The sequence below is a fragment of the Eptesicus fuscus genome, chromosome 12 (genome assembly GCF_027574615.1).
Source record: "Eptesicus fuscus isolate TK198812 chromosome 12, DD_ASM_mEF_20220401, whole genome shotgun sequence".
Lineage (NCBI taxonomy): Eukaryota > Metazoa > Chordata > Mammalia > Chiroptera > Vespertilionidae > Eptesicus > Eptesicus fuscus.
In genome coordinates, this window is record NC_072484.1 from 146,333 (window position 1) to 256,435 (window position 110,103).

General features: G+C 59.6%; 8 protein-coding genes across 17 annotated transcripts; 4 read left to right on the top strand and 4 right to left on the bottom strand.

The window, feature by feature from the left end:
- Positions 1–14,767: 14,767 nt before the first annotated feature.
- Positions 14,768–21,558, bottom strand: OPRL1 (opioid related nociceptin receptor 1). Of its 2 annotated transcripts, none has more exons than XM_054724087.1 (3): positions 21,350–21,558; positions 15,414–15,769; positions 14,768–15,341 (listed from the first exon to the last, which is right to left on the bottom strand). In XM_054724087.1, the coding sequence occupies exons 1-3, from the start codon at positions 21,556–21,558 to the stop codon at positions 14,818–14,820; spliced, it is 1,089 nt and encodes a 362-aa protein (XP_054580062.1). In that variant the 3' UTR covers positions 14,768–14,817. The 2 variants fall into 2 exon arrangements, with proteins under 2 accessions (XP_054580062.1, XP_008155375.1); XM_008157153.3 differs by having other exon boundaries at positions 21,335–21,558.
- A 3,868-nt stretch (positions 21,559–25,426) lies between these two features.
- LKAAEAR1 (LKAAEAR motif containing 1) lies at positions 25,427–26,441 on the top strand. The gene is made up of 3 exons (XM_008157184.3): positions 25,427–25,860; positions 26,124–26,246; positions 26,323–26,441. The coding sequence occupies exons 1-3, from the start codon at positions 25,456–25,458 to the stop codon at positions 26,380–26,382; spliced, it is 588 nt and encodes a 195-aa protein (XP_008155406.2). The 5' UTR covers positions 25,427–25,455; the 3' UTR covers positions 26,383–26,441.
- A 3,076-nt stretch (positions 26,442–29,517) lies between these two features.
- Positions 29,518–34,719, top strand: RGS19 (regulator of G protein signaling 19). Of its 5 annotated transcripts, none has more exons than XM_028133472.2 (5): positions 29,518–29,608; positions 32,331–32,426; positions 32,543–32,661; positions 33,632–33,706; positions 33,786–34,719. In XM_028133472.2, exons 2-5 carry the CDS (start codon positions 32,397–32,399, stop codon positions 34,210–34,212), a joined length of 651 nt encoding a protein of 216 aa, XP_027989273.1. In that variant the 5' UTR covers positions 29,518–29,608; positions 32,331–32,396; the 3' UTR covers positions 34,213–34,719. The 5 variants fall into 5 exon arrangements, with proteins under 5 accessions (XP_027989273.1, XP_054580217.1, XP_008155373.1 ...); XM_054724242.1 differs by having other exon boundaries at positions 32,349–32,426; XM_008157151.3 differs by lacking the exon at positions 29,518–29,608 and adding an exon at positions 29,995–30,115.
- A 647-nt stretch (positions 34,720–35,366) lies between these two features.
- TCEA2 (transcription elongation factor A2) lies at positions 35,367–42,004 on the bottom strand. 2 transcript variants are annotated; one of them, XM_008157150.3, is made up of 10 exons: positions 41,782–42,004; positions 39,488–39,550; positions 39,082–39,187; positions 38,075–38,165; positions 37,211–37,341; positions 37,045–37,101; positions 36,503–36,657; positions 36,279–36,425; positions 35,759–35,830; positions 35,367–35,569 (listed from the first exon to the last, which is right to left on the bottom strand). In XM_008157150.3, the coding sequence occupies exons 1-10, from the start codon at positions 41,851–41,853 to the stop codon at positions 35,561–35,563; spliced, it is 903 nt and encodes a 300-aa protein (XP_008155372.1). In that variant the 5' UTR covers positions 41,854–42,004; the 3' UTR covers positions 35,367–35,560. The 2 variants fall into 2 exon arrangements, with proteins under 2 accessions (XP_008155372.1, XP_054580388.1); XM_054724413.1 differs by having other exon boundaries at positions 38,075–38,198.
- Positions 42,005–50,995: 8,991 nt separating this feature from the next.
- On the top strand, positions 50,996–52,690 carry SOX18 (SRY-box transcription factor 18). Its single transcript, XM_054723958.1, has 2 exons — positions 50,996–51,673; positions 51,788–52,690. The coding sequence occupies exons 1-2, from the start codon at positions 51,346–51,348 to the stop codon at positions 52,573–52,575; spliced, it is 1,116 nt and encodes a 371-aa protein (XP_054579933.1). The 5' UTR covers positions 50,996–51,345; the 3' UTR covers positions 52,576–52,690.
- Positions 52,691–61,758: 9,068 nt separating this feature from the next.
- On the bottom strand, positions 61,759–62,974 carry C12H20orf204 (chromosome 12 C20orf204 homolog). Its single transcript, XM_054724345.1, has 4 exons — positions 62,970–62,974; positions 62,511–62,783; positions 62,263–62,415; positions 61,759–62,086 (listed from the first exon to the last, which is right to left on the bottom strand). Exons 2-4 carry the CDS (start codon positions 62,766–62,768, stop codon positions 61,943–61,945), a joined length of 555 nt encoding a protein of 184 aa, XP_054580320.1. The 5' UTR covers positions 62,769–62,783; positions 62,970–62,974; the 3' UTR covers positions 61,759–61,942.
- A 2,830-nt stretch (positions 62,975–65,804) lies between these two features.
- PRPF6 (pre-mRNA processing factor 6) lies at positions 65,805–103,409 on the bottom strand. Its single transcript, XM_008157149.3, has 21 exons — positions 103,209–103,409; positions 101,610–101,778; positions 99,991–100,109; positions 88,985–89,063; positions 88,377–88,553; positions 88,084–88,239; positions 83,963–84,057; positions 83,467–83,623; positions 82,503–82,665; positions 79,770–79,888; positions 78,739–78,957; positions 76,753–76,875; positions 73,762–73,883; positions 72,233–72,371; positions 71,273–71,392; positions 70,828–71,004; positions 70,264–70,397; positions 69,550–69,641; positions 68,422–68,536; positions 66,570–66,696; positions 65,805–66,082 (listed from the first exon to the last, which is right to left on the bottom strand). Exons 1-21 carry the CDS (start codon positions 103,277–103,279, stop codon positions 65,930–65,932), a joined length of 2,826 nt encoding a protein of 941 aa, XP_008155371.1. The 5' UTR covers positions 103,280–103,409; the 3' UTR covers positions 65,805–65,929.
- Positions 103,410–104,941: 1,532 nt separating this feature from the next.
- SAMD10 (sterile alpha motif domain containing 10) lies at positions 104,942–109,369 on the top strand. 4 transcript variants are annotated; one of them, XR_008557635.1, is made up of 6 exons: positions 104,942–105,148; positions 106,991–107,172; positions 107,246–107,417; positions 107,751–107,891; positions 108,090–108,233; positions 108,487–108,550. XR_008557635.1 is itself a non-coding variant. In XM_028133492.2 (5 exons), exons 1-5 carry the CDS (start codon positions 105,058–105,060, stop codon positions 108,717–108,719), a joined length of 819 nt encoding a protein of 272 aa, XP_027989293.2. In that variant the 5' UTR covers positions 104,942–105,057; the 3' UTR covers positions 108,720–109,369. The 4 variants fall into 4 exon arrangements, 3 of the variants coding, with proteins under 3 accessions (XP_027989293.2, XP_008155370.2, XP_027989295.2); XM_028133492.2 differs by lacking the exon at positions 108,090–108,233 and having other exon boundaries at positions 108,487–109,369; XM_008157148.3 differs by having other exon boundaries at positions 108,090–108,559.
- Positions 109,370–110,103: the final 734 nt, after the last annotated feature.

Genomic DNA, 110,103 nt, shown 5'->3' on the forward strand with positions numbered 1-110,103 from the left:
CGTGGCCCTCTTAGGGAGGAGGCTGGACCCTGTGCACACCAATGGCCTCCCTGGCACTCCCACCCCCACAGGCCTGGCTCCATGAAGCTGCACTTCGTCCAGACCGGGTCAAGGTCACTCACCAGACCCAGCCCTTCCTCCCTCCCATTCCCACTCAGTGACCACCATCCAGCCATCCACCATCAGCCTCCCCATCCAGCCCAGAGTGGAGGAGACCTGCAGGTGCACCCATTCTGCCTACCTCCCGGTTAGGATTGGTCTTGGGGGAGCCCCACAGGAGGGGGTATTTATTCCCCCAGCCCCCTCTCTGCAGGATCCCCGCCCACTGGTCTTCCCTCCTGTTGGGCAGCCTCCTCCAGGTCCTCTCAGGGTCAGGGTGGACCTCGTACCCTGAGTGGCTTCTCTGCACCCTGCACACACCGGAAGCCCTTTATTCAATTTCCCAAACTAACACAGATCCCAGACTCGGATCTTTTTTCTTTTTTAATCCTCACCCAAGGATATTTTTTCCATTGCTTTTCATAAAGAGTGGAAAGGAGGGAGGAAGAGAAGAAGAGAGGGAGAGGGGGAGAGAGGGGGAGAAGGGGAGAGAGAGAGGAAGAGAGGGATTGATGTGAGAGAGACACATCAACTGGTTGCCTCCTGTATGTGCCCTGACCAGCACAACTCAGGTATGTGCCCTTGACCAGGAATCAAACCCACAATCCTTCTGTGTATGGCTGATGCTCTAACCGCTGGGAAACACTGACCAGGGCTGACTTGGATCTTATACCAAAACTAGTGGCCTGCTGCACAGATTCGTGCACATTGAAAGGAAATAAATTAGAAGAAATATTTTAATATCGCTATTCACCCTTTCTCTATAATAGAAGTGTCAACCAAATTCACAATCAACAATGACAGATCAAAACACACACGTGCGATTGGCACCAGTGAAAGCTTTATATGTATAGTGCATGTGAGAGTCAACTTAGCCTTTTTTCTTAATATTTTATTGATTTTTTACAGAGAGGAAGGGAGAGAGATAGTTAGAAACATCGATGAGAGAGAAACATCAATCAGCTGCCTCCTGCACACCTCCTACTGGGGATGTGCCCGCAACCAAGGTACATGCCCTTGACTGGAATCAAACCTGGGACTTTTCCATCCCCAGGCCAATGCTCTATCCACTGAGCCAAACCAGTTAGGGCTCAACTTAGCCTTTTATATGTAGAGACTAAACTTGCTTAATTAGACCTGCTTTCTGATTTAGCTAAACTTTCTCCAGCCCAGTGAAGCACCCCAACTTCTCTTTCAGGTAATTGTCAGCAACACAGCAGTAAATATCAACATGAAGCAGATTATTATTGTAGATCACGCAGGGAGAACAAAGGGTAAAATATTTAACTGCAGCAGTGTTTGACTATATTCTGTGCAGTGAGAAAACCTGAAGTCATTTTCAAGTTCCACCATTTCTTCTTTTCAGTCAGGTCAAGTTTCTAAACTTTTGAAATCTCCATTTTCTGGCTAATGAAAAGAAAATAGGATTCCACCGAGTCTCCAATCTACCCACTCCAGGACTTCTGTGAGGATCAAGTGAGATGAGGCACGGGAAAACGTTTCACAGACATTTGGTTAAAGTGTAAAATATTTGCACCTGGCTCTAAAGCAAGTCGGGTTCCAAGGAGGCTAGTCGCTAGTGAGAGGAAGCTGGGTGTTGCTATATGACATCATTACCTGGCACCCACAATGACCGTTTCCGGGCTGGGCTGGGCTATGGGCTGCATTTTGCCACGGGGTCTTGGCAGCATTGGCTGCGATTTGGTGGGATGTCACTCCGGGGTGGTGGCAGGGCCTGTGTCCCACTTGGGGGAAGCTGACTGTTGGTTTGTTGGCGCCAGGTCCGTGGTGCCGTTTATCTTAAAACTAGAAGCCCGATGCATGAAATTTGTGCATGGGTAGGGTCCCTAGGCCTGGCCGGCAATCAGGGCTGGTTTGTGGGGCAACCGGCAGTGTTTTTGGGGCCCCCGCTCACATCTGCCTTGACCTGGTGCTGCCCACTCACCTGCTCCACCATCCTGCCACAATCCCGCACTCATTGGGGCCCTTCAGGGCTGGCAGCGCCTACACAGCTGCCCGCTGCCAGCACTGCATCGCCAAGCCTGCCATGTTCCACACCGCCCCTGGTGGTCAGCGCACGTCTAACTCCCGGTCAGTCAAACTTCTGCTCATGGGGGCAATTTGCATATTAGCCTTCTATTATAAAGGATGGCCAGTGCGCATCATAGCAGCTCCTGCATTGAGCATCTGCCCTCTAATGGTCAGTGCATGTCATAGCTACTGGTCAGATGGGCACTTAGCCATTTATATACATAGATAAATCCTAAGTTGATCAAAGAAAAAAGCATTTAAGATAACCATAAAGTACTAGAAGAGACTATGAGGACAATATTATGAGCTCACAAAGCCTCCGCCATAAAGATTAACCCTTTGCACTCGCTTGCTTCTTTCGATTCCTTTATTCTACTGCTAACCGTGTTGAGTCACACTTGACATCCGAGTGCAAAGGGTTAATTACCTTACATAATAAAAAATTTCTACACAGCAAAACTACTTTAAACAAAGACAAGAGTTAAATAACAAACAAGGATAAATATTTAGGGATAAAGCCTTCCTATATAAAGAGTCTGTACAAATAACTAAGACAAAGTCCAACAATTCAATGAAAAACATGGGTCAAGAGTTGTTCCATCTGACTCATGGTAGGAGACACTAATTTTAAGATGCAGAGTTTCTCTTTTTTTTAATAAATTGTTATTGTTCAGATTATTACAGTTGTTCCTCTTTTTCCCCCCATAGCTCCCCTCCACCGGTTTCCACCCCACCCTTTGCCCTTGCCCTCCCCCCAGCACTGTCCTCATCCATAGGTGTACAATTTTTGTCCAGTCTCTTCCCGCACCCCCACACCCCTTTCCCCCCAAGAATTGTCAGTCCACTCCCTTTCTATGCCCCTGATTCTATTATATTCACCAGTTTATTCTGTTCATCAGATTTTTTATTCACTTGATTTTTAGATTCACTTGTTGATAGATATGTATTTGTTGTTCATAATTTTTATCTTTACTTTTTTCTTCTTCCTCTTCTTAAAGAATACCCTTCAGCATTTCATATAATACTGGTTTGGTGGTGATTAATTTCTTTAGCTTTTTCTTATCTGTGAAGCTCTTTATCTGACCTTCAATTCTAAATGATAGCTTTGCTGGGTAGAGTAACCTTGGTTGTAGGTTCTTGCTATTCATCACTTTGAATAATTCTTGCCACTCCCATCTGGCATGCATAGTTTCTGTTGAGAAATCAGCTGACAGTTGTATGGGTACTCCCTGGTAGGTAATTAACTGTTTTTCTCTTGCTGCTTTCAAGATTCTCTCTTTGTCTTTTGCCCTCATTTTAATTATGATGTGTCTTGGTGTGGTCCTCTTTGGATTCCTTTTGTTTGGGGTTCTCTGCGCTTCCTGGACTTGTAAGTCTATTTCTTTCACCAGGTGGGGGAAGTTTTCTGTCATTATTTCTTCAAATAGGTTTTTAATATCTTGCTTGCTCTCTCTTCTTCTGGCACCCCCATAATTCGGATGTTGGTACACTTGAAGTTGTCCCAGAGGCTCATTACACTATCTTCATATTTTTGGATTCTTTTTGCTTTTTGCTTTTCCAGTTGGGTGTTTTTTGCTTCTTTGTATTTCAAATCTTTGACTTGATTCTTGGGATCCTCTAGTCTGCTGTTGGATCTCTGTATATTATTCTTTATTTCAGTCAGTGTATGCTTAATTTCTAGTTGGTCCTTTTTCATATCCTCGAGGATCTCACTAAATTTATCAGCAGTTTCTAGAAGATTCTTGAGTAATCTTATAACCATGGTTTTGAACTCTATATCCAGTAGTTTGCTTTCCTCCATTTCTTTCATTTGTGACCTGTTTCTTTGTCTCCTCATTTTATCTGCTTCCCTGTGTTGATAGAGTGGCTTTGTGTACTAGGTGTCCTATAAGGCCCAGTGGCTCAGCCTCCCTAATTACCTGAGGTGGGCACTCTTGGTGCACCCCTTTGTGGGCTGTGTGCACCGTCTTGTTGTAGTTAAGCCTTTATTGTTGCTGGTATCACTGGGAGGAATTAACCTCCAGGCCAATTGGCTGTGAGGATCAGTTGTATCTATGATGGGAGAACTTCTGTGCTGGAGACACCCTTATGGGGCAAGACTTGCTTCAGTGGGGCTTTGGCGCTCACTGAGTCTGCTCCCTGAGTGTGTCCCTTATGGATCTGGAGAGTTGTAGTCTGGATGGTCTCTCTCTGACCACTGGGTACATTGGCTCTTGGATCTCCAAGGTGAGAGTCCACCCAGCAGGAGCTACGGAGAGATCTGCAGATTCCTTCTCTTTGTTTGGGGTTTGGAGGTGCCGAGATGAGGCCCAGATGTGAAGCAATGCAAGCTGCTGTCCAGCCTAGGGTCTTCTTTTGGAAGCTCTGGGGCTCTTTGACCCAGCTGTAGTACGTTAGGTTTCAGATTGCAAAGGGCCAGGCCATTTATATGCAAAAGCCTCTGCACACAAATTGGGTCGGGCAGGGTCTCAGGGAATCACCTGGATGGAGCAAACAGCAATGGCTGACCATCAGCCCTGCCTGGAAGAGGTCTTATGTCTCTGTGTACCTGGCACTGTGCAGGAACAATAATCACTGCAAGCACCTCTGAGAGAAAGCTGCCCTCAAGTTCCACCCGATGCCAGACAGTCCAGTTTCTCCCCGTATGAGTCTGGGTCCCAAGAGTCCTGCCCGGAACTGGAATTCAGAGCAGTCGGGAGCTTGTGTCTCCCTCCCGATTGAAAAAGACAACAGCGTACTCAGTTGCCAGCCCTTTCCACACACGCGCCTCCGTACCTCTGCACTTTACTTCTGCACCTCCGCTCCTCCTCCAAGTCTCAGTGTGCTTTTCTCTTTCCTTCTAGTTGTAGAATTTCCACTCAGCCAGCCTTCCCGGCAGCAAGTTCAGGTGTTTACCTATGCCACCATCTTGGTTTCCCAGAGTTTCTCTTTTAACCCTTAGATTGTCAAAGATGCAAAGACATGTTGCAACACAGACAAAGATGCAACACAGACATGTTGAAAGGGTGTTGGGGACAAAACACTCCATCCACTGCTGTGGGCCAGTATGGGGTGAGCTCACAAGGCCATAGTCACTGTACACTCACCACTGGAAGTGCACATACTCAAGGGCATCACTGATACCGTCATCTATGCAAACAAAGTGGGAGACAACCCACCCACCCACGGATAGGGGTGTGGCTCTGTGGAGAGAGGCCAGCATGCGCACAGCCTGGAGGCCCTATGGCAGGCGGCAGGCGATGGGGACGACAAGGGACAACATTTCCTTTTCACAGGGTCCCTCGCTTTTCTGTGTGACTCTGCTCTGCATGTATGACCTACGGCTCCTTCCCCAAAAGGAAAAACAAATATATTAAAATATTTAAATAATCATGTTTGAATTCCTGCTTCAGTTGCCAATCCAGAGGTTCTGACCCTGAGGCCTGGGGTGGGGCCCACCAGGAGGTTCTCAGTGCTGGGGGTCAGGAGCTGGGAGCAACAGGTTGCCTCTTCCTTCTGTGTTAGCCCTTCCCACAGGGGTATCACTGGCCCCCAGGAAGTCTCAGCATCCCACAGGTGGCCCCCAAGAAGCCCTGCAGCTGTCCCAGTAGGCAGATGTGAGGAGATGCTGCCACCCTCTGGTGGGTGAGGGAGGCAACACAATCTGGGGACCCTACTAAAACCTGGAGGTATCCCAGGGCCACATTCCCTTCCATGTGCTCCGGGGCTCACGGTGAGAGTCCATGGGACACACACTGGTGTCTGAATGTGTCATGTGTCTGCTGTGCATCAATCTACACTAATAAAAGAGAAATATGCAAATTGACCATACCTCCGCAATGCCCACCAGCCAATCGGGGGTGAGTATGCAAATTAATCCAACAAAGCTGGTGGGTTAATTTGCATATGCAGGCACATAGCGAAGACTGAAGGCTCTGGCCCAAGCGAAGACTGAAGACTGAAGACTGAAGAGGCTTGGCTTCTCCACTGCACCCGGAGTGAAGGCCTGGGTCCCGGGTGCTGGAAGAAAACTGGTGCCAGCAGCCAGGGGAAGGAAGGCCTATTGCACGAATCTTCGTGCAATGGGCCTCTAGTCAGAAGCAAAGAGATAAGCCAGATAGCAGTCCCCTCCCACCTGCCTGGGCCGTGGAGGGCTGGAGGGGCTGCTCAGGATCCTGGAAGTGTGGCTGTGGCTGTGGACCAAGACCAAGACCCGGGGAGAAGTGCGTCCTGACCCTCCAGTCCCCAGGACTCCCCCAGGACAGAGACAAGAGGAGGGTCCCCACAGGCTGAGAGTGGAGCCAGAGCAGGCATGTTGGAAAGGATGGACCGCCACCAGACCCCTCCTGGCTCCTAGGCCTCCTCCTGCCTCCTGCCCTGCCCAGAGACCAGGCTCAGCCAGACGCCTCCGAGCCCCACTGCACAGCGAGGTGCTGGCCGGACAGCCCCACTGTCCACTCTGAGACCTGCTCCTGCATCGCAGGGTCCACCCGCAGAGGCTCCTTCCTGCTCTGCATCTCGCACACCTTCCCTCTGTGGGCATCTGTCCTGGGACACCCACCTGTGATCCGCCCGCAGACAGTGCACACCTGGACCCAGAGCCCCAGAACACAGCTCCCCGCCACCTGTGGGCTAGATGGTGTCAACAGTCCGGGACACACTGGGAACGCTCTGCCCTCAGCACCCAGCGCAGTCCGAGCTCTGCGTGACCTGGAGAGGGATTCGCACAGCCTTTGACACGAGGGCCCTGCGATTACCTTCAAAAGTGTGTCTCAGCATTTTCTGACGAGATGTTATTTAGCTGGTGGTGGCTGTTCAAGAGCCTCCCACTACCTTTAGGAAAAGTCCAAACTCCCCTCCAAGACCCACCCTCCAGCCAGGCCCCTCCCGGCCCCTCCCACACACTGCGTGAGACCTGGTGGCTTCCCTCTCTCACAGCCGGGATGGCAGCACTCCAATCCCAGATGTGGGCAGGTGCCCTCGCTGGTTTGCTCAGTGGATAGCGTGTCAGCCTGGGTTCAATTCCGGTCCAGGGCATGTACCTCAGTTGTAGGCGCAATTCCCGGCCCTGGTCAGGGTGCGTGCAGGACGCAACCAATCGATGTGTCTCTCTCAGATAGATGTTTTTCTCTCTCTGTTTCTACCTCTCCCTTCCACTCTCTCTGGAAATCAATGGAAAAATATCCTCGGGTGAGAGTTAACAAAAAATAAAAATTAAAGTAAAAAATTAAATTAAAAAAAAAACACAGATATGGGCAGGGCCGTGCTCCCTCCGAGGCTCCAGGGGACGAGCCTTCCGGCTCCGGGGCCCAGGAGTTCTCAGCTGACACATCGCCCGGCATCTGCCGGCTGCTCTTCCTCTGTCATCGGTGTCTGGCCCCGTTTCCCGCTTCCTCTGAGGACTCCATGCGGCCTCACCACCACTAACCACACTGCAAAGGCCCGACTGCCAAGCAAGGTCCCACGACAGGTCCTGGGTTAGGACTCCACCGTGTCTTTTTGGGGCTACGGTTCAACCCACAGCACTCGCTAATGAAGAAAGCGGTGACTGTCACCGCCCGGTCACGGGGATGGGACTGCCTGGAACACGCAGGCCGCCAGGGACCCCGAAACGACTTGTCAGCAGATGCAGAACGAGTGAGACCCAAAGAGCAGTCACCAACTGCTTTCCACTGGGCAAAACTGATTTGCATTTCTATGAAGAACTTGCTATCCATGTTCTGCAATTATAGAGCATTAAAACGGCTCAAAACTAATGAAAGACAGGAACTGGGAAGGGCAGGCCCCGGACACCGAGCTGTTGTTTTTTACGTGCAGGTCCTTTGCGATTTATTCTGACGGGACTTCTAACCCACACACAGGTGGGGGCCCAGGCGCCACGGGCATCCCGGGCGCAGCAGACGCCGCCGGCTACCCCGCCTGGCTGCGCGCGCCCACAGCCACGGGGTCACCTGAATCAACCCCAGCCGTGACCACGTCGTTCCATTCATCCATATTGAAATGGGTTGTTTTTAAGACTTTTCAAGAGAGAAATGACATGACCCTCCTGGGTGTTAGGACACTCGCTCTGGCTGCCAAGAACGGCCTGAAGGAGAGAGCAGCCCAGCGCACACGCACAGGTGGCACAGACACCGGCATCCACACAGCACGCCTGCATGTACGCATGCACACACTAGACACACACGTGTGTGCCCGGCCCAGAAGCTTCCCCTCCAGGCTGACGGCTCTCAGGTCTCCAAAGCTCCTCAGGCCTCACCCCCGTAGCTGCCTCAGCTCCAGCCTCATCCGTGTGCCCTGGTCTCCAGGCAGCGCCCACTGCCCAGCACCTCTCCACCCTCAAAAGGCTCGGACCCTCTCCTCTGCTATTTCGCGGTGCGGGGTTTGACCCCACACTGCCTGCCTTGCTGGTGAGGGAGATGACGGAGGCCTTCCCAGGGGTCCAGGTTAGTCTGAGGCCTTGAGACCTGTTGAGCCCGCCACAGACCCCCATCACCACATCAGCTGGCAGCTGCGACTCCAGCCCAGGCTCCCACCACCTTCTGCCTCAGGAAGGCTGGCATCCATAATTGCTCTCCAACTCCGCGCCCCCCCCCCCACGTTCCAGCTGTCCCCACGTTCTCTGCTAGTGCCCTCCCCCACCAGGCTGGGTCCCTGCCTCCAGGCCCCACTGACCCCCTCCTGCAGCCTCGGTGCCTTTGTCCACCTTCTGTCCAGCAGCCAGAATGACTGCTCAGATACACAGACGTGGCCAAGTTGCTCCTCTGTCCAAAGCGCTCTGGGCCCCCGCCCCGCCCCCAACTAGAGTCCCACTGCAGCCCCTCCCACTGAGGCCTCCTGCCTTCAGGCCTCACCCCTCCCAAATACGCTCACAGTTCTCCCAGCAGCCTCTCTCCCTCCCTCCCCTGTTCCTCACCTCCCTGCCCCCCTACTCACCCCTTAGGCACAGCTCAGAGGCCACCTTGCCCTGACTCCCATTGGGGTGGGCCCATCACAGAGAAGCTTCCAGAGTTACAAACATCAATCCAGAACACTCCTCCTTAAGCGCAGGGACCCACTTGTCCTTGAACCCCCAGAGGCCACAAACCACGACCAAGAACTCCTTTGGGTGTGTTCAAGAAGGGGCGCTAGGCCTGGGCTGGGTCACAGACAGCCCCCCAGTCACCAGCTGGGCCAACTCTCCGGCCCCCCGCCGCAGTGCTCAGAACTGGCCACTGGGGGTCAGGCTTGGGCTGCGTTGTGCAGAACCGTGAGGCGGAGGCAGGCGGTAGGAGGCAGGAGGGGACCCTGCTGTCAACGCCCTGGGGCAAGACTGGACAGAGCGGACCCACAGGGCCTCCTGGGAGAGGGCCCTGAGGCGCGGCCTGTGCCACACAGGCTCACTGCCAGCCAGCGGCCACCTCCGGACCAGGATCTCCCATCAGGGCCTCCCAAACCCACCGACTGCGTGGGCCCTTCCCACGGTGGCCTAGCCCCACCCGGCGCCTGACCCCTCACAGGGCGCCAGCACAGCCGACTCCGCGTTCGCGTTAGCACAGAGGCTGCGGGCCCATCTCTGTTCCCGGCTGATGTCACAGCTTGATGACACACTGAGGCCAAAATTGGGGGGGAGGGGCCAGTCTAGATTCAAACCTCTGTCCTTCCCCAGACACCAAAAGCAATGGTGGCCACAGGCCCCAGGACACGGGACTGTCCCCACAGACGCTGCAGGACCCACCAGGAGGCCAGGCCAAGGCCCCCCCACCCCGTGCTGACCGCATTTTGGACCTGATAGAGCCTGAGGTCCCAGGGAGGCAGTGAGCTGACAGGCCTGAGGCCCTGTGGCTTCCGCACAGCCGCCCAGGCAGGACACCACGCCCACTTCTGTGGGGGAGGCCTGCGTTGCTATGGCAACTCCAAGACTGAAACCTGCTTCTGCCCGGTCTTCCTCTCCTGCGGAAAGCTCCTTCCACTGGGTGCCAGCCCCTCCCTTCCGAACCCCCGCCCCTGAGCATGCGTGGCCCACAGGGGGTCCCAGACCCCGGCCAGGGCTCCAGGAGGCTGGCAGGAGGAGGCATGTCTCACAGGACACGAGAGGAAAGGGGCCAGGATAAGTGGGTTCCTGGACCCCGGCACCACCCCCTTCTCTGTCTCACTCAGTCCCAGACAGAGCCACCACCAGGACTCAGAGCAGAGCCCACCCACCCCTCTCCCAACAGCGGCCAGGTGGTAGCAAAAGCACCCCTCTCGTAAGCCCTGGACAGAGGTGAGACCCCAGCACGGCCTGGGCCTGGCGCACAGTGGGACAACACGAGGCTGCGTTACACAGACCAGCGGAGGGGCCGCAGGCACAGAGCCGGGGCGGGATCCTGGGCAGCTCCCTTGGGAGGCTGGGGCACAGCTGGGTCCGGGTGAGGTCCCCAGGCTGAGGGCGCCTCCCTCCGTCAGCAACCATCATGCACTTCAAACCGAGGCCACAAAAGGCACTCTCACGTGCCCGGTGCTCCCTCCGCTCCCACTGTGGCGCCAGCCCCCGAGCTCCTCATGCCACGGCCACGCACCTTGGAGCTCTCCCAGCAGCAGCCTGTGGCCCCTCGTGTCCTGCTCTAGGACTTTGGACCCTTCGGCCAGGACCCTTGGGCCCCACAGTCCAGAGGGGACATCGGCCGTTTAGACAGGCTGGCATCTGGCCCTCTCCTCCCAGGTGTGGCCTGGGGCCTGGGCGGCACTGGGTCCGGTGGGGACACAGCGGCTGGCTGCTCAGAGGTCTCCCCGGGGGGAGGGGCGGTCCCTGAAGACCAGGCTGCGGCCTGGCACTGTGCTCCCAGCTGGCTCCACGCCGGCGCACAGCCTGACTGAGTCGCCCAGACCTCCCAGCAGCCCTTCTCCCTCGGTGCGCACGACACAGCTCCCGGCAGTCTGTCCGCTGGTCCTCAGGACCCAGGATTGACTCCTCACCTAACTCGTACTCCAGCTTCCTGGGTCACATGGTCCTGGCGTGTCTGAGCCCCAAAGAGCCAGGCCCACACGCTCTCTCAGCCTGGAACGACACGGTCCCTCCCGCGGCAGGAACACTGCTGTGCGCAGCCTCCGGGCGGCGAGCTCGCTCTGCGCGCTGGTTTCCATCACGGTTGGTCGGTTGGACGGTTGGTCTGGTCGGTTGGTCGGTTGGTCGAGGCAAGACCCTCCACCAGCAAACGAGGCGGTTCCCTGAGGCCGGACAGCGCGAGGGGTTGGGTCCTGCGGTGTCTGTCGCTGAGGCCTGGCGTTGCTCGCTGGACGCTGCGCTTGCACTGACCGGCTCCGGCAGAGCGCACCCTCGCTGTTATGCCGGTGAAACCAAAACCGGTGAGACGCTTTGGGGCGCCGCCTGGCACAGCGCGAGCCTCCGGGGGGCCTGCCCGGGGTCTTTGGGTCCAGATTCCCTCCCAGGGCTGCGTGGGCATCAGGATGGTGAGGATCCCCAGGGCCAGCTATCGAGGGGGCCGGGAGGGGCCCCATTCTCTCCACTAGAAGCACAGCACTAAAGCTGGCCACCGCAGGCTGGCACCCACTCTCTGCCCACTCCCTCTTGCGCCACAGTCACACCTGAGGCAGCGGCGTGATTCGCACATCCTGTGCCCCCCCCTTGCCCCCAGTTCCTGGAGGGGAGGCCCCGAGACCCCAAGACGCCAAGAGAGCAGGTGTGAGGTGAAGGACAGAATCGGTGTGAGACACAGAGTGAATAGACAAAGGCAGCAAAGCAGGAGTGAGCCCCCTCCCGCCCCAGCTGCCCTCCGCCCCAGCTGCCCTCCGCCCCAGCTGCCCTCCGCCCCAGCTGCCCTCCGCCCCAGCTGCCCTCCGCCCCAGCTGCCCTCCGCCCCAGCTGCCCTCCGCCTCAGCTGCCCTCCGCCCCAGCTGCCCTCCGCCTCAGCAGGCAGAGTGGTGCCCGCCAGCCTCTCCCTCGGTGGCTCCGGACCTGCCCCAGCTCCACAGGAGAGCACCTCCCCAGGACAGGGGCCAGGTGGTCCGTCACAGCCAAGGCACACAGCCCCCCCACACCCCACACCCAACAGCAGGGAGACCTCAGGACCTGGGAGCCACGGGCCAGCCAAGGTGCAGAGGCAGGTAAACCCTCTCCAGAACCCTACCCCAGGGCACTGCGGGCCGGGAGGAGAATGCCGTCCCCCCACGGATGCTGATCTCCCACCTCCATGGTGACCCCCTGAGATGGGCATAGGCACGGACAGGGAGGGTCCCCATGCTCTGGGCTCCTGGTCCCCAAATACCACAGCCATTGCCCAGACCCCGGCCAGCCAGCAGCACCCAGCTCACCCCTGACAGGGCATCCTAGGGCCACTGCAGCCCTGAGGGGCAGCACTGGCGGGGGGGGGGGGTCCACAGCTCCCTGAGGCCCAACCCAAGTGACACCTTCCCAGAGCTGGGCCGCCCCCAGAGCCCCACAGGGGAGGTTCCGCCTTTGGGCTCAGGTGAGAAAGGGGAGCTTAGAGGAGCCAGAAACCAGACCAGGGGCTGGGGCTGCAGCCTGGGGACGGGGGGGGGGGGGGGGGGGGGGCTGGGGGGGGGCCTGAGATGGAGGTGAATGTGGGGAAATCAGAACTATAATGCGGAAGGGGGTGGGACAAGGATTGAAGGTGGGGGCGCAGTCGGGGTTGAATGTGGGAGGAGGTAGGGGTGGGTGGGGCCTGGGGGATCAGGGATGGAGGTGGGGCCAGGAGTGCAGACGGGGCTCAGCCCTGGAGAGCTGGGGGAGATGGCCCACTTTGGAGGTCCCCTGGCACTGCCCACCCCTCACGCCGGCCTGGCCCGCTGCTCCCTGCCAGTCAGTGCGGCCTCTGTGGAGTCGCCGGGACACGCAGCCGCAGCCGCAGCCGCAGCCGGTGTGGGAGGCCGCCTGCGCGGGACGCACCACTGCCTAGTGCCTTTGCCTAACTGCCCGCTCCTCCCACACTTTCCCTTGATGCTAAATTTTTGTTTTAACAGCAAAGTGCCGGTCATTGAAACTTGTATAAAACCGCACCTTGGCCCGTTGGCCTTGACCAAGCACTTCAGCTCATGGTCACCCTCACATCCCTCAGAGCTGCTCCGGGAAGGAGAGCAGGGCTGGGGTGCTGAGAAGCCACACCCATGTGGGAAGAGCCCACCCCCCACACTGGATCCACAGGGAACCTCCCACTGCAGAAGAGAGAGGCAGGCTGCTGTTTATGGAGAAACTGTTTGTGCTGAACGGAAGGTTACAGCCCCAACACACGAACTAGTCGCACCCCTTCCCGACAGGGGGGCAGGCGGGGGAGGGGGCGGGGGAGGGGGGAGGACTCAGAGAGGGTGGGAGGACCACACATGCTGATCCCAGAGCGGTTACCCACAGCCCACCTGCAGGAGGAGTGCGCCTGGGGGAGGGGCGGGGAGGCTCAGGCGGTCGCAGGCAGGGCTGGCTTGGCACATGCGTAAGGACACGGGGGCACAGGCACGCGTTCACGAGTCTCTGTCTCAGCGGGAAGGCGCCCTGTGAGGCCGGCCTCGGAGCCCGGGCTCAGCCCTCAGGGCCAGGCGCTGGCGGCCAGCAGGTCCTGGCTTCCCAGGTGCTAAGTCACCCGGCGCAGGGCTGCCACTCGCTCCCAGGCGGAGGCAGTCGTCTGGCCAACGCTGCAGGGCTGTGTGCAGTCACCGAGCTCCCGCTTCCATCTGCAGGCTGGGCGGGGCGGGCTTCTCTGCTGACCACCACCCCACCGGCGCCCACAGCCCAGATGGTTCTCACAGCATCACTCAAGCCGGCCCTGCCAAGTCCCCCTCTCACCAGTTCCAAAGGTGAAACTACCCTCTGGTTTGGCACCAGAAGTTCAGGCCTCCCCCACAGACTCCTGGAGGCCCGGAGATGAAGCCATGGGTCAGTCACTGCCGGTGCAGAGCAAAACCCACCCCAGCTGCCGCCCGTTCAGCCCCCCAGACCTAAGGAGGGCACAGGGTCCTGCCAGCAGCACAGCTGGGGCCTCTGATTTCAAGCAAAGGAGAGACTGTGAGGGAGAGAGCCCCAGGACACAGGCCCCGGCGGGGCCCTCAGCATCCAGCAGTCCAGACAGGTACACAGGGCCGCTTCCCGAATGACTGACAGAGCAGCCTGCCGTGGCCCCGCCGCATCCCGCAGCCCCGGCCGGCTCTGCACACGTGGCCCCGCGGCTGCAGCGCATTGGTTCACGGAGCGTCTGGAGGGAAAGGCTCCTTGAGGGCTGGAGGGACGTGGACACGGGGGACCTGGAGGCGGCACCAGTGACTCTCGGGCAAGTCCATGTCAGCAGCTCCCAGCTCTGGGCCAGTCCCACTGCCCTCACGCAGACCACACACAGCTCAGGGCCCTCAGGCTGCACCCACGGCTGTGCCGCCTCCAGGTGTGCCCGCCAGGGCCCGCGGGTGCAGCAGAGGGGAGGCATGGAGTCCCATGGGTCGTGGGTGTGGCCGTGAGCTCTGGCCAGGCTCACTCACTGGTGAGTTCTTTCACATGCTTCCCCCACCCCGGAGGAGTGGGTTAGTGTGACTGGGGCCATGGGGCAGCCCTGAGCAACGGGTCCCATGATGTCGCCAGGCCCTTGGGGTCACAGGGAAGCTCCCAGAGTCTGGTGCCGCTCAGGGGGCAGGTTGTCCATCAGCCTAGAGCGCAGTGACCTGGGTGAGCTCCGTGTTGGGTGTAGACGGGCTCTGCGGGCTGACGGGCACCAGGGGCAGGTCCACGCCTAGTCATGCCGGCCTCGGCACCGTCTCTGAGGTCTTGCGGGCGAGGGCCGCACCCCTGGCCGCGCTGCGCACGCGGTCCGACCCCGGCCCCTCCCGGCGCGGTGCGGACGCGCAGCAGAACCGGCGGAAGCAGGCCTTGAAGTTCTCGTCGAGGAAGGCGTAGAGGACGGGGTTGAGGCAGCTGTTGACGTAGCCGAGGGCCGTGCAGAAACGTAGGACGGCCACCGCCGTCTCACTGCCCGGCTGCACGCCCAGTCCTTGGACCAGCACGAAGACCTGGACAGGCGCCCAGCAGCCCACGAACACCGCCACCACCACCAGCACCAGCCGCGTGATGCGCCGCAGGTTCCGGTCCTTCTCTCGGGAGCCCGAGAGCAGGCGGACACCCCGCAGCCGCCGGATCATGAGGCTGTAGCAGACGGAGATGATGAGCACGGGGATGAGGAAGGAGAAGAGGAAGACGCAGACAGCAAACAGGGGGCCCCAGTAGTCCTGTGGGGTGGGGATCTCCACCAGACACTCAATCTCTGCAGGGAGAGAAGCAGGGTCAGGGGGAGCCAGGGAACATGGCCCTGGGGAGGAGGGACCCCCCGACTGACCTTCATCCTCAACCTGTGCCGAGCCCATGATGGCCACCGGGATGCCGACGACAGAGGCCAGGGCCCAGATGGCCACATTGACAGCCTGGGCCTTGCTGGACGTCCGGACATCGAGGGCGCGGATGGGGTGGCAGATGGCTACGTAACGATCCACGCTCATGGCGGTCAGCGTGAAGGTGCTGGTGAACATGTTGTAATAGTCGATGGCAATGACCATCTTGCACAGGGCGTTCCCGAATGGCCAGAAGCCCAGCAGCACGTCTGTGCCCTGGAAGGGCAGTGTCAGCAACACCAAGGTGTCTGCCAGGGCCAGGTTGAAGATGTAAATGTTGGTAGCTGTCTTCATCTTGGTGTGTCTGCAGGGGGCACCGGGAGGGCAAAGGACAGCTTCATTTGGCCACTGGCTAGACCTGGGAGCACAGCCACCAGGAGGGCACCCACTCTGAGGCCCTTGTTAAACGCAGGCTCCTGGGCACTGAGCCTGGGGCCAACAGTGTAATAAGCTTCAAGTCCTCCTGGCACACAAGAGGGTCCACACCTAGGACAGGTCTGCGGGGAAGGGGGGGTGAGGGCAGCAGAGCACACCTGACATTGCATGGAGAGAAGGGTAGGATTGTGAGCAAAAGAGCCGTGCTCCTCCCTTGGAGTTCCCCCCAGACCCTTTGTGGATGAAATCCCGTCCCTGCAGCTGCCAGAGTTCTCCAGCCTCCCAGACCACATTGTTGTCCAGCCATCAAGACAGGAAATGGCAACTGTGATGGGAGGGGTGCTAATGAGGTCTGATGGTATCCAAGCTACTGGAATAGGGCTGGGGAAACTGTGGGTGTTTCAGAAATATTTGTTGAATGAAGTAATAGTTGTGACAGTGGTGGTGGAGGTCATGTGATGGAAGTAGCAGTGGAGGTGGAGGCAGCGGGGGAGGTGGAGGTGGCAGTGGAGATGGAGGCGGCAATGGCAGTGGGAGCGGAGGTGGTGTGGAGGGGGGAGGTGGAGGTGGTGATGGAGGTGGAGGTGGTGATGGAGGTGGAGGTGGTGATGGAGGTGGAGGTGGAGGCGGTGATGGAGGTGGAGGTGGAGGTGAAGGTGGTGATGGAGGTGGAGGTGGTGATGAAGGTGGAGGTGGTGATGGAGGTGGAGGTGGAGGCGGTGATGGAGGTGGAGGTGGAGGTGGAGGTGGTGATGGAGGTGGAGGTGGTGATGAAGGTGGAGGAGGTGATGGAGGTGTTGATGGAGGTGAAGGTGGTGATGGAGGTGGAGGTGGTGATGGAGGTGGAGGTGGAGGTGGAGGTGGTGATGGAAGTGTTGATGGAGGTGAAGGTGGTGATGGAGGTGAAGGTGGTGATGGAGGTGAAGGTGGTGATGGAGGTGAAGGTGGTCATGGAGGTGGAGGTGGTGATGGAGGTGGAGGTGGTGATGGAGGTGGAAGTGGTGATGGAGGTGGAGGTGGTGATGAAGGTGGAGGTGGTGATGGAGGTGGAGGTGGAGGCGGTGATGGAGGTGGAGGTGGAGGTGGAGGTGGTGATGGAGGTGGAGGTGGTGATGAAGGTGGAGGAGGTGATGGGGGTGTTGATGGAGGTGAAGGTGGTGATGGAGGTGGAGGTGGTGATGGAGGTGGAGGTGGAGGTGGAGGTGGTGATGGAAGTGTTGATGGAGGTGAAGGTGGTGATGGAGGTGAAGGTGGTGATGGAGGTGAAGGTGGTGATGGAGGTGAAGGTGGTGATGGAGGTGGAGGTGGTGATGGAGGTGGAGGTGGTGATGGAGGTGGAAGTGGTGATGGAGGTGGAGGTGGTGATGGAGGTGGAGGTGATGGAGGTGGAGGTGGAGGTGAAGGTGGTGATGGAGGTGGAGGTGGTGATGAAGGTGGAGGTGGTGATGGAGGTGGAGGTGGTGATGGAGGTGAAGGTGGTGATTGAGGTGGAGGTGATGGAGGTGAAGGTGGTGATGGAGGTGAAGGTGGTGATGGAGGTGGAGGTGGTGATGGAGGTGGAGGTGATGGAGGTGGAGGTGGAGGTGAAGGTGGTGATGGAGGTGGAGGTGATGGAGGTGGAGGTGGAGGTGAAGGTGGTGATGGAGGTAGAGGTGATGGAGGTGAAAGTGGTGATGGAGGTGAAGGTGGTGATGGAGGTGGAGGTGGTGATGGAGGTGGAGGTGATGGAGGTGGAGGTGGAGGTGGAGGTGGTGATGGAGGTGGAGGTGATGGAGGTGGAGGTGGAGGTGAAGGTGGTGATGGAGGTGGAGGTGATGGAGGTGAAAGTGGTGATGGAGGTGAAGGTGGTGATGGAGGTGGAGGTGGTGATGAAGGTGGAGGTGGTGATGGAGGTGGAGGTGGTGATGGAGGTGAAGGTGGTGATTGAGGTGGAGGTGATGGAGGTGGAGGTGGTGATGGAGGTGAAGGTGGTGATGGAGGTGGAGGTGGTGATGGAGGTGGAGGTGGAGGTGAAGGTGGTGATGGAGGTGGAGGTGATGGAGGTGGAGGTGAAGGTGGTGATGGAGGTGGAGGTGATGGAGGTGAAAGTGGTGATGGAGGTGAAGGTGGTGATGGAGGTGGAGGTGGTGATGGAGGTGGAGGTGATGGAGGTGGAGGTGGAGGTGAAGGTGGTGATGGAGGTGGAGGTGATGGAGGTGAAAGTGGTGATGGAGGTGAAGGTGGTGATGGAGGTGGAGGTGGTGATGAAGGTGGAGGTGGTGATGGAGGTGGAGGTGGTGATGGAGGTGAAGGTGGTGATGGAGGTGGAGGTGGTGATGGAGGTGGAGGTGATGGAGGTGGAGGTGGAGGTGAAGGTGGTGATGGAGGTGGAGGTGGTGATGAAGGTGGAGGTGGTGATGGAGGTGGAGGTGGTGATGGAGGTGAAGGTGGTGATTGAGGTGGAGGTGATGGAGGTGAAGGTGGTGATGGAGGTGAAGGTGGTGATGGAGGTGGAGGTGGTGATGGAGGTGGAGGTGATGGAGGTGGAGGTGGAGGTGAAGGTGGTGATGGAGGTGGAGGTGATGGAGGTGGAGGTGGAGGTGAAGGTGGTGATGGAGGTAGAGGTGATGGAGGTGAAAGTGGTGATGGAGGTGAAGGTGGTGATGGAGGTGGAGGTGGTGATGGAGGTGGAGGTGATGGAGGTGGAGGTGGAGGTGGAGGTGGTGATGGAGGTGGAGGTGATGGAGGTGGAGGTGGAGGTGAAGGTGGTGATGGAGGTGGAGGTGATGGAGGTGAAAGTGGTGATGGAGGTGAAGGTGGTGATGGAGGTGGAGGTGGTGATGAAGGTGGAGGTGGTGATGGAGGTGGAGGTGGTGATGGAGGTGAAGGTGGTGATGGAGGTGGAGGTGGTGATGGAGGTGGAGGTGGAGGCGGTGATGGAGGTGGAGGCAGTGATTGAGGTGGATTTGGTGATGGAGGTGGAGGTGGAGGTAGTGATGGTGTTGAGGTGAGAGTGTTCCATGTCAGTTCCACTGCCACAAGGGAATACGAGGTTTACTCTTGTCTCTTAAAGGGGGATTGAGAATAAGCACTGAAGCCTTCATGACCAAATAGCAACAGCATAACAATGATGAAGGCAAAGTCCTGTGCCAAGCTCTTCACATTGATTTTATCATATTTAAGTTTCCAAAAGTGCTATTTTTGTTGCCCCCTCTATGCAGGAGGACACGCAGGATCACAGGATTTAAGTGGCCTTCTGAAGACCACAGAGCCAGTGAGCAGCAGAGAGGGCCAGGGGGTTGAGAAGAGCAGCCACGGACAGGAGAGAAAATGTGCCAAAGACACACGAGTTACAGGGCTGTAACCCAGAACACAAAGACCCAACACTCAGCCGTAAGAATGGACAAGTGGGTGAGGGATGGGCCAGACACCTTGCTAGAACCGCACCAAAGACGACATACACAGTGAAAACGCAAATGGAAAGATGCTCCGCGTCCTAGTCATCAGGGAAATGGAAACTGAACAATGAGATTCCACTGCACACCTATCAGAGCGGCCAAAATCCAGAGCACCGACAACACCAAGTGCTGGCGAGGACGTGGAGCGGCGCGAACTCTCCTGCACTGCTGGTGGGAACGCAGCTGGTGCAGCCACTTTGGAAGACAGCGTGGTGGTCTCTGACAACCTGAACAGACTCGTGGGACCCAGCAGTCACGCTCCCTGGTGTTTACCCAAAGGAGCTGAGAGCTGATGTCCACACAAAACCTGCACACAGACGTTTACAGCAGCTTTGTTCTTCATTGACAGAATGGGAAGCAACTAAGAAGTACTTGAGTGAGTGGATGGATAAATAAACTGTGGTTCATCCGACAGTGGGATGTTATTCAGCACTAAAAAGGAATAGCTGCCCGGGCCGGGTAGCTCAGCTGGTTAGAGCATCAGCCAAGGCTGCAGGTTCCATCCCCACTCAGGGCATATACAGGAATCAACCAATGAGCGCATCGATAGGTGGAGCAACAAGTCCATGTCTCTCCTCTCTCTCTCTCTCTCTCACACACACACACACACACACACACACACACACACACATATTAATAAATAAAAAATAAACAAATGAGCTGACAGGCCATGAAGAGACAGGGAGGAACTGAAATGCATGATTGAGTGGAAGAAGCCAATCTGAAAGGCTGTGCGACATCTGGAAAAGGCAGCGCTGTGGAGACGTAAAGACCATGGTGGCCAGGGGCTGGGGGGAGGGAGGGGGAGGGGGGCAGAGGATTTTAGGGCCGTGAAACTACTCTGTGTGGTACTATGACGGTGGGCACATGCCATTACACGTTGTCCAGCCCCACAGAACGTACAACCCCGAGGGTGACCCCCGTGCACACCGTGGGCTCTGGGTGATGATGATGCGTCAAAATGTGTTCATCAATTGTACAGACGGGACTATTCTGGTGGGAACTCTGGCCACGGAGAAGACTGTGCATGTGTAGAGTGGGGAGTATGCGAGAAATCTCTGTACCTTCCTCTCGATTTTGCTGTGAACCTAAAACTGCTCTTAAAAAGTCGTCTTTTAAAGAGACAGACTTGGAACAGTGGTCAGTCCTGGGAAGGGGGCAGCTCTTCCTCCCATTCCCTTGTCGGAGCCTGCACACCACACACACCAACATAAGAGCATGTGCATTGCACACTCAGTTACATGTACATGTGTGCACACTTGGACATACATGTGAGTACTTGCACACGTTTCTATATACTAGCACATATGTGTGTCCACTTGCACATGTAAGTGCACACACGCGTGTACACCTACATCATTGGGCATGCATGTACACAGTGGTACATTCCTTTACCTAGTCACATTTGTGCACACGTGTACATGTTAACCTGTTATGTGTGCACACACAGGTACACTATATGACACACACTCTAATACATGCACACTCACGTGTGTATGCATATGCTCACATATGTGTACACACATCTGTCCTCCCATGCTGTCCCCATATGGTCCCCATCCTGTCCTTGCATGCTATCCCCCCACATGTCCCCACACTCTCCCATGCTGTACCTCCACGGCCCCCACACCCTCCCCGGCACTGTCCCTGTGATGTGTAGGGACCTCATAGCCTGGCCATCCCTCTGGGCCCCACAAGCTTCCTCATTCTGAGCACACAGATGCTGGAGCCGCCCAGCGCAGGCATGCACAGGAGCCTGGGAGGGACTAGCAAGCGCTCCTCTCAGGGTCACTGCAGGGCCCATGAGCCCTCATGGCTGGGAGCACCGTCTGTCAGGAGTCAGGGGACACTGTCTGGGGCACACCAAGGCTGGTCCCTCGCCTCCCTCTCTCCCCAGCCCAGGGCCCCTCCCCTAGGAGCTGTGCATCAGGTCGGGACCAACCACACTCCACGGCAGGACAGCCAGCCACCAGCCAGGCCACCCAGCACAGCCCGCCTCCTCTCCCGGCAGCTGCATGGGGCTCACCAGGCGGGGACTTTGGCGGGGCCCAGCTTACCTGAGGATGACATACATGACGAGGCAGTTCCCCAGCAGCCCCCCGACACACACAGCCAAGTAGAGCCCCACGATGGTGACCTTGAGCCCGAGGGGCAGGAAGGCCCCGTGGCTGACATTGAGGAGCAGGTCAGGGGACAGCAGGCTGTGGTTGGGGCTCATGAAGCCGTCCTGCAGGTCACTGCCGTCGACCTCCCCGGGCGGGGTGGGGAACAGGCACTCCATGCTGCCGCCCTGCCTGCGCAGCCACTCGGTACCTGGGAGGCACAGGGACACGTGACCACAGCGCCTGACGCCCGCCCAGCTGAGGCCTCCAGCACCATGCGCATGGCCCAGCAGGCACGTGAGTCCCCCCGTGGGCAGCCACAGTCCCAGAGGTACATGCTTGCCCACAGGGACACAGGCCCACACATGTGCACACACAGGGACACACAAAGCACAGAGCCATGCCTGCCAACACAGGGACACACAAGCACACAAATGTGCATACACATATGCAGACATGAAGCACAGACAGGGACACACAGAGAACATGTTTGCACACACAGGCACAGTTTCGTGTGGTCTGCAGACCCCCACATGGGATGTGTGGGTATAGGTACACACCAGGACATGATTCCCCCACAGGAACTCCTGCACATGTAGCTGCCCCGTGTGCTCACAGGCACGGGGACACATGGGCGCGCGAGCGCGAGCGCGCACACACACACACACACACACACACACACACACACACACACACACAGATGCCCAAGCCTGCCTTCCTGCGCACACAGGCACAAAAGGGACCAGACATGCCCAGGAATACCTGAGACAAGGACACAGGGGGCACGAGCACAGCGTCCACCCGCCCCACCCTGAGCGCAGCCGGCTGGCGGCAGGTCACCCACACCCACACCCACAGCCACAGCCACAGCCAGTGGTGCCACAGGGGTGCTTACCTCGGCACCCCCGGGGAGCTGGGGCCGCGAAGACCTGGCCCTGGCCTACGAGCAGCCGCGGCTCCTGCCTGAGCAGCCGGGGTCTGGCTGGGGCTGCAGCAGAGGCGGCGGCTCCTCCTCAGCAGACGCCAGAGCAGCCACAGCCGCAGGAGCAGGCGGGAGAGGCTGCCGCGGAGGGGGCGGGGCTGCGCAGGCTGGAGGAGAGGCTGCAGGAAAGGGGGTCACCGGACCCCTCACTGGGTGGGACAGATACAAGCACCAGGGCACACATTCAGAGATGAATGCCAGAGCCAGGCTCAGACACAGACCCAGGGACACCGATGCAGACAGGAAGGTAGACAAAAGGACAAACACGAGGACACATGGGGACTCAGAACAGGCACATAGGGACAGACATGCACACCACAAGGACACAGAGACACACGGCATGGGACAGAGACACGAGGAAGTGCACATGAAACACACGACTGGGACATAGCTATGGGGCCGTGTCTCACATGCAGATGTGGCTGGGATGAGCTCAGACCGCCTGTTTGAGGCTCCCCAGGGACCTGAGCCACAGCGGGCCAGCAGGGGGCCGGGGCCCTACTTGGGCAGCCACGAGTGGATCAGTCTTGTCGTCAACAAGCAGGATACCTGGACTCTCCCGTGTGTACCTACTGTGTGCCCACAGGCCTCCGGGCTCCAAGCCAGCACACACATGAGCTCACCCACCCGCACCGCACCTGGCCATAGCTCTCAGCATCACCTTGTGCAGCGAGAGCGTTACGACTCGGAGGTGGGAGGCCACCTGTCAAAGCGGCAGAGACAGGGTTCGAACCCAGGCCGTCCTGTCACTCTGAGACACACTAAGGAGGTCTGCGCAACAGTTGGGCCCCAGAGAACATCTGAGTCTCATTCTCTCATGGCCTGGCCTCAGCAACCACACAGCTGACAGCCCCCACGGGGGGGGGGGGGGAGGTTCCTTCCTAACACTGGGGTCACATGCCATGTCAGGAACCCCTCAGCTGAGTCGTCAGCCCCACCCAGTCATGGGGTCAGTCTTCCTGCACAGGCTCTGCCCACACATCCCAGACCCTGTCTGAGCCTCCGTCTCCAAGGTGGGGACGTGGTTGCTAGGTGACTGGTGCAGCGTCGCTAGGATACCTGGGGAATCAGGAGAGGACAGAGTGAGCAGATGCCTCAGGACTCAGCATCCCAAGCTGTCCCCCAGGACCTGTCTGCATCTTTGCAGCAACCGACTCCGGGACATGTGTGGACTTGGGCACAACATACAGGCTCACACGTCTGCAAACAGGCACATGGGAAACACACAGACATGGGCACAGACACTCGCAGGGATGCACAAACACCTGGGCCACACACATGCAAACCCATACCCATGTGCATGTGAGGCACACGGTTAGACATGAGAGAACAGGCAGACAGAAGGTAAGGACCTTAGACACCTGGGGTACACACATGGGCACCCCCCTCTCCAGGGGAAGCTTGGTCCTGCTGACCTCAGAACCCAAGAGGCTCACCTCCTACAGCTGCCCCTGGCCAGGCTCACCACGGCCTCAGCAGCCAACTCAGTCCCTCCTGCATCCGGGGAACCTCTATGGAAAGACAGGGGGCGGGGGTGGACAGTCCTTTTGTGGAGCCTGGGGGTGGGGTGCACACTCGGAATCTAGGGGCAGAGACTCCTAGTTCACCCTCACCCAGGAGGCCAGAGCAAGCTTGCCACAATGGGGGACAGTCAGCAGCCTCCTGCAGAGAGGCCCGCTCCACAGCCAGGGTGGTCCCCGCTCCGCGGCTCGGGTCCTGAGCTCCCAAGAAGGCACCACCATGGGCCCAGCGCCCACGGCCCTCAGGACACACCCACGAGTGGAGGCGAGTGGCACAGGCACTGTGGCAGCCACCGATACTTGAACAGATTATGACTTAAAGCACTAATTTGGGCCCAACATAAACTGTGGGGTGAGCGTATGAATTAATGAATTCCAGAATAAACTGATGAGTGCATGAACAAACTACAGAATCAACTGAGACGTGAATTGGTTATAGAAGAGTATGAAATTAACAAACACAAGTAGATTACAGAAATCCAGGAGCCAGAGGTTTAGGGTTCAGCAAAACCCAGGTCTGATCTTGTGGGACCCCTGGGACCCAACCTTGCCCGGGGAGGAGCGAATGGTCGTTGGTGTTGCCCCATTTCCAGTCTGTGAACTGCGGTCGCGGGGGGCGGGCCATGTGGAGGGAAAGGGCTCAGCGCCCAGGTCTCAAGCTGCGCAACTCGCCCTCAAAACCAGCCGCCAAGACCGCCCAGCCAGGAAGCGGGGCGCACAGGCCCCCTCCGCGTACTTGGGGCCCCGAAGGAAAGACGGCTCCGAGGACCAGAAAAGTTGCCGTCACCACGTGGACAGGCGGGGGCGGCTGCGGGGATCAGGTGGCGACTGGTCCGCTCCCCTGGCCCAGGGTTTTGCCCACGCCCCGCGCTGGGGCCACTTGCGGTGGGCGGGCTTGGGGAGGGGCGGGGCTCCCCGTTGCCGGGCAACCGCGCGTCACAGGCCCCAGTGAGTACCGGCTTTGTTGGCGGCTCCGACTCCAGAAGCCAAAATGTACGGGGTGTCGGAAAGGGGAGCGGGGCAGGACCTGGCCCGGGGTCTGGGGCCTGGGGCGCGATGGGCTGGACCCCGGGAAGGGAGGAGCCCCGGAGGGGAGACCGATCGACCCTGGTGAGCCCTCCCCCTCTATCCCCTCCTCCGTCTAGACCAGCGGGGGACAGACCAGGAAGATGGGTCTCCCCAGAAGCAAGCCAGTGTCCATTTGGCTCTGAGCCTCCCCTGGGGTCCCAGCCCTCGGTGACTGGAGCCCAGCGAGGGCCCCAGCGTCGCAGGGAGGGTCTGCCAGGCCTCCGAGAGGGTCGCACCTGGCCTCCAGCCTTGGGTGGGGCCTGAGGGCCACTCCAGGGTCTCGGCATTGTCTCGGTGGACAGAGAAACAGCCCGTGGGCAGGAGTGGAATTTCCCGAAACTCCCAGAGGAGCAGGAAGTTCCAGCAGGACTGATGGAGAGGCTGAGGGAGGCTGGCGGCGCGGGGCTTAAGGCGGGCTTCGGGGTCTAGAGCGGGGTGGCCGATGCCCCGCGGACAACGTGCCGGCACCGATGCCCGGACGTCTTCCTCCCTTAGCGAGACCGAGGATGCCACCCCCGGCCGCGAAGGAGGCCGGGAGCAGGGACCTGCGGGAGAAAGCCGGGAAGGGTGCGCAGAGCGCGGAGTCCCGTGAGAAGCGCGCCAAGGGGGCACCCGCAAGAGAGCCCCCCAAGCCGGGCTGGGCTCTGTCCCTGGAGGGGCTGGAGGCCATGAGCCCCCAGCAGTGCCACCGCCACCTGCTCTTCGGGGACTTGCTTGAAGACGTGGGTGCGGCCGCCTCCATCTTCCCGCGCGAATCAGCGGAGTTGGGGTACCGGATGCCCGACCCGCGGGCGTGGACGCAGTCACAGGAGCCGCCGACGGCGCGCCAGGACCGGCTGCTCGGCGTCCTCAAGGCGGCGGAGGCCCGCGGCCGGGTCCGCGCCCTGCGGCTGCGCTACACCTACATGCGGGTCAGGCGGGGCCCGGGGCCGGGGCCGGAGGCCGGGGCGGGCAGGCGAGAAGGCGGGGCCCGGGGCCCGGGGCCCGAGGCCGGGGCGGCCCGCGGAAAGGGGTGGAGACGGCTCCGACGGAGGGGGCGGCGAGGGCCCCCTGCGGGAGCGGGGGTGGCGGCGGGGCGGGCGGGGGCGCGGTGCCCCGCGGGGAGCGTCGGGCCGGGCAGACGCTCTGGGGCTCAGAAACCCCCGCGGCGCCCCGCCCGCCCGCCCGCCCGCAGGCGGAGGAGATCTCGCTTCTCATCCAGCGACAGAAGTGCGCGCGCGCCGCCATCCGGCTGGAGCTGTTCCTGCCGCCGCAGCTGAAGCCCACGCGGATCCCGGACCCGCTGGACCGCCAAGAGGTGCCTGCCAGCCCGGGAGGGGCGGAGGGGGGCCGCCCGCCGCCCTGCACGCCTGGCCCCAGCCCCTCTCCCGCAGCGGAGGCGCGTGGAGACCATCCTGGAGGAGAAGGTGGACAGCAGGAACTTCCTGCGCTGACGGGCGGCTGGCGCTGTGGCTCCCACCCCGCCTCCCGCATAAAGTTCTCCTTCTCCAAGGCCTGCTGGTCTCTGTGCTCCCCCTGCAGGCCCCGGGGGGGAGGGGGTCACAGAGTGGGTATCAGGTCGACTGGGACAGGGACACCCTAACCTGACAGACCAGGCTGTCCCCCGGCAGCAGAGGGGACAAGAGCCTGGCTCGTCACAGGGACAGCTACACGGGAGAGAAAGGGCAGCTCGACGCACCCCAGGCTGCAGGTCACCCCACAGGGGTTCAGAGAGCAAGTGACTGCACACGCCAGGGCTGCCTCCGGAGCGCCGCGGGCTGGGCGGTCCTTGGGAGAACCGGAGGTGGGGCGGGAGGGGGACCAGCCCCTGCGCCCTCAGGCTTTCCTTCCCGTCCTGAATGGCCACCTCTGCCCTGTCCATCTCCCTGACCAGCGCACCACACACACACACACACACACACGCACACGCACACACGGAAGGACACTGCCCCTGTCCCATTTGGATAAGCCCACGTCCTGCAAATCTTCTAGATTCTGAGAGCCTCCAAGTTTCTGGACAGACCTTGGAGAATACTCTTGCTGTTTGCAGAGCCCAGGACTTCCCTCGGCGACCCTCTCCCCGCTCACTCCTCCCAGACTGCAGTGGGGCTTCAGGGACCCCACAAGCTCCACCCCTAGGGGCCTCCCCACCTCCAATCGGCTGCAGCGCAGAGATCCTGGAGGGGTGCGTTCTTCACTCCCCCTAGGTCAGAGCTGGGGTCTGGCAAGGAAGCTTGCTCAGTGGTCACTATCCCTCCCTAGCCCAGCTCAGGCTGGGGACCGCTGCAGGTGACCTGGGCCCTCCGTGCCCTCAGCAAGCCCTTCCCCCCCAATGACCCTTTGCCCTCTCTGAGCTCTTGCTGCCTTTGGCCTGGATCACACCCAGGACTGTGCGTGGAGCTGGAGTCTGGAAGCTCTGGGAGGGTGGAGAGTTCCGTCAGTACTGGTGGGAGGGAGGTGTTCAGGAAGGAAGAGGGAAGGAGGAAGGAGAGACGGACAGGGAGGCATTCTGTCCAGGAGTGGTGGCCACTCACACCCTGACATGCACTGGACGGCAGCCAGCCTGGCTCCGCTGGCCCAGCCCCTGTAATCGGGACCCCAGCGTTCTGTCTCCTGAGGACGTGCTGAGGGCCTAGGATGCGTCCGTGTGTTTGTAAAAGCACCTCATCTCATCACTTCTCTGGGCCTCCATTTCTTCATCTCTAAAACGGAGGCCTCAGGAGCTCCGCTGGGCGCCATGCCCTCCACAGAGCGTTACCCCACAGGGAGGGCACCGCCCTAGGCAGGCACAAGGGCACAAGGACAGAAGGACAACACAGACATGCCAAGCCCCAAGAAGGCCAGCAACAGAGTAGCCGCACAGACGGCTGTACACCACGCGTCAGCTGGCACACAGGCACCCTGTGACCTCCCTGCCAAGGAGGGGACCCCAGGTCTGGAGAGGAGGCCAAGGAAAGCGGCACAGAGAGGCGCCTGGGCCTGGAGGGGCGGCTGCCATGCGCAAGCATGTGGACTAAGACTCAATGCCTGTGGGGCTCTGAGGGGCCAGGCGGTTCCCAGGACAGCAAACTTACGCTCTGGACAGCGGGTCCTGGGTTCGAATTCCACCTCCACCATTAACTTTTTAAAAAATATATTTTTATTGATTTCAGAGAGGAAGGGAGAGAGAGAGAGAGATAGGAAACATCAGTGATGAGAGAGAACCATTGATGGGCTGCCTCCTGCAGGCCCACACTGGGGATGGAGCCACAACCCGGGCATGTGCCCTTGGCCAGAACTGAACCCGCTGGCAGACACTCTATCCACTGAGTGAGTTTCATTTTCTTGAGTGAGTTTCTGCCCATGCCTCCGTGGAACATGGGGACCCTCTACAGAGACAGACTCCCCAGAGGAGGCACAGGACACCCAGAAAGACCGAGGCAAGGGGATGGAGAGCAGGCCCAAGTGGCCAGAGGACACGGGGAGTGGCTCAAAGGGGCAAAGAGGTTTGCACACCCGCAGCCAGCTGCCACACATTTCTCAGGAGGGTGGAGCTGCTGCACCAAGGGATCAGCCTGGCGGAGTGGCCTTGGCCAGTACTGGCCTGTCTTTGTGGGACCTCCGGTCTGGACAGGCCCTCGGCCTCTGCCCCTGTCCTAGCCAGCCTGTCAACATGGCAGCCAAGCTTCCTGGGCCCACGGCATCACGAGGCACCCCAGGCTCTAGGGCCCTGTCGCCCCTCTGCCCCCTCCCCTGCCTCTTCATCTCTCACCCAGGACAGGCAGTCTGCTCCAGGGCCGGTGGGTCACACCCTGCGAGGCCCACGGGAAGAGTGGTGTGAAGTCTCCACTTCCCTTCACACCTCCGAGGTCTGGGCGCCTGTCCACAGGACGACCTGTGCAACCGGAAGTCGTTGTGTGAGCAGAGCCCAGCATCAGGAGCTGTGCAGGCTGCCGCCTGCAGGGGACCCGCTGAGACCAGGGGTCACACCCGCTGCAGGCCCACCATGACCTCCAAAACCTGGCTGGGATAGGAACTGAACTACCAGCTGCACCAGCTCAGAATACCAGCTGCGGGCGGGCGGGCGTGGCTTTAAACTGGAGGACACCTTGGGGCAACATGAGGGGTTAGAAGGGACTCAGCCCAAGCCCCACGGAGAGGGACATTTGATGACTCCAGATGCAAGAACCCATATCCCTCCCCGGCACCGCAACCCAGGGCCCTGCCCCTTCCTTGGTAACCCCTACAACACGGAGATAGGGGCTCCTGCCCTCATGTTGCTGGGGGGCCGCCCGGGAGAGGCGGGCAGAGTAACGCCCGGGCTCTCTGGCTCCACGTCCGGGCCAGCGTCTTAGGGCGCCGGGGCAGGCAGAGCCAGGGCGGCCGCGGAGCAGAGCCAGGCACGCCCACACCCCGCTGCTGCAGAGCAGCCCAGGCCGCTCGGGGCCAGAGACCCCCTGGCGGCACCTCACCTCCAGCCGCAGCCCTGGCGACGGCCGGTGGGGACCGCGGGCGAGCCCGCCGGGCGGGTGCTGGGCGGAGGCAGGGGCGGGGCCCGGGCGCCGACCGAGCGAGGAAGTCCCGGCCCCGCGCTTTGGGGAAGTGCGGCCAGGCGCCTGCGCACAGCACCCCGCGCCCGGCCGCGGCGATCGGGGGACCGCGGACCTCGGAGCCGGCCGGCGAGCGGCCGCAAGCCGCGCGGTGAGTGCGCGCCGGTGGCGCCGGGACCGTGGCCCTGCCCTGCGGCCGGGGCGTGCGGGCGGGAGCAGGCTCCGGGGGCCGCACCCCAGGACTCCCGCGGCGGGGTCCACGTGGACCTGGGCCGCGGAGGGACTGGAGTCCACCCCCACGCGCGTGGGGGAGGGGGTGCTACCACCGGGTTCCCCTTTTCTGCAGCTCGGAGCCTGGGGAAGTGATTGCTCAAAGGGGGGCCGGAAGAGCCAGGTTTCCGTGCCTCCCGCCCCCCTCAGCGGTGGGGAGGGCGGAGGCGGGACACCCTGTGGGCCCCGCTCTGTCGGACCCGGCAGCTCCTCAGACCTGCGAGGCGCAGAGGAGGCGCTGCCCCCCCGCCCCCCGAACCGATAGGCCGGGCCGGCCGCGCTCCGGACCGCGGGAACCTCCTCCGCGGCGGCGGCGCACCCCCTTCGGCAGCCCGGGGAGGCCCGGACCGAGCCTGGCCCTCCCGCTCCCACCGCCTTTGGGTCGCTGGTGAGTGGGGCGCCCTGGCGACTGCCTGGGGTAGGGTGGGGGCTCAGGTCCCTGCAAAAGGCGACAGGCCAGACCCTCCCGAGGAGTGAGTCCCCGCCGCCACTGGAAAGGGGGCTGGGGCGAGGTCACCGGTTAATTGGCCTTGGAGGAGCCAGTCTGGGGCTCCCCCACAGCCTAATGTGTTGGGGGGCGGGGGGGGCAGGTAGGAAAGGTACTGAGCAGGGTCCGGAGGGAATGGAGCTCGAAGGTGATGGCAAGTCTACCTAGAGGGTCCACTGGCTGCCTGCCCAGCCTCTTTCATCCCAGAATTGGGGGGGGGGGTCTTCAAGGGGTTGGGGAAGGGGAAGGAGCCCTCCTCCAAAGGCCAGGGTGAGGGGCCGGAACCCCAGCCTGGAGAGAGGAGGCGCCACAGCCAGCCCGAAAGGGAGTCAGGCCCAGGGCCTCCAGCCTGGACCGCGGGAACTTGTCCCCCTTCGGCCCCAAACTGGGACTCCAGCCCCTGGGCCTGCCCCCTCCGAAGGGCCTCTCCAGTTCAGAGCTGAGTCGGAGGTGGCGCCGCACAGGTACCGGGGCTGGGGGACAGGACGAGGCCCTGCCCCCACTAGCGGGCGGGGGTGCAGAGGAGGAAGAGCAGCTCAGCCTGGGGAAGTCACAGCAGCCTGGGGTACAGCCGGGGCCTCAGAGGTCGCCACACCCCTTCCTTTCCCTAGAAACCTGACCCCTGAGGGGAAGGCTGTGGGCTGCTGCTTCCCCATCTGCTTGCTGGGAGCCCCTAGGACCAAGTTTGAACCCTACCCTCTACCCTGCCGTGACCTCAGGGCTGTAAGGGGCTGAGGCCCCAGGGGACCCTGTGCCTTGCTCCCAGTTATGGGTCAGGGCAGGGCCTCTGCCAGGCCCTGGAGACGGGGGTGCCCTGAGCATGTGCGTGTGCTGTCACCTGCGCACCTCACCCAGGGGCCAGGGCCGGGGGAGCCTGCTCCAGAGCTGCTGGCTTGGGGACTGCAGGGCCTGTCCTAGAGCACCCACCTCCCTCCTGACCACGGCCGAGGGCCAACATGGACCACAAAGGATTAAAGACCCTCAGCTGAGTGATGAGAAAATCAAATGAAACCAAGTTTTGAGCCTCCTGCGGCTGAGACAGGTGGTGGGGGCGCAGGGAGGTTTGCGAGGCAGATGAGCAGGGGCTCCCCGGGCCTGTGGGCCCTCGCCTGGGCCAAGGTGAGCGCCGGCAGGGCCCGTGGTGGGGAGACGTTCAAAACTGCCTCCCGGGTGCTGATTGGCTGCCCTGCGCTGTCGCTTTCGAGGTGCAGTACTTGGGGATCCACAGTCGCCCCCCTGGAGACACATGAGGGCTGCCTGGCTCGAGCCTTCAGCTCCCCACCCCCACCCCCGCACTCCCTGCACAGAAAGTGCTGCGGACACTGAGACACACCCCTTGCCTCCCCCGGGTACCCTGCAGTTCAACTAGGGAGCAGGACACCCCCTCCCCTCCCGCTGCAGCCCCTGCTCCCCTCCCCCCACACGTGCCCGCTCTGTGGCAAGGCAGCAGTTTGCCCAGCCGGGAGGCGTAGGGAGGCCGGGAAACCTGGGCAGTAAGTGGCCAGCTGGGGTTCGGGGCTACCAGGGGCCACGTCGTTGAGGACAGAGGAGCGGCGGGCCCACGGCAGAAAGCTCGTGGCTGTCCTCACCATGAGCCCCCCTCCCCGTGCCTTCCCCACTCAGACCCCTCAAGCTGCAGGCATGGTCGGCGCCCCTTGCCGAGTCCCAGTGAACAGGGCATTGCTGTGGGGCCCACGGGCAGATCTGGATTCCTGGTGGGAAGCAACCCTACTCACCCCCACCCCCATACACAACCTCCACAGAAAACCCAGGCTGGAGGGAGCTGGGATGGGGGTCCGCATGTCTAACCTCCATCCCTGTGCACTGACCTGACAGCCCTAGACTCTCGGGGCCCCCAGTCCCCTTGGGAGGGGCCAGGAGCCGGAAACCAAGAAAGAGGAACCCAGGCTTCCGGCTTCCCAGGGACCGAGCAGATGGGGGTGTCCCAGAACCTCGTATGGAGCTCTTCACAGCCCTGATGTAGGCTGGGGCGAGGTTGCAGGCAGGGGAGCAGGCCCTGCGGGGCTCCAGGAAGGAGGGAGGCAACTCCCAAGACCCCTCCCGGGAACCTCAGGACTGGGGTCTCAGGTTCTCTGAGAACCTCGGCCTCTCTCAGACCCCAGGTTGTGGTCAGGGTCCCGAGCCGGCACCACGGAGCCCGAGCGACGACCTCCACCCACCCATGCCCACCGCGCATGAGGCCGAGAAGCAGGTGCACCTCCCCCCCCGCCTCGCCCCCTCAGGGACTGGGGGGCAACAAGGAATTGAGGGCCCCTCCAGCACCAGGGAGGCTGGCCACCTGTGACTGAGGCAGCCCGTCTCCCCCAGCACACAGGGCCAGAGGAGGCAGACCAGCCTCCCTCCATGTCCAGTCATGCGGGGGCCCCGGCTCCCCCCAGCCGCAACCCCTGCTGCTTGTGCTGGTGTTGCTGTTGCAGCTGCTCCTGGTACGTGGGGTGGGGGTGGGGAGGGGTGGGCTGAGCAGACCTGGGCCCGAGACCCCACTCCCTAACCCTCATGTGGCTTCTGAGGCGTCACCCGCAGGCGGGACACCTCTGGCACCCACAACACAGACCCAGAGGCTGGTGGGTCTGGTGGCTGTAGCCAGTGCCCTGTGTGCGCCCTGTCTTTTACTCAGCACACGCTTCCTGACGCCACTTACAGCCTGGCCCTGCGGACCCACAGGGTAGAGGGGGCTGAGCAGAGGCCTGGCCTGGAGACGATGGGGACAAACCTCCACAGCAGCTGCTGGGGTGGGCCTGGGCCTCCAGGTCGCCCCCGGGGCTTGGTCGGCATCTGGGGAAGCTGTTTGAGTTTGTGTGCCTCTCAGAGGCCTGCCCCTCCTCGGGCCTCCAGCCCTAAATTGTTGAGTGGACAGCACTGCGGGGAACCAGAGGGGGCGGGCTGACCTGTGAGCAAGCGAGGCTGGAGCCCAGACCCAGGGTGGCTGAGGGTGGGCTGGGGTGGGAGAATCTGAAGAGTTAGAACTCACTGCGAGTTTGGCTTTGGAGGCCAAGGGCGGGTTTGGGGTCAGGCGGGCACCACAGGTGCGGAGTTCCGTGTGGACACTTTGGTGTGAGGTGTCCATAGCCAGGCATGGGTTTGGGAGCCAGAGGGGAAAGACAGGCTCCTCGGGAGAATCAGGAGTCACCCCCACTCCATCAGTGGGGCCTTGGGGAGAAAGTGGGTGAGGTCAGGCGGGGGGATACCAGGAGCCCGTGAAGGCCCAAAAGCAAGAAGACAGCGGAGGTCCTGGGTCAAATGGAGCTGGAGCAGCCATGGCCCGGGGCGGGGGCGAAGGAGCAGATCCTGGGGCTGCCACCTGCGGTGGGCTCACGGGTGCTGAGAGCCCCAGGCCTCATGTCCACACGCGCTGCGTGTCCGTGTTCACGCACGGGCCCGCGTGTCTGCCATCAGGAGCGAAGGGCGGCGGCCAGCGTGGCGGGCTTCCGGGGAGAGCAAGCTGCAGCCCCTCCCCAGCTGCGAAGCCTGGTGAGTCCGGGGCCGTGAGATCTGTGGGCGGGGGGTCTGGGGGAGCGGCACGACCTTGACGCGGCGGCGGGTGCCCCAGCAGCACGCCGAGCCCTGAGGAGGCGCAGAGCTGGGCACAGTCCTTCGACAAGCTGATGCACAGCCCCGCGGGCCGCAGCGCGTTCCGGGCGTTCCTGCGCACGGAGTACAGCGAGGAGAACATGCTCTTCTGGCTGGCCTGCGAGGAGCTCAAGGCCGAGGCCAACCAGCACGTGGTGGACGAGAAGGCGCGGCTCATCTATGAGGATTACGTGTCCATCCTGTCCCCCCGGGAGGTGAGCCTGGACTCGCGCGTCCGGGAGGGCATCAACAGGAAGATGCAGGAGCCGTCCGCGCACACGTTCGACGACGCGCAGCTGCAGATTTACACGCTCATGCACCGCGACTCCTACCCCCGCTTCCTCAGCTCCCCCGCCTACCGTGCCCTGCTGCTCCAGGGGGACCCCCAGTCCTCTCATGAGGCCTAGGCCGCCCCCGTGGGCAGAGACTCAGGTCACCTTCCCCGTGGGGCAGCCGGTGTCGGCACACCGGGCCCAGCACCCTGAGGGCGGGCCGGGAGCCCTCCCCACCCAAGGGGCTAGTGCCCTGAGGTCCTGCTGACGGCAGGGGTGCTGGCCAGCCAGGGGCTCCTGCCTGGTGAGGGGCGGACCCTCCAGGAGGCATCTCGGACCCACCAGCCTCGAGAGGCCCGGGGCCTGGAGAAGTGGCCGTGATGGGAGAGGCTGCTGCACTGCCCGGTGCGGGACTTGGCCAGGCCTTCCCGCTGGAGCGGTCTGCTCCCCGGACTCGGACCCGGAGCCTCCGCATTAGGCTCCAGGTGGCAGGACCCCGTTTCTCTCTTCTATGTTCATTAACTTTGAATCTGGAAACGTGTCCTCGCTGTATTTTACAAGGAAAAAAAGTTTTCATATTTATCTCCATTCCACCTCCCCCCAACATAGGATATCTTATTATTGAAGATACTTTTAAAGCAAGCCTCCTCCTTTCCATGTCCAGACCCGGGCAGGAGAGCAGGGGCCCCGTCTGCCCCCCGTCAGTAAGGGCCTGCACAGCGGAGGTGCCGGGCCCCAGCAGGGGCAGCCCCCACAGCGCCCCGCCAGGACTGGCAGTGCAATGGCAAGCACTGCCCAAGCCTCGGGTGGGCAGGGTCCTGGAACGCCTCAAAGGTCACCCCAGAGACTGGCCTGCAGGGGCAGGACCCATGGGTGAACCCTCCCTAAGGGTCCCCAGTGCCAGACACTGTTAATTCTGTCTCAGGATGTGCTGGCCACTCGTCCCTGAATTTCTGGGACACAAAGGGGTCCGATGCTGCCTGTGGTCCAAGGCGCTGAGCTAGTTGGGGGTCCAGCCCCACCCCACCTCCCCGTGCCTCCCAGAGCAGATCAGGGTGAGGGCTGGCTGACCCAGGCTCGCCCTGGGCCCCGAGCAGTAGTGCCTGGGGAGGAGACCGGGTCCTCTGTGTGCCCAAGGCCCCCTCCACCCAGTCCCTCCAGCTCTGCTCCCCCAGGGCCACGCCCGTGTTCCCTGACCCCAGGAAGGAGGGTTGTCCCAGCGGCAGTGGGGACCCAACTCCCAGCTCCAGCGCTGCGTAGCCCACCAGAACCGAAAGCCAAGGGCAGTGTGGTGGCAAAAAGAAACATTTAATAGTCTGGAGAAAGGTGCGCTGCAGATGGGGGGGGGGGGCGGGGGGGCAGGTGTCTGCCTTCTGGGGACAGCCGGGAAGGCACAGGCAGGGCTCCAGAGAGGCTGTGTCCACAGGAGGCGAGGAGGGGCGGCCAGCGCTGGCCGCCGCTGCAGGCACATCTGCACGAGGGCTCAGCAGAACTGCAAGGAATGGGGGCACTCAGCATCGGTGACCCTGAGGGCGGGAGGCAGGGGCGGGCAGGGTCTCCACCACCCTCAGCAGAGCTCCCGGAGGCTGGTGAGCAGGGCTGTCCCCCAGTTCACACCGGGCCGACCCCACACGGGCTAGAGCACCCACCCAGAGGAAGGGGCCCGGGCTCGCCCACGTACCTTCCAGCGGTTCCCACACTCATTGCAGACGACAAACGTGGTCATCGGCTCATCGGAGCTGCGGGTCTGCACCTGCAGGAGGACGTGTGAGGCCCCGCAGCAGGTCTTCCCTGGCGTCACCCTGGAAGGCCACCCGTGCTGGCCGCGCCCCGGGGTCCCTGCGGGTGACGTGCCACGGCCCCCCAGCGACCTCCCGGGTCCACAGCAGCGTGGCCTCCGCGGGTCTGTGTGTGGTTCTGCAGCCGCCGCCAGGCCGCACAGCCCCCCTCCCAACAGCAGCAACAGCCCTCGGCCCCTCCAGGCAGGGCTGGGCCAGGCCCCCCAACTTTAGTGTCCACAGCAAGCAGGACCCACCCCCCAAGACACTGCTTACTGGGGGGAAGGGGAGGCCCCAAAGGTGACCGTCACTCCCTGGCTTGGGCCCCAGCCCTGGCACCATTCACACCACGGGGTCAGGTGTGAGGGGTGGACGGCACCCACAGGGCCGGCTCAGGGCGCTGGGCCCCGAGGGGGCGCACACCTGCGTGTAGGTGCAGTTCTTCTTCCTGCACTTGCTGCAGGTGAACAGGTCTGTCTGGGTGCCCCCGGTGCGGGCCATCTGGTGCTCCCGGATAGCCTCCTTGGTCATGGCCTTGCGGATCTCCTTCAGCTCGTCACTGGCCATCTCCTGGGGGAGGGGGTGCTTAGCTGTGCAGCCAGCTCCGCAGGGCAGCGCCCCCCGCCACGGGTAGGGCAGGGGAGCACCTCCGACGTCATCACCGCGATCTGCTGGGGCGTGATGGTGCCGCACAGCACGTTCCGTCGCAGGTCAGGGTTCTTGGCGTCCTTGAGGTTGGCGATGCGGCTCCGCACACGGTTCTTGTACTTCATGTCCGTGTTCCCCACGTCCCGGAAGATGCGTGCGGGCACTTAAGGACCCGCTGTAGGCTGAGGTTGCTGACCACCCACCGCACTGGGCCAGGGAGGGCCTCCCGGGGGCCACCAGGGTAAGGGCTGGGCTGGGAAGAGGAGCCCAGCACTCTGGGTCAGTCTGCCCCCCAAGTCAGGTGGTGAGCTGAGGGGCTGCTGGGGGCCCACCTGGACCCAGTCCTGGCTGGGTCCCAGCTGCAGGTTCAAGGCCAGGCCGCACCAGCAGGCAGAATCAGTCCTCAGCAGGCTCAGGGATGAGCCTACCTCGTCACCCAACAGCCTGGCAAAGGCGCCAGGACAGTGGCCGCCAGGGGGCTGGGCCTGGTGGGCCTGGTGACACCCCTGGACCCCAGCCGGAAGCCCCGCAGAAAGGATATACTCCTCGATCTGGGCCGACAGGCTCTCGCAGTCTGCACTGACGGCTGCGTGGTCACCTGCAGGAAGCAGCTCTCTCCAGCCGCCCGCCGGCTCCACCCCCCCCTCGGCCGCCCAGCACCAGGTGGCAGCAGTGGGCTGGGGACCAGCTGTCCAGCGGGCACTCACGGTCCGTCTGCAGGGCGGCCGTCAGCATCTCCCGGCACTTGTTCCGCACGGCGTCGCCGGTGACCGGCACCGGGGGAAACGTGGTCATCCTCGGGGCCGGCGGCACCCTCGGCAGCTCCAGCCTCTTGCGGCTGGAGAGAGACAGGACCCTCGGACCACGTGAACTCACGAGACGCCGGTCACCAGAAAAGCCAACGTCACAGCCAGTGACCCATGCACCTGCGGTCCAGCGTAGCATGCCCTGGGGTCTGCCCCCCTGTCCAGTGAGGCCTGCTGGATAGGGCACCCCTGACAGGGCACTAGGGGAACAGCATCACACCCAGGGGAGCCCAGATCACGGGGCTACAACACCCAACACCATGTGCCAGATCGAGGAGAGGCAGGTGGGGCCGGGAGTCGCCCAAGGCCAGGTGCCCACCAGCATGGCCGCCCTCACAGGGCTAGGAGCCCCAGCCAGGCTGCCTGCCATCCAGGCTGCCTCCTCCAGCCCTCCCTCAGTCTCATGCTGGTCTCATGCCGTGACCCCACAGGGAGGGAGAGGCCGCAGTGGTGATGCAAGTTCAAGGGTGTGCAACCTGAGAACCAGACCAGGGACGGCCTGCAGCCCACTCAGGGTCGCAGCAGCTCTTTCAGCCCAGACCCAGCCTCGCCCGCGGTGGTGGGGGCTGAGGAGAGTGTCTAGAGGAGCTCTGGAAGGGAGGCACCCCAACAGGCCAGGCCTGGCTGCTGGGAGGGTCCCTCCAAGAGGCTAGCAGGGCCATGTTCATGTGCCCTCAGCCTGCCCAGGGCGGAAGGCAGCACCTTCATGCTGAGCAGGTGGGCCCCAGGCAGCAGGACGTGCGCGCCGCCTCCCAGGCGCACTACCTGGAGTCCTTGGCCTCGGAGCCCTCCTTGGAGGATGACGTGGGCAGAGGCCCGCCCCTCCTCCGGTCCCTGGCTTTGGCATCTGAAGCATCTGTAAGTGCCCAGAAAGGAGGGGTGTGGCTGGCTGGGGGAAGGGAGACGGAAGGGCAGGGCCAGGCCAGGGAGGGGAGCAGATCATCACCAAGGCACAGCCTCAGGCCGCAGCCAGCCGTTCCCCTCCCCCTGCCCCCCCAGGCCCTAGTGCTGAGCCTTCCTGCTAACAACCAGCTGGGACCCTCTCCTGCCCAGCCGCAGACAGATGGCCCCCACACCGTTCTATACATACCCCCCTAGCAGGCTGCCTGTGGGCCTTTCTGGGGTCCCCCCAGCTGCCTGTCCTGCTGGAGGAGACTGCCATCCACCCACAGTGATTCCTGAGTCCAGTCTCCCTCACACACACACACACACACACACACACACAGTCTCCGCAGGTGAAGCATTTGAACTTGGACAAAGGCGAGGCAGGACAGGCCACTCCCCAGCTGGACCTCGGGCACCAGTGAGGCCCCTCCCCTGAGCACACCCCGCTAGGCTCCTGAGACGCTGGTCTCCCTGGGACCTTCATGTGGGATGCGGCTCCCACCCGCCACCAGGCCACACGGACCAGAGGGAGGCCCAGGACGCAGGTCTGCGCTCTGCCGGCTGGGGCAGCGCACAGGCAGGAGGGGCTCCGGGCCTGAGGCGGCACCTCTCAGGAGGCTGCCCAACCCTCTGAGGGGCAATGCCCCCTTCCTCTCTGCCACCTCCCTCCTCTTCCTCCCCCTCGGCCCCTTCTCCCTCCTCCCCCTCCCTTCGCCCCTGGCTGGGTGGTTCCCTGTCCTCCTGCCCGAGCCCTGCACTCACCCTCCACTCTCCTCCCTCCTGGCTCTGCATAGCAGCCCACCCTCCCAGGGCCCTCAGCCCCCTCCCAGGTGGCTCTGACTCAGGGACAGCGGGGCCCCAGCACGGCCCGTGCTGCTGACTCGCACCCAGGAGCTTCTTCCAGGACTTGATGAGCGACTTGGCCAGTGCGATGACCTCCTCATCCGAGCTCTGCTTCCGCAGGGCGTTGACGGACATGCCGACCCGGGTGGACTGCAAGGCGAGCCTGTGGGCTGGGGCAGCCGCCAGCCTCCTCACAGACCCCCGGAGGCTCCCCAGGGCGGGGCGAAGGGAAGGGGACACTTTCCGAGGGCTACTGCCCCCCCCCCCGGGACTTGGGAAGCTCGGTGTGAGGGCAGGTGGGCCACCCTGTCCCTCCCCATCTCAGAACAGAACAAGGCAGGGGCGGGCTCCGGGGAAGGTGTTGGTGCTGGCCAAGGACGGGGCCAGGGAGCCCTGCGAGCGTCCCGGCGCGGCCCCGGAGCCGTCCTGAGCAGGGGCACGAGGGCCTACCTGAAGCAGGTGCAGCGTGACCGGCATGGCCTTCAGCTCCCGCAGCAGGTCCACGGCTCCCTCCTGGAAAGGGCGGGGCGCCTCATGAGGACTCCGAGGTCGCAGTGCACAAGCCCACCTCTGACACACGAGGGGGGACAGGGCAGTGACGATTGGAGATCACCTGGTCAGGTGCCCGGGGCGGCGGGAACATTACAGGCCGTGACTTGTCACCCAGCATCGGCCACTGACCAGACCAGGACGACGGGAAATGCCTGGGGGCCACAGCCAGGGGAAGGGGTGGCCCAGGGGTGCCCACTGTCCTGTGCAGTCCCATGTCCCTGGCCCACTCACCCGCTGAGAGGGGCTGACCCAGGACCCAGGATGCCTTCACCACACCCAACCCAGCGTCCACAGCCCCCACCCCACCCCACCCCCATCCGTCTCTGCAGGACTCTCAGGCCCTGGCCAGCGCCCCCCTCGCCTGGACTCTTAGGCCCCTGGTCTTCCTCTGGCTCCCCCCACCCCACACCCGTTTTCTCAAAGCCCTCACACAGTAAGGCACGGCCCTCCGGCCCGCCAGGGAGCCGAGCTGCTGCTCCCACCACAGGGACGTGGCTGCCAGGGCGCCCGGAGGGCGTGCCCTCCCTCCCTCCACAGCTGTTCACAGGACCCCTTCTCAGCGGCCGCTCCCCACCCTTCTCCCTGCTTCCCTTCCCTCCACAGAGGCTTCCATTTCTCATGCAGCGAGGTTTTCACGTAAAGGGCAGAGATGACCCCACCCGGCCACCCAAGCTTGTGAGAGCCTCAGATGTCCCAGGTCATGGGAGGGCTTGGCCCACCCCCACACCAATCTGGGTGGCATCTCTGCTCAGGCTGCAGCCCTGGGTGATCTCCTCCGAGGGGACGATGTCGCCAGCGCCAAGGGCACAGTGCCACTCACGGCTCGTCTCCCCTGACGGAGCCTCAGGCTCAGAATGCCAGCTTTCTGGAGAGACAAACTCGATTCCTGACATCCCAAGCCGGGCCTTCGTGGGCACTGGAACCCCCGAGAGCCTCTGCCAGCTCTCACCCCACTCCTAGCACCCGCCCGCCACCTCCACAGGCAGTGTTCACCAGCCACGGCTGCTTCCCTCACTGTCCCTGGGGCTTGGGGTGAGCACTGCTCCTACTGCATACCCCTCCCCCAGGGCTGCCTGGCCCCATCCTGCCCTCCAGGGGTTTCAGGACCCATCGCTGTCCCCCGCTGGGGTGCTCAGTGGTCCTTCTGTCTCCTTCAGGGGCAGTAGCTTCTTTCTCTGGTCATCTCTGGGAAAGGCTACAGACTATTCCCACACCCCTGCTCGCTGCCCACTCCCTCCCAGGGGTTTGCACACAAGGGGCAGGGGGCGCGGCGCTGCTGGCAGGGTGAACGGATGCGTGGAGCCAGCCCCTTTCCCAGCAACCGGGTCAACCAGGGATCCAAACCGTCAGTGCAAGCCCCCAGCTGATGCAGGGATGCGAGCCCAGGCCCTCCACCGGCTGAGGTCACCACTCCGCCTGGACCCAGGAGCTCCGGCGAGCCTCCCAGGGGCCGGCCAGGACCCTCTCCGCCCACAAGGATGCTTCCGTGGAAGGGCATGCAGGGTGCCCAGGCCTCCGAGCTGTTGGAACCCCACCTGCCAGGCCCCTCTGCAAAGGCTCCTGGCGGCAGAACAAGAGGCCCAGGCACCCCCGCCAGGCTCCCGGACCTCGGAGGGCGCTGTCCTGGAGGTTTCTACTGCCCACCCACTCCCCAGTGCTGCTGGCCGAGTCCTGGCTAAAGAAGGGAAAGCATTTATTAAGGAAACCTGGCTCTTGTGCGGCGGGGACAGGGAAGGCCTGTGGCCGGCTCCTGAAAGGTGACCATGAGGGCCCCGGCCCCGCAGACTGCAGGGGCTGAGAGGCCGATCTCGCGCTCCCATCTCTTGCGGGCCGAGGGCTGCGGTGCGGTGGCCCCGGCTAGGCTGGCGCGTCGCAGGCCCGGAGGGGCGGGGCCGAGGAAGGGCATCGCGGGCCGCCCCGCGGGGTCTGGAGCCGGGGCCTGGCAAGGGGCGGGCGCCGGGCCTGCCGTTGGGGTCTGAGTCCAGAGCGGTGGCCGCCGGACTGGTCCGGGCCTGATCGCGGCCTAACCGTGGGTGCGGGGTGATGGGCAGGGCTGGCCCGGGGCAGGGGTCTCGGCTCGGCCACCGGCGGGGTCTCGTCCTGCCCCTCGGGTAGTCTCCCGGGCCCTGACGGGGGCTCGGCGGGCTCGGCGGGGCGGGGGTCCCGGGGTCCTGGCGGCCCGCGCCCCTCACCGCGGTCTTCTTGGTCACCATCTTGTCCAGCCTCCGGGCGATGCGCGTAATCTCCTCCTCCTTGCCCATCATTGCCTCAGGGGCAGCGCCCCCAGCGCCCGCCGCGCCAGCCTCAGCCTCTCGGCCCAGACGCCAACCCCCGGCCGTCACCGCCTCCCGCACCCGCCGCCGCCGACGCAGCCTTGCCGCGGGAGGGAGACCCTCCGTTCAAACCCTTGGCCCCCGCGCCCGCCGCGCTGCAAACTGGGACATGTAGTTCTCACTGCCGCCCGCCTCGCGCGCGCTCTTCCCGCTCTGGACCACAACTCCCAGGAGCCACGCGGGTGCGTACCGCTTCTTGGGAATTGTAGTCCTGACGCAGGCCGTCACGGCCGACCGACGGAACCGAAGGACTCGCAGTCCCACAAGCCCCCGCACGGTCCAGTTAGCCGGTGGAGGGCGCTGCGGTGGCGCGTGGGCTAGGACATGAGTACCAGGTGCGGCTTGGACCCCGAGATGTACCCCCATCCCCCGCAATCCTCCTCCCTGAATTGGCCAGGGGACCCACTGCGCGAGAGACTCTAAGGCAAAGGCACCTTAGAGTCCTTCCCCTCTCTCCACCCCCTTTGAGCCCTCCTCTTCCATCACCCGCTGTCGCAGGGCAGCCGCATCCTGACTCTGGTGCCCAAGAGCCAAGTCCTGCAGAAGATGCCCTGAGCGCTCAGCTCCGGATTTGGGCATCTAAGGCTTCGTGCAGGGCGCCGCCTGGAGTCACCAGGGAACAGTAACAGGCTCTGGAGTCTGGGAAAGGCATGGGCTGGGGTTAGGCACCAAAGGACTTGGAGAGGCTGTGTGGCCAGGGACCCTGCCTCCACAGTCATCTGCCCCATGCGAATTCCTGGCTGCCACTTCAAATAAGTCATTGACCACTTTGTGCCTCAGTCTTCCCATCTGTGAAATGGGATGTTGATAGTATCTCCCTCACTGGGCTGCTGTCAGGATGCTGTGAGCTGATTCACATCATGCACTGAGAACTGGGCACAGGAGAGAGATGAGCAATTAGGTTGTCACCACCCTTGCTGCTGGAGCTCCAGGGGAAGGGCCAGACTGCACTGAGCTGAAGGGATGGCCTGGCCCCGGGAAGATTGGGGAGGAGGGGAGGGACGGTGTCAGCATCTCCACCAGATGTCTACCACCTCCTCAGTGATGCAGATGCTGGGTGATTTGCTGTAGGGGGCACAATTCTGGGGGAGGGTAGAGGCCAGGGGACTGAGGTCTATAGTATTGTGGGCCCCACAGTCACTAAAATTCAAGTCAAGTAACTGTGAGGCCAGATGGAAGATGAGATGTTCAGATGGCCCCAGCTGACCATGACTTAGCTATAAATGAGCTTCCCAGCAGCCAAAGTGAAAAGGAAAACATAGGTTATGAGATTCTTAGTAATTATTAGTATAAGGAAAAAGCATGGAATTCCTCATAGGGAGCAAAGGTTTTCCAGTGTAACAGAACACAGCACCCCCAATTTACAAACCAGCACTGATTCTGCCCCTCACATGAGCCTGGGCCATAGCTCTGAGCCCAGCCTAACCATGTAAGTCCTCGAGGCCAAAATCTCCTGTGTGTGCAGCCTTTGAGGGTCCAGCAATACCAGTGACACTAGGGAGATTGGAGCCACACACCCTTCAACCTCTCCACAGATGACAACTGACTACAACAAGGGGCTGGCCAGGGACCTGTACACAGAACCCAGCAGTAACTCCGGACGACCCCGTCCCAGAGGTCAGGCCTCCATGTCGGAGCCACCTGCACTGTGTTGGAGTTCAGGGCTCCCATCGCAGGGGAAGGGCTGTGGGCCCCAGGTCCCCAGCTTGGAAGCCATCTGTCCCCTCCTTGTCCTGCCCATTTCCTTGGGCCATCTCCCACAGGGATGTGTCCACGAGACTGCCCAGCCAGGCCCCCAACAGGCAGGGTAAGTGGATGGAGGGCTGCTCAAAGGGAACTCCCCTTCATGCTGACACCACTTCTAAGCACCACGACTGGGGACCCGACAGAGGCTGGAGCACAGGGGAGAGGAGCAAGCCCAGCTGGTCAGCGTGGAGCCGCCCTGTCTGTGCCCTCTGCGGCAGGAAGACGCGTACCCCAGAGACCTCAGAACAGCCGCAGGCCCCTAAGGGTAGAGTCGAAAGGAGAAGATGAGCCCCCCAGCGAGGCTCAGTGGTTGAGTGTCAACCTAGGAACCAGGAGATCATGGTTTGATTCCCAGTCAGGGCGCATTCCCGGATTTCGGGTTCAATCCCCAGTGAGGGGCATGCAGGAGGCAGCCAATCGATGATTCTCTCTCATCATTGATGTTTCTCTCTCCCGCTCCCTTCCTCTCTGACATCAGTAAAAACATTTTTAATTATTTGGAGGGGAGAGGATGAGCACAGGCCTCAGAAGCCTCGCCTGGGATATCCAGAAGGGTGTGTGCCAGACGCCCACCCAGGCCCAGGCCTCAATGGGGCAGAGTCTGGGCGTCGACACAGCCCCTGGAGCAGGCTGCTGCCAAGAGCCAGCCTCGAGGCCAGTCCCCATCTGATCTCTCCATGGGACGGTCAGCCAAAGGACTGGGGAGAGAGCCGACATGCAGATACCCCGGAGAGCCAGCCTGAGGGCTCACCCTTACCTTCCTGGGTAGACCGCCCTGGCGAGGGATGGTCTCCCAGCATCCTGTGCACGGGGCTTTGCATAAGGGATACTGCTAAGTGTTTAGCTGGACTGAAGACGCGCTAGCACCGCCCTGTGAGTATCCGCTCGTGCACGAATGTAAGCACACGGAGGAGAGGAGGCACTACCCCCTTGCCCAGCCAGAGTGGGAACCAAACTGCCTGCCCATGGCCCTCCGTCTCCGTGAGAAGCCGGGTGGTCTCCACCTCGGGGGCTGTGGGGGCCACAGAGACAGCTTGTAGGAGCAGGCATGTCTCAACGCATCAGAGGCCCACTGACACTACAGACCGAGGAGAGCAAGGCGCTGTGGCCCCCGAGGGTGATGGCCAAGAGGTGGGGCCCCTGCAGGAGGAGTGCCCAGCAGAGGGTTCAGCCTGTGGGGCGAAGCAGGGCGTCCGGGGAGTCTGGCCAAGGAAATGGGCAGGACAAGGAGGGGACAGATGGCTTCCAAGCTGGGGACCTGGGGCCCACCGCCCTTCCCCTGCGATGGGAGCCCTGAACTCCAACACAGTGCAGGTGGCTCCGACATGGAGGCCGCCACCGCAGGGGAGGGTGTGGCCCTGTGTAAAGTGAGCCCGAGTCCAGGGTCCAGGTGGGGTGACCCTGCTCCAAGGCCCAGGTGGCCCAGCATGAGCAGTGGCCTCTAGGTGGCGGGACTGAGCCATGGACCGGACCTGCCTGTCAGCCAGGCATTCACCGTCCCCTAGGGAGGTCCAGCCGGAGTGGCCACCACCCTGAGGCAGCCAAGGGGACTGTGGTCAGTCCTGGAGAGAGGCCTTCCCTCGTGGAGGCTGTAGGGGGTCCCACCTCGCCAGGGCTCAAGCTGAAGTAGCACTGGCCAACCCCCAATCTCCCAACTCTCCACCTGAGAAGTCCCTGTCCTTGGGCCCCTTATGAGTTCATGACCCCCAGAACCTTGCTCACCTCTGACCCCTGATGGACCTGATCCGACCTTGGGAATTTCCTTCTCCAAGGAGCTTCCCCAGCACGCGCCCAGAGGGTGACGTCAGATGTGGCACTCTCCTTCCAGGGGTTCCTGAACCTGGCCACAGCCTCCGCAGCGCGCCCCCAGAGCTGGGTCCTCCCACCGCCCGCCCCTCCCACTCCAGGCTGGGTTTGGAGCCATGAGTATGTGGATGTGTGGGGAACTGGGCGCTCCGTATTAGAGGTCACAGCTTAAGAGGAATAAGGAGTGGAGACAGCACACTTCCTCCCAGACCCCTACCCCACCCGATTCCAGAAAGCCCTGCTGGACACGCCGTCGGCCCACCACTAGGGGGTTTCACCCAGTTCCCACGGTGTGCCAAGGGGCGCGCGCGGGGACACACACACACACACACACACACACACCACCCCCCGGGGCTGCCCTCCCCTCAGGATTGTATCCCCTCCAGGCCTTCCACACTCCACCCCTTTACTGAGAGAGACGGGGTGACCTCAGGAGCCCTCTGTAGGAGCCCCACTCTGTCTGGGGACACCCCAGGGTCCATTCCACACAGGCCCCACACACCTTTAGCCCAGAGGCCTGCTCCTCCCCTGTCCTCAGTCCACAGGAACATCGGAAGCTCAGGCCATTTATTTTCTATTTGTGTCCCTGCCCCCCGCCCGCCCAAAGCCGGCCGTGACCCCAGCGGGTCGCCTCCGTGCTTCCCTCCGGGCGGGCGGGCCTTGGTGGGAAGGCCTGTGCTGCTCAGCTCACAGGCCCCTCGTGTCCCGTGGCCCCAGGCAGGCACTCCCATCCCTGCCCTGCAGGCAGCTCTCCTGGCCAGCACCCCGCGCTGTGACCCTCTGGCCCACCATGCGACCACAGTCTCCCGCACAGGGACTCCGTGGGACTAGGACCCAGCCTACTCCTCTGGGTCCGGCAGGGGCGTCGATCCTGTGAACCAGTGCGTGTCTCGGCTCTGCACTGCAGCCTTCTCTCTGGGCCTCCGGCTCCCAGTCTGCAGAATGGGGAGAGCCAGCTGCCCAGAGCAGGCTCTCTTGGAGTCTCCAGCCAGTCAGTCCATCAGCCAATCACCTTGGCCCAGGTCCAGCTTCCCACCCCCCTCCCCCTTCTACCCCATCCCACCCCCACCAGAGGCAGCACTTGGCGGGAGGCAGGCATCCCTAGAGGCTGGTGGCTGCTCCAGGCCGCTCTAACAATGCTCCCCACACAATTCCCAGAAACGCCGCCCTCCCTGCCCTGCCAGCCCGCCAGCCCGGCGGCCACTCCACCTCCCCTGCCCTCCCCAGGGGCCCCAGGCAGCAGCAAGTCGGGGCGATGGGTGAAAGGAGGAGGTCAGCAAACCCCGGGGCCCAGGCACACCAGCCCTGCCCTTCCGGAGAGAAATAGAGGGGCTTCGTGAGGGGGATTGGGGGACGAGGGGACAGGCCTTGGGAAGTGGCCTTGGCCAGGCCCAGACCCCCTGCCTTTGTCACCTGGCCCTGTGCTGAGGCGGTGGCAGCTGTCCGGTGCCAGCCCTCCTGCTCAGAGCCCTCCCAGGCCCCACACAGCCCCCTCCTGCTCTTCCCACGGGCCGCACACTCCCTGCCCCGGGCATGTGCACACGCCGGTCCCTCTGTGTAAACACTCCCCCGAGACCCCTCATGACGTTCACGTTTCCTTCAAGAAGCAGCTCAAGAGTCACCTCACGAAAGTCAGTGGCACCCCAGACACAGCCCCTCTCCTCCACGTGTGTGCAGACTCGCTGACTGTCTCTCCTCCCCCCGGCAGAGACGTGGGTCTGATCTGTTTGCTGCCGAAGCCCACTTCCTAGAGCAGGGCCCGGGGCAGCAGATGCTCCGTACGAACAAGTCGATGGCAGAGGGCCAGGTCCTGTCCCTGAGCTGGAAGGGCGGGCGGTCCCTGAGAACACAGGCCCAGCCGCTCTGACAGCCCCCGCCCCCGCCCCCGCCCCCGCCCCACAGCTGCAGGGCCGAGGGGCTGGTGACCACCTCGGGGCTCGGCTCCTTCCTCCCCTGCTTCCCAGGAGCTGAGGGCTGTCCCAGGACCTCCCGGGGAGTGTGGGGCCAGGCCCGCCAGGGGCCACTGCACTCCCGGGGCCGGGATACCCATGTGTGCCAACACACGGCCCCACGCAGGGCGCACAGAGAGCCCCGAGAGCCACAAAGGGGGGACGGGGCACAGCTCCTGCAGAACAGGCACCTCAGAGCCAGCAGGGCACTGAGATCTGAGGAAAGAAGCCGCCCCAGCAGCTGCTTGTGCCCAAATTGGGTGGCACAGGGTGGAGCCGGGGCGAGAACACCGGACGATGGCACAGACAGGGTCTGGCGCCTGCTTGGCCAGGCCGGCCCTCCAGCTCCCTCGCCTCAGCTGCAGCCTTCCTTCCGGAGCTGGTGTTTCCTGGCTCCTCCCTACTGTTGCCAAGGAAACCTAGAGCCACCCATCCCCAGCATAGTTCCCATGGAGTCCTGCTGAGCAGAGAGGGGGCCACACAGCATGCAGCAACACCCCAGGACACACAGCCACACGAGGCCCCCAAAGGCTTACACGGCTCAACACCCACCGACACTGGAACACACAAAAGTCCCCCCACCACGTGTGACCTAACCCAACGACCACAACTTGTCTGCCGCCCCCAGCCTGCTCTCTCTCAGGGCCTCCCCCCCCCCGCCCAGGCCTGCTGGCCCAGCAGCACTCAGGCCAGAGCCGACACCCTGCACAGCAGCCCCCATCGCCCCACACACCAAGGCACCCACCATGACAGCAACCCCCTCTGCCCACTCAGAAGGCTCAGACCTCCGCCGTCCCACACCCACAGCACTCGGACCCCAGGCCCAACAGCAGCTCCGCCGGCCGCAGGCCCCTGTGACCGGGAATCCCAGCCCACCTGGCCCCTCCCACCACCCTCCCAGGAGAGGCCACAGCACTGGGCCCAGCACCCAGGAATGGGCAGGAGGAGCAGGTGGAGCAGGGGCCCGGGGCCAGCTGAACCGGACTGGTCACTGGGCAAGAGACACACACGCACACACGTGTGCCCGCTGGATTCCAGGGCGCCAGGTGGCCTGCCCAGAGGCGCCGTCCCCACGCAGAGGCCCGGGCTGACCCTCACCTCACAGCCCCTGGGAGCAGCGCAAGGACCGGCATGGGGACCTGGGCCAGGCCTGCAGCCCGGGTCTCAGGACACGAGGCAGGATCGGAACTGGGGAGCCTGGCTCCAAAACTGAGGTCTCAGGAGACCAGAGAGTCCCCTCGACCCGGACCTGTATCCAATGGGGACCCACCTCCACCCTCTAGCGCAGGAGGGTCCAGCCCACAGGGCGCGGTAATTGGTCCCAGGCTTGCTCTCCTGCGGCAGGCTGGGCGGGGGAGCTGTGAGGGCTGTGCCCCGGGCAGTGCCTGGGAGGTCTGCCGCCCCCACAGAAAACCACTGAGGGGGATTACCCAGCATCCTGTGCAGGCTTCACCAGAGGTTGGGGGGTCCAGTCCAGGCTGAGGGAGGTAGTGAGCAGAGGGCGGCAGAGCAGTGTCTACACGACACGCGGGCCCGCCGCACACTTAGAGAGAGCTTGCCCTCCACTGTACCTTTTGTCTGGGGAGTTAGGGGCTACACACAGGGCCCCCCCAAGGCAGGGCAGCCGCCAACTGAGCCTCAGGCCAGCCTGAGCCGGGTCCTGGAAGCATAGGAACGCCCCAAAACTCATTAATCATCCACACTTTGGACAGAGCTGGGACCACAGCTTAGTGGCCAGAGAAGTCTTGGGGATCCCCCCTTGGTGGGTGTTGAGGGCAGGACTGCACTTGAGCAGGACCCCCATTCCAGGTCCTGTTCAACCTCCAACACTAGAGCTTACCTCGCCCCCAAACCCAGGCTGACAGGCACAGGCAGACCACACACAGACACAGACTCCCACATCTGAGGTGCTGTGTCCCCCACCCCCCGCCACACACACAGCCAGCCACACCCACACCAGCCTTGCAGAGCCCTGGGGAGTCCTCACCCCATTGTTCTCCCATCTGGACAGTGGGCCTGAGGGGCCGGGCTGTCCACACCCTTGCCAGGCAGCTCAAAGGAGAGAGTAGCCAGCCCCCCAGGGAGGTAGGGGCACCTGGGAGCTCTCTCCTTGCCCCGACCAGTCCCACCCACAGGACAGGACATCCAGACACCTGAGCTGAACCGTTGGACCAAGAGGGAGGGTCGCTGGCTGGGGCCAGGCGAGGCCCTGAGCGGGTGGGGGCGCGGCCGGGGAGGTCATGCTGGGCTGCCTCAGAGCAGCGGGACAACTCCGGGCTGTGAGGGCAGCAGGGGGTCAGGCAGGGCCCCTTCAGGAACTGAAATTCTTTCACAATGGGGTGGGGGACGCAGGGGGCACTGCAGTGGGGGACCCCAGATGCCTCCTTCCTGAGCCCCAATGACCATTGTCCCAGAACAGCTGCTGCCAGGCTGAGCCAGGCCTTGGAGGCCCAGACCACATCCAGAGCCTCTGCCGGGTAATGACCCCCTCAAACCCACCCTTCCACCTGGAGTCCCCCTCACACCTGCCCACAGGGCTCACCCCTCCCTGGTCAGAGGGGAGCCGTTCCCGCCTGCCTCCCCGAGAAGCCAGTTCCTGGGCCGCCTGAACATCAGCTGGGCTCAGGGTCCTGGGCCTGGGACCCGGAAGCCAGGCTGAACCCCCAGCCCTTCGCTGCTCCTCTGGCTGTTGGATGAGACCCTACAGGCCCAAATCACCTGAGGGCCCTCAGGGGACCCCGTGGGGTCCTGGCCTTCCCCGGGCAGCAGGGCCTTGGGGGAGCTGTAGGCCCCAGTGGGGTCCACCGCAGTCAGAGTGCAGATTGTCTATGGCCCGGAGGGGCCACCAGGGTCAGAGCATGAGGGCCTCTGGTTCCCTGACACCTGTGGTCACACCAAGAAGCTCCCCACACCTGGCCAGGGCTCCTGGCACGGTGCGGGGGGGGGGGAGGGCGCTGGGAGCTCCAGGGCTCAGCGGGGTGTGTAGGAGGAAAACTCAGTGGGAGCCCGCAGCTGCCTAGGATCCTTGCTCCACCCTCAGCAGACCCACCCTCAGCAGGACCGAGGGGGAGACCTCCCGCTCAGAGCCCAGGCCCCTCCTGCTGGGGAGGGGGGGGGGAGGCCGAAGTTCCTCTGGAAATCCTCCTAGGGCTGAGGGCTGGTAGAGGGGCTCCCCCTCCCTCCTCCCCTCCCTCCCCCCCTGCCCAACCCTGGGTCCTGCCTCCCTCTCCTCGGCTGCCCGGTGGCCTGGTGGGCAGGTAAGCAGCTGCACTGTCCCAGCCCCACCCCGCACCCAGCGGGCCCTGGGGAGGCGGAATGAGGCCCTCTGCCCGGTGTGTCCGTTCTGAGCGGGTGTGGGAGGGGAGGGGCCGTAAGGACCGTCTTCCCCATTGACCGCACGGACAGGGCTGAAAGGTCACGTGTGTGGAGGGTCGGGGACAGCACACCCCGGTCACCAAGGGCACGCCCCCCCACAGGACTTACGCGGCGCCAACACAGGGCCCCCTCCTCCCCCGGGAGCCTCAGGGGCAGGCGGCCGCCTCCCCCGGTCCCCACCGCGGGTCCGACTCCGTGGGGGGCGGCACTCATCTCTGAACCCTGCCAGCCCCGACGGCGGCCCCGGCCTCAGCCCACATCAGTGCCCTCTCGCCCTCGGGGTCTCTCCTTCAGAGCGGGCGGGGGGCACGAGGCGCAGGCCGGGCGGGCTGTGCCTGGAGGAGAAAGGGAGCCCCGGGAGGGGGCGGCCTCGGCCCGCCCCGGCCCGCCCGCCCCACCGCCGATTGGCCCCGGGCTGCTATATCTGGGCGCCCGCCCGGGCGAGGCCACCGCCGTCCCAGCGCCGCCCGCCGCCCGTCCCGGCCCCGAAGTGCCCGCCGCCGGCCCTCCGCGCTCCCGCGCCCCGCCCCGGCCGCGCCCAGCTGGAATGCAGAGATCGCCGCCCGGCTACGGCGCACAGCACGACCCGCCCGCCCGCCGCGACTGTGCATGGGCCCCGCGACCCGGGGCCGCCGCTGAGCCGCGCGGCCCCTCCGCCGCCCCCGCCGCGCCCGCCTCACCGCCCAGCCCGCCGCGCAGCCCCGATCCTGGGAGCTATGGCCTCGGCCCGGCCGGCCGCGGAGAGCGCCCGGCGGCCGACGAGTTGCGCATTCGACGGCCCATGAACGCCTTCATGGTGTGGGCGAAGGACGAGCGCAAGCGGCTGGCGCAGCAGAACCCGGACCTGCACAACGCGGTGCTCAGCAAGATGCTGGGTGAGTGGCGGGGGCGGGGGCGGGGGCGCCTCTCCCCGGGAGGGCGGGCGGCGGGCGGCGGGACCCCCGGGGTCGAGCCGCGCGCCGGCAGCCGCTGACCCGCCGCGCCCGCAGGCAAGGCGTGGAAGGAGCTGAGCCCCGCGGAGAAGCGGCCCTTCGTGGAGGAGGCGGAGCGGCTGCGCGTGCAGCACCTGCGCGACCACCCCAACTACAAGTACCGGCCGCGCCGCAAGAAGCAGGCGCGCAAGGCGCGGCGCCTGGAGCCCGGCCTCCTGCTGCAGGGCCTGGCGCCCCCGGGCCCGCCGCCCGAGCCCTTCCCCGCGGCGCCGGGCCCCGCCCGCGCCTTCCGCGAGCTGCCCCCGCCGGGAGCCGAGTTCGACGGCCTGGGGCTGCCCACGCCCGAGCGCTCGCCGCTGGACGGCCTGGAGCCCGGCGAGGCCGCCTTCTTTCCGCCGCCCGCGGCGCCCGAGGACTGCGTGCTGCGGGCTTTCCGCGCGCCCTACGCGCCCGCCGAGCTGTCCCGGGACCCCGGCGGCTGCTACGGGGCGCCCCTGGGGGAGGCGCTCCGGACCGCGCCCGCCCCCGCGGCGCCGCTCCCCGGCCTCTACTACGGCGCCCTGGGCGCCCCCGGGCCGCTCTCGCCGCCGCCCGAGGCCCCGCCGCTGGAGGGCGCCGAGCCGCTGGGGCCCGTCGCCGACCTGTGGGCGGACGTGGACCTCACCGAGTTCGACCAGTACCTCAACTGCGGCCGGACTCGGCACGACGCCGCCGGGCTGCCCTACCACCTGGCGCTGGCCAAGCTGGGCCCGCGCGCCATGTCCTGCCCGGAGGAGAGCAGCCTGATCGCCGCGCTGTCCGACGCCAGCAGCGCCGTGTACTACAGCGCCTGCATCTCGGGCTAGGCCGCCCCGCCGCCGGGACCGCGGAGCTCCAGCCGGCCAGCGGCCCGCGGGCCCTGCGAGGCGGGGTCCCACTCGTACCGGCTTCTCCAGGACGCGCCCGGTCCCCGGTCCCCGGTCCCCGGTCCCAGCACCTGTGGGCTGGCCCTGCCAGGGTTAAGTTTTCCAAGCGCCTAATCTTCTCCTGCAGTGTTTTCTAGAATCAGGCTGTATTTTTTACCTTGCCTTTTTTTATATACATAATACACTATATTTAAATTTTAAACTTTTAAACCTTTTCTTTCAAGGGGTTTCAGTAATCAAAGCATCAATGTAGCAAGGGCTTTTCAAATAGGAGGAATCACAATGTTTGTTTGTGTCAAGGAGGACCTGGAGCCGGGCCCCTGGGCCAGGTGAGGCCGCAATAAAGTGCCTCCTCTTTGCCCCGGCACCCGCTTGTCTGTGGTAGTTGGGGAGGATGGAGCAGTTCCGTGGGGGCCCTGGACATGCCCTTCCCTCCAAATCTCCCTCGAGAGTCTGACCCCAGCTTGGACCCCACAGCACCCTTTTCCATCCTTCCCAGAGAGAGTGGGTGGGAGGCAGGAGCTGTGGGCACTCCCCACCCTCCCAGCCCTCCATGTCCCTTCTGCCCTGCCCCATTTTCACTCAAGCCTCATAGGGTCAGACTCCTGAGCAATCCCCTCACCCAGGTTTCCTCCAACTCGTCTCCTCCTTAAACTTCCTTTCTGCCCAGGGACTGCCCAAGATGGCCCTCCTGGACGGAGACTGGCAGGGTTAACACCTGTATGTAGACACGGCATCCTGGGCCCGCCTGTCATTTTCAACCCCGTGTCTCCAGAGAGGGCAGAGCCATGACACACCCATGATGCCCCCAGGGTCACCTGTCCGGACCAGAGCAGCGGGCAGGCCGCACTTCGCCAGCCTCCCTTCTCTGGAGTCACATGGCGCCGGCCTCTGCCCCCAGGACAGGCCCTTCCCACCCCGCCTCCTTGGCCCCAGCCCCTGCCCAGCGCCCCCAGGTTTGGAAAAGTTGGCAACAATCAGCTTCCTGGGTGATTCCCCTGTGGGATGGAGTCCATTAGCACCCCCAGACCTGACTCCCCGGCACCAGCTCCTCAGGGCCTAGCAGGTCTTCTAAGCCAAGGGGAAAGTCACGTGTTCCCCTGGTCTGTCCTGTCCCAGCCCCCCACCCCACGGTATATTTAGGGTCCTGCTGATCCCTGACCACCCTGATGGGGGGAAGTCACACTCAGTTTCCCACGAGCGTGTGCTCGGGGGGAGCATGGTGTCAGATGTGCAGGCCCTGTGATGCAGGTGAAACAATCTAACTGCACACCTGTGAGCATGCTTGTCAGTCAGTACGTACATGTGTGTGTGCACATGAGGGTCTGAGCACAGCTGCGATGCTGAGATTGTGACCATCCATGAAGGTGTCTGTGTGTATGGTATGAGACTCTGTGTGCACACGGGTGTGCAGCAAGCCTGAGCCTGGCTGCTCATGCGCCTGTGTAAGCCTCGGTGTCAGCACGGGGTCTGCTGCCTGAGTGTGTGTGGGGGAAAGGTGTGCGGCCGTTATGGGGGTCCCGCCTCTTGGAGGTAGGCTGACATCAATCACCTGCGTGTTAACTGGCATGAGCCCTGCATCTCAGCTGGCAGAGTTGGGGAGCAGGACCTGGGCCTCCTGTCCCCACCCCATCAGCAGCAGGGCCCAGAAAACTCAGACAGGGGTGGAGAAAGACCAGCTGAGGAAGCCAGAGATGGACCCGGAGGTGGAGAGAGGCCTCCAGGGGGCGGCGGGACAGGCAGAAATAGCCCACAGGACACCAAGAGCAGCCCCACTCCGTCAGAGCTCACGTGACGGCCAGCACACGGGGGGCGGGCAAGCTGAGACACAGGCAACACGGGTGGCGCGGCCCAGGCACACCTGTCCCAGCCGCGGAGGGGCTCTGAGGCGCCCCTGCTGGCCTGGGCTCTCACGGGGAGCAGTGCCCACGAGTGCTCAAGCCACACCCACTCTCACAGCTCACCAACTCCTGTCTGGGCCTGACCCTGCTGGGGGAGCAGGGGGCCCACCCCCTGGAGCCCTGGGTCAGCTTGGCCAAGGTGCACCCGCTGTGGCCCCTCCCAGGACTGGACACGTAACAGCTGGAGCCCAGGAGCCTCTGCACAGGGTGGGCCCTCCTACCCCTCCCCTACTCCCGGCCAGGCAGACGGGAAGGAGCACCAGCCCAGCCTGGCCTCTGCCTAGAGCCACGTGAACAGCCCACGGTCCTCCCTGCCTGGGCCACCGGTGCCCCTGCCCAGTGACACCCATGGACACACCGAGAAAGGTGCCGGGCCAGCTACAGGGCTGTGCGGGGCTGTCTCGGCTGTTTTCCGGCTTAGGCTGGAGCAATCTGCACACCCCCCCATCTCACCGAGAGGCCCCCCAGCCCCAGGGCCAGGGGATGAGGAGTCCCGTGGATGCCTGGGGTGGCAGGACCCCGCTACCCAAGGAGGGCGAGGCCCAGCAGCATACTCCCCAGAAGCCACCCCTCAGTTCCAGGTGGGAGGCCAGTGAGGGGTGCCCTGTGGAGGGGTCCCGGCCAGGAACAGGGTCTGGACAAGGACACAGAAGGGCCTCTCCCCAAGGGCGGCGTTTCTGCTAGCTGCTCCTCGGCAGTGGCGCTGGGCCAGGGGAGAGGGTCTCCTCAGAGGGCCCTCTGTCCAGACCCTGCCTGGGGGCTCCCCCCGGGGCCTGGCTCTGCCCCAGCTGGTCCGAGGCAGGACCACAGCCCAGAGCTGTGGCTCCGGCTCCAGGTCAGACTTTCCACCTCTGCCTCCTGCTCCACCTACTTGGTCCCCCAAGGGTCAGAGAAGGGAAGTCCCCACCCCACCCACCCACCTCCGCACCCACCCCGCTCCCGCTGAGTCAGGCCAGCCAGGAGCAGGCCCGGGCAGCCCAGGGCCCGGCGAGAAGTTCTAGCGCCGGGCTGGCAAAGCCTTGGCTCCCACACCCAGGACCCAGCCTGGCCTGGAGTGACCTGCGGGGTGGTGAACCCTTCCCAGCGAGCTGCCCTGGGAGGAGGGCAGGGAGGGGGGCAGGTAAACTGCACCCTCCCCCCCGCACCCGGGCACCACCCCCAAGAACGCTGTTAAGAGACACACCACCACCAACTCGGGGCTCACACAGCCCGTGATGCCCGGCTGGTGAGCGAGCAGGGACCAAACCGCCCTGCCCCCCCTGGACAAGCACAGACATCCAGCCGCCCAGCTCACCGGCTACAAAACCCACACCCGTTCTTAATGAACGGTTCAGTGTTGTGGCACAGTCACAGGGTGAACAAACCTCACCACGGGTTTCCGTGTTCTTCTGTCACCCCCGAAGCCCCTGCCCAGCAGCAGTCCTGGTCCATTCGTCCTCGCCCGGGCCCCGGGGAGCGCCGTCTTCGCCCTGCTCTGTGCACTGGCCTGCCCGGGACGCTTCCTACAGAGCAGAGCTGGGGCGGGCACCCGGCCCGCAGGCGGTGGAAGGTCTGAGAGATCCTCTCCTCTGGCCCTGCCAAGGCGTTAGGGGTGATTAATTACATGTTTGATCAAATGTAGCAGCTAATTTTTAAGTTGCTGATTTTGTCTGGCCCGAGGACGGCGTCACAAATGTCCACATGGCGCTCGGCAGAAACAAGGCCCCCCGCAGTGGGGGCCACACAGTAGTGGCCTTTGAGTCATGCTTTGCTCACTTAGCATCACATTTTCAAGGTTCACCCGTGTGCCAGCATCATCGGGCTGTTCCTCATTCCTCTTCATTTATTTTTATTTTTATTGATCCGAGAGGAAGGGAGAGGGAGAGAGAGAAACATCAATGATGAGAGAGAATCATCGATCTGCTGCCTGCTGCACGCCCCTACTGGGGATCAAGCCCGCCCACCGGGCCTGGGCCTGACCTCCTGGTTCATAGGTTGTTGCTCAACCACTGAGCCGCACCTTCCAGCCTCATTCATTTTTTAAAAATATATTTTCTTGATTTTTTACAGAGAGGAAGGGAGAGGGATAGAGTTAGAAACATCGACCAGCTGCCTCCTGCACACCCCCTACTGGGGATGTGCCCGCAACCCAGGTACATGCCCTTGACGGGAATCGAACCTGGGACCTTTCAGTCCGCAGGCTGACGCTCTATCCACTGAGCCAAACCGGTTAGGGCAGCCTCATTCATTTTTAAGTCTGAATAATATTCCATCGTATGGACAGACCACATTGATTTCTTGATTTATCAATGATGGACATGTGGGTGGATTCCGTGTCGTGGCTATTGTGAATAATGCTATGAACATTTTGTGTGGATGTGTCTGTGTTAAAATGACATACGTCTGTATCTCTGGTGAACAAGTCTGAGCAAGTAGATTAAGGACCTTAAGGGGGAGGGTGTGGGGGCACGGCGGTTCCCCCTCTTCTGTGTCAGCCCACAGGCCCCGGCTTCCGCCTGCCCTCCCCCTTCCACAGCCAGGCCTCCCAGGGAAGCGCCGAGGCGCCTCCCGCCCTCCCCCGGCCCCACCCGGTGCCCAGGACCCGGTCCCCACGACCCGGCCCGTTCCCAGGAGCTGGTGTCTCCCAGGCCCCGCCCGGCCCCCGACCTGCTCCCGCCGGCGCCCAAGGAAACAGGAAGGGGCGCGCGGCGCGGGAGGAAGCGCAGGAAGCGGCGCGGGCTTATCTGGGGCCGCAGCCGGACCCCTGGCCGCTCGCCCTGCGCAGGCCCGGCAGGGCGAGGGGAGCGGCGGGCAGGGGCGGACCCTGGGGTGCCCTGCCCGGCCCGTTCCAGCCCCAGGCACAACTGTCACACTGGGCGATGGAGGGTGAGTCCCTGAGTCAGGCTGCGCCCCCACCCGCCGGAGCGGACTCCCAACGAGATGAGACGCAGCCCGGAGGTGCCCAGGGGCCAGCGTCCAGCCCAGGACGCCCCTCCCCCAAGCACACACGTCCGACCACCTCATCTCCCCCCAAACAAGGACCGCTTCCCCAGCAGGTGCCGGCTCCCTGCGGGTGCTGGGGCGGTGGGAGGGCGGCCGGGTCTTTTCCCAGGGAGGGGCAGGATGGGGACTGGCGGAGCACTCCCCAGGGCCGCGGGCCGCTGGCCAGGACAATGGGCCGCAGCACCTGGCACCCACAAGGAGTGTTTGCTTGGCTTCCTGGAGTGGGGCCTGTTTGTTCCCGCAGCCCAGCTGGAGGGCAGCCTCCTTGCACACCTGCAGGGCCGAGGTCCAGCTCAGCTCACACGCCAGGGCCCTGGCTGGCAGGCTGTGCCCAGGCCTCCCTGCAGGTGCTTCCTCGGGCTCCCGCTCGGGCACTGCCCGGTCCTCAGCGCCCAGCACAGAGATGGGGCAGCCGTGGCTCCAGGAGCCCAGAACTGCATGAGAGGGCCCCAGGGAAGGGCAGAGGAGGGTGTGGGACACACGGCGGCAGTCAGGACTGACTTTGGTTTCCTAACCCAGAGACTAGTTTGCGGATGGCCCGGGTTCCAGATGTTCTTTCAAAAGCTCCCAGTCTGGGGGGTCCGTGGGGCGGCACTCTTCAAAGTCAGCCGGCCCCTCCTTGCACCCTGCGTGGGGGGCCTGGCTCCCTGCTTTGGGAAGTTGCGCAACCCTGGCTAGTGCCCTGCAGCCCCATCTGCTGCCCGCTCAGCCCTCCTGTGTCCCAGCCCCCGCCTCCTGGAAACAGCTGAGAAGGCATGAGTGTGGGACAGGACACCCCGGGCCCAGCCCTGACCCCACCACGTGTGAGCCCAGACACGGTTTGGTTTTACACTCTGAGAACCAGGCTCAAGCCGCCGGCCCAGGGCCTCATCAGGGAGGGCAGTGCATACCTGGCAGATGCAGGGACACGAGGGCCCGTGCACCAAGCCATGCCCAGGCACGCTACCTCCCAGCCAGTGGCTCTGTCCCTGTGGGCCAGGGGGCCAGTCTCACTCCAGCTCTGCCAGCACTGGCCAGTCCCAGCGGTGCCTTTGCTGAGCCTCCTGTGCCGTGGTGAGCAGAGCACGGAGGGGGCCAGTGCCCGGCCTGAAGCACAGCCAGCACCTCGGGGTCTGGACGGGCTCCCGGCTCTCCCTCTCGTCTGTCCCGGCAAGTGTGGCTCTGTACCTGCCCCCAGACCTGACTGGTCGGGATGTCCCCACTCAGCCCGTGAAGTGTCCCAAGAGCCAGAAGCCCACCATGACCCCCAAAAGACGTATGTGCACCCCCAGAACCTGAGGGTTTGGGCAGATGTGGCCTGAACCCAAGGGCCATGCCTTCCTGAGAGGAGGCAGCGATGCAGCGACAGTCCTCCCCGGACACCTGGGCGCCAGAGCCGCGAGCCGCAGGAAGGGCCTTCCCGTGGGCCGGGAGGGAGCACGGTCCCAGACACGCTGGTTTCAGGCCAGTGACGCCGATTTTGGACTCAGGCTTCCGGAATGGTGAGAAAAGAAACTTGACTGCTCTAAGCCAACTAGTTTGTGGTGATTTTTTAAAATATATATATCTTACTGATTTTTTACAGAAAGGAAGGGAGAGGGATAGAGAATTAGAAACATCGATCAGCTGCCTCCTGCACACCCCCTACTGGGGATGTGCCCACAACCAAGGTACATGCCCTTGACCGGAATCGAACCTGGGACCCTTCAGTCCACAGGTCAATGCTCTATCCACTGAGCCAAACCGGTTAGGGCTAGTTTGTGGTGATTTTTTACAGCAGTCTTAGGAAACAGATAGTTTCTTTTTTTCTTTAATCATGAACAATCTATCATTTTTTAAAAATCTTTATTGATTTCAGAGAGGAAGAGAGAAACATCAGTGATGATAGAGAATCATTGATCAGCTGCCTCCTGCATACCCCACACTGGGGATCAAGCCCACAAACTGGGCATGTGCCCTGCCCAGGAATTGAACTGTGACCTCCTGGTTCCTAGGTCAACGATCAACCACTGAGTCATACTGGCCGGGCCAGATGGCTTCTAAGGTGTGGGGACAGGGCCCGGGTCCCCCACACCCACAATACTGGCCCATCATCCAGGGGTTGGCATGACTGAGGCCTCAAGAGAAAGGTCAGAGGGTGGAAAGGGGTGGGTGGGGGCGTTGCAGGAACAGGATCGTGGGAGCTCTGTGTTCTGCTGGCTCAGACCAGAAGCCTCCAACGCCCGCCCCCCAGGCATTCAATTTGCCAGGACAGACCGGGAGGGCCTCAGAGAGGGGAGCTCACTGGGCAGGGGAAGGGGGAGGGGGAGGCAGGAGCCTGGACTGCGCTGCACACGCCCCTCTATGTACACACTCAAAGGTAACCCCTCGGCACACACCTGTGTGCACACTGACACAGACACAGGCTCACCTACCGGGTGGGGCCAGGGAGTGGGAGCATCTCACCCACTCACGTGGTCGTGGTCCAGGACCTGTGGGGATTGTGTCCTGAAAACTCTGAGACCTCTGCTCTCCCCCCCACCCCCCAAGCTGCGGTTTGTGTGAACCACATGGGTGGATGAAGGGACTGCCTGTTACCACCCGCTTCCAGCACAGCAGGAAGAGAGCATGGTGGGTGGGCAGCAGCCATGAGTGCCCGGAGGCCATGCCAGGCATGCTCTGCCCATGGCCCCAGGCCTGGGGCAGGTCCACGTGCGGGAGCTGGCTGCCCGGGAAAGACAGGGGCCTAGTGGGGGCCTCCTTGGAGGGCCTGCCCGCCTCCTGCCCCTGCACTGACGCTAACTCTCACCTTCTCCAGCCCCAACTCAGCGGCCCCATGTCTTAGGCTCCAACCAAATTGGACCTGTCCCCCTACCTGGACACTCTGCCCCCTCAGGGCCCACACAGCAGGATCCCGGGGATGTGACTGCTCCATCCAACACAGGTCTGCTCCCCTCATCAGTGTCCCCCAAGTTCAAGAGGACACACCCAGGTGCTCAGGCCAGGACCCTCAGGTTGCCTAGACCTCCATCAACCCCTTCATGTCCCAGCCTATTCCTTCAGCCTCAACCCCAAAGCCCCCCCACCCCCCCGCACCGGGGTCTCCCTTGATCAGGACTCTAACATCCCTCCTCAGCTCAGCCCCTCAGGCTGCACCACTCAGTTTATAAGCCCACGTGTCTTAGCCCCAGGGGGAGCCCCTGCTCCAGCCACATTCCACACGTGGAACGCTCCGTGGGGCACGCCAGCAGAGGGGGGTCCTCCACTCGGAGTGTAGCCCCAGGGCTGCGCCTCGTGGATGGGAGCGTTAGGAGTGCGCCGAGGCCGAGCCCTGAGCCAGGAGCCGGGCTCTCCCGCTGCCCGCAGGCACATTAGGTGCCACCCTCGCTGCTGGGTCTTGCCCTTGCTCTTACACTTCCTGGCGTGTGACCTGGTCAAGTCCCTACCTGGTGCCTCAGTTTCACCTAGAAAACAGACAACAGTTCCTGCTGCAGGACTCAGTGTGCTAACAGACAGTGGGCGCTGGGCAGGGTCCGTCGGGTCCTGATGGTCACGCCAACGGCTGCCCCCAAAGGCCTTCCTGCACCTCCGGCCTCGGCTCTGCCAGGACCTGAGGCAGGGCCTGCTCTGGGGTCTCGGGTGCGGCCATCTCTGGAGAAGCATCCGCCTCAGCCAGGCGCTCCGCCTGCCGGCCTCCCCCTTGGCCACAGGCTGGACTCGGGAGGGGACAGACCCCAGGCTCTGCAGCCGCAAGGGGGAGAGCAGGGATTGGCGCCCCACTCTGCCAAGCGAACGCAGGGTCCCCAGGGCACGAGACAGTGGGTCTCTGGCCAGCCTGTCTAGTCCCACAAAGGGGGCCACGGCCACCCCTCCCAGGGCCGCAGGAAACGGCCTGGCCCCGCTTGCAGCCAGGGCCAGCGACTGGCTTCCCTTCAGGCCCGTTTCCTTTATCCGGCTGTTTTGCTGTGAATTCACAAAGCCCAGCCTTCCCTTCCCCTTCCCCACCACCCCTCCCCCACTCCGGAGGGAAGCCCAGGACACTCACACGTCCCCTCCACCCCGGCCTAGAGCCGCAGACTGAGCAGGAGCCCAGCGTTGGAAGGCGCCCACTGCTGCCCGAGGGGGGGAGGGCGGCGCTTGCCCAGGTGTAAAGGAAGTGTACCCCAGGTTCCCCAACAGTCGGTGCCCCCAGCGCCCACTCCCAACCAAGCAGAGCCTGGGCGACCGCCCCCAGCCAGCAGGCAAAGGGAACAATCACCAGCTGTTTATTGAGGCCTCTCGGTGGGCGGGCAGCCCGGCCCGGGCAGGGCTCACATCTCCAGGTGCTGGCCCTCGGGTGGACGGGGCCAAGATAAGACCTGGTGGGACTCGATGGCCAGCCGGGTCCACACGGAGCCCTCGGTGGTCCCCGAACGAGACTCATCCCAAGCAGCTGCTCCATCCAGCACAGGTCTGCTTCAGGGGAGCTAGGGGCGCCGGCCCAAGGCCCGCAGGGCGAAGAGCTTCTCCCAGCAGGTGGCCACGGCGTCCAGGGCTCGCAGCAGGAGCCGCCTCCGCCGGCCGCGATGCCGCTGAGGGCGGGGCCGGGCCCACCAGCCCCGGCGGCTCCCCTGTCGGAACGGGCGGTCAGCACCCGTGCGGGATCCAGGAGCCCCCCGCCCCCCGCCGCTCACGCCCAGCCCCCGGGACAGGGCATCGCTGCCTGGTCCGTGGGCCCACCGTGAAGCCCCAAATCGTGGGCGGGCCCAGGGCCTAGACCCGCGCGCACCCGGGGACAGGCGCACACCTGGCGCAGCGGCCGGCAGTGGCGCCGCATCACCGCCTCGGTGCGCAGGGCCACGGTCCAGGCAGCTCTCTCCAGGGCCCCGCGGGGGTCCCCAGCCACCGCTCCACGCAGGGCCCGACCCAGGGCCGCGATGGACACTAGAATGCCGTGCTCCTGGAGAGGAAAGGGAGGAAATCGCGGGGCTGGGGGAAGAGCCCTATGAGAGGCAAGCAAGGAGGCTGAGGGGCGTGAGTGGGACATCTCCTCACCTTCTGGGCGCCACAGGAGGGCCCCACCCGACCCCGCCGTCCGGGGGCCATGGCGTCAGTCTGGTTTTTCTGAACGAAATGGAGATGTCTGGAGCCTGGCCCGTCGCCCGCAGCCCCCGGCCCTGCCCGCCTCGCAGCGGCCTGCAGGTCCTCGAAGATGACGGCCCGGTAGTGGCGCAGCACGTCGGGGACACTGCAGGCGCGGGGTTGGGTGGGGACCGCGGTTCTTAGCAGCGCCAGCAGGAGCGCCCAGAGCATGGGCTTGGGGGTTACCTAAAAGGCCACCAGGTCAGGGTGGGGCGCCCAGGCCTGTGGAGGGGTCCCCCCTCCAGCAGCCTCACAGGCAGTGTGCTCCGCCCCAACCTTGAGGAATCTGAGCTGGTGTAAATGCAGATGTCACCCCAACACCCGCCAAGCAGCTGAGGCCCAGGTAGGGCCAGACAAGCTCCTGCTGCTTACGGAAGTCATGGGACGCACAGCCGAGGGAATGGTCAGCAACTCTGACACGGGGCTGTGCTGGGTTTATTGGGGGGATCACTGACTGTGTCATGTCCGGTCACTGGTGTACACCTGAAACTAACACGATGTATGTCACCTGTAACTGAAGACAAAACACGGCTTAAGGAAGAAGTACTACAATAAGCCAGCTCAACGCTGAGGGGGTGAAGCTGGAAAGGAGACAGAGGCTCCAGAGCCCACAAGACTGTGGGGCAGGGCTGGCCTAGGCGGGGTGCAGCAGGGTGCCCCTCCCAGAGCCGGGCTCACTTCTGTGCGCCCACCCTCCCCACAGGAACCCTGGGCAGAACTACCCCTATCAAGGGCTCCACTACAATCAGCTCTGACCCAGGAAATGGGGGTCCCCCTGACACCTAACCCAACCAGGACAGGGTGAGGTCTCAGTCTCATGGCCACGCCCCTTCAGAAGTGGAAGGCTTGGGGAAATCCCCAGGCGAGGAGGGCGGGCACACTGCCCCACCAGATACTCTGTTTAAGGCCTCCCTCCTCAGAATGGGGGGCCAGCTCCCATGGGTGGAATCCAACCCCCTCAGAAGCCCAGACACGATGAGAAAGACCTGTCTCCGCTCCCACCCCCAAACCCACGCTCAGGCTCCACGGTGGACTCCAACAGCGACTGGAAAATTAATCAGGTGAACCTAGCGAGACCAGGACTCGACTCCGCTTCCCAGCCCTGGCGGAGAGCCTCTCGGCAGCACCCTAGCTGGTGTCTGCGGGGCTCCTGCACGGGCCACCTGCAATTAGCCATGCCCCTTCTCACCCCTGGGGCAGACAGGGGGTGGCCAACCCGGAGCCGCCCCTCGGCCCGCTGTGGGTCAGAGGGCACAGTGACAGGAGAACAAGCTGGTACTGGAGGAGGGACGTCCAAGGTGGCATGTGTGTTGCCCAGGGACCCTCAGAAGACCCATCTGCCCCATCTCCCCCACAGGCACACACGCACCGCGTGCGCGCACACAGGGCCCCAAGGCTCAGCCCAGCCGCAGACTCCCTGCCCCCAACACCTCCCTGCCCCCAACACCGCTGGCAAAGGCTCGGCCCGGCACCTGCGGCCGGAGCACGCAGGCCAGGCTCCGTAGCCACCCAAGGGGGATTTTCCCAGTCGGTCCTGACCGGTCGGTGGGGCACCGAGGATCAAGCAGCCTTCTGGGGCTGTGCCTGCTTCCAGCTCCCAGCCCCTGGGCCATGGAGTCCCCTCCCTGGGCCCGAAGCTGCTCACCATGGGCCTCTCAGGGTCAGGCCCTCCCTCACGCCCGCCTGTGAGCCTCCAACATGATCCCGGGGTCCTCAGGTGGGGGTGCGGAAACCTCTCCAGGTCCGGCTCCAGGCCCAGCCAACCCCAGCCAAAGGCTTCCCCGGACGGGCTGCGGCAGGGTGGCTGCGGCTGGGCTGGCGGCAGGCGGACAGGCTTTTGAAGTTGGCTCCTCCAGCAAAGGAGGGAGGGAGGAGGGAGGCCCAGGATCCCAGCCTGCCCCCTCCCTTTCCCAACTCCGTATCCAATCGCTTCTCCAATTAACCTGACCCTGGACCCAGCAGTGCTGGGCTCTCTTCCCACCCAGTGGGTCCGGGATTGAGTCACCAGCCCCACAGACACGTGCTGTCCCAAAGGGGGTGGGCTGCCCAGTGGGCAGTACAGCCAGGTGGCAGGGGAGCCAAGCAAGTGGGGGGCCACCTGCACCCCCATCTGGGTCTCCCTCTGAGGTTGGCACTGCTCTCTCCCAGGAACCTGGCCACGACAGAACCAGCGAGGGGGACTTGACCCCCACCACGCCAGCACCACACCTGACGCCCAGGGGTCCTGCCCCAGCAGGTCCCTGCGTGGGACTTCCCGCTAGTCCAGCACTCAGCTGCTGCCCCTCCTGGCTGGGCCCGAAGGACAGGGACAGCCTCTGGGACCCATTGGCCGGGAGGTGGAGCTGAAGAAAAGCTCAAGTGTTTCCCAGGGAGAACAAGAATGTGCCTCAAAGCATTTGAGAAAACAACGCCGAAGACATTCCCGCGGATAATCCTGATGCTCTGGAACTTCCCAAGGGCCCTGCAGGAAGCCTCACCTGACATCAAAGCCAGAGGAGGTGCCCAGAGACACGCCCCACTCGGGGCGCAGAAGACCACCCACATCCCCGTGGCCACAGCCAGTCACTGTCCCCCCCTGAGCCTTGGTTTCCACATCACAGAGACGAATGAGCTCCAAGAAGCTTCAGGACTCTCTCGGGGCCTGGGCAGACCTCCTGCCTCGTCCAGAAGAGGGGGGAGGAAAGAGCCAGCCACCTGCCTCTCCATGCAGGGCCTCAGCAGCTCCTTCATCCTCCGCTGCCAGTGGCCCGGGGAACTCTTGTTCAGCTTGCAGGTGAGGAGGGCTACAGATCTTTAGGAGCTCTGCTGATTATAAAGCAGCCAAAGCGAAGTCACCTGCAGACGTGAGAACCTCTCTCATGGGTGACATCTTCCTCCACCACCAGCCGGAGGACCTCCCGGGCACCCTTCGGCAACTGGCTCTGGAGGCACCCGAGGACGTGGCTGTGTGCGTTCAGACTCACAGAAGCCTCCTCCCCCCCCCCCCCCCCCCCGCACCGCAAACCTGTGATCTGGTGCCCCCTCCAGGGAGCGGCAGGCTCCCGAGGGGACAGACAAGTCCCCTAGCGGAGGTGCACTTCCTACCGCCTTCCCGAGGCACCTTCCTCTCAGAGGCCCCCCTGCACACAAGAGCGCCGAGCCCTCCAGGCCAGACGCGCACAGCACACGCCAGGAGGCCCAGAGAAAACCAACAGGTCACCAACCCTACACGCTCCCTAGAAAAACTTTATTCCAGAGCAGAGCCCGCTCGGGCCCCTCCAGCCCCGTCCTCACATGGCAGGCAGGCACCCTCGCCCACCCGCCCCAAGACCCAGCCCAGAGGGGCCGCCCCGTCAAAAGGTGTTCTTGATGCGGGCCGCCACCAGCACGAGGATCTCCCCGATCTTCCTCTGCCAGTTGGCGATGTCCTTGGACACGGCGCACCACAGCTCCCCGTGCCGGGGCTCGGCGTTCTCGCAGCGCCGCCTCACCTCCTCCCGCTGCTCCTGGATGGGGACCAGAGGGCTCTTGAGACAGGGCTCCTCCCAGGCTCGTCCTCACCTGTCCCACCGTGCACTCAGCCCCAGCCTGGGCCCGCCCCAGCCCGCACCGCCCCCCACCGGACAGATGACTTTGGGGCAGGCCTTGACCCAGATGGACAGCAGAGTCAAGCCCCTGCCTCCCTCAAAGGCAAAGTCAACTCCTCGTGGGCACTCTGCCCTGTGGCCCAGGCTCCCCTGGGAGCCACACCGGGCAGACAGACCCACCGAGGCACAAGGACAATCCTCAGGGCCCGGAACCCACCCTCATTTCCACTGGGACCCCATCACCAACTGAGATGCTAACAGGCCACTTAACAGGCCCAAACACCCACATTTCAGGCTGAGAGGCTACAGAACTGTAACCAGCAAACAGCTGCGGAGGAGAAGCTGTCAGCAGAGCTGCTGTCCATGTCCCGCCCTCCGCCCCCCGCCCCCCGCCGCGGGCGCAGACCTCCGTGCCGTGCTGCAGCTCGAACTTGTAGAAGAGGGCCCAGGCGTCCCCCAGGTCGGAGTCGATCTTCACGGTGCGGTGGAACCACTCCCTGGCCTTGGTGATCTTCCGCTCACTCCAAAACAGCCTGTCGGAAGCCGAAGGGGGCGAGCCCAGGGTGAGCGGCAGCGACGGCCTGCCTCCGGCCTCCCATGTGTGGGTGCAGCATGAGCCCCGAGACCCACCGTGGGACCCCTGTCCTCCCTGCAAGCCCTGGGCTCCCCCAGGAGGCTGAGGAAGGGGCCTGGCCACCTGGAAACCGTGCAGGTCACAAAACAGGAGCCGTTCTCCAAGTGTCTAACCAAACTGTCTGAGAAAACCCACACGGAGGAAGGAACTGGCACTCCTTCACATCCCTCTTTCCTCCAGGTGAAGTACAAGGGGATAAAAGGAAACTGACCAACATGTGAACTAAGGTTTGGATCTGGGAAGGAAGGGAAGGTCTGGCCTGCTCCTGCCCATCAGGCAGCCAACCCCGAGGAGAGGGCCTCAGGTCAGCACAGGCACCTGGGCACGGCAGACAGGTGGCTGGAACCAGACGGAGGGTCCACAGAGCCCTCTGCACGTCAGTGAGGACAGGACGGTGGGAGGACTTGCTTCCACCCTCCACCCAGCCCCGCCTCCCTCCTCGCCAGAGGTACCACTGCAGAGGAGGGCACCCTAACCCTCCACTCCAGGCAGCTGCTGGGGCCGGTCTGTAACGAAACCGAGTAATTGGATGCAATGATAGCTTGATTGCTTTTTAAGCCTTGTGGTATTCTTAATTGCTTGGTGTTAGATAAACTGTGATTTAAAGAGCACAAACCCAGATAGCAGGCACACAGAACACCAGCCTGGGAACAGCAAGGAGTGACTTGTTGATTTTAGCAAAGCCTTTTATGAGGTTTATGGCCGCCCTATCCGAGTGGCACACATAGAGGTCCCTCTGGGAGGCGGAAGCGCAGGACAGGAGGGAGGGAGCCCTGACAGGCCTCAGGAGCCCGTGGGAAGCCCTTGTCCCCACAGCAGGAGAGGAGGTGCCGGGCAGCACCTGAGGAGGAGCGCTCAGGCCAGCTGGGCACATCCCCGGCTCAGGCTTTGACCGCCCAGGGGCCACCTCTCCCGGGTGAGCGGCAGCCCCAGGAGCCGTCCATCTGCAAGCCCTGCCCCGCACGTAGGTCCCTCTTCTCAGGAAGTCCTCCTGCAAGCAAGCAGGGAGCGGTAGCTCTCAAGACGCTCCACTAACGGGCCACAACCTCACCCAGTGTTCCCAAGACCCCGAGCTCCTCCTCCCCACGCCCCACAGCTCACACGTCCCCAGGGAGCCCTGACCCAGCACCCGACACACAAGCTCACGGTGTGAGGTCACTGACCTCCTTTTGCCTGGAGACCATTTGCCCTAAAGAAGGTGGCATTTCCGCAACCCAGGCACTGACAGCCGGACCCATGGCCCCGATGGCTCCCAGGCCACCCAGGAGCGACATTCTCCCCTGGCCCGGGAGACAATTCCCTTGCTTCCAGCCCTTCCAGCCAGAGGGGCTTTGCCTATGAATTAAATTGTGTGGACCAACATTCGAAGTCTGTCTCTGTCTTAAAACCCAGGGCACGTGTATGTGTAGCTACAAAGTGGCAGACACAGAGGGGCAGTCCCATCTGAAGGACTGGACAGAGGGGACCAGGCAATCCAGGCAGCTCATGTCCGCGTGGCTTCTGCTCCAAGAGGCCCAAGCGCTTCGCCACAGAGGTCTAGGGACCAAGGACCAGGGAGCCTGCCCCGTTTCAGAGACCAGGTGGGCCCCGGCGGGAAGCAGCCCCACAGGGTCTCTCCACTCACTTGGCCACGGCCAGGAGCACGTGGGGGTCGTGCTCGCATTTCTTCAGGGCATCGACACTCTTCGTCTTCCTCTGGGGCCTGGCCTCGAGGAAGATGGCTTCAGACCACAGGACACCTGAAATTCACAGACGCCACACCTCAGACTCTGACCTTGGCTCGGAAACGCGCCTGTCCAGCCAACACAGCTGCCCGAGAGGAGGGTCCTGCTTCGGGGACACCACCAAGACCACGTAAGCCTGCCGCCCCACAGCCCGCCTGGGACCCGCAGCCCCAAAGGCACAGGCTGACCACTTCCTGGGGGTGACAGGTTGGAAATAACGAGGCCTCACTCCTGCCGACTCAGTAGTTCCACATCCAAGAGTCAATTGTAATAAAACCATCAGAAATGCTAGTCAAGATTCACACAGAAAGGTTGTAACACTGGATTAAATCAGATTGAGAACTGAGTAACAGTTGAGCGGTGCTGTCATATTTACAAAATTTTGTAATTTACATCCTTGAAGAGTCACCGATAATGGAAAATTCTCACCAACTTTTCAGCTTTAAAAAAAGGCACAAAACTAAACATACTAGCCCCGGCCAGTGTTGCTCAGTGGTTAGAGTGTCAGCCCACGTGCCGAAGGGCCATGGGTTCGACTCCCAGTCAAGGGCATGTACCTGGGTTGCAGGTTTGCTCCCTGCCTCGTTGGGGCGCCTGCGGGAGGCAATCCAGTTGATGTGTGTCTCTCACATCAACGTTTCTCTCTCTCTCTCTCTCTCTCTCTCCCTCCATCCCCTCTCTTCTACTCTCTCTGGAAAGCAATGGAAAAAACACAAAAACTAAACATACTTCAGTACGTTACAAAAAGCTCAGAGCAGTGGTCCCTGAGCAGTGGCTGAGAGGTGGTTCCATTCCCTCTCACTCCAAATCCGTTCACACCGCGTGTGCATCCTCACAGACGTGGGCTAACACAGGAGAAGGTGAAGGGAAGAAGTGGCAGCACCTCAGAACAGGAAGTGGAATGCCCCTGACGGCGAATTCAGTTGCAACGTCTCAATGACCGTGTTAATACACCTTCTGATTGAAGTGACTCATGCAAACCACCCAGGAAGCGCCCGCAGCCCCGCCCGGCACCCCGCAGGCCTTACCGGAGCTGGGGCACTCCTGCAGCGCCTTGGCCATGAGCGTGTTGGCGATGTTCTTCAGCCCGGCACGGTACTCCAGCCGCACGGACTCCAGCCTGAGGACACGCCCAAGAGGACAGACAGCCTGACACAGAGCTGCCGCCGCGGGAGCTGCCCACGCTGCCCAGGGGCAGGGGCGCTGGTGCCACACCGCGGGGCCCATGGGAACGGCCCTGCCCGGAGCCCGGGACCCTGACATCGTGTTTCCTCAGGGCGTGGGCACTGGGTCTTCCTCTAGTGCCAGGAAGACGGGTGGGAGGACAGACGGCATGTTGCGGCGGCTGCGAGTGCACAACACAGGGCGTCTCCTTCAGCCCCCGCCGCACGCTCCAGCCCTGACTCTGAGCCCTGCGCTGCGCCTCTGTATGCAGTTTCCTGTGGGCAAAACGCCATCTTCACCCGGGAAACTCCTATTCATCCCTCAAGGTCTCGCCTAGGCGCCATGTCTTCTACGGAGCCGCTCTGTAACTTCCTCCATCCTTGATCCTCCCTCATTAGCTGCTGGCTCCCCTGGACACCTGCTCTCAGAGACAAGTTACACTACATCTGAGCACCTGGGCTGAACCCTCCTCACAACCGGCACCTGCTCTTCCTGCGAAGCCTGAACCGGAAACACTGCCCAGCGGCTGCCCATGAGCACCAGCGAGGGCGCCGAGCGTGAGCTGGCCCGAGACTCACCACAGTCCAGGGTTCTTCGGGTTCTTCAGGCGAGACTTCTCCAAAATGGCCCGAGCTCGGGTCAGCTGCCCGATCTTCTCCTCCAGCCGGGAAAGCAAAAGCCACAGGGGTGTGGAGTGGGGACATTTCTTCAGCTGTGGCCAAGACAGATAAGTAAGAGAGAGGGGGCTTGGCTGGGATCTGGGAGGGGCTGTGACAGCTATGGCCAGCTCCTCAAGCCAGAGAGTCAGGCCGCCCATGTCCATGGAGACCCATCCACTTCACGCCTTGGTTAAAGGTTTTATGTGCATGGCTGTGCTGGGCACATGTGTGTACAGGGTGCGTGTGTGTTTATGTGCACAGCTGTGCAGTGCTCACGTGTACAGGGTGTGCACACAGCAGCTGAACATTAGAGACGGCGTAACCTGCACCGCGTGCAGTGCATACAGATCTGAAGGACCCCGAGTCGGGTTGTCAGACACAATCGGGAGTGCCCAGAAGCACTGCCCTGAGCAGGGGGGAGGCCCAGCAGGGGCGAAGCAGGTGCTGACCACTGGGCCCAAGTGTGCAGCGTGCAGAGCTCACCCCCTGGCTGTAGGCCTCCCGAGCCTTGTCCGTCTGCTCCTCCTGCTCCTCGATCTGCCCCTTCATCATCCACAGCTTGGGGAAATCCTCGTAGTGCTTCAGGGCCTCCTCACACAGCTCCTGGGCGGCCTCGATGTTCCCCAGCACCCACTCCAGCTTCACAGACTTCATGAACACCTGGGGGAAGGCACACGTCAGCCAGCCACCCCACCCGGCTCCGGCCCAGCCTCTAGCACTGGGCCCGGGCTGGGCTGGCACCTTGGTGGTAGATGCTGAAGGTCACACAACAGGTCGCCTTAAATGCTGTTTGTTCGGCTATTCACCTTGTAAGCTGCCTTGTAGCTGTGGTGAGCCTACAGTGTCCTGGCCTCAGGTCCTCCCCCACCGCCCCCCTCCCGACACTGCAGGACAGGAGGCCCCGCGTGGCCTGAGCCACTCCGCTCACCCGGGCAGTGGGTGCGCTGCTCCGAGCCTTCGCCAGCAGCCGCCGGGCCCGCTCATACTCGTTGTTCTCCGATTCCAGCTTGACGGCCGCCAGCCAGATCTCCTCACTGTTGGGGTTGGCCTGGAGGGTGAGCCCAGCAGAGCCAAGGTGGGCACAGGACAGAAGTGAGCAAGGCTGGGCTCACTTAACACAAGCAGCCTCCTCGGAGCACACTGGCCACACATGCGGACCACACCAACCCAAAGTGGCACTACAGTGACTGGCAGTGGGGTCAGGGCAGATGGGGGAATGAGACAGCAGAGGGCACAGCCAGCTCCATGCCAGCCTTTCTCTTGGAATCCCTCCAGAACAACAGCCTTTGTCATGCTGGCCGGGGTCACAATAGCTCCACCTGGATACAGCACCCCAGTTTATACAAAAGATGCTGCAAACTACTGACCAACGCCCACATATCACAAAGTACTGCATCAGGATATTGTATGTGGTAATAAAAGGAAGGTACAAGCCTGGCTGGGTGCAGATGCCTCGATGTAATGCTGCCCACGTGTGACCCATGTGGCCAGGTGGGGTGGCTGACTGCTTGAAGCAAGGGGCACAGGGCTCCCTGCTCCAAGAGCTGGATGACCTAACTTCCCTGTCGAAGCCCAGCTGTCACTCACTGTGTGCTCCATCCTCCCCCGCTCCTCCCCGGGAATGTTCCTGCTCGCCCTGTGTGCTGTGTTCCGGAACATGTAGCCGGTGGTCACACAGAGTGGTGGTGACCAAGAGGCAGATGTCTACCAGCTGGGCCGTCTTCCCTGTTCTCAGGTCCTCGTGGGGCCCCAGCGGCCTGCACAGCAGCCTGAGTCCTATGCACTGTGACCACGCACGGCCCCCTAGGGTCAGCACCATCGGTGGGCGGGAGGAGACCTGAGGAGGCGCGCGCACCGGTGCCCTCACAACACAGCCGACCTCACCCACCTGGAAGGCCAGAGCCAGGATGCTCCTCGCCGCAGGCACATCGCCCGCCAGCCACTTGGACTTGGCGCCCATGAGCCACAGCACCTCCGCTTTGGGGCAGTGGGCCACGGCCCTCTGCAGAAGGGCTTCCAGGGACTCCCTGCAAGACAGGCCCACGGTCACCACAAGCGCACAGGGCACTGCAGCCGTGGCGCGGGCTCTGAAAAGACAGTTACTGCTCCAAAGTCCGACCCCATCAATGATTGACCAGGTTTACGATGGGGAGAGTGCGGGGAAATCTTCTCTCCATAAAGGTTCTAAAACCAACTACTGCAGAGGGTGCTACAAAGTGGCGCATTGTTCCAATAGCAGAGCCTGATAGAGGAACGTCTTAGGGGACCCTTTTACAGCCGCGTGTCCTGGAGGGAGCGGTAACGTCACGGTCTGGGTGACAGGAGAGCCTTTCATCTCTAGCCACAGATCCGCTGATAAAGATTATGGCCTCCGCCCGCTCTCTGGCATCCAGAGACGCTATCTTATTGGAGGAAAGTGATTTTAGGTCACTATTGAGCAAGAAGACCGCCAGCCCGGGTACCAGGTGTAAAGCCCACCGCCCCTCGTTCATACCACCTGGCTCAGGTGGCCTCTTCAGACCTCAGCAGCGAGACCCTGTGCAGGAAGCCGGACAGCACACAACCCGGGACCGAGACCCCAGGCCCCCAGCACCCGCCTCCCTCACCCTCCTGAGTCGGCAGATGGCACAGGTGCCAGATGGCAGGAGGGGCTGCTCTAAGCCCAGGACCAACAGCAGCAGTGCCCCCGGGCCACAGCTGGGAGGGCAGGCTCTACTAGGCAGAAGACATCCGAGGCGAACCTGTACAGGGTGAGCTCAAAAGGTCCCCAAAGGAGTGAACTCCACAACACAAACCAGCTGGCAGGGATGAGGAGGGGACAAGGCACCAGAGACAGGAAAGAGGTCTCCATGCTCCCAGCGGCAGCCCTGGTGATCAGCAAGGCCACCCCCCCAGCACCGGGACGGCAGCAGACACCTGGGCAGAGGGCGCACAGTGACGTGAGCCGATGCACCACCAGAATTGTAACCCTAATCTAATCAGCGACTGTGGCACCCAGGCAGGTCTGAAGGTTTTTTCAATTACAGAGCACAATGAGAGAAAATTGTCAAGGACCTCCTCAGAGCACAAAACCCAACTCCAACCCAAAGCCAGCAAATGTAAATGAAAACCATGCCTGCCTGGGCCCAGATGCCGCCCCGCCCACACTGACGGAGCCAGAGCTGGCAAGACCCGGACTCCGGGCCGAGCTCCAGCACCAGGAGCCCCCAGGCTCGGCTGCAGGTGCTCTGCTTTGGCAGAGGCCCCTCTGCGCCTCAGCGCCACGACGACACCAGTGATAGCCCTGTCGCCAGAGGAGCCGCAGGGACAGCTCCAGCTGCCAAGTTCCAGGCCAGGCACTCGCCCCTCCGTGGGGAGCACCGCCTCGCCTAGAGCTGGAGGTGCAGCTGCACGCAGGGCAGCCAGTCCCCCACGTACCTGGTGCCATGGTTCTTCTCAAAGTAGGCGGCTCGCAGCCACACACTCTTCTTGCTGGGGAACACCTGCAGAGCGTAGGCATAGATGGCTCGTGCGCACTCCAGGGCATTGTGGGCCACACACTAGGGCAGAGACAGGTGTAAGGATGGGCGGCTCCGCACTGGCCGCGGAGCAGGAGGTGAGGCGCCCTCCCCAATGGCGCCTCCGTTAGGAACCACACCGCACGGGAGGGAAACCCCAGGAGGCTGGGGTGGGAGCACAGACGTGGGAGCACGTGGGGCTGTGACGGGGCGGCCTGCAGCCCAGACAGACCACGGGAGCTGGTGCGAGGAACACCCACCACGCTGCAGGGGAGCGGGCGGGCACAGGGTGACACATCCGTGCACGTGAGGTCCTTTTGAAAAAGTGCAGTGTGTGTTTTAACTGTGTCACACACACACCGCAGATACTAAAGTCCTCTCATGTCAAGAACAGGCTGTGTCTGGAGATGAAAATCCACTAGGAAGTGTCAGGAACAAAGCTTTGCCAGGAGGACGTGAGCTGGAACTGGACAAGCAGCCTCACCCCTGCGCATCTTCGAACAAGGAGGCCCGAGCCACCCCAGGCTGCTTCCTTCAGCCGCTTCAGACTGGGTCCCTCCTCCGTGCTACGGCCTCCGCCGAGCCAACACCACAGGCGCCAAGGAGGCCCTGCCATGGGCGTGTCCTGACCAGGAGCAAGCACCTGGTGAAGTGAGAATCAGACCCGGGCACACTGGCCTGCACCCTTACCATCACTTTTGACCAAGGTCCTGGAGGCCAGTCACAAAGGCTTTCGGGCCTCCGTCCACCACGGCCGTCGCCCCAAGTCCCATAGGCTCACATGACAGCTCGGCCAGGCCTGTCGGTGTGCGAGCCCCAGGAAAACGCTCCACACTCCAGGCACCCCCACCTCCGCTCGCTCAGGAGCACACTCTGAGGACAGCTGTGTGCACTCCAGCGCTTGCGAAGGAGGTGGAAACGAGGACACCGGCACCAGCTCAGGCTGCGGGTGCCACCCCCCTCCACCCCCGCTGCTGCTGTCTGCAGGGCGGCGCCCACCACACCTCCACGGGGCCGACAGTAAGGAAAGCCAACAGGCAGTGTCCAACTGCACTCGGAATCAACAGGCTCGGCAACCAGGGTCTGGGGTCTCCTGGGCGTTTGGAGGTTTTCTCCCGACAGAGGCTGTGTGGCCCGGTGCGCCGGTGGGATCCCTGGGTCCCGGACTGCAAGAGGGCGCAGGCCAGGCGAGGGACCCCACCGGTGCACTATCGGGACTGGGGAGGGACCGCGGGAGGGCTCTAGGGTGTGTCCAGCCCGTCTCGCCCAGTCCCGATCGGCTGGACCCCAGCAGCAAGCTAACCAACTGGTCGAAGCGTCTGCCCCCTGGTGGTCAATGCGCATCATAGCGACTGGTTAAACAAATGATTGGACACTTAGCATATTAGGCTTTTATCATATAAGGATTCTTCAGACTTTTGTATGTCGTGTTACATATTAAAAGGTTGTAACAAGATGTCGCAGTTGGCCTGTGTCTCGCGACCCAAGTGTGTGGTCAGTGTGCACAGGCCGTCTGCAGGCCGGCTTGGTAGCCGGGGCACTGCCAACACCACCTTCAGGGGAGGGGCGGAGGCCACAGTTTACATAGGACTTGGGACGATGGCCGTGGTGGACAGACTCCCAGAGAACGGAGTGGGACCCTCAGTCTCTCCTGATGTAAAGGAGTGGATGCCACATGAATGAGGGAGAGAAGGAGGCTGTTCTTTACTGTAGAATTCCTACTAATAAACTCTAATCAATCAGAAGAAACAACATTTAAAAAACCTCCATTTGGCAAATACCACGGCAATAACAGACACAGGCCAAACTTAATGGACCCGCAGGTCAAAGTTTGGCGAGAAACAAGATGTGGGGAGTCTCAAAGTGTCTCCCCACAAAATACTGATTAATAAAAGGGGAAAACCAGTACCCTTCCATTGGCGAGCCTGGCGAGCGCCACCTGAGCTGGTCAGAGTTGAATGGGTGCAGACGTCCCCCAGCACAACCCGCCGGGAAGACGCAGTCCCACCAAGATGCAGAACCTCAACCCGCCCATGAGACACGGTGCAGGCCGAATCCAGGGGCCCCACACAACCACTGGCCTGTACGCCTCAGCTACACCAGACTCGTGGCAACCAGAGACAGAGCAGAGCCCTCCTCAGGCCATGGAGACCCAGGAAGGGACCTGGCAGCTATGCAACAGAACGCCGCTGAGCCCACTGCCGACACCCGAGAGCCTGCAGCTGACTGACAGCCCTGCACCAACACCCCACCCACCGAGAGCTATGCTGAGCTCGCACACGAGTGTCAGCGAGCTCACGAGCGCCCTCCTTTAAGAGCACACACAGGTCTTGAGATGCAAAGGGCCAGGCCACCTACAACGTACTCTCGAAGGTTCAGAGAAAAACGAGGGCATGTGTGTGCCTGTGGAGAATGAGAAAACAGATGTGGTAAAACGGTACTAAGTCTGGGGATTCTGGGTGAAAGGCATAAGAATTCTTCGCTGAGTTTTGCTACTTTTAGATAAGGCTAATTTCAAAATAAAAAAGCTAAAAAAGGGCTGCATGCAAGGGATAAAATACTTTAACTGTGTTTACTGACTGTGACCCTATGTCTTCCTGGACAACTGTTCTAAGGAAATAATCTCAAAGTAGGCAAAAGCTTTGTGTGCAAAATGTCTTCCGAGTGCCATCTGTAACAGAAACCAGGCGCGGGGACCGGCCAGACGCCAGCGGTCAACAGCTAAGGAAGCGCGTGAGCCTGGGGCCCGTCCTCCCGGAGCTCTGCAGGCGAGGGCGCGCTAGAAAAGCAGCTCTTCACGCGCCCTGGGTGAGAGCGCTGTCCCTCACGACGGCAGTGATGGCTACACACCAGCAGGTCAGGGAGTCTCAAACCCAAGCAAAGAGACCCCGGGCCCGAGGACCAGACTCACACTGTCGGCGTCTTCCATCCAGGTGTGCTTCCGGTCCTCCTCCTCGATCCCAATGCCAATCACAGCTCGCATGACCGCCTGACAGGTGGCCACACTGCCCGCCTTGTCACACTCCTCGGCATCCTGAGAGGGAGGGACACAAAACTGAGTCCACAGCAGCGCGCAGAGGCCCCGCGGGGTGCTCTGCTGCCGGACAGCGGGACCGAGCGCTCTGGTACCGCGGACGGCAGGCGTGTGGGCTCCACAGTCCTGCCTGCCTGTCTGGCTCACTGGTGCACCCATCCCTGCACCCAGCAGATGAATGCTCAACAAATGGCTAACGCCCGAATGAAGCTGCACCCACCACTCCACAAACATTACATAAGCACCTACTGTGCACGGCAACTCAGTGGCAAGAATGCTCCTACGCTAAAGAAGCTTCCAAAGAGCCAGGAGGACAGACAAGTTCACACATTGTGTCTGTTAGTCTGGAACAGAGAGACCTGTCGGGGCGCAGATGAGCCTCGCGCAGAGTCGGCAAGGTAGAAACCCGAGGGAGGGACCAGCACGGAGCACTCACGGGGCAGGGGAGCACTGGGCTTTCGGGCAGCGGAGCGGAGACAGCAGGAGACACAGACCTATCACTGGTGTCTCTTGCACATCAAATGGAAAAGGACCAATAACACAAGAGACATACAACACCGTTCTCTAAGAAAGAAAACGCAAATGACTTTTAAATATATGAAAAGCAATTCAAAGCCACTTTTTAAATAGATTTGTAGAGCCCTACCCGGTGTGGCTGTGGATAGAGCATCGGCCTGCGAACTGAAGGGCCCAGGTTTGATGCCGCACATGCCTGGGTTGCGGGCTCAACCCCCCAGTAAGGGGCATGCAGGCGGCAGCCAATCAATGGTTCTTTCATTGTTGATGTTTCTCTCTCTCTATCCCTCTCTCTTCCTCTCTAAAATCAATAAAAATGTATTTTTTTAATTGATTTTTAGAGAGAGAGAGGGAGAAGGGGCGAGAGAGAGAAAGATCGGTTGGCTGCCTCCTGCACGCCCCCTACCGGGGATATGCCCTGACTAGGAATGGAACTGGCAACCCTTCGGTGCACAGGACGATGCCCAACCAACCAACCAACCAACCAAGCCACACCGGCCAGGGCCAAAGCCACTTATTTTTAAATGCTCACTACGCTATCCCAAGTGCCATTTCATACGTATCAGAACAGCGGCCGTGAAACACAGCCAGCACACAGCTAACACCTTTTATTTTTTTTGTTAATCCTCACCCAAGGATATTTTTTCCATTGATTTTTAGAGAGAGTGGATGGGGGGAGAGAGAAAGAGAAAGAGAAAGAAAGAAGAAAGGAAGAAAGGAAGGAAGGAAGGAAGGAAGGAAGGAAGGAAGGAAGGAAGGAAGGAAGGAAGGAAGGAAGGAAGACAACTGGTTGCCTCCCACACTGAACTTGCAACCCAGGTGTGTGCCCTTGACTGGGAATCAAACCTGAGACCCTTCACTGCATGGGGCCCAACACACAAACCACTGAGCAGTATCGGCCAGGGCTGTCTGTCACCACTTTTGTTTTTTTTAAATGTTTTGATTGATTTCAGAGAGGAAGGGAGGGGGAGAGAGAGATAAACATCAATGATGAGAGAGAATCATTGATTGGCTGCCTCTTGCAAGCCCCCTACTGGGAATGGAGCCCTAACACAGGCAAGTGCCCTCCTGGTTCATGGGTTGACGCTCAACCACTGAACAACACTGGCCAGGCTGTCACCCCTTCTAGGTGTGTTATTTCTAGTCACAAAGTGACATGAGCGACATATGTCCACATGCTAAAAGGGCTTCAGAGCATCCAACCTCAATGTGTACTTGGGTTTGCCGCTACAAAAAGCTTCAGTGCGATCAAGTAAAGCCCCACGTGCCAGCATGGGACTCTAGGCACCATCAACAGCCCTGTTCTAGGAGAGATGCCACGGACCCTGAGCGCGGCTGCAGTCCCACCTGGATCCACTGCTCGCGGTTGATCTCCACGCCGTTGGCCCGCAGAGAGGTGATGGCCCGGTCGATGATCTTTTCCACCATCTGCGTGTTCCCGTTGGCTTCCTCCAGCTTGGCAGCCGTGACCCAGATGTGCCGGTCTGTGGGGATATTCTCACGGGCCTTGTTCAAGACCTTGCGGGCATTTTCGTAGGTCTCCAACCTTGCCAGAGCGAGCCACAGCTGTGTGGAAAGCCAGACATGAGACCCAAGGGGCAGGTGGCGAGCCTGCCTCAGTGGCCCCATGGAGCTTCCCAGGCCTGAGCTCTCAAGGACCACCAGAGAAGGGCCCATGAACGTGACAGCAGCATTTTCACGTCTGAAAGCTGCTCAGTTATGCTGCTGATTTACTTAGTAACGGTCTCGTCAACAGGAAAAGAAACGCATGTCGTGTGTGTGGAGCGGAGGTGAGCAGGACAGAGGCTGCTCCACAAGCTAAATGGTCACATGGTGCTCAGCCTCCTGGGCTCTCACACCCCAGCTGGTGACTCGGCAGCATTTCAACACCAAGCATGTGGACAAGCTCTGTTTATTTTTATATAATGAATTAAGATTGATTTTGTTTGGAAAATTTTGCAATACCCCTCAGGATAATGAAATACATACTGGATATCATGAAACCAAGACTAAAAGCACTGCACAGACTGCTGTGAACCTGAATGTTTAAAACTGGAGAAATCCAACTAGCTCAGAGGCAAGAAGCCGACTTCATGCTGGGTTGGCAGAAAGATGTGTCAATAACTTCTCCCACTCTCTCCCCTCAGGTCCCATCTGCAAATTCTGCGCGGCCCCAGGCCTGAAGGAGGGCCCCACAAAGAGCCCCCAGGGCCATCAGGCTGACCACAGCCAGGCGGCCCGCTCTGCCTGCAGCTGCCAGGCGGCTTCCTATGGCTTCTTACTGCACCTGGGTGAGCTCAATGCCCAGCTGATGCCACTTTCAGATCCTGGGCCTGGGCTCACGCCTCAGTGGTAGTGATGATGGCTAGAAGACTCACCTCCACGCTAGTGGGGCAGCACTCCACGGCTCGGCTGAGCATGATTCTAGCATCTTCAGGCTCTTCCAGCTCGACCGCCGCCTTCCATAAGCGAACAGAATTGGGTACGTGCTCCAGGGCTGGGAAAGATCACAGAAAAGGGGAAGTGATGTAGGGTCAGGAGGCCTGGCCCTAGGGACAGCTGGGACAGCAGGCCTGCCCTTTCTAGGGGTGCTCCAAGGCCTGGGGCACAGCAGACAGCTGAGGGTGGTGCATCCCCTCCACCCCCATACACACTTGAAAATCAATGTTAGAAAACAAAGCAACACAGAGGCACCCGAAGGCAGGCACCACACAGGAAGGTCCAGCGGCAGGTGGTGAGTGAGGAAGCGAGGAGAGCGCAGAGATCACGAGAAAGGAAAACCAACGGCCCTGGGACGTGGGTGCCGGGCTGGTGTGCGCCCGGAGGCCGGCTAAGCTCCCTGAGACCAGGGACTGGTTTACACAGGCTCTGCCAGGCTGTGCCAAGGCCGCTTCGAGACGCTGTGGCTGGCAGCGTATAAGGGACAGGCCAGGCAAGAAAAGAGCAGTCTGAACAAGAAATGCCTGTGAGAAGCCGGGACAAGCCGGGACCTCACAGAGGCCGATGTGACGGCAGCCTACAGCCCTTTGGGAGGGAGCGGGGGGACACACAGGGGTTGTCCCTGTGCTCAGTGACCAGACGATGAGGGCTGCCGCAGGCTGCCAGGCCTTACGGGCCAGAGTCCATGCTCTCGGGTAAAGAACGCTGTATGTGAGTGCCCTGATTCACAGAGCAGCCCATGGCCCAACCCCAGGCATAAGGCTCCCGACCCACGTGTACCCTTACAGAGGCGGACACTGTGACTCAGGTCAAGCACTACGCCCACGGTCACTCAGCCTCAAGTCTCAAACCAGCAGAGGAAGCTGAAGCTCCCCCAGCAGGCCCCGGGACGTCAGCTGCACCGACTGTGACCACAGCCGTGCACAGACCACGGGCTGAGGGCTGCACAGCGCCCTAAGTCACCAATGGCGGCATCTCCGTTTTCAAACATCCGACCTTTCCCGTGGTGGCTGCCAAGTGCACAGGGAGGCAGCAGTGGCTTGCTCAGGCACCTGGGAACAGGAGCTGCTTCGGGAAACCCTCTACGGAGGGGCAGGGACCAGGACCATAACCAGGGAGCAGGGGCAGGCCAGCTGGGGTTCCCCCATCCCTTCCGCCGGAGCACAGTTGCTCCCCTGACCAAAAGGAGCCTGGAGGCCTGTGCCCCCCGGTCCAGGATGGCCGGCGTCCCAGCCTCCCGGGCAGAGCCTCCTCCATGCCCAGCCCCCCCACATAGCAACCAACTGGACACCAACCCAGGTGATCCGGGGGGCCGGCCGTTCATCACGCGGTGCGGGCCGGGCCAGCAGAGCTTTCCTGAGTAAATAATGCTAACTGCCCAGTCCAATGTGTTTGTCATTAGAGAGCTTGTTTTCTGGCTGAAAAAAGGTAGAAGCTGATTTCTACCAAAGAAGGTACTAACTTTCTGCTCCTGGCTCCGTTTTGAAGAGTCTGGCTCTGAGAATTTAATGGATAGCAATGCTGCAATCAAGAAATCAGAGGTGAGCCCTGGCTGGTTTGGCACAGTGAACTGAGCATCAGCCTGCGGACTGAAGGGTCCCAGGTTCGATTCCGGTCAAAGGCACAGGCCCGGGTTGCAGGCTCACTCCCCAGCAGGGGGCGTGCAGGAGGCAGCCAACCAATGATTCTCTCTCATTACTGATGTTTCTATTTCTCTCTCCCTCTCTGAAATCAGTAAAAATATATTTAAAAAAAGAAAGCAGGGGTGAGAGAAAAACACTGAGCACGTGATACACACCTGCAGGCAGAGCCACACACAAGGTGGATGCCACCTGGCCTCTATCGAACAGATGGTAGAGTCAGAAACTACGTGATGACACCGGCAGGCCTGACATCACACACCTCTAACACGTGACTCAAACACATCTTAAACACAAGAGCTGGACCCACCCACTGAAAACTGCCCCCGCTGCCACAAATGCACCTTCTGCGCCTGCGCTGAACTCAGGCTCCCTCCCGGCCGACTAGCACCTGCTCCGGGACAAACATCAGCAGAGGCCCATGTGGCGGCGAAGGGAGATCCCGTGTATCAGTCCCTCGGGATGAAAACCACAGCACCCTCCAAAGCTGCATCTTGGCAGATTCCCTGGCAACAAGCTGTTCAAGGGGACCCGCCGGACAGCCCCGCTGCCTCGTCCACAGCACCAGGCAAAGCGAGGCGCGGCCACCCGTGCCGCGCAGGAGTCTCACCGGACTACGCAGAGCTCTGGTGCCGCTCCCTGCCGGACATCAGCTCCTGACCCTTGGGAGGTGACTGCTGCCCATGGGGCCTGCGTGATGCTGGCGCAGCTCGCCCTCACACCATCACCCCACTGAGCCAGCCCCCAGAAGCAGGTTCTGAACCAGCACCGGCCACCATACCTGGGCCACAGCGACGGCAGGTGGCACCGCAAGAAGAGGCAGGAGTGGGGTTTATGCCAGAGCATCTCAGCCAGGCGGACACTCCTCCGCAGAGGAAAGGGCAGAGGCAACCCCGCCAGAAAAAGGCCTGAAGATGCCACCCCCTCGTTACCCACTCCCAGCAACACCTGAGCAAACCCACGGACGGAAAGCTGCTCTCCCAGGGCACGGAGACAGCAGGACCCCGCTCCTGGCGGCCCCGGCAGGCTCACCTTTCCGAAGAACCCGCTTCTTGGCACGAATGTCTGTCTCCAGCTCGGCTGCTCGAATGTAAATCCTAACAGACTGTGGGAGGTGGCGGACAGCTTGGGCCACCACGGCCTTGGCGGTGTCCCCGGGCTGCAACCTGGCTGCTTCCAGCCAGACATCTTCACTCTGGGGGCAAACAGGAAGAACGGCATGTGTCCGTGCAAGCCGGAGCCCCACGGAGCGGCAGCCCCTGGAGCCGCACAGCCTCAGGACACGCGGCTGGCTCCTGGGACCACACCCATCCACCAGGGCTTTTTAAAAAAATACGTTTTAATTGATTTTTAGAGAAAGAGGAAGGGAGCGGGAGAAACAGACATTAATGAGAAAAACATCAACATGGATTGAATGTCTCCTGCACCCCCACTGGGGATCAAGCCCACCCATACGTGTGCCGATCGGAAACTGAACCAGCCACCTCTTGGTGTGGGGATCTACACTCAACCACTGAGCCACGCCGGCCAGCCCCCTGTGCTTGGCCTCAAACACAGCTGTACCACAGACCTCTCGTACCGCCAAGGCTTGGGACCGTGGCTGTGGCACACCCGCTGGCGTGGGGGAAGGGCCACAGCCGTGAGGAGCACAGCAGAGGAGCGAGCCCAGGTGAGCATGCACAGGCCTCTCAGGTCAGAGGCACCCAGGCTGCCCAATAGCGCAGTCACCTAGAGCAGCGGGCGCCAGCCTTCCGACCTCACGGACCCCCAGGGCTCCGCAGACCGCCGGCTGGCGACCGCCGGCTTAGAGGGCCTCACTTGCCTTGTTAAAGCTTATTTAACCTCTCCACCTTCATAAGGGCGGCATCTCCTCCTGAGATCAGCATTTATCTTTAGCATTTTCAGGTGAGGTGGGTGGGAGCGCTGACCAACCTCGCTCTTCCCAGCTAAGGTTATCCTGCTGGTGAGGTCCCTCCTGGCCGCACACACGCCTCACCTTGGGGCACATCTCCGTCCCCTTCATGATAAGGTTTCGAGCGACTTGCAGCTTCCCGGTGACTTCTTCCAGGCGGGCGGATGCGATCCAGGCTGGCGGGTGGTGAGGGTTTGTCTCCCGGACAGACTTGAGGAGCAGTCGTGCCTTTTTGATGTCACTACAAGGGCGAGGAGGCACAGGTCAGGCCGCCATGCGCCGAGGTGTCCCGAGCCCAGGGAGGGCACCAGCACAGACAGGCACTCCTCTGAGCGCTGAAGCCGGGGGAGGCCCAGCTCACCCTGGCGGCACCCCAGCCTGCTCAGCAGCCATGCAGACAGGCACGGAGCACACGTGTCCAATGAAGGGATGCGATGGATTTAATGGAAAATCAAACAACGCCACCTCATACTTCTGAGAACACCCACATCCTATTTGACTGCATATTTTTCAAAGAAAATCCAAACATTCTAGGCAGCCTGAGTCCCGCTCCGACCCCCCCGTTCCTCAGAGCACTCACTTGATGTCCCCTCCATGGGTCGGGATCATGGAATTTAAATCTGTCAGGTAGCCTTTGGGGTCGACTACCGTCTGCCCACTCACAGAGTCAGACACCTGCAAAACAGGCCAGGCCACTCTGATCAGAGGGGCCCTGGAGCCCCTCCCACCCTGCCTGCCAGTGGGTATGAAAACTTTAGAAGCAGGAAACACTTTCACGTAAACAACAGCTTGTGATGATGATAAACCAATTTCATCTATACAGAACACAGATTTATATTAAAAAATAAAACCATGCCCTGGCCACTTTGGCTCAGTGGATAGAGTGTCGGCTTGCGGACTCAAGAGTCCCAGGTTCGATTCCAGTCAGGTGCATGTGCGTTGGTTGCGGGCGCATCCCCAGTGGGGGGTGTGCAGGAGGCAACTGATGGATGTTTCTCTCTCATCGATGTTTCTAACTCTCTATCCCTCTCCCTTCCTCTCTGTAAAAAATCAATAAAATATATATTTTTAAAAGCCATAAAATTCAAAGCCGAGCCCTGGCCTGTGTGACTCAGTGGTCGAAGTGTTCAATTCAGATCAAGGCCGTACCTGGGTTGCGGGTTCACTACCCACCCCCGGTTGGAAAGCATGTCGGAGGCAACCAATAGATGTGCCTCTCTCTACATCAATGTTTCTCTCTCTCCACCCCCTCCCTTCCAAAAGCAATGGAAAAATATATCCTGTGAGGATTAAAAAAAAAGAAAGGTCTAAGAATGAGTGAAACCCAAGAATCAGAAAATTAAAAAACTGATTATTTCAACTAATTATATTTAAATCTGCACACACAATTTTATTTTATTTTTTTTAATATATATTTTTATATATTTTATTGATTTTTTACAGCGAGGAAGAGAGAGGGATAGAGAGTTAGAAACATCGGTGAGAGAAACATCGATCAGCTGCCTCTTGCACACCCCCTACTGGGGATGTGCCCGAAACCAAGGTACATGCCCTTGACCGGAATCGAACCCGGGACCCTTGAGTCCGCAGGCCGACGCTCTATCCACTGAGCCAAACCGGTTTCGGCTGCACACACAATTTTATTATCCTACCCTTCTCTCTAGCTCTGACTGTTAAAACTGATAAAAAACAACAAAACCCAAGTAAAAAATGGGCAAAGGGTCCTGGCTAAGGCAGCAAGACCACCAAAGGACAAAGGGGCGCAGGCTGGGGGGAAGGAACACACTCTCCCTGCTCATAGGACTTGACTGTGTTTATGCAGAAAGTTCAAAAGAGCCATCAAAACACAACCCAGCCCAGCTGGTGTGGCTCAGTGGGTAAAGTCGGCCTGTGGACTGAAGGGTCCCGGGTTTGATTCCGGTCAAGGGCACATGCATGGGTTGCGGGCTCATCCCCAGTAGGGGGTGTGCAGGAGGCAGCCGATCAATGGTTCTCTCCCATCATTGATGTTTCTTTTCTCTCTTTTTTTAAATATATTTTATTGATTTTTTTACAGAGAGGAAGGGAGAGAGATAGTCAGAAACATTGATGTGAGAGAAACATTGATCAGCTGCCTCCTGCACAGATGTGCCCGCAACCAAGGTACATGCCCTTGACCAGAATCGAACCTGGGACCTTTCAGTCCGCAGGCCGACGCTCTATCCACTGAGCCAAACCGGTTTCGGCTCATCATTGATGTTTCTATCTCTCTCCCTCCCCCTTCCTCTCTGAAATCAATAAAATATATTAAAACAAACAGACAAAAACACCGAATAAACAATTACAGCAAGGTGGCAGGGCGCAAGGCTCATGTGCAGAAGCCAATTGCTTTCCCAAGTGCCTTCAACCAACACATGGGATCTGAACTTAAAAACCCTATCCCGTTCTTTTTTCTTTTTTTTGCAGAGAGGAAGAGAGAAACATGGATGAGAGAGAAACATTGATCAGCTGCCTCCTGCACACTCCCTACTGGGTATGTGCCTGCAAACAAGGTACATGCCCTTGACTGGAATCGAACCTGGGACCCTTGAGTCTACAGGTTGACGCTCTATCCACTGAGCCAAATCGGTTAGGGCCCCTATCCCATTCTTATAACAGCACACAGGACGTGAAACACTAATGTGTATATAATCTAACAAACACATACAAGACTTCTGTGAGGAAACTACAAAACTCTGATGAACGGAACCAAAAAACTTGGTCAATGGAGAGAGATATTCCATGTTCACGGACAGGAAGAATTAATAATATTGTCAGGATGCCAGTTCGTCCCAACTTGATCTGCAGATTCAACACAATCCAATCAGAATCCCAGCATGTTATTTTGTGGGTACTGACAAACTGATTCTAAAGTTTATATGGCGGGAGGGCCATAAAATCTAACTGAGGATAGCCAACACAGTACTGAAAGAACAGAAACACAGCCTGGCTGGTGTGGCTCAGTGGTTGAGTATCAACCCATGAACCAGGAGGTCAAGGTTCAATTCCTGGTCAGGGCACATGCCCAGGTTTCGGACTCAATCCCCAACGTGGGGTGTGCAGGAGGCAGCGATCAATGATTTTCTCTTGTATCACTGATGTTTCTCTCCCTCACTCTGTGAAATTAATAAAAATATAATAAATGAATGAATGAATGAATGAATGAATGAATGAAAACAGCCCTGGCCAATGTGGCTCAGCTGGCTGAGCATCCTCCTGTGCACCACAATACCACAGTTCGATCCCAGGCCAAGGCACATGCCAGGATGGTGGCTTGATTCCGGTAGAGGCACATATAGGAGGCAGCCAATCAACAATTCTCTCTCACATCTATGTTTCTCTCTCCCTCTCCCTTCCTTTCTCTCTCTAAAATCAATAAAAACATATTTTAAAAAGTCATAATAAATGCTGCTAAGGATGTGGAGAAACCAAACCCTCTTTGCAGTGGGCGTCTAAATGGTGCAGCCGCTGGGGGCGACAGTATGGGGCTCCTCAGAAAACTAGATACAGAACCACCATAGATCCAGCAACTCCACTTCTACATTTATACCCACAAGAACTGAAAGCAGGGACTCAAGTAGCTATTTGTGCACCAAGGCTCACAACAGCACTAGCCACAACAGTCAAAAAGTGGAAGCAAACCGTCTTTATAAAATCTCTGCTCACCATCAAAAGTTCAACAAGTACAACTTTCAACCATAAAGATAACTTTTTAAAATCTAAAAGAAGTTCAAGAAGAAGTGCAGTAAAAGATCCATTAAAGTGTAAGTGCTTCCACTGCATCCAAGGGCAGTGACTGGCGAGCTCACTGCACCACTTGCACTGTGTCTACCTGCAGGAAATTGTTCCTTTAAACCAGTGGTCGGCAAGCTCATGAGTCCACAGAGCCAAATATCAACAGTACGATTGACATTTCTTTTGAGAGCCAAATTTGTTAAGCTTAAACTTCTTCTAACGCCACTTCTTCAAAATAGACTCGCCCAGGCCGTGGTATTTTGTGGAAGAACCACACTCAAGGGGCCACAGAGCCACATGTGGCTCACAAGCCACAGTTTGCCGACCACGGCTTTAAAGCATTTACCAGTGCACCCCCCCCCCCCGATTCCCTGGCATCTCGGGAGGGTGGGGGTGGGGGAGGATGCAGACATGTCTGTGTGTGCGCACATCTCTCCAACACAAATCAGAATCACATACATTGCTCTGCCATCCATTGTCATGCGCACGAGTCTTCCCCCAATTTGTCGGTGCTCTTGACTTTAGAGTGCTTTCTACTGTGCACAAGTTTTCTACTTATATACAATCGAACTTGAAAGTATCTTCCTTCCTGGTTTCTGCTGTGCATGTCCTAATTAGGACGGGCTTCCCACTTCGCCTGGGTCTTCCTTCCAGAGCACTGAACGGAGTACCAGCCTCCTAAGGGCTATGCTTATCGAGGGTGCAGGGAGAAAGCACCTGCACTGAGAGTCCGCATGCCAGGGCTCCCCGCAGGTGGAGCGCCACAGCGGAATGGAGAACCCCGCCCCTCAGTAATGGGACGGGCGGCACGGCACCGCAGGTCTGCTCATCTTGTGACAAAGCACTTCAAAAAATGAGCTTTTCACAAGAATGTATTAGTTTTATAATCAGGAAACAAAAATTTTAAAATATTACCTGCAGAAAATGTTAGAGGACACGAACTCTCACCTGGCTCAGCCTCATGTCCATCAGCGTGTTCCTTGCTTGGCCAATCTTCCTCATGTCCAGCTCCCCTGTGCCAGGTGTCATCAATCCAGGCGTCATTCCACCTGGGTATGGAGTGTTCAGCCCACCGGGATAGGGTGTGTTAAGACCTCCAAATTGCTGGAGAGAGAAGGGTAAGACGCGGAGTCCCTCAGGACTTGGCGGCAGTGCACCCGGCCCGCCACGCCCCGTGCCCCACCACACGGTCTGCCTGTGACCGCGTCGACGAGGCCCGCCCCTCCTAGCAGCTCGCTCACAGTCTGCCGGGGGTCTACGGAGGTGTGGTTCTCTCCAGTCTGCAAATGTTTGGCGAAGAAGCTGTCGGGAACAGGGGTCAGTTTCTCGTAGCGTGGGTTCCGCTGGCGTTTGTTCCTGGCGTCGCCAACCTCAGGGATGCTCAGCCACTCTTCCTCTGTGACTTCTGCCAACTTCCTCTGAAAACATCCGGCCCCCCAAAACATTAATTCCCCGGCAGAATTCCACATTGCTCCAGGAAAACTATCCTCTCCCTGGCCCCACCCTCCCGATCATCATACTTAGAAAGGACCTGATGCAGAAATGGTTGTCTACTCATTTAGAAAAGTCAACTTGCTGATCTGCTCCACTTCACTCAATGCAAACTGTTCTGTCAAAGCCCAGAGGAGACAGCTTAGAAATGTACAAAGAGGTAACCTGACAAAGAACACACCCACATCGGTCCCGCCTCTTCAGCAGGGGCAGCCTCTGGGCACACAGACAGAGAACTAAGACTAAAGCAGCGCCCTCTTCCAGCCCCAGGGAAAGGAGGGCCACAGCCAGGAGCGCCTCAGCAGCTCCACCCCGACCGGCTGCTCCGCGGGCAGCCTGGGCGCCCTCCCGCTCTTACTTTGAGGTCTGAGAACTGCTGTTGGATTTTGGGACGTTCCATTCGGTACTTTTCAATTTCTTCTTTCTCCCTTTGCTCCCTAGGAAGTAAAATGTGCGCATGCATTAGAAATGCTGGGCCTCTGAAACAAAGTCACTTTATTACACTTCCCAATTAGGCCACCAAGTATAACTCAAGTATCTACCAAATGAAAACATGCAGAAATTCACCGAAGTAAAAACAAGTTGTCTTACTCCGACGTAAATACTTGCATTTGAACACAAGTATGTTTGCTGCTTTAAAATTCTACAAAATAGCAAAGGCAGGGCCATCCTATGAATACCAGCTGCCCCTCCACCCTCCTCCTGAGGTAAACGAACGGTAAGCCCTCCCAGCTTCCCGGCTCCAACCAGGTTTCAGGGGGGGCAGAGTTCCTGGGCTCCTGGGAGCTGAGACTGGTCTAGACACCGGGAAGAAGTCAGAGGTTATATTTGCACATAGAATAACAGGCACTGTAACAGAGTGTGAACCAAGCTCAGCAAACAGGACTTGACAGGAACCAAGCGGCTGCCCAGCTGGAGTGGCTCGGTGGTTGAGCATCAACCTATAAACCAGGTCACGGTTCGATTCCTGGTCAGAGCACATGCCCAAGTTGCAGGATTGATCCCCAGTGGAAGGCATGCAAGAGGCAGCTGATCAATGATTCTCTCTCATCACTGATGTTTCTCTCTCTCTCTCTCCCTTTTCCTTCCTTTCTGAAATCAATAAAGATATATTTCTTAAAATAAAATAAAACTTCCTAACACTGAGATTCACACTTCCCTCTACCAGGTAAGAGAAAGGTATCTGTAGGCAGGAATCTGAATGGACTATGACAGACGATGTGTGTGGAAGAGAGAACCCTTCTCCAGGAGCTGGAAAGTCAGTCACCACGGCCCCTGACACAAAGCAACACAGAGGGGCACCTGCCAGGTGTTCTGGCCAGAAATGCTGCACCTGTCAGTCAGGCCTCGGCTCCAGCGTCCACTCCACAGGAACAGAGAGCAGGACAAGCTAAAGGACAGGCGCTTCTACAATCGACTGACCTCTTCAGAAAGCCGATGTCACGAAAGGTGCAAAGGCAAAGGCAGGGGAAAACGTGGGAGACGTGACATGGGAACTGGTTTGACTGTATGCTGGTTTGGGAGGGAATACGGACATGGCCCAGATCAGGTGACAGAATCGGGTTCATGCTGAGTGGGACAAAGGTGCTGATCGGTGTGGGAGACAGACTGCTCCATGCTGAGGGTGAACTGACCCTGAGTGACCCAGCAAAGACCGCCTGCAGGTGTGGAGAGGCGAATGTGCACACTGGGACCAGTGCTGGCGCTCCGCGGGGGTGGGCGTGTTTGCCGCACTGTTCTTTCTACTTGTTTCAACTTTTCCTAATGAAGTTCTGAAAAGCCAACCACTTACTGAATACGACTTTCCACAGGTATCCATGCCAGCTTTCTAATGAATGACTTCCAGAAAGTTGGAATCAAAGCTTCTTTAATATGCAAACCACGTGCACTTAACTACCGTACTTGTGCACAAGCATAAAATCACTCCCGTCGAGTCCTGGCGGTTAGAGCGCCAGCCCTAAGACCAAAAGATCTGGGGTTCGATCCCGGTCAAGGGCACTTACCTGCGCTGCAGTTCCACCCCCAGCCTCGGTCTGGGGAAGGCAACCAGTCAATGCATCTCTCTCACATCGATGTTTCTCTCCCTCCCCGCTCCCTTCCATACCTAAAAAAAAAAATCAATGGAAAAAATATCCTCCAGTGATTAAAAATGGTGGCAGAGTGGCTGCTGCACAGACACGCTCCCAGGACCAAACTGGAATAAAATTTCCTGAATAATCAATGGAAGACTCGCAGGAGAGAACCCTGATAACTGAGGACGGAAAGTGGAGACCGCATGGAGACTGGTAGGAGGGGCGGAGGCATGAAAGGGCTGGCCGGGCACCCATAGACAGCAAGTTCAGGAGCGATACTTCAGCTGTGGGGGTTGCCACTGAGAACTCTGGGGCTTAATCCCCAACCTGGGCCCCCAGCAGAGAGCACCAGAACTAAGAAGGGTACCCACAGAACATCTGGCTGTGAAAAGTAGTGGGGATGCCATCGGCGGGGAGAGAGGGCTGGAAATTCAGACCCCCTCTTAAAGGGCCAACATACAAAATTCTCATGCAGCCACTCACCTTGTGCTCCAGCAGAGGGAGGGCCGAGTGGGCTGGAGCTGTGCAAGCAGAAGCCAGGGTTGGAGGCTCTGGGATTAGAGCTCAGAAGGCAGACATCCTGATTTCCTGTGCTGAGTCATTCCCTCACTCTGCAGAAGTCATCTTTCTCATGCAGACAATTACTATCTAGGCAGTTTTGCCTGGGGGAAGACAGCTGACCCACCCAATTGGAAAACCCCTTGCCCCAAGGTATGGAGTTGCTGAGGGCCATTAGGAGACTGAGAATAATTAGCCTCCTGGCAGAAGCAATCACCCCGCCCTGTTGGGAAAAATTCTTGTCATACATGTGGACAATTGCCTGAGGGCTATTCAAGGCTAAATCCAATCAGTCTGCAAACAGAGGCAGTCTCTGGAGGCTATGAGTCTTTGCCTGATCTAATTAGTCAGTGTTTGACATTGTCCTGCACTAGAGATTGAGAGGTGTAGATCTACCTAAAATGTAGTCACAAACCCAAAACACGTACCCAAAATGAGGAGACAAAGAAACAACCCCCAAATGAAAGAACAAGAGAATTCTCCAGAAAAGATAAATGAAATGGAGATAAGAAATTTATTTGAAACAGAGTTCAGAATAATGATGGTAAAGATGCTCAATAGCATGACAAAAGAAACAGGAACTATGAAAACAAAAATAAAGAATGACACAGCACAAATAAAGAACACATTGGAAGGAATACACAGCAGAGTAGGGGAAGCTGAGGATCAAATCAGTGAATTAGAAGACAGGGTTGAAAAAAATCACTCAATCAGAGAATCAAAAAGAAAAACAACAGGAGGACAGCTTACGGGAGCTGTGGGACAGTATGAAACATAACAATATTAGAATAGCAGGTGTGCCAGAAGAGGCAGAAAGGGAGAAAGGTATAGAGAACGTGTTTGAAGAAATAATGGCAGAAAACTTCCTAACCTGGTAAAGGAAAAAGTCACACAAGTTCAGGAGGCACAGAGTCCCAAGCAAGAAGAACCCAAACAGGCCCACACCCAGACACATTGTAATTAAAATGCCAAAAATTAAAGACAGAGAGTCTTAAAAGCAGCAAGAGAAAAGAAAACTGCTACCTACAAACGAGCTCCCATAAGGCTGACACCTGATTTCTCATCAGAAACTCTACAGGCCAGAAGGAATGGCATGAAGTACTCCAGGTAATCTGAGACCAAGATTACTAAATCCATCCAGCAAGGCTATCTTTCAAAATTGATGGTGAAATAAAGAGCTTCCCAGACCAAAAAAAAAAAAAGGGGGGGGCTAATGTAGTTTATCACAACCATATCAACATTACAAAAAATGCTAAAGGGACTGCTGTAATGAGAAGAAAGAGAGAGAGAAACCTAGGCATACAGAATTAAAATGGTAATAAATAAGTACCTATCAATAATAACCTTAAATACAAATGGATTAAATACTCCAAATAAAAGGCATAGGGTTGCCGAAACCGGTTTGGCTCAGTGGATAGAGCGTCGGTCTTCGGACTGAAGGGTCCCGGGTTCGATTCCGGTCGAGGGCATGTACATTGGTTGCGGGCACATCCCCGGTGGGGGGCGTGCAGGGGGCAGCTGGTCGATGTTTCTCTCTCATCGATGTTTCTAGCTCTCTATCCCTCTCCCTTTCTCTCTGTGAAAAATCAATAAAATATATTTTTTTAAAAAAAAGGCATAGGGTAGCTGAATGGATACAAAAACATGGCCCAATTATATGCTGTCTACCAGAGACCCACCTCAGAACAAAAGACTCACACAGGATGAGACAGAAGGGATGGGAAAAAAATTTCCATGCAAATTGAAATGAAAAAAGAGCTGGTGTAACAAGACTCATATCTGACAAAATAGACTTCAAAATGAAGGCCACTTAAAGACACAACAAAGGTCACTACATAATACTAAAGGGGTAGATCCAACAAGAGGATATAAACCTGGTAAACATATATGCACCCAATATAGGAGCACCTAAATATATCTGAACACATCTAGAGGACTTTAACCTTTTGCACTCGGATGTCGAGTGTGACTCGACACGGTTAGCATAGATAGCAGCTCTTTTTATACTCTTTGAATGTATCAATAATTTGAAATATAAAAAAATCCAAATACATAAGTTTGTATGAAAAGAAACTCCAGTTTTTTATTCTACTGCCGCACTTTGTAAAATCTGGGGTATTTAAAAAATTAAATCCCGAGTAGAATAAAGGAATCGAGAAAAAAGCAAGTGAGTGCAAAGGGTTAAGTGCACATGGGTCATTCACAAAGATAAACCACATATTAGGACACAAAACAAGTCTCTACAAGTTCAAGAAGACTGAAATCATATCAAGCATCTTCTCAGATCACAGTGGAATGAAATTACAAATCAACTATAGTAAAAACATTCAAACACATGGAGGCTAAATAGCATGTTATTAAGCAATGAATGGGTTACCAACGAGATCAACAAAGAAATCAAACACTTTCTGGAAACAAATGAAAATGAACACACAACAACCCAAAATCTCTGAGACACAGCCAAAGCAGTCCTGAGAGGGAAGTTCATAGCACTATAGGCCTACCTCAAAAAAAAAAAAAAATCAACAATAAACTATTTAACCCTACAACTTAAAAGAACTAGAAAGAGAACAAGAAAAGCCCAGAATAAATAGGAGGAAGGAAATAATAAATAATAAATATTAGAGCAGAAATAAATGACAGAGACTAAAAAAAAAAAAAAAAAAAAAAAAATACCAAAAAAAAAAAATCAATAAAACCAAGAGCTAGTTCTTTGAAAGGATAAACAAGATTGTAAGAAAATACTATGAACAACTACATGCCAACAAGTGGACAATGTGGATGAAATGGACAAATTCGTAGAAAAATACAACCTCCCAAAACTGAATCAGGAAGAATCAGAAAACCTGAATAGGCCAATAACAACTGAGGAAATAGGAGCAGTAATAAAAAAAAACTCCCAGCAAACAAAAGCCCAGGTCCAGATGGCTTCACAGGAGTTTTATCAAACATTCAAAGAAGAACTAACACCTCTAGTCCTCAAACTATTTCAGGAAATGCAAGAAGAAGGAACACTTCCAAACTCTTTTTATGAGGCCAGCATTATCCTAATTCCAAAACCAGATAAAGACACTACAAAGGCCAGTATCTCTGATGATCATAGATGCTAGAATCCTCAACAAAATATTAGCAAATAGGATCCAGTAATATATTAAAAAGGTCATACACTGTGACCAAGTGGGATTTATTCCAGGGATGCAAGGCTGGTACAATATTCACAAGTCAATAAATGTGACATATCACATAAACCAAAAATCACATGATCATATCAATACACACAGAAAAAGCACTAGCAAAAACCCAACACCAATTTTTTTTTTCCAACACCAATTTTTGATAAAAACTCTCAGCAAAGTGGGAATAGAGGAAGCATATCTCAACATGATAAAGGCCATATATGACAAACGTACAGCCAACATCACACTCAATGGGCAAAAACTAAAACCAATTCCCCTAAGAACAGGAACAAGACAGGGATGTCCACTTTCACCACACCTGTTAAACATAGTAATAGAAGTGCTAGCCACAGTGATCAGACAAGAAGAAGAAGTAAAAGGCATCCAAATTGGAAAGGAGAAAGTAAAACTCTCATTATTCACAGGTGACATGATATTGTACATAGAAAACCCTAAAGCAATGATGGCAAACCTATGACACGCGTGTCAGCACTGACACGCGTAGCCATTTCTGATGACACGCAGCCACTGAGGCGGCCGCATGCCGAGGATGAAAAATTTGCTGCTCCTGAGGATGAAACATTTGCGAAATAATGTTTTTTTTCTCAAAGTGACACACTACCCGAGTTATGCTCAGTTTTTTGGCGAAGTCTGACACACCAAGCTCAAAAGGTTGCCCATCACTACCCTAAAGACTACTAGATTTAATAAATGAATTAAATTCAATGGCTTGTTATTACATTAACTAGAGGCCCGTTGCACGAAGAGATTCCTGCAACAGGCCTTCCTTCCCTTGGCTTCCAGCACCGGTTTTTCTCCAGCACCCGGGACCCAGGACTTCGCTCTGGCCAGAGTCTGCCTTCTTCGTCTTCGCTGCAGACTCCTGAGTCTGCAGTCTTGTCTTCGCTGAGGCACTCTGCTCCTGTATATCCCTTCGCCCCCCCACTCTCCCTCTCATAGCAGGCGTCCTGCCCTGCCCTGCCCTGCCCCTCTGCGCCTGGAACAGCTGGGTGGCCGCCATCTTTGGCCTTCTAATTTGCATACTCACTCTGATTTGCTGTGGGCGTAGCAGAGGTATGGTCAATTTACATGTTTGTCTATTATTAGGTAATATAATGAATTCTCAGAAAGAGACACTAAACAAACAATCCCATTTACCATTGCAACAAAAAAATTAAGATACTTGGAAATAAAACTTAACCAAGGAGGTAAAAGACCAGTACTTGGAAAACTACAGGACGTTGAAAAAAGAGAAGATATAAACAAATGGAAGAATATACAGTGTTCATGGATTGGTAGAATCATGAAAATGTCCATACTACCCAAGGCAACCTACAGATTCAATGCAATCCCTATTGATATACCAATGGCATAATTCACAAATCTAGAACAAATACTCCACAAAAATTTATATGGAATAAAAAAGACCCCGAATGGCTGAAGCAATCTTGAGAAAGAAGAACAAAGTTGGAGGAAGCACAATACCAGATTTCAAGTCATACCACAAAGCCACTGTAATCAAAACAGCCTGGTACTGGCACAGGAACAAGCATACAGACCAATGGGACAGAGCAGAGAACACAGAAATCAACCCAAGCCATTATGCTCAATTAACATTTGACAAAGGAGGCACTAGCATACAATGGAGTCAAGCCAGTCTCTTCAATAAATGGTGCTGGGAAAATGAACAGGTACATGTAAGTCGGGAAACAAGAAACCATAGGCAGCAAAATCTCAGACATCTCTCGTAGCAATATATTTACAGACACATCTCCTTGGGCAGTGGTCGGCAAACTCATGAGTCAACAGAGCCAAATATCAACAGTACAACGACTGAAATTTCTTTTGAGAGCCACATTTTTTAAACTTAAACTTCTTCTAATGCCACTTCTTCAAAATAGACTCGCCCATGCCGTGGTATTTTGTGGAAGAGCCACACTCAAGGGGCCAAAGAGCCGCATGTGGCTCGCGAGCCACAGTTTGCCGACCACGGTCCTATGGCAAAGGACACTGAGGAGAAAATAAACAAATGGGACCACATCAAAACAAAAAGCTTCTGCACAGCAAAAGAAACCAGCAACAAAACGAAAAGGAAGCCCCCTGTATGGGAGAACATATTCAGCAATGATACACCTGATAAAGGGTTAATTTCCAAACTATACAAGGAACTCATACACCTTAACAAAAGGAAGACAAACAATCCAATTAAAAAATGGGCAAAGGCCTGGCTGGCGTGGCTCAGCATTGACCTATGAACCAGATCATGATTCTATTCCCTGTCAAGGCATATTCATGGGTTGCAAGCTCAGTCCCCAGTGTGGGGCGTGCAGGAGGCAGCCAATCAATTATTCTCTCCCATCATTGATGTTTCTCTCTCTCTTTCTCCCTTCCTCTTTGAAATCAATAAAAATACATTCTTTTAAAAAATGGGCAAAATATCTAAATAGACACTTCTCCAAAGTGGACATATAGATGGCCAAGAGACATATGAAAACATGCTCAAAGTCACTGATTATCAGAGAGATGCAAATTAAAACGACAATGATGTACCATCTCACACCTGTCAGAATGGCTACCACCAACAAACCAACTAGAGACTAGTGCTGGCGAGGATGTGGAGAAAAGGGAACCCTCGTGCACTGCTGGTGGGAATGCAGATGGTGCAGCCACTGTGGAGAACAGTATGGAGTTCCCAAAAAAACTAAATATGGAACTGCCATTTGACCCAGTGATCACACTTCTAGGAATATATCCTAAGAAACTAGAAACACCAGTCAGAAAGAATGTATGCACCCTTATGTTCATAGCAGCACAATTTACAACAGCTAAGATCCGGACACAGCCCAAGTGCCCATCAGTAGATGAGAGGATAAAAAAGCTGTGGTACATTTATACCATGGAATACTATGCAGCAGTAAAAAAGAAGATCTCTTATCCTGTGAGACAGCATGGAGGGACCTGAGAGTATCATGCTGAGTGAAATAAGTCAGTCAGAGAAAGACAAGTATCACATCATCTCACTCATATGTGGAATCTAATTACAAAATAACTGATGAACGGAGTGGATCCAGAGACATGGAAGCATGGAACAGAGTGCGGAATCTCGGAGGGAAGGCAGGGGGAGGGAGGCTGGGTGGGAGGTAATCACCAAAGATCTTGTGAGCATATATGCGAAACCCATGGGCAGGGACAATTACATGGTGAAAAGCTGGGGCAGGGGATGGGGGGCCAGCTGGAAGAAGTTAAGGGGGGGTGGGGGGAGGAAGAAGGGGACATACGCAATACTTTCAACAATAAAGATTAAAACGAAAAAATTGCCCTAGCCGGTTTGGCTCAGTGGATAGAGTGTCGACCTGAGAACTGAAGGGTCTCAGGTTCGATTCTGGTCAAGGGCACATGCCTGGGTTGTGGGCTTGATCCCTAGTAGGGGGCGTGCAGGAGGCAGCTAATCAATGATTCTCATCTCTCTTTCCCTCTCTCTTCCTCTCTGAAATCAATAAAAATAAAAAAATTTTTTTAAAGATTAAAAAAATAAGTAAAAAAAGAAAAAAATATCCTTGGGTGAGGATTAACAAAAAACTCTTGTCAAGCTGAAACCGGTTTGGCTCAGTGGATAGAGCATCGGCCTGCGGACTGAGAGGTCCCAGGTTCGATTCCGGTCAAGGGCATGTACCTTGGTTGTGGGCACATCCCCGGTGGGGGGTGTGCAGGAGGCAGCTGGTCGATGTTTCTCTCTCATCGATGTTTCTAGCTCTCTATCCCTCTCCCTTCCTCTCTGTAAAAAAATCAATAAAATATATTTAAAAAAACAAAACAAAACTCTTATCAAGAACTATTTCACTCTTCTGAAATGATCTTGAAAATATTAAAAATGCTACATGTTATGGGAAGTTATAAAATTGCATGTGTAATGAGCAATAAAAAGAGGAAAATAAAACCAAATGCCAATTGTCACTTTCCAGGCTTATGAATGTCACCCTATCCCTATACTTAATCTCATTGTCCTAATATCCTAATACATAATAACCCTGGGTCGTAACGACCAGTAACGACCGATGCTCGACCAACCAGAAGTCAGTCCTGCAAGCATGGTGCCCCAGCACTGACTGCTGAGGGGGCTGCAAATCAGGGCCAGAGTCAGGCCTGAAGAGAGAAGCAGGGACTGATCCGTTGCCTCTGTGGCAGCTTTTGATCAGCACTTGCCTCTCTCTCTCTCTCTCTCCCAGTCTGGCCAGCAGCTGCACCTCCATTTCTTTCCAGGCCTCGACCGGGGCTGCTGATCAGCCCCGCCTTTCTGATCAGGCCCCGTTGGTAGGCGCAGAGATGCTGACTGACATAGGAACCGACCAATCAGAACCAAATGTGAGTGCTGTGAAGAACCAATGGCTGCCTAGCAGGTGGAGCTTTTGACATTGATTAGCATAGCAACCGACCAATCAGAACCAAATGTGGGTGCTGTGGGGAGACAATGGCTGCCTAGCAGGTGGAGCTTTTGACACTGACTGGCATAGAAACCAACCAATCAGAACCAAATCTGGGTGCTGTGGGGAGCCAATGGCTGCCTAGGAGGCGGCACTTTTGACGCTGACTGGCGTAGAAACCGATCAGTCAGAACCAAATCTGGGTGCTGTGAGGAGCCAATGGCTGCCTAGGAGGCGGAGCTTTTGACACTGACTGGCGTAGAAACCCGACCAATCAGAACCAAATTGGCCAGCAGGGGAGGGCAGTTGGGGGTGATATCAGGCCGGCAGGGGAGGGCAGTTAGGGGTGATCAGGCTGGCAGGCAGAGGCAGTTAGAGGCGATCAGGCAGGCAGGCAGGTGAGCAGTTAGGAACCAGCGGTCCCAGATTGCAAGAAGGATGTCCTCAATTGGAGAGGGTGCAGGCTGGGCTGAGGGAAACCCCCCCCCCCCATGCATGAATTTTGTGCACTGGGCCTCTAGTTCTATAATGATAATGCATTTTTAATTCTTTTAAAATATATTTTTATTGATTTCAGAGAGGAAGGGAGAGGGAGAGAGATAGAATCATCAATGATGAGAGAGAATCATTGATTGGCTGCCTCCTGCACACCCCACACTGGCAATCGACCTGCAACCCAGGCATGTGCCCTAACCAGGAGTTGAACCGGTGACCTCTTGGTTTCTGGGTCCATGTTCAACCACTGAGCCACATCGACCAGGCAGAACGCATTTTTAAAATAAAAAATATAAAGAACTTACAATGATAACTCAACATATATCAACATCACTACACCTATCCCAAAGACAGTAACCCTGATGTGTAGGCAGGATAGTCCCCCAAATGCTGCTGGGTTCTGGAAGCCAGCGCAGAGTTTGTAAGCTCTTCACTGCAGCCCCAGCCCTGCGACTCCTGACCAACAGCCCAGAGTTTATGCAGGTGCTGCCACCACAGGCAAGACCCAGGGGCCTCGAAGCTGAGCTCACACAAACTATTCTTGCAACTTTTCTCCAAGTCTAAAACAAGGCAGAACAAAACTTTTTTTAAAAAAAGCTGCATAAAAGACAGTGAAGGACAGTAACCGGTAACCGGTGTTACCTTCTTTCTTTCCTTCTCTCGTCCATCCTTTTATCCAGAGCTGCATAAATGGCATCCGCCTCCTCGTCATCCTTCTCGTAGGGCCCGCTTGAGAAGAGGCTCCCGGCATAGCCATTAAACTGGGAACCAAAACATACCCGGAGGGTCAACTTCTCCTCCTACACAACCCCACCAGCAGACAGAGCTCTTCCAGTTGCAAATGCTAAACAATATTCTGCAACCAGACAAACCCAAATGGAGGAGTAGCGAAGCAGCTGTCAAGGGCAGGGAAGATGGAGTCTAAGCAGCCAAATGCAACGAGGGCTCTGGACTAGGTCCAGGACCAGAGGAGGACACAAGATGGGAAACTGTGGAATTCCAGTAGCACTTGTAGATCAGTGAAGAGTGCTGTGTCATGGCGATGTGCTGGTTCGATAACTATATGAAGATCACGGGAGATGGGGAGAAGCCTGTGAAGGGTAGCCAGGAATTCTCCCCATTATTCTGCAAGTTCCCTGGAAATTTAAAAGTATTTCTGAACTAATTTTAGAAAGCTTTTCCTGAGGAAAAATGCCATGTTAGAACATATCTGAAGAAAACTTCAATGGACCAAACACCAATTAACAAAGAGGGTGGCCCGGCGGGTGTGGCTCAGTGGTTGAGCATCAACCCATGAACCAGGAGGTCACGGTTTGATTCCTAGCCAGGGTACACGTCCAGTTTGTGAGCTCGATCCCTAGTAGGGGGCAGGCAGGAGGCAGCCGATCAATGATTCGCTGTCATCATTGCTGTTTCTATTTCTCCCTCTCACTTCCTCTCTCTGAAATAAAAAAACAAACATTTAACAAAGAGGGTGAACACTAAAGCAAAAGAAAGCAAATACTATCACTAATCGCACTTTACATTTTTATCTTTAAATTTTCACTGGCCAAGGCTTGAGTGCTCCCTTTCCCCGCAGAGCATGGCCCTCCAGCCTTCTTGGCGAGTGTGCTTTCCTGAATCCAAGGGCCCTTCTGCTCCTGAAACTTGTTTCCTGAGTCGGCACAGCCCAGCCAGCTCACTTCTGTTACCTCTGTAACTTTTTTACTGTTATGAGTTTATTTGAATCAAACTAAAGACATATGTCAGGGAGCAAGATCTCAAATGCTCCTCTGTAACTTTCTAAATAAACTTGCTTTTATAATTTGAGAGGAAAAAAACTTCACTGGCCAAGACAAAACACCAATGCAGTGGTTGTAACAGCTGCAAGAACATGTCTCTTAAAAAAAAAAAAAGTTTTTATTGATTTGAGAGAGAGAGGAAGGAAGAGGAAGAGAGGGAGGAACATCAATTGGCTGCCTCGCTCACGCCCCCGACTTGGGAGCGAGCCCAAAACTGGGGTATGTGCCCTAACTGGGAATCAAACTTCCGACCCTTTGGTGCACAGGACGACACTCAACCAACTAGGCCAGGACAGATCTGAAGAGGTAGCAAATCTTTATATTTGTCCTGCTCCCCTCACTCCGCTACAGAAACGCCATGAACAGCTGAAAGAGTAAATGCACCAGCCACATCGAGCCACCCATCACAGATGCCAACAGCACACAGGGTTCAGAAGCTGCTCAGCTGTCTGGGGACTGGCCGGGGAGCCCACAAGTCACCTCGTCATAGTTGGTGTCATTCAGATCCTCATCATCGTCATCCGCAGCCTGGCTCTTCTTCATCTGGTCCCCGACGGTCCTCTTGCCCGGTGGCGCATGGCGGTCATCCACAGGATCGTTGGCATCCCGGGCAGGCCCGATGTCTGACCGGGTGGTGAAGCCAGTGGCGCTGCAGAAGGCCCCAAGACGCCCATTTACCTGGTTTCTGTGCTCTCCCCTCCACACCCCTCGCCCTTCCTAACACCTCCGAAGACGCTGGCGGCAGTGAGCTACACGTCTGTGCTCTTCAGGCAGAAACCCACCCTGAGGTCACTCAAACTTGCTTTTGCCACCACATCCTCCTTAGGAGAGAACCCCCAGGGCATTAGACTGCCCTCCTTCCAAGCCCCAGGCCCCATTCCCAACAACCCCCCATCCAACCAGGCCCTCAAACCCAACCTAACCCCATCAGAGTTCCTCTTCTGTGTCCCCCTGTGGCTACCCTGGGCAGTTTCAGCTGATGAGGACAGTGCCATTCTGGCATCAAGGCAGACACCCTGCTATCAGCTTTGCCTCCCTCAGTCCTTCTCCATCCCATCTGTCCTCACGGTGCACTGAGTCCGGCTCCCTACCCTTCCTTCTCAGACCACGACTCCCAACAGCTGGGAACCAAGTGAGCCCCCCCTCCGCCCGCCCCCAGCAGCTCTGAAGCTCTGCCTCCCCAATGCCCCCGGGCCCCGCTGCCATCACCACACACTCTGCTCAGACTCCTGGCTGTCCATTCCCTCACCTGCCGCATCTGTTTCCTAAACTACCTACCACACAAAACGTCAGTTTCTCCTATAACCCTGCCACATTTCTGCACGCCTAAATCCAGCTTTCCTTCTAAACTTGGCTCAAATGCTACCACTCCATCAAGCGTCCCTGGCCTCTGACCCCAGAGTTCTAAATCTGTCACCCTTTGTGAATTTATTTATGCATTTAGCCCAACTCTGCTACAGGTTCTCTGAAGGCACTGTCAAATATGAGGCTTATGTGTACCCCACAGATTCTAACACAATACCCCCAAGGACAGAAACCCAGTTTTCCTAACCAAGTAAGTCATCAAACAGGATGATAACGACTGCTCATTTATTCAACAACGTCCGGTAGTCGTCTGTGTGACGGGGACCCAGTCCCAAGACTCCCGGATGCCGTCCGTGCGCCTGGGGAGCTGAGAGGGGAGCCAGCAGGATGGACCGCGGACGGCACGGGGAAAGGAGGCACTGCGGGCCGCCACACAGGAGAGCCCGGTGACGGGGAAGGCCCAGGGACGCTGGACACGGCGGGAGTCCGCCCGACACGAGGGCAGGCCGACGCCCCGTCGCAGAGACCTAAACACGGGCTCGGGGCCACCGCGCGGTCAGCCGTCCCCCGCGCCTGGGCAGCACGTAGAACTCACACCCGGGCCTGTCCTGCCCCCAGGGACGACCTTCCTGCAGACACCGAGCCGAATGGCCTCGCACCGCAGGGCCTCGCTCGTTGTCTCAGTCCGGCAGTTCGGACGGGCTCGCCCCGAACCCCTGCCCCTGCCCCCAGCGCCCGGGCCGGCCAGGCCCCGCAGCCCGCCCCACGGCTCACCCTCGGCCCAGCCCCGGCACGTAGCCGAGCGGCGCGGGCATGCCCAGGAACGGCTTCTTCTTCTTGTTCATGGCGCCGCCGAGGACTGCGAAGAGGAGGGACGGAAGCCGCAGCCGCAGGCGAAGGGCCGCAGACGCCCGGAGCTGCGCGGGGGAAGAAGGTGCGGGCTCCGCGTCACCCGCGCCCGGAAACGGAGCGCGCGGTACGCAAGAAGCCCCGCCCACCTCGGTACCCGGGGCGGAAGTTCCGGAAACGCATCTTCCGGTCGCGGCTAGGGAACGGAGGTGTGGCGGGCGCTTGAGCGGGAGCGCCTCCAGCGGTGCGGCGGGCCGACCGCCCGGCCGAGACGACGACGCCCTGGACCAGCCCTGCGGGACCTGGGAACCGAGCGGCATCCCCGCGCCCTGCGCGTTCTCCCCGCTTCCCCGGGGCCGGCCTGTGCCCGCCCCGCCGCTCGCCCTGCTTGCTCTCCAGGTCGCCCGCCCGGGCGGGCCCCACACACCTGAGTGTTGTGCGGCGCTTCTGGCAGGGGGTGTCGTGGTTGCGGGCACCCTGCCTGCGATGCTCCTGTGCCAGGGCTGCTGCCCTCGCTCTCAGCGTTCCGAGGCGGACACAGACCCCTCTGCAGCCCCGCCGCCCACGGGGCCCCGGCCATTCCCGGGAGGCCGGGAGCCCAGCTCTGGGGAGCGGGTGGAGGAAAGCACATGGAGGCAGCGCCCAGCTTGGGGCCAGTCAGCCTGTGGGAGCGTGAGCCCCGGCACACCTCTGCCGCGGGTGTTGCTGAGCGTGGGGACCGGTAGGCCATCACTGTGCTCCCGCTTTAGGGACGTGCATGACCACTCCGCACACAGGCCCCGGGCACCTTGGCTCACGCCCCCACACGAACCTGGGAGAGCGCTCAGGCGCGTGGCAGAGCAGGCAAAACTCCAGGCGAAAGTCTGCCCTGCCCTGGCCGGTTTGGCTCCGTGGATAGCAGGCTGAAGGGTCCTCGGTTCGGTTCCTGTCCTCGGTTGTAGGCTCCATCCTCCAGTAACAGTTGCGGTGTCTCTCTCACATCGGTATCTCTCTCTTTGCCTCCCTTCCACTCTCAAAGTCAATGGGAACACCCTCAGGGCGGATGAGCAGGACAGAAGGCCCAGCAGCCAGCCCGCTCAGCACCTCCTGTTCTGGAGCACACCCCCTCCGGCCTGCCCCGGCCCCTGAGGGCCCAGCCTTGGGCACTGAGTCCGGCCCCTGAGGGCCCAGCCTTGGGCACTGAGTCAGACTCGGGTCCAGGGGAGGGGACAGCCCCTGTCGGTCCTGGAGTTCACAGTGTGGTGGGAGGCAAGAGGGGTTCTAACTGACTTCCCCTGGGAAGCAAGTGCCCACTTGAGGGAGAGACCTATGGAAAACACTGGAAAATGTGTAAATTAAGGAGTAAGTTAAAGGAGTAAATTGAGGTAGGAGAATGGAGGGAAGTGGTTGGTCTGGCCTTTGACCTGGGCCCCAGGGGGCAGAAGGTCCCAGGAGCAGGTAAGACACCCCCTCCTGCCCTGCACACCGAGGGGAAGGTGTGCTGACCCCGCCTCTCGCACTCGCACCTGCCCCGGAGCCGTGCCGGGCGCAGGCCGCCCCTCGCCCGGGCGGACACCTACGTTGGCAGCGCAGACCGCGCGCCGCCGACACACCTCCGAGCTTCCGGAGCGCGCCCGGCGCCCGGCTCAGCGGCAGGTGCCTCGCCGCGCAGACTCCGGGACGCGGGGACCCGTGCGGGCGCGGGCGGGGGCCGGCCGGGGCGGGGCGGTGGCGCACGTTCCCCGCCGGCCACACGGCCGCCCTGCGCACGGCGAGGGGCGTGTGCGCGGGCCCCATGTTCACGGAGCTGAGCACCCAGCTGAGCCCCCCGCGAGGCCGCGCCGGGGCTGTGCGCGCCGCATTCGGAGAGCGCCGGGATGTGGACGGTGAGCGCGGCTGGACACGGGGATCTCGCGGGCTGGGGGCTTGGGGGCCGAGGGGACGGGGGCGGAACTTCGCGGACTCTGAGCCGCGGCAGGCGGAGCGGGGGGGAAGGGGGGTCTCGTCCTTGCTGAACGGGGTTCCTAGTGTCTTTGTCCTGCGCTGGGTTTGGGGGTGCCGCGGCCTCAGGCCTTTGGGATCAACGCTCCCTTGGCTTGGGGGAGGTGACCGCTCTCGGTTCCTGTCCCTAGGCTGGCACCACCGCGAGGTTCCCTTTTTCTTCGCTCGGGGGTGAAACACACGCACACACACCCTCCCCAGCCTTTGCGTTGGGGCCAAGGCCACAGCCCGGCTCGAGCGCTCCCCCACCCCCATTTTCTACTGTAGAATTAAGACGTTGGGCTGGGAGGAGAGGAGGACAGCGTGTGGACGGAGGTCCCACCGGAGCGCGGCCCGGAAATGGGTGGGACCCGGCGGGCCGGGGACAGGTGCGGCGCCGGCGGCGGCGGAGGCGTCCGACTGGTTTGCCCAGAGCAGCGCGCTCTCGCCCAGGCCGGGCCGCAAAGCGAGGCCGCGCAGCCCGGGCGCCGGTTCCCCAGAAGGTGCCGCTTAGAATAAGTCTTTCCCACGGTCCTCGAAGCCACCTCAAGGCGGCGGCCACACTGGCCACACTCAGTCTGGCCCTAGACCTCAAGTTTAGAGTCCCCTAGGGCCATCTGATAACAGAGGGGTGGGAGATGAGGAGGAGGTGCCCAGTCCGATGAACGGAATGGGGTGGAAGAAGAAGGGGGAGGAGGATGCGGCCCCCCTGCCTCCACCCCGCCCCCGCTTATTGAGACCTGGGCACACACGGCCAAACCCTCCCCTCCGTGGGGTGGAGGGAAGGTCTCTCACTGTTGCGGGGAAGGACTCCGCCTGGGAACCTCATCCTGCCTGCTGAGTCAGAGTCTGGGTGCTGCAAAGACCCGGCAATCCTGGGCCCAGCTTTCTGTCGGCCCCAGGGCCCTGTTGACTTATGGACATTACCCAGAGCCTTCCTCCCTCCATTCACTCATTCACAATGTTTCTGGGCACCTCCTGTGTGCCAGGACCTGTGCAAGTCCTTGGGAGGGGCCTGTCCGGGTGTCAGCAGCAAGCCCAGGAATTGTGGTAAAACTAAAAGTTGGCAGGTGTAATAAACTTGTGGGGAGAGACATCTCCAGGGGTCCTGAGTACATAGCTGCACCCTGCACCCTGCACTGAGCGGCCCATGCCAGCGAGGCAGCCGCCATGCACAGGAACCATCCCGGGCCGGGGCCCTGTGGGAGGCGGGAGCAGGAATCCCCGGTGTTGGCCGCCGGAGTTCAGGCTTCTTGTCAATGAGCCACTCCTAGTGAGCACTGCTGGGCAGGGCGAAGCTTCAACTCCAGGTGCAGAGCCTGGGTTCAGCCTATGAGGAGGGGCGGGCAGGCCACCCGAGGGCCTCCCACCACACAGCGTGTAGCAGGCAGGTCCTATGTGTGTGCCTGGCTCGGTGTGGCTTGTGCCAAGGCAAGGGTGAGGTCAGGCTGTCCCGGGGCAGCCCCATTGGCTGTCCGTCTTGGGCTCCTTGGTGGGCATATCTTCTCTCTAATCCCAGCAGAATTGGTCCTGCTCCCCAGAGCATGGGTGTTGGACTTGTTTGTTCTTCATCTTTGAGCTAGGTGGGGTTCTCAAGACAGCTCATGGTGCTTCCTCCCGCCTCTAGGGGATTGGGAACCCCTGGTTGGGAAAGTGGCTCCTTCCTCAGTGGAGGGGAGACGGGCTGAGCGAGGAGAGTAGCCTCTGGCTCTGCCCCGGACCACTCTGACCAGTGCCCTGCTCCACAGCCACCGCCCACTTCAGCTTCTGCCGGACGCGCCTGGAGCACACGGTGTCAGCTGAGAGCCTCCCCTGCCACCTGCCTCGGACGCCAGGCTCCAGCCTCACCTGGCATGACTCACGCAGCCAGAGGGCAGCCGGCGGCCGGCCAGTCAAGCTCCTGCAGCAGCCTGGCACAGAGGCCCCCCAGGTACCCAGCTGCCTTCCCCATTCGGCCCCGGCCCTCCCCACCACCTCACTGCATCTGCTGCCCTCTCCCCCAGGGCCGGCTGTACTCGGACCACTGCGGCCTGTGCCACACGAGCCCCCCGCTGGGCGGCCTGACGAGGCCGGTGGTCCTGTGGAGTCAGCAGGACGTCTGCAAGTGGCTGAAGAAGCACTGCCCCCACAACTACCTCATCTGCGTGGAGGCCTTCTCCCGGCACGCCATCACCGGTGAGGCCCGATCCCGGGAGAGCTGTTTGCTCCCACAGCCTCTCCCTCAGGCCTGTGTCTGCAGAATCTCTCATTGTCTCTCCCAGTCTCTCCTTTCATCTGGCTTTTCTCTGCAAAGTCTCTACCCATCCTTGTCTCTCCCTGTCTCTCTGAATTGACCTGTCTCTGTCCCCCCCACCTCTCTCTCTCTCTAACCCCCCCTTTCTCTTCCTCTGTTTCCCCTTCTCCCTGTCTTTGGGTCTGTGCCTCCCCTCCCCACTTCTCTCTCTCTGCCTTCGCTCCTGATTCCCACAGGACATTGACCTGGGCGCGACCCCTTTCCCGTCCCTCCAGGCCGGGCCCTGCTTCGGCTGAATGCGGAGAAGCTGCAGCGGATGGGACTGGCCCAGGAAGCCCAACGGCAGGAGGTGCTGCAGCAGGTGCTGCGCCTACAGGTGCGCGAGGAGGGGCGGAGCCTGCAGCTGCTCAGCCAAGGTCAGTGGGAGGAGCCAAGGATGCCTAAGAGGCTTAGAGAGGTCTGGGGGGTTGGGTTGCAAGTCCCCCACTCTTGCATGCAGGGAGGGTGGGTAGACCTCAGGAGCATGGCCGTGGGACCCCATAAGGGCTCTGCCACACCCACGGTGGTGTGGAGAACGCCAGAGGCCCCATTCCAACTTACCCATCCACCCATAGCTTCCTTCGGACACATGTCCTAGTTGCTGCCCAAGGCTTGAACCCCAGACCCCAGCACTGTGACCAGAGCCCATGGCAAAGATGAGGCACAGCCCTTCTCGGACCTCCAGGAGTCCCCCAGGGCCCAGCCTGGCCCAGTCGAAGGTGGGACCAGGATTGTCACCTCAGCCACCTCTGGTTGTGCACGGTGGGCTATGCCTGGGATTGGGCTGGTGGGGGCTTCCTGAGTATCTGCCCACCTCCCAGGACCTGGGCCCAAGCCCACCATTGGTGCTGCTGGTGGCATTTGGGGCAGCCGCCTGGAGCCAGAGCGGGGTCTGGATGTTCCCCAGACTCCCAGGGAGTGTTTATTTATATTCCTCCACTCACACCCTCCGGGCGTCCTGTCCTCTCCCAGGACAAGAGAGCTGTCTGCCACCCTCCCAGCACCTGGAGGACTACCCACAGAGGCGGGATACACGGCCAGGCCCTGTATGCTGTGTGCCCACTCCCTGCCCTTGCCCAGGCCCAGCAGGCCCAACCTGCTGCCCAGATGATGGTCATCAGTGTCCACCAGCCAGGCACCCTGCCCAGCACCTTCACTCGTTACTTACGTGCCCCTCACATGCCGCATCTACTCCTGGGAAGTGAGGATAGAGAAGTTCAGGATTGCCCAAGAGCCTAGGACCTAACAGGGCACGATAGGGACCCGCACCAGAGGGACCCGCACCAGCACGGGCAGCCCGATCCTGGCCTTAGATTTGGGAAAGCTTCTCCTCTCAGGCCCATGGAGCCATTCTGGAGGCACAGTGATGGCGGGCATTCCCCTGTCCCTTTCCAGGGAAAACTAGGTTCTCATAAGAGACATCCCCATCTGCCCACTGGAGACCCAGCCAGTGGTGACGAGCAGTCGCAGAGGGCCTGCGGTGGGCGGGGCTGCCGGCAGAGGGTCAGTGAGGCAGCCCTGAGCCTCCTGCCTCCTGCTTGCTGCTCCTCTGGGGGCCTCAGAGCCCCCAGCCTGCTCTGTGCCCCGAGCTGGCTTCAGGAGGCTGCTTTCAGGTCCCACGTGGAATTTAGATAACTGGCCTGGTGCCCAGCCCCCCATGGGAAGTCCCCTGCCCTGTCTGGCTGCCCTGAGTGTCCCCCACTTCGTGTCATTGCAATGTCGCCCTTTCCCAAGGGCCCCTCCCATCTCTGCCCCCTTCTCCCTCCTTTGTCTTGTCCCCCAAGCTCGTCTTGTCTTTCTGGGTTTTGCGTCCACTTTTTTATATTCTGATAAGACCAGAAATAAACCTGGTTCTCAAGTGCCCCAGTGTGGTGTCCAGTCAGCCGGCTTGTGGGGGTGGGGCAGCCCTGAGCCGGAGCAGGGGTTTCCGGCCCAGCTGCCTCCTGCCAAAGCCACCAGGGGGCAGTGGTGCGGCTCCTGGCAGGCACCTGTTCATCCCTGGAACGAGGGGGCGGAGCCAGAGCAGAGGCTGGGCTCAGACCGAGGACGGCACCTGGACGCACCGCGCAGGTGAGCGAGGCTCCTGGGCCGCTGTCACCAACGGCAGCTGGGAGGCTTCACGCAACAGAAACCGGTTCCCTCCCGGTTCTGCAGGCCCCAGGCTGAGACCAGCAGGGCTGGGGCGACCCCTTCCTCACCCTTCCCAGCTCTGGTGGCTGCTGAGGATTGCTGGGCTGAGACACGTCACTGTGTCCAGGACCACACGGTCACTTCGCCTTCTGTCTGTCTCATATCTCCCTCTTACAAGGACACTTGTCACTGGACTTAGGGCCCACCTGGATATTCCAGGATGATCTCATCTCAAGACCCTTAACTTAATCACAGCTACAAAGACTCTTTCCAAAGAAGGTCCCATTCACAGGTTCCAGAGATATTTTTTAAAAAAGATGTTTTTATTGATTTTAGAGAAAGAGAAAAGGAGAGGGATAGAGAGAAATATTGATGAGAGACATCGATCGGCTGCCTCCTGCACGCCCCACGCTGGGGACTGAGCTGCAACCCAGGCATGTGCCCTGACCAGGAACTGAC

Bases quoted from the DNA above. Each gene is read 5' to 3' on its own strand.
- OPRL1 (XM_008157153.3), bottom strand. From the start codon at position 21,558: ATGGAGTGCCTGTTCCCCACCCCGCCCGGGGAGGTCGACGGCAGTGAC. The intron at 15,770-21,334 runs GTAAGCTGGGCC...TGCCCCCTGCAG, and splicing joins GTCATGTATGTCATCCTCAG to ACACACCAAGATGAAGACAG. The intron at 15,342-15,413 runs GTCAGTCGGGGG...CTCTCCCTGCAG, and splicing joins GGCACAGGTTGAGGATGAAG to AGATTGAGTGTCTGGTGGAG.
- LKAAEAR1 (XM_008157184.3), top strand. From the start codon at position 25,456: ATGCCACCCCCGGCCGCGAAGGAGGCCGGGAGCAGGGACCTGCGGGAG. The intron at 25,861-26,123 runs GTCAGGCGGGGC...GCCCGCCCGCAG, and splicing joins TGCGCTACACCTACATGCGG to GCGGAGGAGATCTCGCTTCT. The intron at 26,247-26,322 runs GTGCCTGCCAGC...CCTCTCCCGCAG, and splicing joins ACCCGCTGGACCGCCAAGAG to CGGAGGCGCGTGGAGACCAT.
- RGS19 (XM_028133472.2), top strand. From the start codon at position 32,397: ATGCCCACCGCGCATGAGGCCGAGAAGCAG. The intron at 32,427-32,542 runs GTGCACCTCCCC...CGTCTCCCCCAG, and splicing joins CGCATGAGGCCGAGAAGCAG to CACACAGGGCCAGAGGAGGC. The intron at 32,662-33,631 runs GTACGTGGGGTG...GTCTGCCATCAG, and splicing joins TGCTGTTGCAGCTGCTCCTG to GAGCGAAGGGCGGCGGCCAG.
- TCEA2 (XM_054724413.1), bottom strand. From the start codon at position 41,853: ATGATGGGCAAGGAGGAGGAGATTACGCGCATCGCCCGGAGGCTGGAC. The intron at 36,426-36,502 runs GTGCTCCCCTGC...CCCCTCCCCCAG, and splicing joins TCGCGGTGATGACGTCGGAG to GAGATGGCCAGTGACGAGCT. The intron at 35,831-36,278 runs GTGTGCGCCCCC...GTCCTCCTGCAG, and splicing joins AGAACTGCACCTACACGCAG to GTGCAGACCCGCAGCTCCGA.
- SOX18 (XM_054723958.1), top strand. From the start codon at position 51,346: ATGCAGAGATCGCCGCCCGGCTACGGCGCACAGCACGACCCGCCCGCC. The intron at 51,674-51,787 runs GTGAGTGGCGGG...CCGCGCCCGCAG, and splicing joins GGTGCTCAGCAAGATGCTGG to GCAAGGCGTGGAAGGAGCTG.
- C12H20orf204 (XM_054724345.1), bottom strand. From the start codon at position 62,768: ATGCTCTGGGCGCTCCTGCTGGCGCTGCTAAGAACCGCGGTCCCCACC. The intron at 62,416-62,510 runs GTGAGGAGATGT...TTTCCTCTCCAG, and splicing joins CCTCCTGTGGCGCCCAGAAG to GAGCACGGCATTCTAGTGTC. The intron at 62,087-62,262 runs GTGTGCGCCTGT...CCGTTCCGACAG, and splicing joins ACTGCCGGCCGCTGCGCCAG to GGGAGCCGCCGGGGCTGGTG.
- PRPF6 (XM_008157149.3), bottom strand. From the start codon at position 103,279: ATGAACAAGAAGAAGAAGCCGTTCCTGGGCATGCCCGCGCCGCTCGGC. The intron at 88,554-88,984 runs GTAAGAGCGGGA...GGATGTTTTCAG, and splicing joins AGCAGTTCTCAGACCTCAAA to AGGAAGTTGGCAGAAGTCAC. The intron at 83,624-83,962 runs GTGAGTGCTCTG...TCGCCCTTGTAG, and splicing joins ACCCATGGAGGGGACATCAA to TGACATCAAAAAGGCACGAC.
- SAMD10 (XM_028133492.2), top strand. From the start codon at position 105,058: ATGTTCACGGAGCTGAGCACCCAGCTGAGCCCCCCGCGAGGCCGCGCC. The intron at 107,173-107,245 runs GTACCCAGCTGC...CCTCTCCCCCAG, and splicing joins CTGGCACAGAGGCCCCCCAG to GGCCGGCTGTACTCGGACCA. The intron at 107,892-108,486 runs GTCAGTGGGAGG...GTCCTCTCCCAG, and splicing joins CCTGCAGCTGCTCAGCCAAG to GACAAGAGAGCTGTCTGCCA.